This window comes from Gossypium raimondii, chromosome 11 (assembly GCF_025698545.1).
Source record: "Gossypium raimondii isolate GPD5lz chromosome 11, ASM2569854v1, whole genome shotgun sequence".
Lineage (NCBI taxonomy): Eukaryota > Viridiplantae > Streptophyta > Magnoliopsida > Malvales > Malvaceae > Gossypium > Gossypium raimondii.
In genome coordinates, this window is record NC_068575.1 from 15,700,525 (window position 1) to 15,844,391 (window position 143,867).

Consider the following 143,867-nt stretch of genomic DNA (forward strand, 5'->3'; position numbering starts at 1 on the left):
GTTGATGGAAGTTTTCTATTATACATTACAGACGAAAAGGTGCCACCTTGTCCCCTTGGAGAGCAGATGGAGGAACCAAATTGTAGACCATTGCAACAGCAAGATAGTGAGAAAAAACACAATGCGACCACTGGTGCCCCTGCTGTTCCTTCCCTAGTTCTCCCAGCCGCTTCCTCAACAGCTCCTGCTACTATTTCTGCACCCAAACAACAGGAGAATGAACTTAAGTGTCCTGGAACAGCTTTATCTCAAACGCATTCAAACCCTAACCCTTATCCTGTTACAGAATATTATTCTTGGGAAGCTCTTGCAAGGCATGGTGATGAAGTTGGTAGTTAGCTTAGTGAATGCAGTAGACCAAGCTGACCAATGCCTTTTAGTGGCTCTAATTAACGACCCTTGGCTCAATTTGTCTATATAGTGAACTAACCGAAACAAAAGATACTTGAATGTTGTTGCTTTTCAATTTAATATATGGTACTATATTGTAGATACTAAAATTGTAGTTATTTCCCTTGTAAAAGTTGAAATTTCTGTAGTTTGTTATATTTAATATGACCCTTACAGTTATTACTCTAATTCTTCACCTTATACATTTATTCTAGAATTACATCCATCAATGTGCACTCTCATCTAATAATAAAATTTTAAATATAATGAATGTTGTGTTAATTTGATGGTTAATGTGTTCATTGTCCTAGATATGATTAGGGTTCAAGTTGCACTAGTAGTAATATTATTTAGGGTTTTGCTCTTCTCTTGTAATTTAAACATTTAACATGTTTTAATGTATTTTAAACATTCAAGAGGTGATTTCATAAACTTAATTTCATTTTCAAATTCAACCCTAAAAAGTGAGTTTTCAAAATTCTTCATTAATATTTATATTTTTTTATAAATATAATGATATCTATATATTGAATACTTCTTAAACCGTTTATTTTAATATAATTATTTTTAATTTGTAAAATTTCAATAACCTAATTTTTATTAAATCAATTATTTATCCAAACAAGTAATTACAAAGGGTAGCATTTTGAATTGATGAATTTTAATGTGCTAGCATTTTAAGAATCATAAAAAATTTAAAGTTCTAAAGTATTTCTAACATATTCAACCTAATATAGTTTTACTTTAGGTAATTAATGCAAATTAAATAGTATTCAAAATAATAACTAATTAACATATTGATCAAGTGATAAATTAAGATACTTATAATTCTATTCGGTAACAACTAACAACTCTATTTTACACTGTTGCTTACGTTAACATATTTTAAACTAATAATTGTAAATTATAATTATACTTATACAACTTTTTTTCTCTTATTTTATGCTTAGAATTATATTCAAGTAATAATATTATTTTAAAATTAGCATAAGTATAATTTAAATTCTAATTATTTTTGAATATGTAAATTTCATAACTTTTTAAATTATAATTATTTTTAATTATCGTAACTTTTATTTTATTTCAACTTTTAAACTAATTAATAATTCTACACTAAATATTATAATTACTTTGAAATGTGAATTTAATATTATGATGAAAAATAAAAGATATTTTATTAAAATAGAAAAGTTTTTAAACGGTAATTTAAGAATTAATATTATAGATAATTAATATAAACTCTAATTTAAGAAATCATTTATTATATGAATAAAATTTAACTTTAATTTGTATTTAAACACGGTAATGAGCCTAAATCAAGCCCCAATAAATAACAAAAATTAGGCCTAAAGCCCAATCAATGATCATTATATTAAAAAATAAAGTGTTATTTTTCTTTTTCATTTTGTGCTCTTTATTCTAGAAAACTCCTTTCATTTTTCTTTCAATAAGTAAGTTCCTCTCTGTTACTTCAAATAATAATAACACATATCACAAAAATTAAAAAGAAAGCATCCTAAGAATAGAAAAATTGTAAAAGTTTTATAAACACATTTAAATAATCATAAAAAGTAATTATATATTATAAAATCAATTTAAAATTTGAAACATCAACAAAGTTTATTACATTATTCAAACCCTAAAATCCATTATTGGTCCAACGTAAGTTATAATAATTCTAAAACATTAAAACATTCCGACCAATAATTCAAACATTAAAAGCATTCAAATTTATAATCCAAAGGCCGAACACATAAAAACGTATAATACAAACTCAATCACGTAATCCAAAGTTCAAACTCAAATGAAACAAATTTAATTATTTTTATTAACATTCCAATTATCTCCATCTTCATCTTGATCATTACTTCCACTAGCTTTATCACCACTAAAAGATCAAAGACCCGATCCATCCTGAACCACGAAAACATTATTTATCAAAAATTTTATTATAAACATTTTAACTTGACTCATATAAAGAAAAAAAATAAAAAATTCACAAATCAAAGGTAATAAATATTAACTTTAAAGTTTCAAATATAAACAATTACTAACCGTTAGCATTCTACATAAACCAATTCACACAAAATACTAATATCATGATAGAGAAGGGAAGAACAATATACTAAAATGAATTTAGGCTTACTTTGTTTTCCTTAGCCAAAAGAACATTTCTGTATATTAAAAGAGTAGAAATATTTTTTTTGTTCAACAGCATAATCTTTCCTTCTAACACGTGTAACATGTTTCACACACCAAAAGAAAAGGCACATACATAATGCAAACCACTAAGTATACCTTCCTTCCCATAAGACTGTACTCTTACACTGACACAATTAATAATAACACCAAAAATAAAATAATTAACATCAAAATATTATACTCAAAAAATTAAAAGCAACCCTAAATCAATCTTCATATTTATATTCACAAAATCAAACTCTACCAAACTTCAATTCATACATTGAACTAAGAACAACATCTCACAATTCCAAAAAACCAACAGATGAAACTCCAAGGTTGAGATGAAACTTGGAAACCAATTTTCTTCATAAGGTTCTCTCATCTTCAAATGAAATACAATAAAGGGACACAATCCAATCTCAACCATAAAAAATCACTTAAAAAAAAAAGGAAATAACAAAAAGCACTACCTTGAAAACATAAAAGAGATAAGTCAACTTTATCAAAAATTTTCAACTTCCTTTCTAAATTTTTTCAATCAACATTAATTTTAGATTCTATAAAGTATGATGATATGATATTTTAAAATTTTATCATATCAAAACTTAAAATTTTAATTTTTATATAAAATCTTAAAATATTAATAATTATTTGAAATTTGTAAAGAAATTATTTAGAAAAAATTGAAGATGAAGTGACAAATAGTACCTTATTATCAAATTTTAACGAAATCCAAATTCAATATTAAAGTAATAGAATTGGAATTCAATATCAAAGTAGTTAAAGCTACTAAATTTAGAGAGAAATATGAACAAAACTAAATTAAGGATTAAAATAGAAAAAGTCTAAATGTAAAGAAGAAAGCAACAACACATCCCCATAAAATAATCATCTACCCAGATAAAAGACAAACATCATCAATAACATTTCACACAAAATCAACATATAGAGACGGTCAATTAATCACCAAAAGAAATGGATAATCCCATACCTTCTTGTTGCCTCCGATAAACTAATTACCTCATTTTCTAGGCTTACTCTAGATCTCTATTTTTTCCCTGAAATCTACTTGTCATTATCTATTAACAAGAGACCTTGTTCTCCCACGTATTCCATATTTCCTTTACTTATTGCAAGGACTTCTTTAATCTTCTGTAGAATTCTCAGATTCTTCTATCATGTCATTCATCAATAATAATATTAGACATAGAAGGGAAAAGAAATAATATATTAAATAAATTTATGCTTACTTGGGTACTAGAAGTTCAAGGATCGAATTTTCACTTTCTTTTTGCTCAACTAGTTGAAGGAGCATTCCCATCTTCTTCAAAATTCTTAGATTCTTCTATCATTATTCTATTTTGGTCACCAATAATGATGTATTGTTTCTTTAGAGGTTGAAGAACTTGTTTGATATTTAGCAGGTGAAAAGAAGAATCAAATATAATTTATTATGTTATCATGTACACTCTTAGTAAAAAAAACCTCAATTTAATATTGCATAAATAACTAGTCACTTGTCTAGATTCTAAATAATATATAATAGCATCCTCCTTTAAAAGGAATACAAATATCTCTTCATTATGCTCTTACTTTCTATATCCATTAACCTTAAAAACCCTTCTTCTCATTCCAATTCTTTGGTTTTGATTGGAGAAAAGAATCGAGAGTGAAATTGTTGGTATTTTAGTAAAAAAAATATGAAACACAAAAATGTGAAAGAAAAATATATTGAAAGTACACTATCATTTGTTGTATTGTTTAGATTATATAGCTAAAAAAAAGTAACTGAAAATATATCAATTCCTAAAGATTTGGTCTACAAACCTATTATTCAACAAGTCTAAGGCACATTCTCAACACTCCTCATTGCCTTACTAATTACAAAAACCTAATTTATTTTTTAGAACTTTAAATCTAACTTTTGGAAGAGCCTTGGTTAACATATGTGCAATTTGATCTTCTGTCTTGCAAAAAATCGACTTGGATTTCACCAATCTTCTATTTTTCTTTCAAATGATATTCATCAATCCTGTTGTACCAGGCCTTAGGATCCTGTTTAAGAATGTATAAGGCCTTGTTTAATATGTAGACTTTCTTTTCCTGTCTCTTCACTTGGAATTCATCAAACTGCTCTTCTCTCATTGCTTCAATCCACTTGTCATCCTTCTCAGTGTCTTTAAACTCAGCAGACTCAAATACAACAACATTACACCTTTTATAAATTTCAGATAAAGATCTTGTGTCACAAACTGGAACATCATCTATGTTGTCATCAAAGTATTGAGGAGTCTCTAGCAATTACTTTGTTGTTAGCTTCTCCTCCATTGGATTTAGAGTAAAGCTTTTTTCTTTCATTTTTACTTTGAATACATCTCTGCCTTTTGAGTCTTTGATCAAACACAATTTGTTTTCAAATATGACCTTGAAACCTTTTTCAATCAACTACCCAACACTAAGAAGATTTTGGTCAATGTTAGACGCGTATAGAACATCACTTATGTGTTTCAAACCTATTAAACTTTCAATAGCCACTGTTCCTTTCCCTTAATTGGAATAAACTCACCATTTCCAACTTTTATTTTGGAAATGATAGTTTTATCAAGTTCTTTAAAAAGTGTTTGGTCATTGGTCATGTGATTTGTGTAGTTGCTATCAATCAACCAAGAATCACTAGAGCTATTACTTGTAGAGAAACGTGTCGCCACAAAAAATAACTCATCGTGTTGTTGCTCAATAGATGCTTTTGCCTCTTCCTATTATTGAGACTTACAGACCCACTTTATGTGCCCAATACTGCCAGATTTTCTGCATTTGATATCAGGCCTCCACTAACACTGTTTTGGCAAGTGATTTGTCTTTTTACAGTGTGGACATGGTGTATATGTCTTGTTGTTGTTATTATTGCTGATCTTATATTTAATTTTCTTGTTTTTGCCTCCTGAATCTTCAAACTTTGCTTGAAAAGCACCCTCTACTAATGCTTTTTGTCTCATCTTTCTCCTTTGTTTTAGAGCCTGCAATGCATTCACTAATTTTGTCAAGGATATACTTGACAAATCCTTAGATTCTTCTAATGAAGAAATTTTAGACTCATACTTTTCAGGCAAAGTGACAAGAATTTTTTGTACTATTCGATCATCAGAAAAATCCTTACCTAGCAATCTTACCATGTTTACTATGCCTTCCAACTTGTTAGAATAGTCTTTAATGGTTTCTGTCTCCTTCATTTTTAGTATTTCAAAATCTGATCAAATTGAACACCTACATATTTTTTGTTCTTTCATTGTCCTGGTATTCTTTCTTGAGGTAGTTCCAATTTTTTTTTGCTGACCCCAAATTCTTGATTCTTGTAAATATTTTACTTGAAACAACAAAGAAAAGACATGTTTTAGCTTTGGACTTCCTTGTTCTCTTTATGAGTCTTTAATTGATTCATTGTTGGATTTGCTAACAATAATGAAACATCATAGCCTTCTTCTATTACTTCCCAAAGATCCATCACATCAAGATAGATTGACATTCTAATAGCCTAAGCTTGATAGTTATCATCATAAAAAATTGGTGGAACAATATGAGAAAACGAAATTGTGTCAGCTTCCATGTCTAAAGCTTATATGTTTCTCTCAACTCATAAATCCCTTAAGATAAGAGCTCAGATACCAATGCTGGTATTTTAGTAAAAAAAATGAAACACAGAAAATGTGAAATAGAAATATATTGGAAGCAGACTATAATTTATTGTATTGTTCATATTATATAGCTAAAAAAAGTAATAGAAAACATATCCTGCTTATATCCAACCACGTAACTTACTCCTAAAATCATGCCACAAAATTAAAAATTCCTAAAGACTTGGTTTACAGACCTATTATTCAACAAGTCTAAGGCACATTCTCAACATAAATGTTTATCATTTATTGAAAATTTTCAAAATACTAAATAATAAGGACATTTGAAAAAGCATGTGTACTTGTTCTTTGAAAAATTTTTGTATGGTGCTATTAAGGTTGCCTTCTCAACATTCTTCACTTGGTTGCCAGTATTCATCTCTAAAAAATAGTTGTACTTTGTGCAATCTTGGAGTGATCGAGTCTCCTTGAGAGAATATCTTAATATTTGGGCAATCTTTCAGATATACATCTTGTAAGGATAGGAATTTAAAGGCATAATTCCTTGATTCACAAAAGCTTTCTAGCTCTGGTAGAGATTCAAGTTTCATCATGACCATAATCATCATCCCCACTTTCTATTATTTCTTTTATCTTTTCATAATCATTTACAGTCATATAAAAAAATAAAAACAAATAAATAAAGAAATAGTTTGGAAATTATCTAGGATGATGATACTTGATTCACCCAAAATAGGGGTTGTTGATTAGTGTTTCCACTTGATTCTTAAGAAGTAAACAATATCTCCACTTTGTTACATGCATGCACTTCCATATTCTTCAAAGATGTTCAATTTATGCTTTGCATCTTATGATAGATATTCTTTAGATTTGGCAATTCAAAGAGAGTTAAGGATGTTAGACGTGGAAATTCAATTGTAATTATAATATCCTATTGAAAGAGTTGTGGAGAAAATGATAGCATAGCACTAGTGTTAATTTCTTGAGATTAGGATTCACATATTATTTCTTCTAATGATTCACAATTCCATAGGCTCAAATTCTCAAGCTGGTGAAGTCTCGTCAACATACTCAATGGAAAAACATTCAATAACTTAAGACAAACTTCCAATGAAATAGCTATTAGTTGGGAATATTATCGGATAATGATACAAAGTCAATTATTAGTTACCTAAATCTTAGCTTTGACTGAGTTGTGCTTTTTTTTCCCTTAATTATATACTTTCTGTTATGATCGTGCTAAGATTAGTGTTACACTTTTTATGTTAGTTTGTTATGGTGTAAAGCCTATTTATAGGCCTATCATTTGTTTCATTAGTGTAGTGAATAATACAACAAAGTCAATCAAATCCTCACTTTCTCTTGTGCAACTCTGAGTTTTTTTTCAATTTGTTACTTGGGTTAAATTCAAGTCAATTGCAGTCTTATCTTTGTTTAGCAGCTGTTTGTTAAAAGTCTTGTGTGACTATTTCTTGGTTATTGATAATTTTTCCAACATATATCGTATCAAAGCTAGGTTTATTTGTAACTGACAGTGCAACTAATGGTGGGTAACTGCAATATAGTGAATGTACCTCAATTATCAATTCTAGTCTTAAATGGAGAAAGTTATGAGTTCTTGAGCATCAATATGAAGACTTTGTTCAAGTTTTTGGATCTTTAGAACTTAGTTGAGAATGGTTATGATGAATCAGATGAAGAGCCAAGATTGAAAGAAAATAAGAAGAATGACTCGAAGGCATTATTCTTTATCCAACAAGCTGTTTATAAGAATATTTTTTTCAAAAATTGCTACAGCAACTATTGCCAAAAGCTTAGGGAATCTTGCAGACAACATTTCAATGCTTCTCTAAGGTAACCATGATAAAACTTCAATCTCTTCATCGAGTTTTTAAAACTCTGTAGATGAAAGGTGAAGAGTCAATGCAAGATTTTTTTTATCTAGAGTTGCTACAATTTTAAACTAGGCGCAGTCCTATAGAGAAAAAATTACTGACAAAACAATTGTAGCAAAGTTCTAAGGAGTCTTACTCCTATGTTTGATCATGTAGTGGCTGCCATTGAAGAGTCTAAAGACCTAAAAACATTCACATTTGATGAGTTGATAGGATCATTGCAGTCCCATGAGGCAAGTTTGAACAAGTCAGAAAAGAAGACTGAAGAAAAGGGTTTTCATGTAAAGGGGGAGGCATCACCCAAGAGAAATGAACAAAAATGGTGTGGTAAAGTTGGATCTCTAGGAAGAGAAGGTTGTAGTAGAGGATGAGGTCGGGGTAATAAGCACCAAAATCAAACTCAACAACAAGATAACAAAAGGTCCATCCAATGTTATTATTGTAAAAGGTTTGGGCATGTGAAGGCAGATTGCTGGAAATGACAAAGGCAAGAACAAGCAAGTTATACAGAGCAAAAAGATGAGGTGATCAAATTGTTCATGGCTTATCAAAAAGATGCAACGAGTCACAACAACATTTGGTTTCTGGACAGTGGGTGCTCGAATCACATGATTAGCGTAAAGTCATTGTTCAAGGAGATTGATGAGACCTTCAAACAAAATGTAACACTTGGAACAACAAGAAGATTCAAGTGGAAGGGAAGGGCAATGTGGAAGTCAAAAGCAATTTTGGTAATGTAAAACTTCTATATGATGTTTATTACATTCCTAGTTTGTCACAAAATCTGTTGAGTGTAGGGCAACTCATGGCTACTGGATATTCTATTATGTTCGACGATGTCTCTTGTGTGATCAAAGATAAAAAATCAAATCAAATCATTGTTGATGTTCTATTACGTTTAGTGCTTGTGACCAAATTAGTGATAAGGAATTAGTATATCCTTGATATTTAGTTCGTTTAAAATGTCATTTTTAGGTGCTGGGATTGCTGCTATTGTGATGGCATCGAAAAATGACCAAGTGCGTGACTCATTCTTGTAAAAGCAGTGAATGACGCGAAGCCGGAAACCACACTATTGACGTTACACGACCGTGTGTTAGGCTATGTGACAGACCGTGTGACAGGCCGTGTGTCAAACCGAGTAAGCGACACAGTTGTGTGTCAGGCTATGTGATAGACCGTGTGAGCTACATGGTCGTGTGTCAGGCCGTGTAGGCCATACAAGCTGGGTCAGGTAGGTCGTGTGGGCCCATTTTTAGAAAATTTTAGTTAGGGTCATGTTTGAAGTGCTTTTTGAGGTTAGCTATTTCATAAAGTCGATTATGTGATATGTATGATTTCGATATATGAAATCTGTGATGCTAATATTGTATATGTAACTTCTAAAAGCATGTTTGTAGTATAAATTCTACATCTGATCTATAAATTTGATAATTCTATTAGTATGTTTCTAATATGCAAAACATGATTCATCTTTTTGTATATGAGTATGTATTATGTTTTAGCATGTGCATTAGGGTGGGATATCTATGTAACGAATGAAGTGTTGGTAGTTTAATGATCTGTCTTATATGGTGGTTTTACCATATATATCTGTTCTGACAGCTTGACTACAATTCTGGTGGATTGACCATATTTATCTGATTCTGGTGGATTATCATATTATTTCTATCAGTTTGGCTGCATTATTCTGAAAAGTGACATACGTTCACTATTGAGCTGTGTGGGGCTGGATGGGTGTTTATTACCCACCCTAATTGGTGTGTAGGGATGGACGAAGATAGTGTGTAGCAGATGGGGGTAGGATCTGTATCTGTATTTGTTTTGTATCAAGTGTTGTATCGCATGATATGCCATGTCATCTGTATCTGATTTGATTATGATATTACATTCAATAGTTTGTCATGCTATGTATTCTGCTCGATTTCTGATTTCTATATGAATTTGCTATATGCTCTATTTGTATGGGCTGAGTTACACACTGAGCTTGTAAGCTTACCCAATTTTTCTGACTTCTCAGATAATTAACAAACTTAGGACTGGACGACATGCGAGAGCTTGGATTGGTTTCTCAGTTATTTACGTATGATGGTTCATGTTTTTAAACTATTCTAGACTTTTTGGGACTATAAATCTATTTTCGAGCTTTGCTTTTCGTTTTGGGTCGCTTTTGATGGATTTAGTAATTATTGTTTAAAAATTGAAAAGTTGTATGCTTTTACAAACTAAGTCACTGTTTTCAAATTTTAATACTCTGAAATTTCTATTGTAAAACATGGTAATCAATTAAACTATTTTCTGTAAAATAAACAACTTCGAACACGAATTTTCTAAAAATTAGAAAGAGGTTTGCAAAAACTAACTTTTAATATCACCCTATCTTCAAGGGTTACTTTTGAGTTGCTAAATGAGTTTATGTAATTCCTCAAGATTCGGCTATAACGTCTAAACCGGATGTGGTGTGTTACACCCTTAGACATTGCTCTTATTTTGATTTGGTTGGTTTTTAGTATGTACCTAGGTAGGCCAATGGGATAGCTCATTGACTTGCCTATTGGTCTCTTCCTAAGGATGTTTCTTGTGTTTTCGGTTTGGACTATCTAGATGTCATTCACTTACTTATGTTGGAAGAAGACGTGGCTTGATTATTGATGTTTTCCCTTACGAGCTTTTGCTTTAAAAAACCTTTGATGGGATCAGCTTTAACAATCCATATTTTTTACGTTCAAACACTGATTCCTTTCTCACAATCCATAAAGCCATCAAATTTTAAGCAAGGTAAAGAAAGGGAGATCCAAGCAATAGTACATCACTACATATAAGAAAAATACGAGAGGCATTTTGACTAGTTTTCCTTTACCATACATTGTTACATTGATTTTAAAACAAATTTCAAGATGATATCATAACGGAGAACAATCAAGTGATTCATACGTAAACCGATAAATTGCTAAAGGCCAAAGATTCGTCATTTGGTTCCAATAACTTATTAAATCTTAGGCTAATCATCTCTAGAAATTTTAGTAATGGCCTACAACAAATTTACTGTAAAAATATTGCTTTTTTTGGACATTCGTCAAATTTTAGTTTTGTTTTGTCAAAAACAATATCTAAATTGTACCCAAGGTAACAAGTTCTGTCTAAATTATAAAAGCTAAAAGTCAGGTAAAATTTTAATTTATTTAGAACTAGTTCTTAATTATTGTTGCGTTGAAAAGTGATTTTAGGAAGAAAAAAATTAAAAGTGTGATAGAAAATGTTGTGAAAAAGTATGTTTGTAGTTTTTAGTGTTCTCCGCTGTCTAAAATTGAGGTTGAAAGTTAAAATGTCTTTTTAGACATGATATTAGAAAGTAAAAATTGGTTAAGTTATATGATTTTAAATAACTTAATATACACGTAATGTTAATTTTAAATACATTTTAAGTAATTAATATAAATTATTTGTAAAATGGATGATATATAAATATTTTAAAATTAAATATAATAATAAATAAGATTTAAATGATTTAATATAATAATAAATTATATTTAAATAATTTAACATAATGATATATAAATTATTTAAATAATTTAATATAATGATATATAAAATATAAATTAATCTATTTAAGAGCATAAATAAGAGTATTTTGATAATCTAAATCTTAACTTTTTTACATTTGGTTGGAAAAATACTTTTTGACTGCACTTTTAACAACAAAAGCCAACTGTTATTCACTGCTTCTGCAGTGAAAAAACACTTTTAACCCAAAACTAATTTTCCTCGCAATGGTACGCACCTTTAATCATACATCACTAAAACAATTTGTGAATTTCCCTTTAAATTTGTAACACTTAAGTGGTTAATTATTTTATTTTGACGTATATTTTGATTTTTTATGATTATGTGAAGGAACCAGAGAAAAGAAGCTTAAAGATTATTTTCGATAAGCTTTATGCTTTAGACTCATTTTAAGATTTCAACTTGACACTACATTAGTATTTTGATCATATCTGGAGTTACCAAATTTCGACTTAGTCTCATAATGTAGTGTTCCGAAAGGAATTGAAAGATTTAGACGAAACTATTTCATGACTCGAAGCCAAAACATGTTGGGAAGATGGCCAAAGACGACTGATAAGTTTGCAACGAAAATCTACCAAAAACCTAAAAAAGTTGTTTCTCCATTATGCAAATTTTGCCTTATAAACATTCAATATTATTTTATTTTTGTGTTTTAGTTGCTAAGCTCTTTTTCTAATAAAAGGGATTTTGAAGTTTTGATTCTTCAACTTTGTGAGATCTAATATATTTCGATGCTTTCTTTATTCTTTGGTATTTTCATATCTTTTATTTTAATTACAAATATTAAGGTTTGTTAAATATAGGTATTGTATTTGATAATTTAGAATATTTTCTTTATCAATTAGAATTTTTAAATTGTAATTGTTTAATTATTCTAATACTTATGACAAATAGCATGGATGTATATCTCAAGTATATGATTTATTGTTGTTGAGGATATGTAATCTAAATCTAAATGAACCCTTCTTATGTGTGTGTGATGACTAGAATCAGGTCTCTTTTTTTCATACTATTAATAATTTAAATCCTAAGCCCTTCGTTATAGAGTTATTTGTTAATAAGGAGAAATAATTTGAATAAACATTTTTTTTACCAAAAAGGTAGGAAGGGAATAGTTTTATTTTTTAATTTCTAAATCCCTAAATTTTATTTTAGTTATTTTTACTAAAAAAAACTTTTATTGGTTGTTGTGAATATCATTCTACTTATACAAATTTATTTTATTTATTTTGTTGGATTCAACCTAGAGGTGATCAACCCGGCCGGGCCCAGATAAAATTTTAGGCCCGGGCTCAGCCCGACCCAAAAACAGGCCTAAAAATTTGTCCAAGCCCGACTCGAAAGAAAATTGGTAAGCCTGAACCCGGGCCGACCCGGCCCATATTAAATATATATAATTAATATATATATAAAATATATATATTTGATAAAAAATAAAATATATATTTAATATATAATTCGGGCCGGGCCGAAAAAGTTTTACCCGAGGCCTGGCCCATTTTCTAAACGAGCCTCATTTTTTTGCCCAAACCCATATTTCGGGCCTATATTTTTACCCGAACCCTCCTATTTTTTGGGCGGGCCGTCAGGCCGGGCCGGGTAGCCCAACCCATGATCACCTCTAATTTCAACCCCACCACTCTATAAAATCAATATATATATATATAAAAGAAGCAAGAAAAAATCACCATAGTGACTCAGCTTCTATGAAAGAATCATGTAACGCTTGAAACATTTGAGCCAAAGAGTTATTTTAAAATCTCTGAAATTCATCATTGACCTTCATTTTATGAATAGATATGTTGTATAATCCTTAATTTCAATCACCCTTTTCATTTGACACTAAATAGAGTAGTACATATGTTATCACTTCAAAGGTTGATCCAAAACATAAGAAGCCATCATTAGTTATATATCCTAAACAAAACGAGTAGTGACCAATGCAACATAATTAAACTTTTACTAATAGAATAGCTTGGCAGGACTTACTTTTCGTAATAAAAGCAATTAACATATGCAATGTTTAGGACCTGATGATGAGATGATACAAGGATTACCCCTATTTTATATCAAACAACCTCTACTGCTACAATGAGGAAAGCTTATTGCAATGATAGTAAACCCAAAATACATATACTGTAAACACATCATTCTTCATATATATATATATATATGAAGAATAAAAGGAGAATAGAAAATGGAAAGAAAATAAATTTTGAATGTGTTTGGTATAAAATGAAGAAAGAAAATATGAGAGATAGACTTTTTTCATCCTAATGCATTAAATAAATCATTCCAAATTGAAATGAGAAAAGTATGCATGTTAGGTTAAAATTATGCATTTTTTAACTCTATCAAATAATAAATTGAAAGAAAATTACCTTCTTTTTATTGTATTTTTCCATCTCTCCTACAAAACATACATAAGGAAAGAAGAATTATATTTTTATCCTCAATCTTCCTATTTTTTTTCCACTCCACCAAAAAAAGCTTACGTGAGATATTGGAAAACAAGAACTAGAAGAATCCTTTTCACTTCTAAACATGATATGAAGGAAGAACGTTTCTTATTCAAAGTAAGAAAAACCTTCAAAATTTTTTTTCTCTAATAAAAGCTACAAAATTATGCATGTATGCATGTACCTACGTATGTATGGGCTTTGTTTAGGTCATTGTGTGTAAAGTCACATACATTAAAACACCGGTATATCACCCTTCCCACAAGACTATACTTGCACTTGCACACACAACCAATACTAAAACCATGAAATAGAATAAACATTATTAAAATATCACACTCAAAACCAAAAGCAACCCTGAATCGACCCCAATATTTATATTCACAGGATCTGACTATACCCATCTCCAATTCATATCAACATCTCACAATTCGAAACTACAAGATTAATACAATAACAGTTAATTTATAGCCAAAACAAATGCCTTCCAGTCACCTCCGATAAGCTAATTAGCTTGTGTTCTGACTCGATATCTCCACGATTTTCCCCCAAAATTTGCTTGTCATTACCCATTGACATAACACCTAGTTCCCTTCCCATGTTCCATGTCTCCTTTGTTTCTTGCAAGGATCGCTTTCATCTTCCTTAGAATTTTCAGATTCTTTTTTCATATTATTCTGTTTTCATCACGAGTAATAATATTAATCATGGGAGGAAAACAAAGAATAATAAATTAGAATGACATTAGGCTTGCATTTTATTTTTCTTTTGTCGATAAAATATCGGGAAAGGGAAGAAAATCTCGATGAAAGTTTTAACCACTACTATCAGAAATCTTGGTGACTTTAGGCTTACTTACGCATTAGAGTGGAAGGATGGCCTAGATATTCTTTAGATTTCTTAGATTTTTCTACCATGTCAATATAATATGATCAAAAAACAAATACATTAATTTAATATAACTTATTAGTTATGATTTACAGTCTTATCCAACAACCTCAATCTCGTATTAATAGTTTCTCATCTGTAAATTCTAAATAATATATAGTCAAGCCTCTCTATAATAGTTTTATTTGACTGCCAAAATTTTAGATGTTATAGAGAGATGAATGTTGTACACCCATAATAACATTTGAGACACCTAGAACAACATTTGAGATTTAGATCATATTTGAATTTTAAATAAATAATTTAAACAACTATAATATATTAATATTAATCTTGATTGGTGAGATTTAAATCGTATCTTTATAAAATTTACAAATGTAAGCCTATTTATTAAAATTATTTTCCATTTAATAGAATATGACTAATCTATTTTATATAAAATTTAAACATTTTATTGAAATAATATTTTAACTAAAATTTATTATTTTCATTTCACTTAGTAATATAACTAATTTTACTAAAATTTGAGACAAAAGGTTGCTATAGGAAACTAATTAAGTAAATAGTATACTTCATACTTAATAGTTATTGTAATAGATGAAAAGCTAATATAGTGAGTAAAAAAAACATAAAAAAATTGATTCCGCAACAAATTTGACTGTTATATTGAAATGTTGTTATTGTTATAGAGAGGGCTAAACGTATAACATTATCCTTTAAGAACATATACGGTTCTCCCTTGACTACGTTCTTGCTCTTCTATATCCACTAACTTAAAAAAAAAAGCGTTCTTCTCATTCCAATTCTTTGATATTGATTGGAGAAAAGAATCGAGAGTGAAATGTAAAACCAATTATTAAAAAATTTTAAAATACTAAATAATAAGGAAATTTCGAAATATATTATATATGTACCTGTTCTCCGAAAATTTGTTGTATGGTGCTATTAAGGTTGCCTTCCCAACGCTTATGCCATTTTAATATTACTTTGTGTAACACTGGTGTACATGTTTAATTCTCCTTGAGAGTACGTCTTCATATTTGGACAATCGCGCACATATACACTTTCTAAGGATGGGAAGCCAAAGGTATAATGCCATGATGAGTAGAAGCTTTCTAGCTTTAGTAGAGATTTAAGTTTCAAATAGATGAGTTGGGGGAAACTGATTTCATCATCATCTCCACCACCTACTATTTCTGCTATCTCTTTGCAATTCACTATGATCATTTCATTTAGATGTACGAGACTTTTGACTCTGGAATGGGTAATAATTTTTATGATTCCAGGGCATCCTTCTACTTTTGGATTTTAGATTTTGGATTTCAGTATTGCTTTCTTTTTTGCAACGCCAACAAAACACTTTACGCAAACAAATGAGTTTTTGGAAGCACAAACTTGATTTTAGTTTTAAAAGAATTTCAAACTTCCGCTGCGAAATAAATAATTAAATTTAAAGAACATCATATAATAGTTTCAGTAATGAGTATGTTTTATAATATTTGGATGCTTCATCAAATAACTAAACATGATTTTATCAAAGTATCGTCGGTTTCAAAACCCTTCTTCGTAACACTCCCGGATTCGGTCATAACGTCTAGGCCGGGTTTAGAGTGTTACAATTACAATATTTGTGATCTAAAAAAGACCAAACACTAAAATACAAATACTCAACGTATGATAAATTTTAAAAATTAACTATTTTATTTTTAATCATTAATGACCTTTTTATCAAATTAAAATATTAAATATTACCATTGAAGCCCATCATTATTAAAATAAATTTTCTTTAATTAATATTTTTATTTAATTAAATATTGAGTACTAACTTTTGTGCACATGTTTCATTATTTATCAAAGTAAATTATTTTAATAAACAATTATGAACTACAAAGTTAATTAAATTAAATATTCATGTTATCCGAACAAAAAGAAAAACAATATTTATATTAAATTCCTATTGGTATTAGATAGATGGATAAAATAAATTCAACTAAGAGAGAAGATTTTCTTATAGATTATATATATTCTTTAACTTCCAATTTTTACTAATCATAAAGCAAAAATGTTAGAATTAGAAAAAGAAACTAATTGAGATCAATCAAATAAAAAGAAATTAATAAGTTTATCTTATATTCTAAATTTATTTTATAAAACAAAAGATATTTATATATACACGAAAGTAAAAAGAAAAAAAAAACATTAGACATACCTTTGCATTGAAGAGATATTGTGGCTGTGGTATATTAGGATCAAGTGAGATGTGGTTTCCAATACTTGCAGTATCAAAATGGAATGTACTCAAAAACAGGACATTTCTTTATATCTAATTTCCTTAAAAAGGGAAATTCCACGGCAAAATGTTTTTGAGATTAGGAAGATTTTTGAGTGTCAACGAGTCAAGCTTGGGGAACACACTTATGCTGTTGTTAATCCTTTCTTCCCCACCTAGTATTCCTTCTATTATGTCTTCCATTTCATCACAATCACCAACATCAAGTGTTTCCAGGTGCACAAAGCTTTCAACCATAGATGAAGTAAATGCACACTTCAACTTATGGCAATTGGACAGTTCCAGAGTGGTCAGACGAGACAAATTCTTCAACTCAACAAGACTAGCATTGCTCCTTGGATTATTCTCACTTCCCTCAACCTCCCAATCCCATCTATTAAAGCAACCATATAAGTAGAGTTCTTCTAATCTGGATAAACTTGACAATACGTTCGGTGATATTACTTTAAGATTGAAACAACCACTCAAGTCGAGCAATTTTAGCCTCCTCAACTGTCCTATTTCCTTTGGTAGCACTCTAATAGTAGACTTACGGAGGTCAAGGATTTCTAAATTTACTCTCCTAACATCACTATATCTTCTAAATCACAACCTACCAAACGCAATGTACAAAGAGTTTTCAAGCAACCAGTGGAGGAAGGCAAGGATGTCAAATTTAATATGGTAAAATTTAATACTTTTGAGTCCTTTCATCCCCTCAAAAAGATTCTTTGGAATTTTTAAAGACGAATCCGCTCCACCCGTAGAAAAAAAGATGGCATTTTCGAAGAAGAATTCTCACTACCCATAGAGAAAAAGGTAAGTTTTGGACATTCCGACTCATCTAGTAGCTCACTAACCTTAGTATTCTGTAAGCTAACAAGACTGCAGGTTCTCATTCTATCCTTATCTGACCACACTTCAGATACATCCTCTTTTCCAGAAGCAAGCCAACCACGGTCCCTAAAAGTAATTGCAATGGCCACTTCGCAAACAACATCATGCATGTCAAACCGTTCAGGGCAAGAACCAGAAAGTAACAGAGAAGAGTCTTTGAGCTCACTAACCAATGTCAGTACTCTCCTCCGTACTTTTTCAATTGTGTCAAGGCCACGGAATAAACCCAAGCATCTGCGATATTTCAGCAAGTCTTCAGTGGCAGCATTATGACCCATTATACAGCAGAGCAAGAAAGTTTCTTTAAGTTCCTCCCCTTCCAAGTAGTTTTAGCTCATCTTTATGGCTGAATGCACATCACCTGATAGCTCCCTTTCCAAATCATCCTCCCATTCATACAAATTCTCCTTATGTTTCAAAGCCTTTGCAACTGTTGCAATAGCGATCGGCAATCTTGCACATTTTTGGGCGACTTTTTCTGCTGTAGGTTGCAAGTCAGATCTTTCAGCTATAGTACCAGCCACGTTCTTAAACAGCTTCCATGCTTCATCTTCTTCCAGTAGTTCAATTGGAAGGACTTTCTGAGAACCCATCGACTTCAATACTTCTTGCCTCCTAGAAGTCATCAAGATCTTGCATCCCTTGTGGTCGTCTATAGAAGGAATTCCAAGTGCCTCCAAATCCAGGGTCACCCAAATATCATCCAAGATGATAAGAACATTGATGATTTTTTTTAGTCGATCATGTAGCTGGGCAGCTCGTACATCAACGCTCCTCTCCTCAATTTTCAGGCCTAACTTCTCGGCAATCTCGTCTTGAATGTTCACCATGTTTGGTGTCTGTGTTACAGATACGAAGACCACTTCATCAAACAGCTTTTTCTTCTTGACTTGTCTGGCAGCCTCTCTGACGAGTGTGGTTTTGCCCATACCTCCCATCCCGTACACTCCTATTACGTTGACATTATCATCTTCCAATGCCGCCATGGTCCCATTGAAAGCATCGCTTCTTGATCCAAAGGCCTCGTACTCTTTCACAGGTCTAATGCTTATCCCTTCAAGAGCAGGACGGTAGGAAACTCTATCAAATCGATCCTTTCATTCAAGAGTTGTGTTATGGCCTCCGCCTCCTCATCAGCTTTCTTGCTTAGCTGGTAACGATCCTTGATACCAAGAAGAAAGCCAGCGAAATACTTCTCCATTGCTTTATTTTCATCCTCCTGCGATTGTGTTGTAGCCTGGTTGGAGATCTTCTTATTCACCACTGTCAAGAGTGTCAACCACCTTTCAATATCATCAAAAATCTTCTCTCCGTTCCTTTTAGCCTCATCAACAGATTGCTGCACCCTTTGTCTTGCACACTTCAGCTCTTCAACTTTACCCCTGAGATTCTGAAACTTTTTGTCATGCTTGAACACGTAACTAAGTTGTGCTGCAGTGGTGTCAACCATGCACTCAGCAGCTTTGCTAAAAAGAGGTTCAACAAAAGAAGCAAGAGCCTCCATTTTTTTTTTCTTTAAGAAATATTTATAGGAGACAGAACAAACTATACAACAACTGGGAAGCTAATCCGGCAGTCACTGGCAAATAAAAAATTATATATATTCAGTAACGAAATAAACATTCTTATCATTGATACTTAGCTACTTCTACCTCTTAGATATTAAAGTGGAAAAGGTAAAACAGAGTAACTATCATAATCAAAGACGAAAATAATACAAGCAGTGACAGCATAATACCTCCTCCTACTTAAGCAAAAGGATTGATGACCTTTAGAGTTTTAGGCCTCCTTTGGATCCCAGTTTAGCATCAGTACAGTGCATTTTTTATTGATTTCTGTGCAACTACAGCACAAAACCTTCTTTGAATGGCCAACTTCCAGTGCAGTGGAAGGGAGTAGATCGCACCACACCCCAAAATTTCTACTGCTCCATTTATGCCCAATTAAAAATTCAAAATTACAAACGTAGCTTACATGCCTTTTTTGTCCCTTTTCATTTATTAATAAATTGAATAAAGAAAAGTAAAAAAAAAAAACCTTCGATGGAAAAAATAGAAAATGTTGATGGCTAAAGAAAAAAATATTTTATTATAAATTTATATTTTAATATTTTATTAAATAAATTAATAAATTCACATATTTTAATAATTTTAAAAAAATAAAAAAATTTAAAAAATTCTATTATATATCAATTCTAATCTGATGTCCTTAATAGTCATTTTTCATTCTCACCTCACCGCTACAGCTGCGTTTGAATCCAAACACAGACTCCACCATTGTTTCTAATCTCACCGCTACAGTATCCAATCTCACCGCCACCGCTGTTTCTAACCTCACCGGAGGTAAACACACCACCCATCCAAACTAACCGCGGTGAGATTAGGTACTGTAGCGGTGAGATTAAATCTTATGAGTGAGCTTAGAAACAATGGTGGAGTGTGTGTTTGGATTCAAACGCAATCTGTAGAGGTGAGGTGAGAATGAAAATGACTATTAAGGACATCGATTAGAATTGATATATAATAGAAGTTTTTAAATTATTTTACTTTTAAAATTATTAAAATATGCAAATTCATTAATAAAATATTAAAATGTATCTTCCAATATTTTAATGAATTATATAATTACTTTATATTATTTATTAGATAAAATAATAATTATTTTTAATTTTTTATAGTTAAATATTTTTATAACAATGATAAATATTATTTTCACAAATAGTAACATTATACTTGGATCAAATTTTGAAGTATCTAAACGGATGATTTTTAATAAAAAAAATATAGTAACATAAGACATAACAAGTTTCATTATTACTAGAAATTAGGTTATGATACAAAATGTGTTTACAAATATGGATTCATTAAACTAGTTGCAATGGTTTCCCTTAACATCGTGATTTTAAGGTCATTTTCTCTGTTAGAAGAACTCGATTCACCTCTGTCAAACTGGCTTGAAGAGACTGGCATGTCCGGTAATTCACAAATTCTCGAAAATCCTCATCATTTGACCAAGCATGTCTTCGAATGTGATTATGCAAAACCATTGTTGCAATAACTATTAAAATTTGCTTGTCGAATGAATAACTTGGAATATCTCTTAATATTGGCCATTTTTTTTCCACACTCCAAATGTTCGTTCAATCACAGAGCGTAACAAAGAATGAGCTTGATTAAAGATTTCTTTTTTTCCAGATACTTGATGATTACCTCGACGAAAATCAGGTAAATAATATCGTTCCCCCCTATATGGACCTAGAAAACTTGCCATTTGTGGATATCCTGAATCCACAAGATAATATTTTCCTACAAAAAATAAAACATAATATCAAGTTTAAAAATAAATTAAAAATTTTAATATTTTTTATGTACAAAGTAATTAAAAAATTAAAGTTCAACCTGGTGGGAGGGTGTGGAAACTTCAACTCTTGCTTTCTAAGTGCTTGCAAAAAAATTCTACTATCATGTGTTGTTCCTTCCCAACCAAGAAATGCAAAAATAAAGCACATGTTGAAGTTACAAACTGCCATAATATTTTGAGTTGGTTCACCTTTCTGTCTGATATAAAGTATTTGAGAAGACGGCGAAATGCATGCTTTTATGTGTGTTCCATCTATGGCCCCAATACAATCCTTTAAAATAAATACAAGTAATGAGATAAAAGTTAGAAATAATTTATGTTTTAAAAATATAAAGATTGTGTAAATTTTACCTTAAAGTGAGGCCAATATCTTGTATCATGTCGAATATGGTTCGGTACTTCCTCGAATTGACCTTCAATGGGTTTAATCGTGTCTATTCCCATTCGAGCAAATATATACAACATATCGGTAAAATTGACTAACAGTTTCCCCAGATCGTTGAAATCGCTTACATTGCATTTGAATTTGATTCTCTATTTCCAAGAATGTACAATGATAATGCTAACTTCTCCATCGCCGAAACTTTCCCATTCTTTAAGCCATAATTTGTTTGCAAATCATGCAACAATCTGTGAAATATATTTTTTGGCATCCTAAAACTAATCATGCAACGATCATCGTGCCCATTTAATACTTCGTCCACCCACATTTGACCTGTATAATTTGAATCCATACGCGGTTGCATAGTGAAATAAGTTTCATGGTGTACCAATACACTATTTAACACATATTCTTCCTCTTCATGATAATTGTTGTGCTCAACTTGGGTAACAATTGTGGCTATTCTTCGTTGAGCTTCTTCACTTAATTCAGAGGTATCATAATTCATATCAAAACTATTATACATATTGTTAAATTCATCCATAACCTAAAAAAGTAATCAAATGAAAATAAATTAATATTTCGTGACATTCTATACAACACAGAAACTTGATTAAAAGCATAGCACAAAAATACCAAACATAAAAAGTATCATACATTAGTTTTACATATAAAAAAGTAGTATAGTTATATTACAATAATAATTCTAAGGAGCTTATGGTGAAGGTGGTTGATGGTATGGTTGGAAGGGAAATGAGGATGTTGCTACTGAGGTTGAAAATGATGCAATTGGATTTTTTTCAGCATACTCACGTCGAAGCCACCAAACCCTATCATCTGGATCTAAGTTCAAAAACACTTCTCGTTTCACCGGTATTTGGAACATTTTGGTGGCAAAATAGTACAATTCATCTTTTTTTGGAATTTCATCTCCCAAAGCACGCAAAGCATCCATTGCATTTGAAATAGTATATTGAGAGTGAGGAAAAATAATTTCATTCACTGACTTCCTTGCACTAGCCATACTCTCACACAATTTCTCAATCTGTGTAGTTAATGTATTTCTTGATGATTTTCTACTTGAACTTGATTTTTTTCCTTTACCATGTACAGCCCCAAGTGTTTGCTTTCTTCGATTAGGAATTTCATGAGAAGGGTTTGATGGTACCTCATCAGGAGGAATACCTTCATTCTCGTTACTATGTTCATCTGAATCACCAAAACCCTCATTAGGTGCATCATCACCGATAGGAACCCCACTTGGAAGAACACCAGACGAAGGTGCCCATGCGTTCTCTCCAATGGCTACAATGCCAGCAAACATTTGCCACATTAACTCATTCAATCGTGGTTCAATTCCTTTCTTCTTAAATCCTTTAAAATCAGGATTTTCCTACATAACGTGTTAAATGTTAAATGTTATACTAAGATTTTTATAATTTCAATAAACTTTATGCATTAAAATAATGATAAAGTTAACACTAACCTGTATTTTTGTAGCCCACCATTATTCGGTAGCATCGACCGTCTTTTTAGATGGACACCATCCAATACCTGTAGATTCCTTAAGCAACTCCCTCCATAACCTCCATTCCTTTTTTAATGTATCCCACTTATTTTTCAATTGAGGTTTTCCATAATTTTTTTTGTGTTTTTGCTTGAAAAAGAACAATGACATTTTCTCATCCTTTTGAGTTTAGATGAGTTGTCGGGTCTATTACCAGCATTGACTTCATTCACACAAAGCTCACAAAATATCATCGTCAGCTCATCATCCCAAACAGCTTTTGTTGCTAAGGTACTATCTCCCTCCACAAAATTTCGTGTCTTTACCATCTATTATTAATTTGATTTTAAATGTCAACCGACATAAAACCATAAATATATAATTAGATATAAAAATATATTTTCATAAAAAATAAGAATAATACATCGCAAATGGATGAAAGCCATAAGATGAACACTAAAGAAAAAAATTCTCAAAGATCCATGGTAAACAATAACGAGGGTATAAAAAGGATAATTGATTATGACTATCTTTTCAAAATGAATAAAGACGTTTTGGTTTTTTTATTGGGTTTTTGGTTTTCTTGTTTGCCTTATCTTTGAAGAGCTCTAAACAGCTAAATATTTCACTATTTTTTGTTGGGTTATTGAAACAAAACTTAAAAGCTGTTTTCTTTTTTTTTTATAAGCAAGAAGATTATGCAATCGATTTGTTCATCTTTACTTTTATTTATGTATTTTTTTACTTTTAAAATATACTACATATATATATATATATTAAAATACACTACATATATTTTTTTATTTTTAAAATACGCTACATATATTTTTTATTTTTAAAATATGCTATATTTATTTTTTATTTTTAAATACACTACATATATCTTTTTATTTTTAAAATACACATACATATTTTTTTTACTTTTAAAATACACTACATATATATATATATATATATTAAAATACACTGCATATTTTTTTATTTTTAAAATACATTACATATATTTTTATTTTAAAATACACTACATTTATTTTTTATTTTTAATTACACTACATATATCTTTTTATTTTTAAAATACACTACATATATTTTTATTTTTAAAATACACTACATTTATTTTTATTTTTAAAATATAATACATATATTTTTTATTTTTAAATACACTACATATATTTATTTATTTTTAAAATACACTACATATATTTTTTATTTTTAAAATTTTAAATACAATGCAATTTCTCCATTCCCATCTCCCCTCTTCCATCATTCCCCTCTTCCACTGTGCCCTCCTCCCATTTCCCATTCCCATGCAATACCCATTCCCATTTCCCATTCCCATTCCCATTTCCCATTCCACCGTGCCCTCCTCCCATTTCCCATTCCCATCTCCCCTCTTCCATCGATTCCCCTTTTCCACCGTGCCCTCCTCCCATTTCCCATCCCCATGCAATACCCATTCCCATTCCCATTCCCATTTCCCATTCCCATCTCCCCTCTTCCATCGATTCCTCTCTTCCACCGTGCCCTCCTCCCATTTCCCATTCCCATGCAATACCCATTCCCATTTCCCATTCCCATTCCCATTATCAACAACACTACCTTTGAGAAGACAGCTGGATTTCAGGTCAATGAATTAACTCTTCATAGGTCTTCCATCTCGTTTTTCCTTTTTTTTTTCTGTTCTTTTTGTGCTTGGAAATTTCAAATATTTTCTTCTTGGTTTATTTTATGCAGAAATTGATCACTGTTGAAGAATTGGCTCTATATAATGGAACTGATGATTCATTACCCATACTCTTAGGAATTTTGGGGTACTTTCTTTTGCCTTATTCGTCATATTATTATATGAACATGTTCTAAAATGCTAATCCAATTTAATACTTTGTGATTAGATCTGTATTTGACGTTACGAAGCGAAAATCTCACTATGGTGCTGGAGGAGGTTACAATCATTTCGCTGGAAGGTTTGTTTGTTTTCTTTACTAGGAAATTGGGTCTTTCAAGTAGTTTATGTTAATTATCCTATTTGTTTCCTTTCAGATATATGTTTATAAATATTTTATGCTGAACTGTGTTTCTGCTTATTAGTTGCTATTACTTGTTCAAGTTCTTTATGTTATATGTTTATAAATATTTTATAGACATATTAATTATAAATATTAATTATCCTATTTGTTTCCTTTCAGATATATGTTTATAAATATTTTATGCTGAACTGTGTTTCTGCTTATTAGTTGCTATTACTTGTTCAAGTTCTTTATGTTATTGATGAAACCTTTCGGAAGCTTTACTTAATTCCTAGTTTTGATGCAATTATTCCCCTTAACAATGCTTGTTGGGCTATCTTCATGTGCCAATTGCATCCTTTCAGTGTATTTCCAAATCTGCAAACTGATTTCAATTTTGCTGTATGTTGAAAATTCACAGATGCCTCCCGTGCATTTGTTTCTGGAAATTTTACAGGTAAGTGTTGTGATCCTTCAGCTTATTTGTCAGGATGGTTTTGAGGGTTTTTGGTTTTAGAGAAAATGACTTAAAAGCTGTTCGGAAAATCAAAGTGAGGAGCAAACAAAGAAAAAGAATTAGTAAGCTGACTTAGACATATTCTGAATTAATTCTAATTGTACATAAGCTAATGCAAAATTCCATGTCTCCTCTCTAGCAATTAAAAATCGGGAAATAGCCAACTATGGTTCCTCATTGATTGAACCAAACAAATGAATCATCTATTTTTAATTCCTTTCTTGACCATGAAATGCAACAGAAACAAATTTGGAATTGGTATTTGCATATTCTTGCAAGAAAGTGAGAGAAGGCTTGACTAGTTGGTTAACTTTCAAATCTTAACATGACTTGACTGAGATGGAGAAAATCCTTGATGATGAACTATAGAAGCAGCCCATAAGATAATTAAGATATTAAAGATTGTTTTCCTAGTGCTTTTTCCAGTCACCATCTTCTGTTAGGGTCATTAGAAACATAGGAGGGTTATTGTCACAAAGTCAACAACCTTTAATGCAAATTAAAAAAGATGTCAATAAAAGTTGGGACTAAATTCAAAGAAAATTAGAATCATACTGATCACTGGCTTATGCTGTAATAGATATTAGCAATTGGGCACATTTAAGCAAGTGCTAAATATATGCATTTTTTTATTCGTAAGTCTTGTTAAGTTCTTTTATGCTTGACAATATAAATGTTTCATTGATACCACATAGAATGAACTTTACTTCTAGGCTTAACCTCAGGTTATGATGCTAAATACAAACTCAAAATAGAGGTTCTGAAAACTGATGAAAGTACGCACATACAATGTGCATCTTTGTTGTCCCTACATTGACAAAATAACAAATTGTGTATGGAGTAAATTTCTTTTAGAAAATATTACATATCTAAGAGCTGCCATAGAAAATTTCATTTTAGCCTAATAAATATTTTTATCCCTTGTTTCTTCAATTTTCAAACAGGAGATGGACTTACAGATTCATTGCGAGGTTTATCCAGTACCGAGGTAATGATGTATTTCCTCTTTCCTTTCAGGGGTATGACTCCTATCCTAGTTCCTTTGAGGTACTATTTTCGACTTCCTTTCACTTTTTTTCTGTTCTAACTTTGAATCTATTTTATAATTTGATCGTTATCGGGAATAATTACATGCATTTGTTTGTGTTTTTTCTTTGCTTAAGCAAGTGTTAAAAGCCTTGGAAATTCGGTTTGTGCCCTACAAGCTTTAAGTTATAATGTTTTTGAGTTTAGATGTTTAGGTAATTTCATTGTGTATGACTTAAAATTATAGTTAGTAATAATATTACTGTAAACCATGCTAAATTATAGGTCCAAAGATCAAAAGATAAAATGTTGCTGCCTATGGGATAAGGTCAGTATATCATTTAGAACTAGACTACTCAAAAGAAAAGCAATAACAATAACAACAATAATAACAGTGAGTGACAGCAAACCATCTCACCTTGAAGGAAGAATAACACTTTTTAACCAACCGTCCAAATGTAGACTTCCCCTGTTAATTGAGAAAAAGGGTAAATGTTGAGCATGAGAAAATAGAGGGAAAAAACACAAGATATCTCTAACTTGTTAGTTTGATTGAGGAAACAGAATATCCTAAGCTCCCACAACCAAGAACAAAGCAAAAAAGAGGGGAGAAACTAGCAAAAACGAGGGACAAATCAGTAAACAAGGGAGAAACCAGCAAGAATGAGGGGAGATTTCTGCTTTTTTGTTCCCAAATCTGAAAACAAATAAGATTGGGAAAGAAATTAGTTTAACATCTAAGGATAAAATGGTAAATTAATAAATTAAAGTAAGGGTATTATTGTCATCTAAATATGTCTATTGCCCCAGCTACACCTAACTGAAGCTTTATCCACCAGTCAGCTTAAAGCTGTCCAGTGCAGTAGAAATCCCTCACTGTGCTGGAAGCCAACACATCCAAAGGCTGTCTCAGTCCACTCCAGTGCAGTCAAATTGATAATAAAAGAGAAAAAGTTCAACGCACTGTTGTGCGTTGGCATCCAAATGGGACCTAAGCCTTAATCTCTTCTAGTTTACCCGACTTTTGAGAAAGTGAGATTGCAGATGAAGGGAGCAGAGAATCAAAAGGAAAACTGGAAAACCCTTGAAACACAAAGCGACGACTTTGGTCTTCGAACTTTAGTAGTTAGAAACGGGACAAATTAGAAAATGACACGCAATTTCTAATAAATTTATTAGAAAATGTGCTCAGTAGGTGGAATGAAAATATTTGGACGAAAAAATTATTAAATGAAAGAAAATTAAAATTTTAAAAATATATAAATTTGACTTTTCATTGTCTCTCTCTCTTCTATATTATTCTAATTTGAATATAATTACAATAGTTTCACCTCATTCGCAACACTTTTTACAATTAATATCCTAACAATTCAATTAATATAGATAATATTGTAGATCGATATAATAAAATATTAAATTGATTTAAAATTTTACACGCATGATAAATACAATTGTATTAATAAATTCAACTGTTAAATTGTTAAATATCAGTCATAGAAAAAGTGTAAACTAACATAATTTTTACACGGTGTAAGTAGATTTCTCTCCTTTAGAATTATTTATTTTATGTATTAAGATGAAAAAAACAAAACTTATCTCTCCTAGTTTTTTTTCCTCACTTTTTTCCTAGCCAAGTACCATAAAAATTTATTTTGTTTCTAATTTCCCATTCCCTTCCTCACCCTTCCATTTTCTTTTATATTTATATTTTAGTTTTTTGCTCAAATCTATACTATAAAAGGAAGGTCGTTGACACATGTATAGTCCCCTTTTCTTTTTCACATTTTATACAATATTGGTCAAATATCGCTTTTGATCCCTCTACTTGACACGTGTTCAATCTTTCTTTCTTTTTTGTCCCTCCCCTAGGCTTAAAATTAAGATTCAATCTTTATACTTGAATTTCTAAAATAATTTGGTCCTGCTTTTTATAATGTTTAATCCAAATAGTTAATATTATTGATTACTATGATAAAATATAATATTATTCAAACAGAAAAATTATTTTGGCATGGTGAGTTGGAATAATTCTTTTGTTTTTTTTTTAAATCCACGTCGCTACCAAAATTATAACAATGGACTAACTAATGACATAGTTTTTCTCCTTTTTAATCATTATAAAATAATGGTAAAATTGCGCTTCGGTTTCTCTACTATGCTCACATTTGATATTTAATCTTGGTATTTTAAGTTTAGGTAATTTGGTTCTTTACTTTTACAATGCCATTAAGTAGTCCAAATAATTTATATACTCATATGTGATAGTTATCTTATTGTTTTACTATCATACCCTTTGCATCTTGACAAGTGTCCTAACATAAAAAAAAAGTTATTTGTAGTTGAAAAGTTAAAGGTAATTTTTTCAACTATTTATAAATGTCTTGACAAAAAAAAGAAAGAAACTATGAACGTGACAAAGTGATATGGCACCATAATTTTTTCTATAGATTATATAACAATGGTCAAATTTCAATTTTGGTCCCTATGCTATGCACAAATTTAGGATTTAATATTTATATTTTAATTTCTTGACATAATTTGGTACCTCAACTTTAACAATGTCATTGATCACTCAAATGCTTTATTTAGATTAAAATGATGATGTAATTTTTAAGAGTTCTTGACACCATTAAAATTATATATTAAATTAATATCCATTGCAATATTTTTTGTTACATAGTTTCCATGTGAGTACTTTAAAAAATTAAAAAGTCAATCCGATGAATTTAAAAGAAAATTTTAATGATGTTAACAATTGGAGTTGAATTTTAGATTTGAAAAATAAAATAACTAAATTCCTAAAATGAAAAATATAAAGACTAAATTCTAAATGCAAGAATAATACATAGACTTAATTTCAAAATTTATTCTATAATTTAGTTAAGAAACAAATAAACCACGCTTCTTCTTCTTTTTAAAGTTGTGACATGTGCATGAAGTTTTAATGTTTTATTTATATGGTCAAATTTGGAACATATTTTTACTTTATTTGATACTTATTTAATATCAAAAGTGGTATTTTTCTTAGTTCATGTGTTTTATTTTTTGCTGATGTAATGTCCAAGGCTGTAAGATAGTAATAAAATTTTACAAAATCCGTTAAATTCTTGAACTTATGATCAAATTGCAAATGAGATCATAAACTTCTATACTAAACTCATAGGTATCGATGATGTGAACTTTGTTGGTTGTTCAGTGCCTTTTCTTAAAGAACTTTTACAAGTCGCTTTGGATGAATTAGTTAGGGATGTGGCAATGTTTGAGCAATGAAATGATAAGGTCCCGAGGCCTGATGCCTATACTGCTTTGTTCTTCAAAACCACTTAAAGCATTGTAGGTGATAATGTTGTTGTGCAAGTTTATGCAAATAAGGCTTAGGAAACTTTTGCAATTAAAGTGTTCAAATGGCATTAAATTCATGACATGAACTAAGCACAAACTTGACCATTCCTACCTTATCTTACATTACCAACATTGACAATCATCACATCAGTGATTACCAAACAATGACACATCCTATATACATGCCATAGTGATAATTACCAAAACGATTATACTCTTTTTACCTCAGTGTGAGATCCACACTGATCTGGCTTTTAGATTTCCAACAATTAAGGATCTACATGTAAGAAAAACAACCATAGGTAAGCATTTAATGTTTATTAATTTCAAATGGAATTTACAACACTTACCTTGATCATAGGTGAACATGTTACTACCAAAATATTAGGCATGTAACATCCCTAACCCGTACCCGTTGCCGAATTAGGGTTACGAGGTATTACTGAACAAAACACAACCATTGCAAAATCAAAACTTATACATTGTATATAAATATTTAAAATTTAATAAACTTGATCTAATATTAAATATGACATATTATGAGCTTCACTTAGATCATTTAAAACAAAAAAAAGACATTACAATCCAACTAATCCATAAGGAAATAAACCATTTTCGTGTGGCTATTAAATTAATATACAATATAACAAAGTATAACCTTTAAAACATTTATCTAGTCTATACATGTCATAGTTAAAATTTAAACATTTTAATACCGAGAGAGTAGATAGAGTGATGATCTTGCTGACGATCCTCAAGCTTGAAGCTTGAACTTTAAATCTATAAAACAGAAAGTTGATCCTCAAGCTTGAAGCTTGAAGCTTTAAAAGGTTGAAGCTTTTATAGCTTAGTAAGTTTACAGCATAACTAAATATAAAATAAATTATATAATTTCCTGCGTACACTTAATGAAATCGCGAGTACTACATATATTACCATTTGAATATTGCTATTCATAAACATCTTTTTATAACCAAATATATGAACTCATAGCATTCATATCAAAGAGTACATATATATATATATATGACATGCATATAATCAAATGTATTTATAAATACTCATCAAACTTTACAACCAATACATTTACATATCGATTCACGTATAGTCAAATGCTTACATAATTATCAACATTTAAAACCGAATGCATGTACACTTTAAACAAGAATAGCCGAATGCATATATATATGCTTAACAAATATTATCACCGAATGTATATATATACATATACCTCAAACAAATTTAACCGAATATATTCCTACTTACCAAAAATGCATTTCACCGTATACGTAGATGCTTATTAAATGCATATACCAAATGCATATATATATATAGATTATCACATGCATACATCCGAATATATATAAACTTAGCAAATACATAAGAACAAATATATATATTTTATATGCTCTTCAATTACATATAAACGAATGCTTATATGCTCATCAACATCCAATGACCGAATATATGTACATTGTTAGAATTAAGTGACTCGAATCCTTATTTAAATAAAATATAGTGGTAAAATAAAATAAAAGTAAAATCTCTATAGAATTATACTTCTTTTATTTTATTTTAGAATAAGGTTTTTTAAATATTATTAAACTCCATGTATATGATATTGATTAGAATAAGAAGTTTCACTCCTATTAGAATAAGGTTTACAAGCCTATAAATAGGCATAGTCTACTCCTCTTGTAATTAATTCGAATTCGACATAGTGAATTTTCTTCTCCTCTGCCCGTGATTTTTTCCCGAAAGGGTTTCCACGTAAAATCTGTGTTCTTTATTTTTTATTTCTATTTTTCTTTGCGATATATTGTCATTACCGACATATTTTTCACAAATTGGTATCAGAGCTTTCGATTTGTTCATCTCAATCACGGTAATGACATCTTTGAAGTACGAAATTCTGCTATTGGATCGCAACACCAGATTTGCGTTGTGGCAGATAAATATGCAAGCAATTCTTGTACATATGGACTTAGAGGAAGCCCTACTAGGGGTAGATAAGATGCCTTCAACATCGACGGAAGAAGAGAAGAAGCGCAAGGATCGAAAGGCGTTAACACAGTTACATCTGCATTTGTCTAATGAAATTTTGCAGGATGTGATGAAGGAAAAGACTGTCATTGGATTATGGAAAAGGTTGGAACAGATATGTATGTCGAAAACTCTAACTAGTAAGCTATATATGAAGCAGCGTCTTTATGCTCATCGTTTGGAGGAATGTGCATCTGTGTACGAACACTTAACAGTGTTCAAAGAAATTATCTCAAACTTGGAGACCATAGAGGTTCAGTATGATAAGGAAGATCTAGGGTTGATCCTACTTTGTTCGTTGCCCCCGTCTTATTCAACCTTTAGAGATACGATTTTATATAGCCGCAAGTCTCTCACAGTTGATTAGTTTTATGATTCTTTAACCTCGTATGATAAGATGAATCATCTTGTGGTTAAAACTGACTCTTAGAGAGAGGGTTTTATTGTTCGTGGGAGACAGGATCGGAATGCTGATGATGATCGTGGAAGGACACAGGAACGGAATCCTCGCAGTAAATCTAAGGGTAGATCGAAGTCTTCAAATAGAGGTAAAACTTGCAACTTTTGCAAGAAGAAAGGGCATATTAAATCTGAGTGCTATAAGCTACAGAACAAGATTAAAAGGGAGGCTACGAATCAAAATGGAAAACTAGAAAATTCTAGTAAAGCTGATGTTGTAGAAGATTACAGCGATGGTGAACTTCTAGTCACTTCTGTCAACAATTCCAAAGTGAGCGAGGAGTGGATCCTTGATTCGGGTTGCACCTTTCACATGAGTCCCAATCGGGATTGGTTTACAACTTACGAAACAGTATCTGAAGGTATTGTGTTGATGGGAAATAATGCTTCATGTAGAATTGCAAGTGTTGAAACAATTAGAGTTAAGATGTTTGATGAAGTTGTCAGAACACTTAGTGAAGTACGACATGTTCCAGAATTAAAGAGACATTTAATTTCACAAATACACAGTTGAAAGTGAGGTTTTGAAGATTTCCAAAGGTTCCTTCATTGTGATGAAAGGGCAGAGAAAAACTGCCAAGTTATATATTTTGAAGGGTTCTACTGTTACTTGTGATGTAGCTGTCTCATCCTCTTCCTTGTCAGATGATGATATTACTAAAATTTGGCATATGCGCCTAGGGCATATGAGTGAGAATGGCATGGCAGAATTGAGCAAAAGAGGACTTCTTGGTGGGCAAGGAATTTGCAAATTGAAGTTCTGTGAGCACTGCATTTTTGGGAAGCAAAAGAGAGTTCGATTCACCAGAGGAATCCATAACACGAAGGGAACGTTAGAGTATATTCATATGGATTTGTGGGGGCCATCCAGAGTACCTTCGAGAGGTGGAGTTAATTACATGCTAACTTTTATTGATGATTTTTCTAGAAAAGTGTGGGCGTTCTTCCTGAAGTAGAAAAGTGATGTGTTTCGCATTTAAGTCTTGGAAAACCATGATTGAAAATTAGACGGGAAAGTAAATAAAATACCTCCGCACAGACAATGGCTTAGAGTTCTGTTCTGATGAATTTAATAAACTGTGCAAGGCAGAAAGGATCGTGAGACACTTGACAGTTCGTCATACTCCACAGCAAAATGGCGTTGCAGAACGAACGAACAGAACGATCATGGAGAAGGTTCGATATATGTTGTCAAATGCCAACTTATCAAAGTCATTTTGGGCAAAAGCAGCCTCTACTGCATGTTTTTTGATCAACCGATCTCTATCCGTTGCCATTAAGAAAAAGACTCCACAAGAGGTATGGTCTAACAATCCTGCTGACTATTCTAATTTAAAGATCTTTGGTTGTCCTGCGTATGCTCATGTTGATAATGAAAAATTGGAACCGAGATCTATTAAATGTGTTTTTCTTTGTTATAAAGCTGGTGTAAAAGGGTATAAGTTATGGTGTCCTGAAAATAGAAAAGTTGTGAGTAGCATAGATGTTTTTGATGAAACTGCTATGCTATCTAACTTATCTCTTAAAGACTCTTCCAATAAAGAAAATCAAAAGTAGGTGGAGCATCAGATTAATCTAGAATCTATAACAGAGTCGGCTACTAAAGCCAGTAAAAAAATTCAAAATAGAGTTGCTTCTTCACCACAATACTCTATCGCCAAAAACAGAACTAGAAGAGAAATTAAACCTCCAAAGAAGTATACTGAGACTGATCTAGCTGCTTATGCTTTAAATGTGGCTAAAGATATAGATGCAAACCAAGAGCCATCTAATTATTCTGAGGCGGTTAGTTGTGAGGACTCAGAAAAGTGGATGTTTGCTATGCAAGAGGAGATGGAATCACTACACAAAAATCAAACATGGGATCTTGTGAAACTTTCTAAAGGTAAAAAGGTTGTTCGTTGTAAATGGGTGTTTAAGAAGAAATAGGGGACTCCAAGAGTTGAAGAACCCAAATATAAGGCAATGCTTGTTGTAAAGGGTTACAGTCAAATTCCAGGAGTGGACTTCACAGATATGTTGTCTTCAGTTGTGAAGCATAGTTTGATTTGAGCTTTGCTTGGTATTGTGACCATGCATGATTTGGAGCTTGAGCAGTTAGATGTAAAAATTGCATTTTTGCATAGAGAACTTAAGGAGGATATTTACATGCAACAACCAGAGGGTTTTACAGTCTCAGAAAAAGAGGACTATGTTTGCTTGCTGAAAAAGTCCATTTACGGTTTGAAACAGTCACCAAGACAATGGTATAAGAGGTTTAATTCATTTATGACTTCTCATGATTTTAAAAGAAGTAGCTTTGACAGTTGTGTTTATTTTAAGAAAAACAGTGATGGTTCTTTTGTGTATCTACTCATTTATGTTGATGACATGTTTATAGCAGCGAAAGATAAATGAGAGATAAGGAAGGTCAAAGCCCAACTAAGTGAAGAATTTGAGATGAAAGACTTGGGACCAGCAAAGAAGATACTTGGTATGGAGATTCTCAGAGATAGAAAAGCAAGTAAATTGTACCTAAGTCAGAAGGGGTACATTGAGAAAGTTCTTTGCAGATTCAATATGCAGAATGCTAAGCCTGTTAGTACTCCTTTAGCAGCTCATTTCAGACTTTCATCGGCTTTGTCTCCACAATCAGATGATAAGATTGAGTACATGTTACATGTTACATGTTCCATACTCTAGTGTAGTGGGATCTCTTATGTATGCCATGGTTTGTTCACGTCCAAATTTATCATATGCAGTTAGTGCAGTTAGCAGATACATGGCGAATCCCGGTGAAGAACATTGGAAAGCAGTTCAGTGGGTTTTAAGATACGAGGTACTACGGATGTTTGCTTACAGTTTGGAAGAACTAGAGATGGAGTCATTGGGTATATTGATGCTGATTTTGCTGGAGACCTCGATAGAAGAAGATCTCTCACAGGTTATGTCTTTATAATCGGAGGTTGTGCAATCAGCTGGAAAGCCACTTTGCAAACTACAGTCGCTTTGTCTACCACTGAAGCTGAGTACATGGCGATTACTGAGGCTTGTAAAGAAGCTATTTTGGTTGAAGGGACTCTTTAGTGAACTCAATGAAGACCTTCAAATCAATACAGTATTTTGTGATAGTCAAAGTGCCATCTTCCTTACAAAAGATCAAATGTTTCATGAGAGAACAAAACACATTGATGTTAGGTATCATTTTGTTTGTGATATTATTGCTCGTGGTGATATTGTTGTGAGCAAAATTAGTACTCATGAAAATCCTGTAGATATTATGACTAAGTTACTTCCTATAACCAAATTTGAGCATTGCTTAGACTTGGTTGGTGTTCATTGTTGAAGATAAACCCTTAAGGAGTTTTATGGAATAGGTGGAGAACTTGTTCATTGAAAGTTCGCGATGAAGAACTTGTTTATTAAGAATTCGTGTCAATGTGTAGATTGTTAGAATTAAGTGACTCGAATCCTTATTTAAATAAAATACAGTGGTAAAATAAAATAAAAGTAAAATCCCTATAGAATTATACTTCTTTTATTTTATTTTAGAATAAGGTTTTTTAAATCTTATTAAACTCCATTTATATGATATTGATTAGAATAAGGAGTTTCACTCCTATTAGAATAAGGTTTACAAGCCTATAAATAGGCATAGTCTACTCCTCTTGTAATTAATTCGAATTCGACATAGTGAATTTTCTTCTCCTCTGTCCGTGATTTTTTCCCAAAAGGGTTTCCACGTAAAATCTGTGTGTTCTTTATTTTCTATTTCTATTTTTCTTTGCGATATATTGTCATTACCGACATTATATTTTTCAAATACATGTTCTTCAATTTCATATGACATAATTCATTCGCATATCCATTATATTTAAACACGTAATATAAATAGATTCACCGATACTTTGCCTGATAGACATAAAGTCTGAATTGTTTCACCGGCATCCAGCCTGCTAGACATAGAGTCTGAATTGTTTCACTGGAAATAAGCCTTCTAGGCACTGAGCTTGAAATCTCAATTCACATAAGTTGTATCTCGTATTCGAACTATTTATGGATATAAATCTATACGTAAAATTCAACTCAAAACTTATAATCTTTCTCTTTGAACACATGGATATATATATATATATGATTTGTATTATCAATTCCAGCTTCATAACTCAATGATTTCACCGAACATATTTATACATAACCTTATATTTTGGATCCTACTACTATCATACTATTAATGTCACAGCCTGATTTCAACCCTAATCGGACATAGTGGTTTCAGGACCACGAATCCGAGTCTAAAAAAAATTTAATATTATTTTCTGTGTTTATTATGTGTTAATTTACATGTGTGAAAGTTTCGTGAATTAATTTTATATTTTGTGTGCTTAATTTAATAAAAGGACTTAATCGCGTAAAATGTGAAATTGACTAATTAATGTGTAAAGTGCTAACTTGCTAATGTCTTTATAATGTGAAGTCCTTAATAGGAAATTAGGCCATTAATCATGATAGTGGACGGCATTATGCTTATAATTTATAGTTTTTATATTATGTATAAAGGTTATAATAATATATTATATTATAAAGTTAAAATATATTAAAAGACAAACAAATTAAAAGCCACATTTCCATCTTGTTTTGACCGAAACTAGAGAAAAGAGAAAGAAAGAAACCTAAGCTAGGTTCGGCCATCTTTTGAAGCTTAATTCAAGGTTAGTTTTTGTTCGGTTTTTGATAATTTTTACGTTTTTGAGATCGTTGTTTTGAATACTGCAAAACACATGTCTTAATTTTGTGAATTGTTGATGATTTTGAAATGTGCCATTGATGAATGCTTGAGCTTTGTGATAGTTGATGATGAAAAATGAAAGATATATGAAAGATTAGCATGTTTTGTCTTTGAAATTTTGGTGAAATTGAGTAATTAGGGCTAAATTGTGAAAATAAATTTTTGAGGGACTAAAATGTGAAATAAATGAAATGTGTGGACTTGTATGAACACTAGGAACATTCGGCCCTAGTATGGTGTGATTAAATTTTGTGTATTTTGTGTTTTGTGCAAAAAGGACAAAAAAAGTAAAATGTTAGGGGCAAAATGGTAATTTGCCTATTTATGTGTTTTTGGATTTAATTGAATAATTTGATGGATAAAAAGGCTAAATTTGAATATGTTTAGATCAAGAAACGAAGAAAACGGAATTGGATTGGGGGAAAACAAAAGTAGTCGAATAGTCGAACGTCTCCGTCTATACCCGAGGTAAGCCTATTAGCTATTTAATGATATTAAATTAGTATATATGTATGTATATCGATTGTTGTTGTTGTTGAGCTTTAATTTGAAGTAATTTGATTGAATAAATTAGAATTATAAATGGTATATATATATGTGTGTATAAAGTGTTCGAATATATATATATATATATATATATATATGCTTATATAAATTTTTGAATTAAGTTAAAGTAGGAATGCTATAAAGCAAATATATATATAAATATATAATGTATTAATATTTATATATGTATCTATATGAATATGTTCTGAATTTAATTGATTGTTTGAAGGTTATATATATATACACATAAGATTCGAATATGAGAAAATAAACACATGTATAAATTCTTGCTTTGATTAAAGGTACGTATTATACTCATGTATACATGGGTTTTCGAATATACATATATATATGTAAAAAAAACTTTGGGTTTGATTAGTGATATGTATATTGTAATTGTATAGGTAATTTTTTTAAATAAGGTGATTATATGTGAGATGGAACATTTATATATATAATTAAGTATTGATTATATTATAAGATATGAATGTTGAGCACGTATGTATAGTTTTGAATATGTATGGATGTACATAAATATGTTTTAATATTGAGCTTAGATACAAATATATATATATATATATTATGCTCGAATAGGTGTGTATACATAAGTACATGTAAATTATTTATATTAAATTTAGTTAAGTATATTTATATATACATGAATAAGTTGTGAACTTAGGTAAAGGCAAGAATGTGTATATATATAAATTCATATAGGTTCGAATATAAATAAACATACTTGTATGGGCTTTTAATTTTTATTTAAAAGGTACAAATGTTAAATATGTATACGGGAGTTTGAATATATCTATATGTACATTTGTGTATAGGTTTTAGATTAAATTAAAGACATAAAAGTTTATGTTTTTTATAAATGAGGTTCGAATATATATTTATATGATTATAAGTTATTAGTACTTGAATTGGATTAAAAATATGATTTGCAAACTCATTTATGTTTGAGCATGGACTACGGTAAATATGTGTTTGCTGTTAATAAATATTTGAGGAATTATTCTGTATATGAGATATTGAGATTTTAAAGTTTTAAAACCTAGCAGGCTAAGTACCGGTGATCTAAATCAGATTATAAGCCTAGCAGGCTAAGTGCCGGTGAACTGAATCAGGCTATAAGCCTAGCAGGCTAAGTGCCGGTGAACTGAATCAGGCTATAAGCCTAGCAGGCTAAGTGCCGGTGATCTAAATCAGGCTATAAGCCTAGCAGGCTAAGTGCTGGTGATCTGAATCAGGCTATAAGCCTAGCAGGCTAAGTGCCGGTGAACTAAATTAGGCTATAAGCCTAGCAGGCTAAGTGTCGGTGATCTGAATCAGGCTTTAAGCCTAACAAGCTAAGTGCCAGTGAATCTATTTAAATTAAGTGATTATTTGCATTGGGTATATATATGATTTTGGTTATATGTAATGGATAAATATATGAACAATTGTTTCTACGTATTTGATGAGCATATAAACGTTCGAATCTTTGTGTTTAGTGAGTATATACATATATATGTTGGTTATCATGAAATTGTTGGATATATATATGTATATGCACTCGACATATGTGGATTATAGTAAATATATATATGTGCATTCAGCACATGTGGTTGATAAGTATAAGTATATGCTTTTGGCATATGTATTTGAATAATATATATGCATTTGATGAAGTGCAAGCGATAAGCACATATATGCATTTAGATATATGCAGTGATAAATACATATATACATTTAGTTATAATAAGTGTATATACATTTGGAGCTAATATTTGTTAAGCATATATGTATATAAGCATTCGGCTATTCATGTTTATGGTGAATTTACATTCGGTTTTAAGAGTTTATAATTAAGTATGCTTTTGACTATATGTAATAGTTAACATATATACTATTTGCGAATTCATTAAGTGTATCAGGAAATTACATAATTATTTTTATAATTTCTGTTATGCTATAGACTTACTAAGCTATAAAAGCTTACTTTGTTTGTTTATGTCTTTCTGATTTTTAGACTTAAGATCAAGCTTCAAGCTCGGGGATCGTCAGCAAGGTCATCACTCTATCTACTGTCTCGGTATTAAACTGTTTAAATTTTAACTTTGGCATGTACAGGCTAGATAAATGTTTTGGAAAGTCGTACTTTGATATATTGTATATGAAATTAATAGCCATACGAAAATGGCTTATTTTCTTATGGTTTAACGGGATCAAAATGTTATGTTTTGTTTTAAAAAGGTTAAAGTAGAATTTATAATTATACTTACTTAAAATTTGACTAAGCTTAATATATTTCCATTTATATATATATATATATATATATATATATACAATGCTTATATTTTGATTTAGAAATAGTTGATTTAAATATGTATTCAAACGAATTGCATATCAATGTTAAATTCTTGAATTCTAATGAACGTTTCTATTTAGGTGTGTTTTGTTCAGTAATGCCTCGTAACCCTAGTCCGGCGACGGATAAGGATTAGGGGGTGTTACAATTAACTTATAATATACTTAAATAATATACATTTAACATTCGAACATATTAAAATAATCTAAGCTAATAATTTCATACCATTAATTCAATACAAAACTTATACATATGCATATACATTCACATTCGACCTCATGTATACATATATAATTACATACCTAATTTCAATTCAAGAAATTATACATGTACATTTATACATATTCGAATCTACCATATAAATGTATAAATTCATACTCAATTTCAAAACAAGAACTTATACATATATATATACTTATATAATCATTCGAACCTTATATATATACATATATCTTATACATATCTTTGATTAATCCAATAATTTATACATTTATATAATTATATACCATTTATACTTTAACTAAATTTAAAGGTTTATATAAGTATAAACCTATATATATTCGAACATTAATAATACATGTATATCATTCATACTTTATTTTATTTCAATCAATATACTTTTAAATTAAATTTCAACAAAAATACAATACATTTACATACATATATACCGATTTAATAACATTAAATAGCTAATAGACTTACCTCGAATAATGAAAAATCGAAACTGGACGATTAGTCGACGACTTTAGCTTTTCCCCGATCCAACTCCGATTTCTTTGGTTCTTGATCTAAATATATTCAAAATGAGCTAAATTAAATATTATTACATTCATTTTAGTCCAAAAACACATAAATGGGCAAATTATCATTTTACCCCTGACATTTACACTTTTTGCAATTTAGTCCCTATTGCATAAAACACAAAATACACAAAATTTGCCCACAATATACAAGGGTTGAATGTTCCTAGTGCTCATAAAAGTCCACACATTTCATTTATTTCACATTTTAGTCCCCTAAAAATTCAATTTCACAATTTATCCCTAATTACTCAATTTCACCAAAAATTCAAAGACAAAACATGTTAATCTTTCACATATCTTTCATATTTCATCATCAACTATCACAAATCTCAAGCATTCATCAATGACATATCACAAAATCATCACCAAATTCTAAAATTAAAGCATGGGTCTTGTAGTACCTAAAACAACGATCTCAACAACGTAAAAATTTCAAAAACGAACAAAAACAAACCTTTAATTAAGCAAGGATATGGCGGAACCTTCTTCAAGCATTTTAATAGCTTTCTTTCATCTCAACTTCCGCTAAAGAAGATGATACAAACTATATTTTATGTTTTAACTATTATGTATTATAATAATTTATAATTTACTAATTTAACCTTATTAAAAATAATTATAAACTTTATATATTAAGGTTAGTTTTGACCTTAGCCACCCACTATCTAACTAGTGGTTAAATTGCATCTTTAAACCTTCTAATTAAAAAGACAACAACAAATAGATGCTTTTAGATTTAACCCCTAAATTTTCATTTTGCGCAATTAAGCCCTTTTTATCAAATTAAGCACTCAAACGATCAAATTTTCATACAAAAGTTTTACACATTGTAATTCACATACTACAAATACCAAAAATAATTTTAAATTATTTTTTTGTCTCGAATTTGTGGTTCCGAAACCACTTTGTCCGATTAGGGTCAAAATCGGGCTATTACAAGGCATACATCTAGCTAGAATATGGCACATAATGTCACAATAAATTGAGCATAATAACATAGGTATCCATATGTATTAGGCATTATAACATGTCCAAAGCATCACCAAATTATACCAATTCATATAATATCATCAATATTTTATATACTATCATCAAACTACTAGTTCATACCATTACAATTTTAACCACATATCTTAATAGCTTATCAAATTTGGTTCATTTTTATTTTCTGATTTTAAGATTCACTTTTAACGTTTCGCGCAATGGAACCCTAGTAAATCAGACTCAAACACGTGGGTGAACTAAACCACACTAAGATGGCTCGTATGAGTATAAAATACACCACACCGAAGCGCTGAAGTGCAAAGCCCGTAGGCTTCAAATGTATATACATATTCAAATACATCCCTCCACCACACCAAGGTCTCCGTAGAGACAATGAATACTCGATGATCCGCAACAAATGTTGGATCCCGAAATTTGAAGATACGTTTTAAGAAAAAATTTCTAGCCAAGTATGTCAATTTCCACCAAAATCTTAACTTCAAGCATAAATAAAATGAAAATAAACACAAGAATACCTATTCAACAAGGGTAATAAGTTCCATAAGAACTTACCTTTCAAAACACAAAACGAGTTGGCTTCTTAGGGACTATTCCACAATTTTTGTCTTTCTTCTACAAGCTCCACTTTTATCCAATTTTTGTTCTATACAAATATATATACATACCAAATCAATATCATATTTAACACACCATAGCCATTCAATGGCTCACAAGAAAATGTTATGAGATGCATCATTCAAATTAACTCCCTTTTTTTTAAAACACTCATATTTTTCAATTTATTCAATTTAGCCCTTGAACGCAAGATAAGCATATTTTTCGATTCCTAACTTCAAATGAAAATTCGATTTCACATTCTTTCATTAGGGACCCTATACTTTCTATTTCTAACACAATTTCATTATAGGTTTTACATTTATTCAATTTGGTCCCTAATTTTACAAAGCTAACAAACAAGTTTATTAAACTATACAATCTAAGTCATTTTCATAATCTAAGCTCAATATCTATCAATTCCAAGCTTATTTAATCAATTTATGAACAATGAAAATTTGCTAAAAATTCAACAATTGAACAAATTGATACATGGGCTAGTTAAATCAAGATCTCATGGTCATAAATCTATAAAAAAAAATACATGAATTTAGCTTAAATTACCTTTCAATTGATAATGGTCAAATGCTAGGAGAACTTTGAAGCTTTCATCTAATTTTTTTCTATGTGGACAGTGGGGAATGAGGAAGATGAGAATGTCATCATCATCCACTAACTATAAGAAAGCAATGGTTTAATTATCATTTTGGTCTTCTAGATAATTACTATCTAGGCCTTCAAGCCTTTTCTTAATTAAAACTCAGTAGCAATTTAATTAACTATTTTATTGGCTAAATTACTTGATCATTTTTTGTTATATTCTCATATTAACTCATTAAATATTCCTATTTTATACTTACAGACTCGGTTTACAGAAATGGGGTTCCGAAACTGCATTTTTTGGTACACTGAAAATTGAGTCATTACAATTATATAATTATTTAAATTATTATTCAAAATCTCTTTTATTTATAAAATATTATTTATCTTAAATATTATTTATATTAAATATGGTATATATTATTTATTGTTCAATTTTATTTATAAAAACTAAATGTGTATATTCTCGTGCATGTGAGGAAGAAAACTAATATAATATAAATACCTAAAGATACATTAAACAAGATACTAGGGATAGAAGAATTAGAATCATCTCCACCTTTAAACCTAAATTGTAAAAGAACATATGTTATTGAAGGTAAGAAAAACCTTCTCTTTTTCTCTCCATAAAAACCTTCAAAATTGTTTATGTATGTATGTACGTACGTATGTTTGGGCCTGTTTAGTTTAAGTTATTGGGTGTAAAAGAACATACATAATGCAAAACCACCAAATATACCTCCATTTTCACAAGACTATACTCACATACATAACCAATAGCTAAACCACGAAATATAATAAATATTATTAAAATACCACATTCAACACTGAAACATGAATCGAACCCAATATTCATATTCATATTCACAAAACTTGACTATTCTCCACTCCAATTCATATACCGAGCTAAGAACAACTCACAATTCCAAAAACACAACAAAAGTGAAACTCTAAGGTTAAAATGAAACCTGAAAATCGACTTGTTTCATAATGATTTCACATTCATCTCTAAACGAGATGCAATAAATGGACATGATCCAATATTAGACATACAAAAATAGTCGATTAATAGCCAAAACAAATGGATGAGTCGTTACCTTTCAGTTGCCTCCGATTAGCCAATTGGCTCGTTTTCTTACTTTGGATCTCCATGATTTTCCCCTAAAACCTACTTGTCATTAGTCATTGACGTGAGACGTAGTTCCCTACCTATGTTCCATGTCTCTTTTGTTTCTTACAAGGATTGCTTTGATCTTCCTCAAAGTTTTCATATTCTTTTATCAGGTCATTCTATTTTCATCACCAGTAATAATATTAGTCATAGAAGGGAAACAAAGAATAATAAATTAGAATGAGTTTAGGCTTACTTGGGAATTAGAAGTTGAAAGATGGCATAGATATTCTTCAAAATTCTTAGATTTTTCTACCATGTCAATTTGCTGTGATCAACAAGAGAGTAGAAAAATTAATGAGCCACTTGTGTAAATTCTAAACAATATATAACAACATCCTCTTTCAATAATAAATATATTTTTTTCTTCACTATGCTCTTTCTCTTCTATATCTATTAACCCTAATAAAGCTTATTTTCATTCCAATTCTTTGGTATTGATCGGAGAATATAATTAAGAGTGAAACCTAAAACCAATTACTGATTTTTTTTAAATACTAAATACTAAGGAAACTTGGAAATGCGAGTACATGTTCTCTGAAAAATTGTTGTATGGTGCTATTAAGGTCATTTTCCCAATGCTCTTCATAACACCCACTCCAATAGAATTCTACTTCGTTCAACATTGGAGTGTTTGAGTGTCTTTGAGAGAATATCTTCATCTTTGGACAATCTTCTACAATTACAGTTTGTAAGGATGGGAATCCAAACGTATAATTCCATGATGAGCAGAAGCTTTCTAGCTTTGGTAGAGATTCAAGTTCCAAACTGTTGAGTTGTGGAAAAATGATTTCATCTTGATCATTGTTGTCCCCACCTTCTATTATTTCTTCTATCTTTTTGCAATTAAGTATACTCATTTCTTTGAGTTGCACTAGACTTTTGGCTGTAGAATGTGTAATTAGTTTTATGATTCCATCACATTCTCTTACCTCCAATATTACCAAATTTTGGAAAGGTACCGAGGATGGAACTAAACGCCATATCTCTTTCACTCCAACATTCCATCCCAAAGTAAGTTGATGTAGATTTGGAAACATATACTGCATAATTCCCAATTATTTGTTAAACAACACATACATATATAATATGCATTTTTTAAAATTAAAACAGCCTAACATTAAAAAAATAATTATTATGGTAAAGAATTTAATATCAAAATAAGAATAATAAATAAGAAAATAGTTTTGAAAATAGGATGATACCTTATTTACCCAAAAGAGGGGTTGTTCATTAATGCTTCCACTTATTTCTTGAGAAGCAAACAATATCTCTACTTTGTTACATCCATACACTTCCATCTTCTTCAATAAATGCCAACTTATGGTCTGCGTCTTATGACATATACTCTTTAGATTTGGCAAGGCAATGAGAGTCAAGGATGGTAGACATGGAAATTCAAATGTAATAACATTCGATTGAATGAGTTGGGGAGAAAGTGATTGCATAGCACTAAAGTTAATTTCTTGGGATTGGGATTCACATATTATTTCTTCTAATGATTCACAATTCCATATGCTCAAATTCTCAAGCTTTTGAAGTCTCATCAACATACTCAATGGAAAAACATTCAACAACTTAGGACAACCTTCCAAGAAAAAAGAAGTTAGTTTAGAATAGGAATGTTCATCAAGTTGGTTAGGCCATAGCCTTTCCACGTTTTCCATGCCACCACTACTACTCAAACACTTTTTTACCAATTCTTTCACGCTATCATCATCACGACATGCTTCTAGCTCACATTCCATAGTTGTTCTAATATCCAAATCAACATCTTGTACCTCATATTCAATGCCACAACAAATACCCAATTCCTCTAGCACAGGAAATATCACCTATATTTACATGCATAATTCATTTGAATGTGTCAGTAACTATTTACCAATAAGCAAAGTTAAGATAATAGAAATTTTTGCACCTTCTTACTACAACTATTATGTCATGTTTTACATTTTCTTTTTCACTTATCTCAGAAATGACATCAGGTTTCGAAACAAAACAAAACAAAAATTAATCTTTTAACCTTAAAATGTTAGAATGCCCCTTTAAAATATTACAATATTTGTAATATAAAAACTAAATGTAAAAGGATCAAACACTAAATACTCAACATATGATAAATGTTAAAAATTAACTATTTCATCTTTAATCATCGAAGATATTTATATATATACACAAAATTAAAGAAAGAACAATATATATATATATATATTAACATACCTTTTCACTGAAGAGATATTATGGCCGAGGTACACTAAGATCAAATGAAATATTGTTTCCAATACTTGCAGTCTCAAAATGGAATGCACTCAAAACACGACATTTCTTTATTTCTAATTTCCTTAAAAGTGAAAATTCAATTGGATTGATTCCACAACAAAATCTTTTGAGATTAGAAAGATTGTTGAGTTTCAACGAGTTAAGCTTAGGGAACACCCTTATGCTGTTGTTAATCCTTTCTTCTCCACCTAGTATTCCTTCTATTATGTCTTCCATTTCATCACAATGAGAAACAATAAGTGTTTCTAGTTGCACAAAGCTTTTAACCATAGATGAAGTAAATGCACACTTCAACTTATGGCATTCCCACACTTCCAAACATGTTAAACTTTGAACACCAAGAGACACCGTAAGAAGTTGATCATCATGCCATATTTTTTCAATCCCATTGACTGAATCTAAATACAACTCCTCCAATGCCACAGGAAACAAAACCTACAAATAAAACCATGTTTCACATCATGTCTTAATTATCATTCAAAATATATAATAAGGATTGTCATATAAACAATTCTACCTAAGAATTACAACTCCATCTTCTCGGATTCTTTTTTTATATTAATTGGTTTCAAACAGGCTCCGTACTAGGGGAAGTACCCTATATTCTTAAATAAGTTTTGCTAACTAGTGCATTTTTTACCCGTTTTAAGGGTACTTAATATATCCTCAAAATATTATAACAAATAATAATAATAACTCTTCCATGTAATTTAAAAGAACAGAAAAAGGAAAGGCATATCAAAATAAAATTCGTTGGAAGCGATAAATAAGAGAAAGAAAGATAAAGATTGAAATAAATACCATTTTACCGAAAAGCCACGTGACAGATTGAAGGGTTTTCTGTGAATACCAGGCGCCATTGAATGTGGGCAAATATCGTAACGATAAAGAACGTAACTGAGGGAATTCTAAGTTATCATTCTCGCCAATCTCTTCTTCCTTTTCAACAAGTATGAACTCTCTCATGTTGTTGCAATGGGATACCTCAATTTCTTCAAGTTGGCGAAGCCTTTTGGCTATGGAGAAGGAGAACAAATTCTTCAACATCTTGCACTCGCTGCCTTCTAGGAACCTTAGTCGCCCAAATGATTCAGCTTTGAGTTGAGCTTCACATATTGACTCCAAATTCATCAAACTATGAAGATCCAATGACTCCAGACAAGAAACCAACATCCTGGAGCCTATCACAAATTTCATGTCTGAGACATTCGAGAGCTTGAGATGCTTTAAATGTGGTAACCCTTGGTTAACTGGGTCGTCAAGCATTTCCCTAACATCTTCCGCTTCATCTACGTACAGACTTTCAGTTTTTCTCAACAATAGTTTAATCCCACCATACAAATTACTTCTTTTCATCTTCAGCTTCAACATTCTTGACGCTTCCGTCCTCGTCTCAGTCCAATACCACTTACCATCTCCAATGCAAATCTTGTATCTTTCCAGCTTTCCAAGAAAAATGTTATCTTCTGGCATGGCTTGTTCATTAGGAACACGTACTTTCAAAGTGGTCAGACGTGACAAATACTGCAACTCAACCAGACTAGCATTGCTTCTTATAAGATTATCAGTTCCCTCAACCTCCCATCTATCAAAGCTATGAAAAAAGTATAGTTCTTCTAAACTTGATAAACTTGACAACACGTTTGGTGATACAACTTTAAGACTGTAACAATAGCTCAAGTCTAGCAATTTTAGCCTCCTCAACTGCCCTATCTCCTTTGAGAGCAGTCTAATACCAGAATTACGGAGGTCACGGATTTCTAAATTTACTAACTCTCCTAACATCACTATATCTTCTACTCCACAATCTATCAAACGCAACGCACAAAGACTTCTTAAGGAATCAATGGAGGAAGGCAAGGACGACAAATTCACTTTCTCGAGACTCAAGACTTTAAGTCTTTTCATACCCTTAAAAAAGTTATTTGGAATTTTTAAACAAGAATCCCTATTAACCATAGCGAAAAAGGTAAGGTTCGGACATTCCAACTCATCAGGAAGCTCACTAACCTTAGTATGTTGTAGGCTAATAAGATTGTAGTTTCTCATTGTTTCGACATCTGACCACCCTTCAAATACATCTTCCTTTCCTAAAGCAAGCCAACCACGGTCCCTAGAAGCAATTGAAATGGCAACATCGCAAACAACATCATGCATGTCAAAGCATTCAGGGGTAGAACCAGCAAGTAGCAGAGAAGAGTCTTCGAGCTCACTAACCAACGTTAATACTCTGTTCCGTACTTTTTGTATTGCGTCAAGACCACGAAATAAGCCCAAGCCTGTGCAATATTTCAGCAAGTCTTCAATGGCAGCATTATGACCCATTATACTGCAGAGCAAGAAAACAGATTTAAGGTCCTCTGTTTTCAAATATTTGTAGCTCATTTCTATAGCTGAATACACAGCACTTGGTACCCCCCTGAAGTTTATTTCAGAGGGCTTTAGCTGCTCCAGAGCATCCTCCCATTCATGTGAATTCTCCTTATGTTTCAAAGCCTTTGCAACTGTTGCAATAGCGATCGGCAATCCTGCACATTTTTGGGCGACTTTAATTGCTTTAGACTGCAAGTCAGATCTTTCAGCAATAGGACCAGCCACGATCTTAAACAGGTTCCATGCTTCATCTTCTTTCAGGATATCAATTGGAAGGCTTTTCTGAGAACGCATCGACTTCAATACTTCGAGCCTCCTAGACGTCATCAAGATCTTCAATCCCTTGTTTTTATCTACAGAAGGAATTCCAAGTGCGTCCAAGTCATGTTCCTCCCAAATATCATCCAAGATGATAAGAACCTTGTTGATTTTCTTTAGCCGATCATGTAGCCGGGCAGCTCGTACATCAACGCTCCTCTCCTCAATTTTCAGGCCTAACTTCTCCGTAATCTCATTCTGAATATTTGAAATGCTTGATGCTTGTGTTATGGCAACCAAGATCACTTCATCAAACAGCTTTTTCTCCTTGGCAATGATTTGTCTGGCAGCCTCTTTGACAAGTGTGGTTTTGCCCACACCTCCCATCCCGTACACTCCTATTATGTTGATATTATCATCATCCAATGCCGCCATCACCCCATTGAAAGCATCGCTTCTTGATCCAAAGGCCTCGTACTCTTTTACAGGTCTAATGCTCATCCCTTCAAGAGCAGGACGGTAGGAAACTCTATCAAATTGATCCTTTCCATTCAAGAGTTGTGTTATGGCCTCCACCTCCTTTTCAGCTTTCTTGCTGAGATGGTAACGAGACTTGATACCAAGAAGAAAGCCAGCGAAATAACTCTCCATCGCTTTCTTTTCATCCTCCTGCAATTGTGTTGTAGCCTGGTCAGATATCTTGTCATTCACCATTGCCAACCACCTTTCAACATCATCGAAAATCTTCTCCCCATTCCTATTAGCCTCATCAACAGATTGCTGCACCCTTTGTCTTGCATCCTTCAGCTCTTGAACTTTACTCCAAAGGTTCTGAAACTTGCTCTCATGATTGAACAAGTAACCAAGTTGTTCTGGAGTGGAGTCAACCATGTACTCAGCAGCTTTGCTAGCAAGAGATTCAAGAATGGAAGCAAGAGCCTCCATTGTTTTTCTTTTGAGATATATTTCAAACTATACAGCAACCGGGAAGCAAATCCTTGGAACAATGGCACTCACTGGAAAAAAAATAAAAAGTAATTGATTAAAATATCTTTTTGTTAAACTAAAATATTTAATTTTATTAAAATTAGACTCTTTTATTATATTCAACTCTTGGAAATAATTGTAACAACCACAAGTTACTAATGACATAAAGGCGAGATCATAGAGTCAATTAAGAGTTTAGTTAATGGGGCAGATTTGAGTGGGGTTAGGTGGCTGTCCTGTTTTTGCTCCTAGTGGTATTTGATGATTTCATTCTGATAATGTGTGGAGTTTTATGTTGCAATGGGAAAACCAAAACTGTCATTAGAACAAAGTTTCAGTATGCGTTATCAACAAAGATTCAAACATTTGAGCGTTACATAGGATTTGAATGAAGTGTTTCTAGGGTTACTTCCTCCATGGAAACATCACAAATGGCCAACAAATATTAAAGTTTATGGGTTTTTGGTCTTATTCCACAATTGGGATTTGGGTGCTAAGAAACTTTATACCTTTTTCTTACAGTTTATTATAATGGCTTGTAAAATTTCTTCTTTACTAATCCCACTTTTACTTTGATATTTGTTGGCCATATTTCTTCACTTGTGATGTTTCCACGGGGAAGTAGCCATAAAAACACTTCATTCAAATCAGATATAACTTCCAAGTGTTTGAATCTTTGTTGATAATCCACACTGGAACTTAGTTCTAATCACACTTCTGCTTTTCTTCAAATCACTCCAATGGTTGCCTGAGATGAGTGATAGACTTGTGTTTTTCCCTTGGTTTAGCAAGAAAAAGCTGGATAAATGTTAATTACCAAAATTATTCCACAGGTGTTGGTGGTGCACAAAGAGGACACAAACCAGGGGTAGATGTTTAGATCACAAGAGATATAATAGGTTGTCAATGTCAAATTTATTAATAATATTTTATATCTACCTGTCATATAAAGGTATACAAGTCCCTCAAACTTTTTCGAAACAGTTAATTAAATCCTTGTAATTTTTTTACACTCAATTGAGCCTTTGAACTAATAAAATTGGCTAAATTAGCCCTTTGACTAACGTTGACTATTACAATGCTGACATGGCCATTAACGGTGCTAATGTGATGCTCCATGTTAGTGACAATTGCTAATGTCAGTTGCCACATCAGCAAAATAAAAAATTTCAATTTCTTAAAAAAAATAAAAGAATAAAAAGGAATACTTAATTTTTATTGGAATGAACCTGAACATATGGTTGTCTAGGTTCATTCGTTTAAAAGCTTAATTTTTTACAAAATTTTAAATATTATTTTTTAAAATAATTATTTTTAATTTTTAAAATTTTAAAATATTATTAAAATTTATAAAATATTAAATAAATCTAAAATTTTCAAAAATTTAATAAAAATCATTAACAGGTAAGTCCATAAATGTCCATTCCAAAAGATTTTCTAAATTATATAAAGTTTAAAAATATTAAAATTAATTTCATTTAAAAAGTTGGCATGTGTTTCATTTTTTAATATTATTGGTACCTTTTAAGATGTATACAAAATAAAAAAATATTTTATAAAATAAATTAATAGTACGTTTAAAGTTAATTGTGAATGATAAAATAAATTTCATGTATATTTGTTCTAATTTGATTTTATTTGATTTTTATAATAGTGCATGGATTAAATTAATTCATTTAATAATAAATTAATTAATTTGATCCCGTTGTAACCAAGCACTAAATCTATTACAATGAAGCAAGGGCTTTGACCAACAATTTAAATTGAAGATCAACTTTTAGTTTTCAGTTTAATTGATTCATGTAAAAATAATTGATCGTGTTTGACCAGAAAATATTTTAAATTAAAATATTAATTTTATTAAAAATATATTAATATTTTGATAAATATGAATTTATCTATTAAAATTGTTAATTATTAAACTTTGAAAAAAATCATTTTATTTATATATATTTATAATAGATTACACAGTATTCATAAATATATTTATTAAAATGTTAAAATTTGCATTAGATATTAATAAAGATTTTATATGCCATCATTAATTTAGATTTAAAATTATATTAATTTTGCAAGTTAACTTACAAATATTTTTTATACAAGTTAATTTACAATTATTAGATAATTAAATTGTATGATTTTAGTAATGCAAAATATTTTAAAATAAAATTATTAGTTCATTTTTATTAGTAGAAATTGATAGAAACTTTGTAATTATAAAGATTAATAATTGTAAAATGATAATGCATGATTAATAATATTAATAGTAAACCGTTAATAAATGAGTAGTAAATGGTAAATAACAAAAAGTAATTACTCAATTATTCATGAAATAATTTAGCATCAAATTATTAGAGTAATCAATTTATACACCAAAGTTAAACATGCTGCATTTTTTTTTTGCAATTCAGTGGTTTTGATCAACTTATTTTTTGAAATGTTTTTCTGACTTTGAAAATTTAACAAATTAGTTGCTAGCATTTGTAAAATGATTGATATTATGAAATTATATATTGGTTAGAATATTTTAATTGATTAAGCACTTAATTATTTCACGATTTCGGATATCAAACTCTTCAAGTAATGAATTTTAACAATTTTGGTAATTGGATTTATTCTTAAAAAATTGTAAACTAATTCCATATATCAAAACCCTTTAGCTTATTAATGCCACGTTAATACAAGCTAGAGGTGTCTACGGGTTAGGTGGGGCCCAACCAAAATTTGAAGCTTGTTTGTTCAGTCCAGCCCGAAAAATGGGCATAATTTTTTGTCCAAACCCGACCCGGATAAAAATACTAAAATTCAACTTCGGCCATATTAATATTTTTATATGATTTCTTTAATATAATTTTTTTTAAAAATATAATAAATTAAAAATACTAAAAACATTAAAATAAATATTTTCAACAAATTAAAAATAATTTTTAAAATATATATATATTTAAATAAAAGTGTAACTTAACAAGCAAATGTCTGTAAAAATAGTAAAAAAGTTAACAATAAAACAAGAGTTATACAACATCTAAATAATAGCAAAAAGAATAGTAGCAACATAATGGTGAAATATTAGCAAAATAATAAAAAAAACAATAAGAAAATAGCAACAAAACAGTAAAAAAAAAGCAAGAAAACAGGAAAAAAATAGAAACTTTTTTTGCGTATTTGGGCCGAGCTGAGCTCAGGCCAAAAAATCTTACTCGAGGCACAGCCCATTTTTAAACTAGTCTTATTTTTTTTGTCCAAACTCATTTTTCAAGCCTATATTTTTATCCAAATCTTCTCACTTTTCGAGTCGGACAGAGTGACATAGATTAAATTAAATGATCATATTATAAAATGATAATCTCACCTGCGTAGCATATATTCAATAACAAAAAAGAAAAAAGAAGAACATTATTATCAATGAGGGAAAAAAATAAGAGTAAATATCATAAATAAAAAAATGAAAAAACAAAGCACCGTACCTCCTGCTGAGGTTTAGAGTTTTAATTTCTTCTAATGATCCCACCTTTTGAAAGGCGAATGAAGGAGCAGAGAATCAAAGGTAAATAGCCAAAGCTACAAAGTTGGATAAATACTACTACTTCTATAAGTATATAAATAAAGCTTTACAATATATTTCTTTCTTTTTCAATTACTTAAATGTTGCTTTAACTAATTTATTTTGAGACCAAAAGTCTTGGGTCACGGGGAATGAGAGAAAGGGTTTACCCTTTAATTTCCATATAGAAAATGACAATTCATTGATTTTCTTTCAACCTAAAACAACTTGGTATCCACCAATCTGAAATTGAAAGTGGTTTTTTATTATTATTTGGATTAAGTTGAATGTAGGATAGGTTGCTGCCGGAGAGATGGCGTATAAGCATGGGCAATGAATCGCTGGATATAATCGGTATTTAAGATTTTGTTTAGATTTTTATGTTAAACTGTGACGAATCTTAGATGGCCTAACCGTTATTCAAATGGAGGAGAAGGTTTCCACTCACATAGGTAATTTAGAGGTGGTCAAAGCTCTTCAAGACATCCACACGATTGAATTAACTTCAGCCTTAGTTAGAAGAATCGATACGATCTTACAAACTATAGAGCAATGGGAAATCCAACATATCCCCAAAGAAAGAAATCAAGTTTATCATCTAAGTAGTAAAAATGGAGACTAAATGCAATGGCTAAATTAGTAAAAATATTTTTTTTATATATTTTAGTTTTTTTTCATCCATTTTTTATTTTAAAAGTTGTGAGACATAGATCACCTTTTAATATTTTAGTTATATAGCCAAAATTGTACATTTGCATTAAATATATATTTTTATTATACTTGCGTGAAAATTGATTAAGTTTTAATTCAATCGATATCGTTGTCGGTGCAATAAAATAGAGGACATAATTCAAATGCATTTAAATATATCCTCCAATTTAAGAATTAGAAATGATATGATTAATTTAGATATTGCATCAATATATATGTATGTAGTGAAAATAATCTAATTTAGAAATAGTTATGCTTCATTTTGATGAATTTGTATTTAGAAATTTAAATTTTAAAATCCTTTTAAACTTTTGAAAATCTTGTAATTCTAGTTCAAAACCTTAACTATGTAATTGGAAAAGTGATTTGAAGAAAAGAAAATCTAATTTCAAATTTCATGAATTTATTTGTTTGAGTAAAAATAATGGAAATTTCAAATTTTATAATGATTTTCAAGAGAAGATTTAGTAGTTTAAATTTGTTTTCAAATTCCACTTAAAACGGTGGTTTTCAAAATTATTCATAATCTCAATCCGTTTAATACATATGGTCTCACTATAAAATAAAATGTAAATTACACCCAATGTCATTGAACTATTAATAAATTCACACTTGGGTTATTCTAATTCAAAAGTTACAAAATAGTCACTTGAACTATTTGAAAGTTTGCATTTAAGTCAATAGGATGTTAAGTCTTTAACGGATGACTAATGTGGTCATTAAATCATTGTTTATCATAAATAATATATATTGGCCATGTAATTTCCACATGGCTAAAAAAAACTTTTTTTTTTGGAAGGGGTTGTAAATTAACTTAATCTAAATTACTTTGTTTTAGGTTTTTTTTTTTAAAGAGTTCTTGGCCAAGTGGCAACAACAATTGAATTTTAAGCCTCTCTTTATTGTCATCATATGGCCTGTAACAGCCCGTATTTCAGTAGTAACGAAAACGGAGATTCTGGAACCATGTATTCTAATGATCTAGTCATTAAATATTATCTATTAATATTTACAAACCTATTAAAGTGTATAGTGATTTTTGGTCCAATAATTTTGTTGATCGATTAATAATTAAAGTACAATGACTAAATCGTAAAAACCATAAAAATTAATTTCAATTGGTTTTATTTAATAATTGAGTTAAATAATATTTAGTTAAGGCCTAAAACGGCAATTATGCCATCTTTTATGATAGTGGATGGTTAGGGCATGCAATTTTGCATGGTTTTAGTTAGAATAATAAAAGTTAATTTAACATTAAAAGAAAACAAAAAGGTGGAAAGAAAAAGAATAGCCATAATTCTCATCTTCTCCACTGATTACTCTGCATTGAAGAAGAAGAAAAGCTTCAAACTCCCTTGGACATTAGACCATTGCATGTAGGGTATTTGAGGTCCGTTTTTCGTAAATTTTATGTTTTTGAAATCATTGTAGTTTGACTTAATTAACTCGGGTATTAAATTGAAAAATTGTTAAAGTTTTAAAATGCTACTGTTGTTGAATTTTGAAGCTTTTGGTGTTAATGTGTTAGTTTATAAGCTTGCAGATGAAATAGAGACTAATTGGTAAAGTGAAATTTGTTAGTTTTGAGTTTAGGGACTAAAATATAATTATTTTGAAATTGCTATGGAATTTCTATAATTATGGATTCTAGAGGGTTATAAAAGGATGAAATTGAAAATGGATTGAAAACGAAGCTTAAATGTGAAAGTTATGGTTGTTTTGGTTTTAGGGACTAAATTGAATAAAATGTAAAATTATAGGAATTTCTATAAAATAAAATTGAATTGTCATATGCATGAAATAAACTTGTTATAAGATTGTTTAAACTGATAAATTGAAATACATTACCGTATTGATCAAGAGTTGAGCCAACCAAGAAATAATCAAAGAAATGGGAAAATTGTTGATTAGTCCCTACACTTCAACTTGTTTACAGTTTTTTTAGGTAAGTTCATATGGTTTGGTTGTATATATAATTGTAATATATATATATATATATATATGTTTGAATGATGAATTTATTTTATTTGAATGTACTTTAATTTGTTTGAAAATTGGTACAAAATGTGAGAAATGGATTGAATTGTATAGAATGGTATTGATATGTTAATTGTGCCTGGATGAATGTAAGATATGATAGACAGTTGGCATACCAATAGGGTTAGTTGCATGCTTGTACGGGATTAGCACTTTGGTGCCTACTGATTCGCACTACGGCTCAGTACTTTTTAGCCTACTAATTCGCACCAAGATGCTTACTTATCACATTCCAAAAACCAAGATAGTAGAAATTGGGTTAGTAAAACCAAGGGTGGTTACGTCCTATTTTTGAGTTAAAGTTGTGAAAATTATGTTAAGTTGATTGATTTGATGCAATGGCTAAGTATTAATTATGTATGTCTAAGGTTTTATGTTCAAATCTTTTCCCTTGGATTTTTTGTTATTTTTATTCCAATCTCTAACTTGGATTATTAAGCTTACATATTATTCGTGTTAAACTATAAATAAGAATGAGCTTGTTGGTTCAGTGGTAAAGTATCAATTTATCTTTTGGTCTTGTGTTCAAACCCTTATGCGTGCAACTGAAATGTTTTTGCTACTTTCTCGTGTTACCACCCATGTGGCGGAGTTTGGATAGGTAGTAAGTAGTTTTTTAAAAAAAATTAATTATCCTAAAATCTCTTCCCAAAAATATGTTTCAACCGTCTAGTATTCCTCTCTATCTCCCCACTTTGTTAATTTTGTTTTCACGTTGGATTTCTGGTAAAGATTTTCTCTAGTTTCGTCGATTCTTTTTTCTTTCTTCCTGAAAATTATCATTTCTTTCTTCATTTTCTTACTATTCGTTAGTTCGTTGCCATATCTATTTTGGAAATTTCATCGCTACAGTATCAAGTTTAAATGTAAATAAAATATTTTCATGGGGTTGTGATGCGAGAATGCATAATTTTTGATTCTATAGTTTTGGTTGATTGTTAAAGGATTAAGTATCAGCTTTGATTAATTTAGTGTTTGTAATAAGTGAAGTTCACGAGATGATTAATCCTTCGGCGATCTAGTTACGATTGGTGGGATATTGTTTTCTCAAGGGTAAGTGTTCAACTCGGTGTTTTAAGTCAAATCTCAGTGTTGGGACTATGTTGTTAGTGTTTGCGACTGAGTTAGGGACTCATAATCTTAGTTTGTCGCTATTAATCTCACGTTTTAAGTGTTGTTTTTAGGTGTTGGAATTACATTGTGATGTGGGCATTGAAAAACTATCAAATGTGTAATGGAAAACTCAAAAAATGGCGAACGGCACGAAGCCAAAAAACTCATTGTCAATGTCACACGATTGTGTGGCAGATCGTGTGAGTTATACGACCGTGTGGGTTAATTGGTTCGTGTGGGCCACATAGGCTAGGTCAGTTGGGTCATGAGGGCCACACCGGCATGTGAACCCATTTTCTAGAAAATTTACCTAGAGTCGTATTTAACTATGATGTGTATTTAGCTACTTTGTAAAGTCCATAGTGTATAAATAATACTTAAAAACATGATATATGATAGTATGATATTGTATGTAATGTGGAAAAGGCATGTGAAATATATATATATATATATATATATATATATATATGCATGATCTATGTACTGTTAATTCTGATGGCATGTTTCTGTTTTGCTATGTTTGATATGAGCATATGATGCCTGATTATGTTATTTTATGTATATTTGAATCTGCTATATGACCATGCATGTGATGTTATGGCGAAACTTGTTTGCTTTTGTTGATTTTGTGACACATTTGTTTTGCAAAACGTGGAATTCCATGCCTTTCAATTTTTGTTATTGTACAACTACATGTCTTACATGTTTTTCATTCGTATTCTACATTTGCATGCCATGTCACATTGCATAATGTGGTAAGGAGGAAGTTCTGAAAAATTAACGATCTGCATTATCTGGTGGTTTATCTACATTTCTGTCTAGCAGCTTGTCTGCAATTATAGTGGCTTGACCACACATATCTGTTCTGGCAACTTGGTTACAATATAATGGTGTGACCACATATATTTGATCTGGTAGTTTAACTAAAACTCTGGTGACATAGTCCTCAATTATCTGTTGGTGTGTTTTGAATGGACAAGTTCTGGGGAACTCTAATTTAGTGTGTAGCCGAGTTGGGTAGGAAGTTTCTGAAAAATTTGCATTATGTTTTTCTAAAAAAAAATACTACATTAACATAAGTATGCATTTTCAGTTCTGCTCAAGTGATCGTTATGAAGCTCTCTGCGATACTTTGATATGATTATTGTGTTATTTGTGTTCTTTGTTTGAGTTCGGTTATAAACTAAGCTTAATAGTTAATCCCTCTTTTCACCATTTCAGGTAAACGACAGAATTAGGATTAGGCGGCGTTTGGGAACACGTATTGATTTCTTGCTTAAAATGGTTTGAATTATTTATAACTAAGTTTTCTAGACTTTTGATTTTTGGACGAAGTTTTTGGATTTGATTTTGGTTTTGGGTTTTGTTATTTGGCTTAAGTTTTTTGCATGTTTTCTGTTAAGTTAAATGAAGACTTGGTTTTTAAAATTAAACAAAATATGGATTTTCCGTTGCAAATTTTAAATAAGTTTTACATAATTTAACAACGAAAGTTTTAGAAAATGCACATCGGTAAATATACGTTTTCTCTAATTTGAATCACAGTTTTTGAACTAGTTACTCCGAAATTTCCGCTGCAAATCTAAATATCAAATTAAGCATTTTTCGTAAAATAAATAAATTTTGTGCATGATTTCATAAGGGACTTGTAAGTGTTTTGCGAAAAATAATATTTTTAGAACTCATGATTTCCAAAGCTAAATTTTGATTTGGGTTTTCAACCGGGAAGCGTAACACCTCAAGATTTGACCATAACGTTTAGGCCGAGTTTGGGGTGTTACACTACTGCTCGGCACTTCGGTGCCTACTGTTGGTATAGAGTAGTCACCCACATATTCGTATCTGTTTATTATAGTTCATCGAACTAAATTGTTAATAAAAAAAAGAAATGGATGATTGATGGAGTGTTTTGATGATTACAATTTGATGGTATTGTATTGAACTGATATGTATAGATTATATGGTTATATGATTTAGATGTCGTGAACTCACCTCATTGTTTCAAAATATGATGACAGGAAAGTTATGTAATTAGCTATTTTGTTTTGTTAATTGTATAATGAGGTAAGTTACAGTTTTTAAATTTATGAACTCACTAAGCATGTAAATGCTTACTCTGATTTGTTTTCTTTCTATAGTTGGCATTTTGCGAAACTCGACTATTGGATAATCTCAGAGCTCACACTATCCACCTTCAGTATCGGTAGACCTTAAAATCGTCCTCGACTCAGTTATGTGACATGTATATAGGTTTGAAATGTATAAGTGTTCATCTTAAGTGATAATTGTTATGGTTCATATGAATTACTTGTTCTTGAATACTTATAAAATATGTATATAAGCTTGATGACAATATGATAAGTTAAGATTAAGGCATATGGATGTTTAAAATGAATGATATGGACATAGATGGAATTCATAAGTTACAATGTTATGTTTAGGTATTAAATATAGTGTTTTGAGTTGTGAAATCAGTTTTGATAAATTGGCATGAAATGTAAATGAATGTCTTGTATCTCAATATATGTGTATGAGTGATGTAAGCCAATGTTTTATTTATTCTAGTGAATGGTTTGATGCATAACCGAGAGTATGAAAGTGAATAAGTATTGAATGCATACATGATTTCAATGATATAAAATGGACAAGTAGGTGAGATGCTTGGTGCCAATTGAGTACGCGACAAGTTAAAGGAGGAAGAAGCTAACGTTGGCTTCAAAAAGCCGTGAGAGACACGCCACAAAGGGAGAGCTTTTCCTAAAGAAAAAAATGTTAAATTTAAACCTTTAATATTGATTTTTTTAATCAATTTGGCTGTTATTTTTATTTATATTTGATTTTTAATATAAAAAAGTATATTTTTATCATTAATTTTTTTTATATGATGCTCAAATTTGAGTTTTGGTTTTATTATGGTCAAATTTAAAAGTTAATCCATATACTCTAACTTTTTACATAATTTAGTACCTCCACTTTTATAATGTTATTATTATTTTTGGAGAAATATTTAATGTTATTGTTAATCTAAATACTTCATTCTAATTAAAATGTTACGTACAAGTGTCCAAAACTTAGCCTTTTACTTCTTTTTTAGATTATATAGAAATGGTTAATTTTCAATTTTAGTCATTGTACATGCTAAAATTTTAAATTTAACATCTATGCTTTAATTTTTACATTATTTGATACTCTAACTTTTAATGTCATTAGTTAGTCTAAATATCTTATTCGATTAAAATATTGACGTAAATCTTTAAAAACTGTTAACATTGTCAAAATTTTTGTTAAATTCAAATCTATTAGATTTTTTGGTACATTACATGACTCCCAAGTGAGTTTTTTTTTAAAGTTCAATATGTCACACCAACAAATTTAACAAAAGAATCTTAATGGTGCCAACAAAAACTTAGATTTTAAATCCAAAAGTAAAAAAAATTAAATTCTTAAAAATTATCAAGATTAAATTTAAAATGTAATATATATATATATATATAAAACATATTTTACCATAAAAATTTTACTCTATAATATATGAATACGTGTGTACCGTTATTTCTATGATCATGATTACATTGTTGGGAGTTAAATAGCTCACTTATTTATCGTATGATAATATATACCAAATGATTTTCATAATTAAAATGCACCAATATTGCCTCCCAAAAAAGTGTTATAAACATTATCAAGCAATTCAATTCCTTAATTTTGCTTCTATTAATATATTTTTAGAAAAGATTATATGAATTAAGGATGTCATGTCATTTAGTAATTTTTATTTTTAATGACATTTTAATAATTTTTCTCATGTTATTGATGCATAATTTTGGTAATTTTTTTAACCTGAATCTCGAACCCTAAATTTGGCGTTTTAATTTAAGATTTAAAGTTTGGGGTTCAGAATTCAGGATTTGAGTTCAGGTTAGGGTTCAGGATTTAAGATTTAAAATTTAGATTAAAAAATTACCAAAATTATCAATAACATAAAAAATTATTAAAATATCATTAAATATTTAGAAAATGGTACAGGATGATGTGATACAATCCTTTCTTTATATTTTTAAACTGATTAGGAGATTTATTCCTCATCTCTCTGCATATGAAAAAACTAAGAATTTGTCCTTCAAATTTCAAACCCTGAAAATTCCACTGTAACACAAACGAGTAAATTGTCAAGGACGAATGAAATGGATTGGATAAATATAATTAAAAGAAAGAAAATAAAAAGGAGAGTAGAAAATATTAAAGAAAGGAAAGTCTATATTTATTTGTATTTAAATAGTTAAAATAAGGGTATGTTTGATTGCCAAGTAAAATATTTTCCGTAAAATAATTTCGGAAAATGTTTTAATTTTCTGTAAAATGATTTATTGGAAAATATTTTCTAGTGTTTGATTGAATCATGTAAAATATTTTCAATTTGTTTGGCGATTTCGAAAATATTTTTCAAAAAATTGTTTTACATACATTGATATATATTAATAAATTTTATATTTTAAATTATTTTTACATATATTGCAATGATTTATTTATAATAATACTCAATTATTAAGCCACAATATTAATCGTTATAAATTGAAAAAAAATAATATCAAATAAATTATTTGTAATTGTGTTAAAAAAACAAGTATTGAATAATTAAAAAAACAAGTTACTGGAAAATCGATAAATAGAAGCAATTTTTTACCGGAAATAAAGGAAGGAATGAAGGAGGCGATAGAGAGGAAAGCACGGAAAATGTCTTACGGAAATTGAAAGGGTAAGACATTTTCCCTAAAATGTAACCCATTTTCTCTTATTTTGGAGTTCATTTTCCAAATGGAAAATGTTTTCCGCCAATCAAACGCTGGAAAAGTTGGAAATGATTTTCCGGAAAATCAATTCCTTCAATCAAACAGACCCTAAAGTTAAAGAAAAGAATTCTGACCTCTCTTGTTTGGGTGAAGTGCGGAAAAGAAATCATTTAATTTTAACATTTATATTTTAGATCCAATTTTAACTTTTATTAAATTAAATATTATAAAAAAAAACACATATATTCTTCATAATTATCACTGATATATTCCTATTTAAAACAAGCTTATTTCTCAATAGATAAATAAACGTCTTCAATGACTCGATGAATCAAACATCAACCATTCAGCTACTTCTTTTCTTTTCTTTAATGGACATTCAAGTTCTGCTAAACTAAAAATACGTAACACTCAAAGGCGTATCATATGGAACATCATTAAGTTTACATGGACTAGTTCCACAGCAAAATCTTTTGAGTTTGGGAAGTCATCCCTATGATGTTGCTACTGTTAGCCCTTTCTTCTCCTCTTAATATTCCTTCTATCATGTCTTCAACAAACCTTTTAAGCATAGAGGAAGTAATTACATACTTCAACTTATGCCATCTCTCCACTACCAAACTTGTTAAACTTTTAACACGAAACTGATCATGCTCTTTGTTAGAATTGAGTGATCTTTATTTAAATAAAATAAAATGGTAAAATAAAATAAAAGTAAAATCCATATAAAACTACACTTCTTTTATTTTATTTTAGAATAAGGTTTTTTAAACCTTATTAAACTCCGTCTATTTGATATTGATTAGAATAAGGTGTTTCAATCTTACTACACTCCTATTAGAATATGGTTTTACAAGTCTATAAATAGACATAGTCTACTCCTTTTGTAATTATTCGAATTCGACATAGTGAATTTTATTCTCCTCTGCCCGTAGTTTTTTCCCTTAAAGGGTTTCCACGTAAAAATTTTTGTGTTATTTATTATTTCTTTCTATTTTTCTTGCGATATATTGTAATTATCGACATTCTATCTTTTTAAAAATCGGTATCAGAGCTTTCAGGTTGTTCATCTCAATCACGATAATGGTGTCTTTGAAGTATGAAATTTCGTTGTTGGATCGCAACACCAGATTCGCGTGTGGCAGATAAAGATGCAGGTAGTTCTTACACAGATGGACTTAGAGGATGCCCTGCTAGGGATAGATAAGATGCCTTCGACATTGACGAAAGAATAGAAGAAGCATAAGGATTGAAAGGCATTAACACAGTTACATCTGCATTTCTCTAACGAAATTTTACAGGATGTGATGAAGGAGAAGACTGCCGCTACATTATGGAAGAGGCTGGAACAAATATGCATGTCGAAAACTCTAACCAGCAAGTTTCATATGAAGTAGCGTCTTTATACTCATCGTTTGGAGGAATGTGCGTCTGTGCACGAACACTTAACAGTTTTTAAAGAAATTCTCTCAAACTTAAAGGCCATGGAGGTTCAGTATGATAAGAAAGATCTAGGGTTGATTCTACTTTGTTCATTACTCCTATCTTATTCAACCTTTAGAGACACGATTTCATATAACCGCGAGTCTCTCACAGTTGATGAGGTTTATGATTCTTTGACCTCGTATGATAAGATGAAGCATCTTGTGGTTAAACTCGACTCTCAGGGAGAGGGTCTCATTATTTGTGGGAGGCAAGATCGGAATGCTAATGATGATCATGGAAGGACACATGAACAGAATCCTCGTGGTAAATCTAAAAGTATATTGAATTCTTCAAAAAGAGGTAAAACTTATAACTTCTGCAAGAAGAAAGGGCACATTAAATCTGAGTGTTATAAGCTGTAAAACAAGATCAAAAGGGAGGCTGCGAATCAAAAGGGAAAACAACCATAAAAATCTGGTGAAGCTGATGTTGTAGAAGACTACAGCGATGGTGAACTTCTAGTCACCTTTCAAAAATTTTAAAGTGAGCGAGGAATGAATCCTTCATTTAGGCTACACCTTCCACATGAGTGCCAATCGAGATTAGTTTACAACTTACGAAACAATGTCTAAAGGTATTATTTTGATGAGAAATAATGCTTTGTGTAAAATCACAGGTGTTGGAACAATTAAAGTTAAGATATTTGATGGAGTTGTCAGAATACTTAGTGACGTACGACATGTTCCAGAATTGAAGAGAAATTTGATTTCATTGAGTACTCTTGATTCAAAATGGTATAAATACATAGTTGAAAGTGGGGTTTTGAAGATTTCCAAAGGTTCCCTAGTTGTGATGAAAGGGCAAAGAAAGACTGTGAAGTTATATATTTTGCAAGATTCTACTGTTACTGGTGATGCAGCTGTCACTTTCTCTTCCTTGTCAGATGATGATATTACTAAACTTTAGCATATGCGCCTAAGGCATATGAGTGAGAATGATCTGATAGAATTGAGCAAAAAATGACTTCTTGATGGGCAAGGAATTTGCAAACTGAAGTTCTGTGAGCACTACGTTTTTGGGAAGCAAAAGAGAGTTCGATTCACCAGATGAATCCATAACACGAATGGAGCGTTGGAGTATATTCATTCTGATCTGTGGGGGCCATCCAGAGTGCCTTCGAGAGGTGGAACTAATTATCTGCTAACTTTTATTGTTGATTTTTTTAAAAAAGTTTGGGCATTTTTCCTGAAGCAAAAAAGTGATGTGTTTTCCTCATTTAAGTCTTAGAAAACTATGATTAAAAACTAGATGAGAAAACAAATAAAACACTTTCACACAGACAATGGCTTAGAGTGTTGTTTTGATGAGTTTAATGAACTAAGCAAGTTAGAAGGAATCGTGAGACACTTGACAGTTCGTCATACTCCATAACAAAATAGCATTGCAGAATGAATGAACAGAACGATCATGGAGAAAGTTCAATGTATGTTGTCGAATGCTAACTTACCAGAGTCGTTTTGGGTCGAAATAGCCTCTACTGTATTTTTTTGATCAACCGATCTCTATCCATTGCCATTGAGAAAAAGACTCCACAAAAGGTATGGTCTAGTAATCCTATTGATTATTCTGATTTAAAGATCATTGGGTGTCCTGCGTATGCTCATGTTGGTAGTGGAAAATTGGAATCGAAATCCATTAAATGTGTTTTTCTTGGTTATAAAGTTGGTGTAAAAGGATATAAGTTATGGTGTCCTGAAAATAGGAAAGTTGTGATTAGTAGATATGCTATTTTTTATGAAATTGCTATGCTACCTAACTTATCTCTTAAAGACTCTTCCAATAAAGAACATCAAAAGTAGGTGGAGCATTAGATTAACCCAGAATCTACAACAGAGTCGACTCCTCAAGTCAGTACAAAAATTTAGAATAGAGTTGCTTCTTCACCACAAAACTCTAACGCCAAAAACAGAACTAGAAGCGAAATTAAACCTCCAATGAAGTATGTCGAGGCTGATCTAGTTCCTTATTCTTTAAATATGGCTGAAGATGTAGATGCAAACAAAGAGCCACCTAATTATTCTAAGGCAGTTAGCTGTGAAGACTCAAAAAAGTGGATGTTTGCTATTGGAAACACGAAAATATACACACTTTTTCATGCCCTTTTTAACTCAAATTCATGCAGTTTCGGTAAAATTCTTGTCGAAAAATATATAGTTATTATAAAATAATTAAATTGCATGCAAATTATGAATATGTTGAATTTTAATTAAATGTATATCAAATTTTGATTAATTTTTATTATTTTGGAAAAATTTGCACAAAGCACAAAAAACAGCTTAGCAGACACTGCTAAAAGTGCAAAATCGAGAAGCAATTTTGAAGTATCAAGGAGAATTAATTTTTTAGCCTAAGACGGTCCAAATTATGTGTATTAATTCATAATATAATTAATTTTAATATTAATCCAATTTAATTTGGGTTAAATAAATTGTTATTAATTAATTATGAAAAGTGGCCCAGTTGAGCTGAACCGAGAAAACCGATCCAACTGAGCATTGGGCAGCCCAAAACCGTCCCACATGCTGACCCAATTAGCTTGTTTGACTAATTATTTGGCTTGCAAAATGACCCTTGAAGATTCCTTCAATTTGCATTCAAACCCCTACACTGTTCATGCCTTTCAAGTATATGACAAAGTTAGTTGGATCTTTATAAGTGCATCGTTGACAGCTATTGGGGTACCTAAGTACCTGCGAAAAGTGATTATGTCGGCTATAACTTCTTCTTCTATGCAAATTCTTTGGAACGGTGTGCCTACCCAGAAGTTTAAGCCAGCTAGAGGAATCTGTCAGTGGTGTCTTTTATCGCCTTACCTTTTTGTGCTGTGCATAAATTTGTTGGGGCATCTTATTAGGTCAGATATTGATATTGGTAGGTAGAAACCTATTCAGCTTTCAAGAACAGGTCCAGTAATCTCCCATCTCTTCTTTGCTAATGACTTGGTGATTTTTTGCAAAGCTCAATTTGATCAAGCGACTTTATTGAAGAACATTCTAAATCAATTTTGTGAGGTTTCAGGTCATAGAATTAGTACTAGGCAAAGTAATATTTACTTTTCTAAAGGTATTAATAATGATGTTTGTAACCAGATTGTTCAAATGTTCGACTTTCAGGAAGTTCAAAATCTTGGAAATTACTTAGGCGTCCATCTCCTGCATAATAGGGTTACTAAAAGTACCTTTAGTTTTGTGGTTGATAAGGCAAGGCATAAGCTTAACAATTGGGATGCAAGAAAGTTATCCATAGCGGGAAGAATCACATTGGCCTAATCCGTTCTTCTTTCCATCCCTACTTATTTTATGCAGTCGATGCTGATACCTAAATGAGCTTGTGTTGATATTGAAAGATTGGTCAGATAATTTATTTGGGGTTGTGTCAATGGTCAACCAAAAATGTCATTAGTGGGTTGAGACTTTATATATCAACCACGGTCTCGAGGTGGGCTTGGTTTTCGACACTTGAGTGATCAAAACATGTATTTTCTCATGAAAATTGGATTCGGTTTAGTCTCAGAAAGTAATGCCTTATGGGTTCGCGTCATTTGGTCTAAGTATGGATGGAAAGAGCAGATCCCAGAGTCTATTAATAGGAGTCAGTGCTCGCATTTATGGCGGTCTCTTGCTAAGTTACGGCCATTACTCTATAAAAACTTAGCTTGGGCCATTGGAGATGGGGCAAGTGTTCGTTGTTGGAAGGACTCTTGGATCCCAGGTATAGGTCCTCTACTTTCGAAAATTCCATCTTCTCCTAACCTCGATTTGGATTGTTTTATTAGGGAGTTGATCAACTCTGATGGAAGCTAGAATTTGGATTTGTTTCATGTATGGTTACTTGAAGATGTGATTAATAGGATTATTAGTATCCTTCCTCCTCATCCTGACTCAGGATCAAACAAGGTGATATGGGCTCAATCGACATCAGGCATTTTTTCGATTCATAGTGCTTTCTGGACTTTAAAAGAAGACACTTAGAGTTCTTAGGACAAGAATTAGAAGACTATTTGGAAATATCAAGGTCCACAGAGAGTGGGATTTTTTTTTTGGCTTGCATTTAAATAGAGACTTCTTACAAATTCGGAGCATACGAGGAGTGGGATCAGTCAAAGTAATTCTTACGCTATATGTAGACATGAGTTTGAGGATATGGCCCATGTTCTTCGTGATTGTCCTGCAGCAAAGGATGTGTGGACGCATGTGCTTCCAAATCAACTAAAGCAAAGGTTTTTTCTGATTCCTTCTAGACTTGGATTTCTTCTAATCTTTGTTGTCATGTGAGATTGTAGGATAGTGGAGTTACTTGGTTGTGCCTCTTTAGATTATTGCTTGGCGTATCTGGAAGAATAAGAATCTTTTTATCTTTCAGAACATCTCTTGGTCGACAACTGAAGTTGTGAAAGTCTCTACTAGTTGGGCTCGTTAATTTGAATTATATTTTAGTGGTTACAAGAGCAATGTTTCCTTCTTGAACCATGCTAATATTTCCAAAAGCACATGGGTGCTTTTGTCCACTGATGGCGTAGTGGCAAAAGATTCTGGTCATGCTGCAACAGGAGGCATGGTACGAGACAGAGATTGAAATTGAATTATGGGATTCGGTCGCTATTTAGGTGTCTGTTCACCGTTTGAGGCTGAATTTTGGAGTACCCTAGATGGGATCCTTTTGTTACTTAATAAAGGTTACAGTTGGACCATAACTCAGATGGATAGCCTTGAAGTAGCCCAAGCCTTGACTGATATGGGAATGGAGGAGTCAAGGATTACTGTGCTCAGAAGGACTCAACGTATCATGAAATCAGAAAGACAATTGAGGATCCTTCACATACCGAGAGAACAAAACTTGGTGGCTGATCGACTTGCCAAACTTAGCTTGAATTGGAAATCAACCTTGCAGGTCTTTGATGAAGCGCCTAAGGAAATCTTAGATTTGTTACAAAAAGATAAAGTCAATGGTACTTTTATGTAATTGATGTAATTCATCTTTTCTTTTCTCCAAAAAAAAAAAGAGCAAAGAGTAAAAGAGTAATTCACTCAAATTGTAAATAAATACTTCAAATCATGTGTCAGAAAGATGTAATGTGAAAATGATTATTTGTTTCTTTATATATATATAATATCATATTGCTATAGTATATATATGATCCAATCTTTTAAATATTAATTCTAGAAAAATATGTAAAATTATTTTAATTTTATCGTGTTTGTACATCTTTTATATATAAATTCTCTTCTATGTTCTAACTTCTATGCAATAGGAAAGCGAAAAAAAACATAATATTAAATTTGGCGCTTAACCTTTTAAAAAATCGAATTTGACCATTAACCTTTTAAAAAGTTAAATTGTTGTTCTTTTAATGAAAATCTTGACTAAAACATTAAACTTTTAAACATGACAAATCGAATGACAATCCACATGTACTTCATGCCAATTTTTTGAATTTTATGAACTTTTATATTTTTAATTTTAAATATTTTTAATTTATATATTTTAAAATTATTTGTTGACATATCATATAAGATAAATAGTGCCATGTGAGTATAAAAGTACACGTGGATCGCCATATAGGTTGCCACACCAACATTGTTAAAAAATTAATGTTTCAGATTAGTATTGTCGTTTAAAAAAGTGATTTAATTTTTTCTAAAAGATTAAGAGTTAAATTAAGCTAAAAAAGGGTAAGAGCTAAATTGATAAAGATATAATTGTTAATTGCTTAATTTTATAGAAAAGATGGACATAAATACCTTTTTATCAAAAAGCCACGTGGCAAAATGAAACGTTTTCTCTGAGGACCACAAACCATTGAATCTGATAGTATCCTACGTTAAGGAGCACAATTGAGTGAATTCCAAAATGTCATTCACACTGATCTCTTCCTCTTCTACTATTATCTCTCTCATGTTCTTGCATTAAGAGTACAAAATTTTCTTCAAGTTGGTAAAGCCCTTTGGCTATGGAGAAGGACAACAAATTCTTCAACCTCTTGCACTCGCCGACTGTTAGGAATCTGAGTCCGCCAAAACATTCAGCTTTGAGTTGACCTTCACATATTGTCTCCAAATTCATCAAATAATGTTGCGGAAGCGTCGATAATATTAATAACAATATTATCAGAAATATTTAGATAATTATTATGCCAACAATTATACTAAGAAAATTCTCAGTTAAATTGGAAGGGTCACAAATGGTCCCACTTAAAACCCAACAACTAGACAGAACTCACTTAGTTATTTATAGCAATAATAACTAAATAAATATAACCAACATAAAGCTATTAAATATAAGCAAACAAATGAGAAATAAAACACCAGAATTTTAACGAGGTTCGGCCAATTTAGCTTACGTCCTCGGACACTTCCAAATTAATATTTCCGCTAGAAATATTACAAAAGAGAAGATCAACACCAAGTTACAATTAGCTACTTGGATTTTCAAAATGAGATTTTGGGGATTATGAAACCTAAGGGGGAGGGGTTCTATATATAACAAACCAAACCCCCTCCCTTTCTATCTTTTCCCAATGTGTGATATTGCCAATATTCAACAAATCTCCACCTTGGCGATATTCCACATTTTCAAACATCTTCTCATAACACAAACTTCAATAGTGTCTTCAAATTTGCACCAACGACGCCATATCAAATGTGTCGGACATTGATCAAGTCTAAACAATGTTCAAACTTGGCCCTTGTAACCACCTTAGTCAGCATATCTGCAGGATTCTCCGTAGTGAATCTTTTGGAGAAGTATCTCCTCTTCTTCGAGAATTTCCCACACAAAGTGATAGCGAACGTCTATGTGCTTCGTTCGTGCATGAAAGACTTGATTCTTTGCTAAATGAATAGCACTCTGACTGTCAGAATATACATTAAGTTGTTTCTGACCAACTTCCAAGTCTTTAAGCAATCCGTGAAGCCAAATTGCTTCCTTCACAGCCTCTGTAATTGCCATATACTCTACCTCTGTTGTAGACAAAGCCACCGTGGACTGTAAGGTAGATTTCCAACTAACTGGCACTTTTGCTAAAGTAAACAAATAGCCAGTTGTAGACCGTCGCTTATCCAAATCACCTGCATAATTAGAATCACAATATCCAACTATGCATTGACCAAGTGATTCATCCCGCTCGAATGTCAATCCGACATTTATGGTATTTTGGAGATACTGCAGAATCCATTTCACAGCTTGCCAATGACCCCTGCCCGGATCATGCATGTACCTGCTAACAACACTAACAGCCTGTGAAATATCTGGTCTCGTACATACCATTGCATACATCAAGCTTCCAACTGCATTTGCATATAGGACTTTTGCCATGTACTCTCGTTCTTCCTTAGTCGTTGGCGATAACTGGTTACTCAGTTTAAAATGAGGAGCAAGTGGGGTACTTACAGGTTTTGTACCTTCGGACATACCGAAACGTTGTAGTACCTTCTCCAAATACTGTTTTTGTGACAGCCAAAGTTTGCCCCTCTTTCTATCCCGAGTTATTTCTATGCCGAGAATCTTCTTGACTTCCCCTAAATCCTTCATCTCAAACTCTTTACTCAACTGAGCCTTCAGTCTATCAATCTCCATTTGGCTCTTTGCTGCAATCAGCATATCATCAACATACAAGAGTAAGTAAATGTAGGAACTATCTTGAAGCTTGCGCAAATACACACAATGATCGTATTTGCTTCTTTTGTACTTTTGGTCCTTCATGAACCTGTCAAATCGTTTGTACCATTGTCTCAGAGATTGTTTCAATCCGTACAACGATTTGCTAAGTTTACAAACCCAATTTTCTTTACCAGCAACCCTGTATCCATCTGGCTGAGTCATATAGATTTCCTCCTTCAAATCACCGTGTAAAAACGCGGTCTTCACATCAAGTTGAGCTAGCTCCAAATTCAACTGCGCTACAAAGGCCAACAAAATTCTAATGGAGGAATGTTTAACAACTGGAGAAAACACCTCATTATAGTCAATTCCCTCCTTCTGAGCGTAGCCTTTAGCCACCAACCTTGCCTTGTAACGAACATCTTCTTTGTCAGGAAATCTTTCTTTCTTTGCAAATACCCATTTGCAACCAATCGCCTTCTTCCCTTTTGGTAGTTGTGCCAGCTTCCACGTCTTGTTTTTCTCTAGAGATTGCATTTCCTCTTCCATTGCACCTAACCATCTATCATTCTCTGAACTTTGAATGGCTTCGGTGTAAGTGGATGGAATATTATCAACAACTGGAAGTGCATAAGCTACCATGTCAGTGAAACGAGCAGGTTTCTGAATTTCTTGTCTCTGCCTTCTGACTGCAATTGGCTTTGATTGCTGTTGAGGTTCTTGGGTAGGAACCTCTTCCCCATCTGACTCTGCATCTGCCAATGAAGAATCACTAGTGGTACCCTCTACTGGAATTACCACACTCTGCTCAAACTCCACCTGCTGTGGAGTACACTCCACCTATTTGCAGTACTACTCACTCATACGGATTTACCTTATTCAACATGGCAGATTCATCAAAGGTAACATCCCTACTGATTATCGTTTTCTTTGCCTCTAGACACCACAAACGATATCCCTTAACACCAGCATTGAAGCCCATGAATAAAGCCTTCTTTGCTCTTGGATCTAACTTTGATTCTTTCACATGATAATATGCAATAGAACCAAAAATACGCAAGGTGTCATAATCAGTAGCAGGTTTTCCATACCATTCCTCCAAAGGAGTCTTGCCATTTGTAGCAGATGATGGCAAATGATTGATGAGATGTTGAGCATACGTCACAGCCTCAGCCTAAAACTTTCTATCTAATCCAGCATTAGATAACATACATCGAACTTTCTCCACAAGCGTTCGATTCATACGCTCTGCCTCCCCATTCTGTTGCGGTGTTCCACCTACGGTGAAGTGCCTTACTATGCCACAATCTTGGCATATCTTCAAGAATGGATCGCTTTTATATTCTCCACCGTTGTCTGATCGGAGAACCTTAATCTTCCTTCCTGTCTGATTTTCAACTTTAGTTTTCCACTTAAGGAAAACTTCAAGCACCTCATCTTTGTTCTTCATAGGAAACACCCAAACTCTTCTGGAAAAATCATCAATAAATGTGACAAAATAACATCTTCCTCCAAGTGATGGAGTCTTGGACGGTCCCCATACATCAGAATGCACATAATCCAGAATACCTTTAGTATTGTGAATCCCAGTGCCAAATTTCACCCTTCGTTGTTTTCCCAGAACACAATGCTCGCAAAATTCAAGTTTGCAAGTCTTTGTACCTTTCAATAATCCTTGCTTGGCTAGAGTTTGAAAGGATTTTTCACCAGCATGGCCCAAACGCATATGCCACAGCTGTGTTGCCTCAGCGTCCTTCTTAGTACTCGAAATTGCTGCTGCTGTTGTCCCCACCACTGTACTACCTTGGTAGTAATACAGATTGTTTTTTCTTATGCCTTTCACCATCACCAATGCTCCTGAAGTTGATTTAAGAACTCCATCTCGTATTGTCACAACTAGGCCTTTAGATTCTAACGACCCCAAAGAGATGGGATTCTTCTTCAACTTTAGGACATATCGTACATCCCACAAAACTCTAGTAGATCCATCATGATTCCTCAGTTTAATTGAACCTATCCCGGCTGTTTTACATGTGTTATCATTACCCATGTAAACAACCCCTCCATCTAGTTTTTGAAATTCAAAGAACCATTCCCAAATGGGACACATATGATAGGAACAACCAGAATCCAAGATCCACTCATCTGCATGTGATGTTGAAGATGACATACTAAGAGAAAAGTCTGACTCTGCTTCACTATTGCATTCTGCAACATTTGCATCTTGCGGAGTCTTCCCTTTTTTCTTCAATTTTGGACAATCTTTCTTCCAATGTCCTTTTTCTTTGCAAAATGAACATTCATCTTTGGCAATAGCTCGACCTTTGGACTTTCTTCTCTTCCCCTTAGACTGACTTTGCTGACGACCTCTTGTTACCAATGCTTCCACTGCTGCTTCACCTGAACCTTTCAACTTATCCTTTCGGCGTAGTTTATAGCTATACAATCGTGATTACTTCATTAAAAGTTACTTCCGACTTTCCATGAAGTAGAGTAGTTTCAAGGTACTCAAATTCCTCAGGAAGCGATCCCAACAACATTAACGCCAAGTCTTCGTCTTCAAAAGTCACATCCAAATTCAACAAATCGACCACCGGTGACCAAAATTGGTAATGTGCTCGTTCATCGTGGTACCAGAACATAAGCGAAGCAAGCAGTCTTTTCTTCATATGCAACTTATTTTGACTGTTCTTCTTCAGGAATTTCTCCTCCAATGCTTTCCACAACTTACTTGCAGAAGTCTCTTTACTGAATGTATACTTCTGCTCTCTGGAAAGACATGATCGAATTGTACCACATGCCAATCGGTTGATGGTCTTCCATTCTTTATCATCAACCCCTTCTGGTTTTTCTTCCTCAATGGCAATATCTAGACCCTGTTGAAAGAGGGCATCTAGAAGTTCACTTTGCCACATGCCGAAATGACCTGTTCCATCAAAAATTTCCATTGCAAATCTCGTATTTGCAGTTCCAACCCTCGACAAAATGTACGAGGTGGAAGTTGTTGATGTGGATGGTTTTTCTTCTGTCATTTTTGCCATAGCTTCTATTTAATAGCCACCAAATGCGGAATACCCACAAGCTTTAGGAAATGTTTCTGATGTGTAAGATCAGACTAAGCTGCAAACACAGAGCATACTACAAAACCTTGGCTCGGATACCAATTGTTGCGGAAGCGTCAATAATATTAATAACAATATTATCAGAAATATTTAGATAATTATTATGCCAATAATTATACTAAGAAAATTCCCAGTTAAATTGGAGGGGTCACAAATGGTCCCACTTAAAACCCAACAACTAGACAGAACTCACTTAGTTATTTATAGCAATAATAACTAAATAAATATAACCAACATAAAGCTATTAAATATAAGCAAACAAATGAGAAATAAAACACCAGAGTTTTAACGAGGTTCGGCCAATTTAGCTTACGTCCTCGGACACTACCAAATTAATATTTCCGCTAGAAATATTACAAAAGAGAAGATCAACACCAAGTTACAATTAGCTACTTGGATTTTCAAAATGAGATTTTGGGGATTATGAAACCTAAGGGGGAGGGGTTCTATATATAACAAACCAAACCCCCTCCCTTTCTATCTTTTCCTAATGTGGGATATTGCCAATATTCAACAAATAATACAGAGACAACGACTCCAAACAAGAAACCAACATCCTGGAGTTAATCACAACTTTAATATCTGAGACATTATAGAGCTTAAGATGCTTTAAATGTGGAAAACCTTCAGTAGTTGGGTCGTCAAGCATTTCTCTAACATCTTCTGTTCCATCTATAAATAGATTTTTGAGTTTTTTTCAACCACAATTTAATCCCAGCATACAAATCACTACTTTTCATCGAAAGCTGCAACGTACTTGATGTTTCCATCCATTTAGGACATGGATAACTGTAGTGTTCGACAGAAATCTTGTATCTTTCCGTGTTGCCCAAAAACAAGTCATCTTGTGGCATAGCTTGCACATCAGGAACTCTTACTTCCAAGGTGGTGAGACGAGACAGATGCTACAATTTAGCAAGACTAGCACTGCTTCCTGGGTTCTCATATAGGTATAGTTCTTCTAAACTTGATAAACTTGACAACACATTTGGTGATATTACTTCAAGTTTTCTACAACCACTCAAGTCTAGTAATTTTAGCCTGCTCTACTATCCTCTTTCCTTTGGGAGCACTCTAATACCAGAATTACGGAGGCCAAGGATTTCTAAGTTTACGAACTCTCCTAAGAAGTCTATATCTTCTAAACTCAAGCAAGAAATGGAGGAAGGCAACGATGCCCCTTAAAAAAGGTTATTTGGAACTTTTAAAGAATAATCGACACTACCCATAGGGAAAAAAGTAAGGTTTGGACATTCCAATTCATCTGGAAGCTCACTAACCATAGTCTTTTGTACGCTAATAAGACGGTGGTTTCTCATACTTTCCTCATTTGACCACCCTTCAAATACGTTTTCCTTACCTAAAGAAAGCCAATTATGGTCCCTAGAAGCAATTGAAATGGCAACATCGCAGACAACATCATCCATATCAAAGCATTCGGGGGTAGAATCAGCAAGTAACAGAGAAGAGTCTTTGAGCTCACTAGCCACTGCCAATACTCTGTTCAGTACCTTCTTTATTGTGTCAAGGCCACGAAATAAACCCAAACCTCTGCAACATTTCAGCAAGCCTTCAATGGCAGCAATATGACCCATGATACAGCAGAGCAAGAAAGTGAATTTAAGTTCTTCCCTTTCCAAGTATTTGTAGCTCATCTCAATAGCTGAATACACAGCACCTGAGATACCCCTGAAGTTTATTTCAGAGGGCTTTAGCTGCTCCGGAGCATCCTCCCATTCATACAGATTCTCCTTATATTTCAAAGCCTTTGCAAGTGCTGCAATAGCGATCGACAATCCTTCACATTTTTGGGTAACCTTTTTTGCTGTATATTGGAACTCAGCTCTTTCAGCAATAGGAGCAGTCACGTTATAGCTTCCATGCTTCATCTTCTTTCAGGATACCAATTGGAAGGCTTTTCTGAGAACCCATCAACTTCAATACAACGAGCTTCCTAGACGTCATCAACATCTTCAATCCCTTGTGTTCGTCGGTTGGAAGAATTCCAAGTGCGCCCAAGTCTTGTTCCACCCAAATATCATCCAAGATGATAAGAACCTTGGTGAGTTTCTTTAGTCGAACATGTAGTCGGGCAGCCCGAACATCAAGGCTAGGCTCGTCTAATTTCAGGCCTAACTTACTGGAAAACTCATTTTGAATATTTACCGTGTTTGAAGTTTGTGTTACAACAACCAACACCACTTCATCGAACAGCTGATTCTCCTTGGTTTCTCTAGCAATCTCTTTGACAAGTGTGGTTTTGCCCACACCTCTCATCCCGTACACTCCTATTATATTGACATTATCATCTTCTAACGCCCCCTTAATCCCATTGAAAGCACTGCTTCTTGATCCAAAGGCCTCGTACTCTGTTACAGGTCTGATAATGCCTATCCCTTCAAGAGTAGGGCGGTGTGAAACTCTAGTAAATCCCTTGTTTTGGTCCACGAGTTTAGCAATGGTGTCAGCCTCATTTTCCGCTTTCTTGCTGAGTTGATAACGGGACTTGAAATCAGGACAAAGCCCAGAGAAACACTTCTTCATTGATTTCTCTTCATCCTGCTTTAAATTAAAATAGGATTTATACTAATATGTTATAATCACCCTCCTCACATCACACTCACATCGGTATCCATCATTTACTCACCTTGCTTTTATCAACGACCGGATGTTATTGTCATGCCTTATGTTTTATACAATTGTTATGTAAGCATGATGATAATACGTGATTCATGTAACTATTGAATGAGATGAACATTATATGCTCATATATTTTTCTTTTTCAATGAAGCATGTCTTTTTATAAATTTCTCCTTATACTATTATATCCATTTTTTTTATATCATTATTTTTTTCATGCTTTATTTCATTAATAATTAATAATTGATATCTAGAAAAAAAGTTGAAAATCATTAGGATATACATCAACACTAAAAATAACTTTTTAAGAAAATGCATTAAAACTTATTAAATTATCATTAACATGCAATTCTTTGATTCTTGATTCATGCATCTCCCTTTTTGTTCAAAACAAATGTCAAATCCTTACTTTCTAAGTTGAGTAAGCAAATCATTGTGCAAAGTAATCTCTTGGTGATGTGAGCTTGCCTGCGAACCAAGAGGAGTTTGACACTACCTTAAAACACCTTTGCTTCTTTAGTCATACAACTTTAAAACGCAAAGACTTGAAATTGTTTAAAGTCGACACTACCTAATTTCGATCGGGAATCCATTACGACTCGTCATTACATCCGAAACGGGCTTGTATCACTTGGTCCCTTATTTACTAAATGACTCAATTATAAAAGTCTACAAAAGAAGAGAGGTGACTCATCATTTTTCTGTTGAACCTAACAAAATTTCTTGAAATTTCTGCAGAAATGGGCACTTCAATTACCATTTCAAGTGTTTCAAGTTCTTCTTCTCCATTAAAAAAAATGACAAAATTTTTTCCAAGTTTTAAATATTAATTTTCTCACCACTTTTTTGTTGGATTGCAACTTTTAAATATTGAATAAAAGTTGTTGAAACTAAACCAATTTCTTTTTTTTTCTGTTTCCAACTATTAAATATTAAATAAATATTTTAATTCAACTTTAATTAAAATTAATATAATATTTCGATTAACCTTTTTCAACTTTTAAATATTAAACTATTTGAAAATAATTTTTAATCTTTTGTTTTCACATAATTTTTAATACACATTTTACATTAAAATATATTTTATCAAATGCTAAAAGGACTTCTTTTAGAAAAAAAAAGAGGACTTTTTTTAAACATCTTTCAACTTTTAAATATTAATTTTTATTCAAATTTTAATTAAAACTAATATTTTGTTTCACTTTTTTAACTTTTAAATATTAAATTATTTACAACTAATATTTAATTTTCTTTTGTTTTCACGTAATTTTAAATTTTTCACAAAAATTTTCCAGGCTTTGAATATTAATTCTTTTCCTCCACGTTTTTGTTGGATTTCAACTTTTAAATATTAAATAAAAACGAAATTTTTTCTTCTTTCAAGTATTAAATATTAAATAAATTATCTTTAAAAAAGGAAAAAAAGGAAAGATGCACTATTCATTGTAACATGAATGAATGCTTATGTATATATGCCCGATCCAAATCCGAACCCGCCCGGCCATTTCCCCGTAACTGAATCCCAAATTCCCAAGTTTCAAATATATTTCGTCCTCTGAAATTTAGACCGGATATTATATCTTTAGGCTGGTAACTGGTAAGCCCCTTTCATGGTTTTTTAGTGGCCTTCGTCTTCAACCTCGTATCTATTTCTTTTGGCCCCCCAAAAAACCCTCCTGTCTAATTCATTTTAAATTCCCAACATCTTTTTCAAATAGCGTTTGACCTCAAAAAAGAAAATCATAAAAAAAATAGATAAAATAATTAGTTTAGTTTGGTTGTAGCAATCTAGAAGGTGTAGCAGGTTGGGTGGAAAGGATGAGGACTCTACCAACAACTTTTACTCTCTCCTTAGTTTCACGCTTAAATGTCTATAAAACCCCTCCATCTTCTCCCATGTTTCATTTTTGCCACTCTCGTTTCTTTTCAATTCCTCCTCCCAGACCTCTCTCTATCATGGCCTCTGCAACTCAACCTTCTTCTTCTCAGGTAATTTACACACTCAGTTTTCTGTTTCTTTCTATATCTTTAAAAAAGGAAATTTGGGTTTTCTTTTTTTATTTTATTTTATTGATTTTTATCTGAAAGGGAGTAAATTGATTGGAAAATATTCTTTTTTTGTTTAGGAAAATTAATGGGTTTTCTGTTTGTTTTACTAGGCTGTCTCTCCTGAGGATGTTAATAAAGAAACCAATATATTTCAGTTAATTCAAGCTCACCAGGTTTGTTTAATTTTACATATGTAATGTTTCCCTCTTTGTTTTGTCTATATATACTGTAATCAAATTGGGATTGGAACTTACTGAAATGTGGTTGATCCATTTTCAGGAGAAGGCTGCTAGGCTTTCTCCGGTGGAGGAAATCCGTACTGTTCTTGATCAAAGCACGCGCGGTATGCTTTCAACTTTTTCACAGGTTTGTGATCATATTACTAGTTGATTTGATCATTTATAATTTGGGTTAATTGAGCATGAAGAATGATATAAAGACACCTGTGATACTTGTTTAGACTTTATAACGAAGGTTGTCTAAATTACAAGAGTGATTCTTGATTAGGTTTAATGAACAAGGTGAAAGTTTGTGGATGGCTATTGCTTTTCACTTTTATCTATATATCTTGTTGAGAGAACTGAGCTACTTGAAATTTGTTACTGAAGTTTTAGGAGTGAAAAGGTACTTTTTAATCCTTTGTGGACTTTTAAAATTACTTCGGTTCGCTTACCATTTCCATGGTGATGATTTGGAATGAAGAAGTTTGAAGGATTCTTGCTATGCAGATCATAATCTCATCAGCTAGCAGACAATTCTAATCATGATAAATGAATCTTGTAATCATTAGATTTATTCATAATGAATAAAAACTTAATCAACTAGCTGCAGAAGACTCCTATAACCTAAACTTGCACAAGCTGTTACTGAATCTTGCAAAGTTTCTGCTTTTTGATCCTTCCTAGTTGCAGTTATGGTATCTTAGGCCATGGTGTTGCTCATACAATTACTATTTTCTATATAGAACCTGTAATGGAAACAAGATCTTGCAAAGTCTTGGGTCCTTTGGCACTTCTCGTGCAGTTGTTTGAATGGAATTAAACTGATGATTTATATGTGCCTTAACAACTCATATTAGGATTTTTTCTTTTTCTTTTTTGAGCTCCTTATTCAGTAAGAATTAGGATTATTATTTGCTTTCCAGGTCTTCTTTTGGTTTTTATAATTGTTTATGACATTCATCACTTAAGACATTTTTTCTATTTGTTGGCCTGCTCGTTAGGAAATTTTCTTCTTGCCCTATTCATTGGACATTTTTCTTGTTATCCTACACATTTTTACTTCTTTTCTGCTTGCAGAAGCATGAGGGCTATCCATCAGCGTCGATGGTTGACTTTGCGTGTGATGCCAATGGATCTCCGATATTAGCAGTTAGCAGCCTGGCAGTTCATACAAAGGTTCTCTCTTAGATTTTGAATTTTACTTAGTGAGTGCTCGATATGTAATCTATTCACTAAATGCCCTAGCTCAGAAGAATTAAGAGAAGGGGAATTGAAACATCAAAAGGATATTGGGTAATGTTCGGATTAGTATCATGCATAGTGATGGAAGCATTTATTGAATCATGTTAACTGTTAGGATTATAATTTGGTATTGTCATGTTGCCAATTTTGAACAAAGCCATTGCTGAGAACCAGGAAAGCTCTTTTCTCTTGTTATTAGCATTAGTTGCTTATGTCCTAGTCACCAACCTGCTTTCATTCTACCATTTGGAAACTTCTCCCCTGTTAATCCTATTGTCCTTGTGAACTGGTAGACAAGTTTTGTCCCTTTCACCTAATAATTCTTACAAAAATTACTTCGCAGGACTTGTTGGCTAATTTCAAATGCTCGTTGCTTGTCGCTAGAGATCCTGAAGACAGGACTGATTTAGTAATCACTCTGCATGGTGATGCTATTGCTGTAAGTTTGTAATTTCCAGTCTCCTGCTGGGCATCCTAATTGTTTGGTGTTCTGAAGTATTTGAGATGATGTATTGATCAATTATACAGGTATCCGAAAAAGATCAAGCAGCCATTCGAACTGCTTATTTGGCTAAACACCCAAATGCATTCTGGGTATGTTTCTCTTCCCCCTGCATGCTATGACCCTTTAGATTAATGTTGTCACTAATCTGCTTAGATAGAGAACTCAGCATATGTTCCTATTCTGAAGGTGGACTTCGCTGACTTCCAATTTATGCGCATTGAACCAAAGGTTGTGAGATATGTATCAGGTGTTGCGACAGCTTTGTTGGGATCAGGAGGTTTGTGCTCTGATTACTTTTCTGTATTACATCTTACATTCCTTCTATTGTAATGATAATTTTGAAGAATATTAATGCTGCCTGCCATTTAAGACAAGGCTCTACTGGTTCTTTTTCTGCTGCCTTTTACCCGTTTCATTTATTGTTTTCAGCAACTGTTATTGACTTGTTTGTGGTTTTGTTATTCCTTTGTCCTAACAATCATTTTTTATATTTTATTTTTCCTTAATGTCATTTTGTAATTTTTTTATATGCTTAGAGTTCAGCAGAGAGGAGTACCAGGACTCGAAAGTTGATCCAATAGCTCAGTTCTCTAAGCCTGTTGCGGTATTTTTTGCTGTTCATTTTCTCTTGTACAACATTTCATTTATTCATGAAAACATCCATTTTTGTCTTATTAATCCAGCATTTTGTTTCAGTCTCACATGAATAGGGATCATGCTGAAGACACAAAAGTCATTGTACAATTCGCAACGTCAATCCCGGTAATTAAGAATATTACGTTTTGGACAGTATCTTATATTAAGTGGAACATTTTATCCGTATTGTATTGAAGAGGCAAGTCAGCTAGCTCTTGCTGGTTAAGTTGGAAAATCATCGGACATGCCTCAATAGCTAATCCTAGGCCTCCTAAAATCAGAGTAAGAGAAATTAATAACTTATTCTGAATAATTTGGCTAAAGATGCTGAATATTTCTTCAACCCAAGTGCAGTAGGATTCTAATAATCTTGAAAAGACAGAAAATGATTCTTCATCCTAGAAGATCCAATGTTACGACTCAGATTTCATCTAAGTTCATATTTTCAGATGGTTCAATTTAGTTGTGGTTGAAAAAATGATATGGTGCCTCGTAATTCTTTTGGAGGCCAATGACAGTTGGTTTGGTTTTGGAAGGAAAGAAAATGAGGTCAATGTATATTTTGGTTTTCTGAAGTCCAAAATGAAGTCCCTGTAATTGAACCAACACAAACTGAATTCCACCAGTTTGGATCCGTTCATCATTTTTAAAAATTTTGAAACTTTAAAATATGTACTTGGTTCTATAGAATTTGTAAGCGTTGTTCCTAATTTTAAAAATATATATTTATTTTATATTATAAAATATGAAAACATAGATTTATGTTCGATTTGAATATTACTTTTTAACTTAACCAAAGACCAAACCAAATAGACCTAATTATTATCTGAATCAAATCTGAATTGAATTGCTGATCCATTTCTTCCCAATCATCTCTAACAATTATTCAATGTGATGATGTACTCTTCTTTGAAAATTTCTCATTGAAGACCTTTTATTGATAGGGAATTTAACATATCTGGTTATTGGGCTATTCCTTTTCCTGCCTGATCTGTGTCTTTCTCCAGGTAGACAATGCTTACATGCTGGATTTGGATAGTCTTGGATTCAATGTCAAGGTTTTAATAACTTTTAACCCTTCATATTAAATCTATGTTATTGGCTAACAGAAAGTAACGTTCTCCATTACTTTGAAGTTAACTGATAGAGATTTCCAATCACTATGCCTTGTGACTTGTGAATCAGTTCTTACTGTATTCAAATTCTTGCTCTATGAATCTTTTTCCCTGCAGGCTGGTTATCAAGGGAATACTTTCAAGCTTCGAGTTCCTTTTCCTAGACGTGCAGAAGATAGAAAGTGAGATATCTTTATATTAAATACTTTTTGGTCTGAAGAAACTTTCCTTGATATCTTACTTGTCATCTGTTGTTTAGTAGATATTGTTTTTTCATTTTGTTCAAGGCATTTGCTCTGGGATTATCATCTTAATCTTCTTTCTCAATGAGAACTAAATTTGTACCATCCTGGCGAAAGCCACTGAAACAAATGGGGAGGGAATGGCATATTGTTGTCCTTTAGCCAAGCTTTTTAAATTAGAATACCGATATTGTATTTGAATCTGGGTTCTTTGTCGACTGGCTAAGACTTCAAGTAAAGAACAATAGCTTGCATGAACAAGTTGTGGGTGTGACTGTGTTACATGCATGTTTTATTGTTGATCACTCAGTTTTTTTTTTCTATGTATGGTATTAGGGATGTCAAAACCCTCATAGTTGATATGCTCCAAGCTGCTCGATCTCAAGTCAACTGATCACACTGCTAAAAGTGACCCAAGTGGTGAGAGTTATCTAATTTCTTAAATCTCTGTTTCATCTAGACTTATGATTGTCATTGCTCAGCTTCAGCATTATAAATTACCATATATTATAAACTGTATACTGGAAATGGTATCTGATAGTGAAGATCCTCCTCATGCTTATTGACTTCGTTTTGCAGGATATTGTGTTACAGTTTCTTCAAACTTCTCCAGAATATGGACCAACATATATTTCCAGAATTCATCCAATAAAAATACAATTACAGAAGACAAGCAGCTGGGATAATTCAGCTTTCTGCATCTTATACCTCGGAAACTTTCATTTCAAGTTATTACTATTACAGTCTATGATGCCATTTGAAAGTTGAAACTAAGGGACGTGAAACTGGATTGTGATTATATACTTTGCCAGGGTATAATATTTTCTTCTTTCCACTAACAAAGTGGAGTTGGATAAAAACATGAACTATTGGAGGTGGAATATAACTTGAAAACATGATACAATGGTTTGGCTGTCAGAGAAATATGAAGGTGACTGGCAAAATATCTTATTCACCAACACTTTTGGGAAAAATTCTTGAAGTAATCTAATCTGAAATCCTGATGCAGCCTAGTTTTACTTTTTCTTCTGCAAAAGTTTGAACCTCTTGGTTGTTTCCAGACCATACGGATATACTTGGTGTTTGGTTGGTTGTAAATTTTGAAATTTACTTAAAAAAAAATACATAATCTTAAAAAAGTTAAAAAGAAGGGGGGTTTAGGCTAATATAGTAGATAAGTCCTTGAACATTGTTATTTTATTGAAGTCCTTATATTTTTGTTACATCTAATTAAGTCCTTAAAACTTGGATCGGTAAAGAAATATGTCCTTAAACTATCACCTTTTTTTTTTAAATAAGCCTTTATTCCTTTATTAAATCTAAATAAGCCCTTAAATTTAGGGTAAATTACTTTCAATGTCACTCTAAAATACAGTATGTAATATATAATTTTTTTATATTTTTAATCAATATAATATATAATATTAAAAATAAATAAAAAGACATGGCATATTCTAATAGTGCCACATGACAAGTTAGCGTTGGCCAACGGTTCATCATTGGCCAATTAAAGTCAATAATTTTTTTAATATTTAAATATTTAGTATTTAATATCATAATTTTTTATTTTAAATAAATTTAATTGTCACCTGACAATTTATTCATTGCCCAAAATAAGCCACATTACAATTTTTCATTGGTCAAAGTAGCCTAACAGATTTATTTTAACAGTTGTTTAAAAATAACCGAAAATATAAATACTTCAACAGTTATAGTGAATTAAATTTTTAATTCCACAAATAGATTTGTTAAATGTTTTACCACTCTTAAAAACTCCACTACTGTAGATAAAATATTCTTTTTAAACATTTTCCAATATTCAGAAATTAAAAATTGAAGAATAAAAAAAAACTTTCTTAAACAAAAATCTATACCATCGAAACAAACAAAAACTTGAATTGCTTTACTATTCTTGATAGATTGCAGAAATTTCTATGCAAATGCTACATTGAGGTACAAGAAGATGGACATGGGGAAGTATGTACTTTTGAGATTTTGTAATCCATTCAGACCAGTCCTGACAAATGCTACCTTCTTCTGTCATATGGGTGATTCCAGCCATCAAAATGCTTAATATGAAGGAAAAAACGTAATCTCATGGGATCATAGTTGCCAAAATTACTAATATTTATCCAAAAACAATAATTATTCTCATTTTTATATATATGAAAAATATCAAACATCTATACACCTAACAAACCCCAGCAAGTAGACCCATGTTTTAACTTCTCTATATTTTTCTCCAACCCATTATCATCAACTCCAAAAATATTACCCCAAAAAATATCAGAAAAGAAAAAGGCCCTGCTGCTGCCATTGATGTATCTTCAATCAGAATCACTTTCCATATTTCCCATGGCCTTCAATCCTCTTGGTCTCTGGATCATTGCCAAAACCCCACATCAGAAACATGAATAATAACATAAAAAATTATTGCATTGTAGGAAATGTAAAATAAGGGAAACCAAATCATATGTTACCTTCTTAGAACTCTTCTTTTCCCTAACTTCATATCTTTCTTGGCACATATCAGTCAACCATGCCCCAGGGCTCACCAGCTGCCACCACAACCAACCAATACATGTCAAATTTACACCAAAAATTATATATATGGAGCCTACATATATGCTTCATATACAACAATGTTTACTTACAAGTAAGCTCCTTTGGATAATCTTGGCTCTCTTTTTAGGCCTCTGAGGGGGTTTACACCCTTTCATTGCCATAAAATCCTCCTCTTTTTCTTTGCTTGACAATGTGATATACAGCTTTGGCCACACTACCCCTTTGTTATCCTCTCCATTATTGCTATCCACTGCAATCTTCCCATTCTCATCCACCAATCCCACTGCTGACCCTCTTGTTGTGTAGTACCTGTCTTCCTTCTCTGGTGAAGCCGCTTTCCGGTGATCCGATCGCAGTATAGATGCTTCTGAATTCCTACAATCAAACACACAAAAAGAGTAAATTTCACCATTATACCAGTTTGCTTATTTCAATTATAAAAGTTTTACACGGGAAATTTCTTAACACCATGTTTGGTTGCTAAGAGACCAAAAATTGCAGTCAGAGAACTAAAATGGTATAAAGCAGACAAGTAGGAACTTCCCCTATCCGATCAACCAAACAGGGGACAACGAGGTCCACAACCTTATTGAGTCATTTTCTCGGAAAATCTTTAATCACTGGTAGATGGCTTCTGAGAAAGAATAAATAAATATGCCTTTTCTCTTTTACCCGGAAAAAGAATCCATAGCCAGGCCCAGCTAATTTTGCGGAAGGGGGTAAAAACCAAAATTCAATCTCTTTCCCCTCCCTCCCTCCCAACCTAAGAGCTTCTCAGAAATCAAAGAAAATGGGTAAAATTAAAAAAAAAAAAAGCCCCAAATAGAAGAGAAAAAGCTTGAAAACAAAGAAAATCTCATATTTTTTTCCAAACGAACAAAAGGAGCCAAGAAAAATAAAACATGATTTTTTTTTTAAAATTCAAAGAAGAATTGATGTTCATACCTAGTGAGACGAGGATTGAATTGAGAAAAAGGAGAGGATTCTTTATCTAAAAGCCGAGAAGTGATTCTTCTACGAATTATAGCATTGGATTTATGAGAGATTTTTTGAGGGTCTTTAACTCTCACACATCTTAGCCTCTTTCTATTCCCCCACTGTAAAAACAACTCCGGCTCTATTGTTTTGCATGTTCTTTGGCTCCTCTCTTCTTTCTCCATCTCTGTCATTAAACCAATAAGAACAAATTAAAAAAAAAAAAGTTTCAATTTTCTTACATCCAATAAAATCAAAGCTGAAGAGCAATAAAGTTTTTCTTTTTTTTAAAAGAAAGACCCAAAATCCAATTTCGGTTGAAGAAAATAAGAATGATAAAAACTGATTTTTCAAAAAAGAAATCCCCCGGAAAACCAATTTGGGTGGTTTATGCTGTGAAAATCAAAGAGATGATGAAAATAAAGTCTGGGTGTCTTCTGTTTGTTAGAGCAGGAAAAGAAATACCATATTAAAGGGAAAAAATGAAGTTCGAGAGAAATTGGTTGCCTGACCTTGAAAAGCTAAACAGATACGCTATAATCTTTCCTAAAAAAAACCCAGAAACTCCCAACAAAAAAAAGAAACCAATTACCAAGTAAGAACAAAAAAAGAAACAAGATAAAGCAAAAGAAGGAGATTTCTTACAGTGAAGAAATGGTATCATCCCAGAGAAGAACAAAAAAGAGGTTTTTGTTTTGTATTGTATTGTTCGCCCAAATTATTAGTGCAAATTCTCTGTTTCTGTTTCTCTTTAACCTTTCTCTGATGTCTTCTTTTGGTTCCTGTAATAGATTCTGGGAAAGGAGAAGAAGCAAAAACAGGGTAGAAGAGAAGATATGGTGGCGTTGTATATATGGATCATTGAGTGGGTTAGTTAACCAAACCAAGTAGGGGAGGTAAAAAGTGGCATTAGTTCCATTTTAATGGAGCTTGGGCTATTTCTTCTTTTATAAATTTCTAGAAAGGCCTTCATTTCCCTTTTCAAGTATTTCAGTTGGGCTTACAAATATGGGCTCATAATTCTCCCAAAACCTAATTAATAAAAATAAATAGAAAAAAGCAATTAAAATCTTTCTCCTATGTTAAACAAAATATTTTAAAATTTATATAAATACCTTTGAGTTTAAGAATTGAAAAACCAGTTAAAACAAGAATTTTGATTATTCCCTAAATTTTAGTTATTTTTTTTATCTTTGAGCTTTCTTGTAACTATAATTTTACTTATAAGAAATTCTTCTGAAATTTGTAATAATTATGAAATTTTGAAACATTTTAAATGGTTGAATAAGAAACATTTAATTGGTCACAACAGTGCATCTAAGTTAGCAACAAATTAATTAGAATTAAAATGATCTGATTGGTGATTCAATATAGTGTCCAAGTAATGAACTTAACCTTGACCAGACCTAGGATTTTAAGCAACCCCATGATTAAAAGCTAGGTTTGACATTTCAAAACCTGAAAAGGAGCATCCAATTTACCTGCCACACCAACAATATGAATTTTAAAAAATGTAAAATCCCCCAACTCATCAAACTCACAGTCCTCCAGCTTCTGAGGGTATAAAGTTGAATGTGTGAAAATGGAATTTGACTTTAAAGCCATGGAGTTAGGTCTGCATTGCTTTGAGATTAGGAAATGGGCATCATAAGTCAAGTAAAGGCGGATTATGTTGACTCCCTGGGGTACTGCGAGTTCCTTTAAAATATGTGTTTGAAGTTAATACATTTTATATCGTTTTAAAGATTAATATTCTTATGTTAGTGTTTTGTATATGAATATATAAATAAATCCATTGTATTTAGGAACAACGAAAGTGATTAAAATGAAAATTTATAAAAGTCAAGTGATCAGTTATGTAATTTATCTATAATTTTTTCATTTTGATTCTTGGAAACAGCACGCTTTGCCTTCTAATTTTGCTTTAAAATCTCCCCTAAAGATTGTGGGGGTAATTCAATGATTTTTAGGTTGAAGTGTGAATGAAGCTACAATCAATTCAATTTTATCAAAGTTATTGTAATTTATCCACAAAATGTTCTACTTTTAATTAGGAACAAGAATTTGGTGATTTTTTTATTTTTAATATTTTTTATACTTTTATACAACACTTATCAATCTCCTAATCTTATACGTGTCGTAAATAGTATACATAATATATTATCTAATTAAAATGGTAGTTTTCTTTGGACAAATTAAAAAGGTAGTTTAGTTTGCTTGAAATATTTAATTATTAGAATTAATGAAATAAAATTAGTTTATTTAGATAAAATTTTGTAAGCGCGATGCGAGGATTTATTTGAGTCAATTTTAAGCCAATGAAAAAAATTGAGTTAGTTGTAGGTATTTGAATGAAATACAAATTAAAAATTACGGTTATTCAAATTAAATTCAATCCTATTTTTATTTAATATATAATTAATTTATTTTTATGATATAAAAATAAATATTTTATATTTAAAACAATTTAAAAGTTTTGAAAAATTATTGTTTTTAGAAATATTTATAAAAAAATCTTAAAATTTTTTCAAATAATATTCCATATTCACTTTATCAAAATAAGTCTAAAATATCAAAATAAAATATTAATATGGAAAAATCGAGAACCAAACCCACCCAAACTGAATTATGATGGATGGTTCAAAAATGTAAAAAAACTCTAACAAACTAAACAGATATCAACCCAATTAATGGAGTTGACCATGCTTATTTTATCAAATATTTAAGGAATAACTTATATTAAGATTATATTAACGTTCATAGTCATTAGTCACCAATAAAATAGTTTTACATCCTCAAATTTTAAAGGGTAAAGTGCAAAAATATTCAATAAAGTACTACTTGCATCCTGGTGTCCATTGAACATTTTTTTCTATTTTGATTACTAAACTATACAAAATCAAATATTTTCATCATCAAAAGTTAAAAGTCATTTGAAATTTGATGGAACTGTTGATGTGGGTTTTTTATTAGTCTAATAACAAATTTAGTTCTCTAATGTTTACATAATTTATCAATTTAATCTTAAATATAAAAAGTTCAACAAATTTAGCTTTAATGTTTACAAAATTTATCATTTTAGTTTAAATTATAAAATTCAATAAATTTAGTCCTCAACATTTACAAAATTACAAAGTTTAATTTTAAAAATTTTGTAAATTAAAAAACAACCTCCAAATCTAGTATAATAACAATAAGAAATTATTACCGTTAAAAATATCCATAGAGTCGTTGGCTACATCACAACCACAACCGTCTAAAAACACACTCAGCCATAACAATACAAGAATTAATGAAATTGTTGAGTAAAATTTAAAACAATCAATCTTATCAATTTATTTTTTCAAGACTTTTAATGTAAATTAAAAATTATTCTCCCATTTTTTCCCTACATTAGGTTAAAATTATTGTTTGCCACTAAAATATGGTCAATTTCAGTATTTGTCTCATTGCTTGAATCTTCACAAGAAATTTTAGAAATATAGTATTATGTTTTTTTGAGAAACTGTGAACCTTGTTTTACAAATATGGGTTCACACCAAATTTCATTCCCGTACCTTACTCACGGTTTATTTATGGTTCTTATTTTAGTTTCTTGTGCTTAAAAAAGAGTTTCAAAAAAAAGTTCATTTTTGCCATTTGGTGCGTGAAAATAGGGTATTAATGATTTTTTAGTACTACTGCTAATTGTGTATACAGTTGTTCAAATTCGTGTGTTTAGCCAAAGGGTGGGGGAATCAATGGCATCCATACTTACTTTCAGATAGACTTGTCCAAGGGTCGGGTAGCTCGTCTAGTCTGGTAGGACCAACCCAACTTGTGCTAGGCTTGAACAAAGATTTCCACACCTTAGGTTGGTTCAACCTAGTTCAAATTCAATTTAAATAGTAACTTTTAAAAAAATAAATTTAAATATAAAATATAAACTAAAATCATATTTTAATATTTTATTAAATTTTGAATACTAAAACGAGATTTTTGGACAGGTCGAACCAACTCAAAAATAGGTTTGGCCTGGAATTTTTTTTGGAATCGAGCCTAAGCCTAATCCATGAATACCTCTACTTTCAAGGTCCCATCTTGTTTTGGGGTTAACCCAAAGTTGAACCCCTATTTTAGAGTTAAGATATTAGCTAGTGGTGATGATAATTATTTTATTATTTTCAGTTTATCTAGGTTTGGGTGTTGGGTTATTTAAAAATATATATAAAATTTACCATTTTGTAAATGTTGAGAGTTAAGTTTATTGCTTTTTTTTTAGAATTTGAACTAAAATGACAAATATTGTAAAATGAGCTCTAAATTTGTTGAACTTTTTATATTTAGGATTAAATTGATAAAATGACAAATTTTGTAAACATTGAGCACTAAGTTTGTTAAACTTTTATATTTAGGATTAAATTGATAGAATGTGTAAACATTAGAAGGCTAAATTTTTTATTAGACCAACAAAAAATCCCACATCAACACTTCCTTCAAATTTCAAATGGTTATTAACATTTAGTGACGAAAATATTTGATTTCATATATTTTAGTGACCAAATAGAATGCAAGCAATACTTTAGTGATCATTTGTGTACCTTACCCATTTTTAAATGCATACAAGGTTATTACACATTCAAGCATCTAAACTATTAATAAAGTTATTGGTTGAGCTGGTGTCACGAGTCACCTAGGCCCAAGTTGGTTAGTGAAATTACAAAAATAACATTCCGTATTTAAAATAAGTTATATTATTTAATGGTGCTTTAGTCTTTCAATTTAAAAAAAAACAATAAAAATATGTATATGGTGGAATTTGAGCACATGCTAATTACATTGAAAAAACTTTAAATTTACCACTAAACTAGAGGTGTTCATGGGCCAGACTGAGGCCTGGTTCCAAAATATTTTTCAAGACTAAGCTTATTTTCAAGCCGGGTCAAGTCGCCCAAAAAGGCTATTTTACTATTTAAAAATTAATAAAATATTAAAATTATGTTTTTAGTTGCTATTTTATACATTTTTATAATTAAATTTTAGTCTAAAAATATTTTTATTATTATTTAAACTGAGTTTGGGCCAGACCGGCTTGGCCCAAGGTGCAACATTGCCCAAGCTCAGCTCAAGTTGGGTCAGGTTGGCTAGCCAGCCCTTAGATAGGTCTACACTCAACCAAAGCTTTATTTTGATATATTTATAAATTTTAGTTTTATTAGGGTCAAAAATAAAATTGGTACCCAAACTTGCCCACATCTCCCAGATTGATATTTATAGTTTTTTTTTCCTAGATTGGTACCTGAAGTTTTTTTCCGTCCACTATATTGGTACTTGAGCCTAACGATGTTAATTTTTGAAGACATGGCAACTCTGGCCAATTGCGAGTTGCCACGTGCCATCCTCTTTGACTCGTCCCCTTTATTTATTTTTCCTTTAATTTTTTAAAGCAATTCATTTTCTACCTGACCTCTTCGTATTTTACCTCTCTTCTATCTTTTTCTTTTTTTCCTTTCACAATCTATTCATAATACTTTTGAAGGAAGAAAATGAGCAAAATTGTCTTCTTTTACAAATAAAAAATCAAGTTCTCAAAAAAGGATTTTGTATTGCCATTGTGAGATAAAGGCACTTGATTGCAATGCGAATACACCAAAGAACAAAGGGAGAAAATTCTTTGGGTGTGCGAACTTCAAAGAGTAAATTAGGGTTTGTGTTTTGGTCTGTCATAGTTGGGCTTGTGAGAAACAAAGGGTGTTGTGATGTTAGTTGAAGATTTTTGTGCAATTTTGTGTACTGACATTTTGTTGCAATTTGGGTTGAAGATATATTCTAAAATTTTTAATATTTTGATTTTTTTTGTTGTATGTAAGAAATGTAGACTGAGGGTTATGATTTTTTCGATGAGTTGAAGGTAACAATAACGGGACGAATTCAACTGTAGAAAAACAAGGATGCACAATCGATGAAATAATGCTTCAAAATAAGATGTTATTGACAGAGAATAGGAGATTAAGACTTGAGCATGATGAACTCAATATTGATGAAATGTAAAGAATCGATTAAAGGTAACTCGTTTGGAAGAGAAGATCACATTGTACAATACTAATATGTCAAGGAACAACAAAGTAATAGTTGCTTATAAATCGTTGTTAATTGTATCATAGATGGTGTTTTTGGGTTATCTTACTTGCGGATGTTGAAATGTTGTCCATGAATTTGTTGCATTAGTTGTTAAGAATGAATGAATTTAATGGAAAATATTTTTATGATTTTGTAAAATGTTGTTGTAAAAGAATCAATAGATACCAATATATGAATTGAATGGAAAATCTTTTTATGTTTTTATGTTGTTGTTAAAGTATATACATATACCAAAATTGACATCAACAAAATAGAACCATCAAATAAATGATCCATGGAAAGACAAAATCAGGTTGAGATCAACAAAGTAGAACCATCAAATTATCCAACAAAATAGAACCATCAAATTATCCAACAAAATAGAACCATCAAATTTTCTATTGTATGTTAACTAATTGAACTCAACTGGGAGGTATCATCAATAACATGGTATCATCAATAACATCAAGTGTGTTTACCTCGTGTTCAACATATACATGTATGGACCCTATATTTCTAATATGGTTAATCATCGCTATGGATGATTGATTATCATAGCAAACACTCAGTCCCTTGCTAAAATCTAACCCATTTTCAGAGTATACAAAGTTCTTCACAGCTCTATACCCAGCTTCCGCTACCATCTCACACAAAGTGTAATAACACAAGAAATCTGGGTCAAAATCCAATTGCAGCACTTCCCTTCTAACATAGGTTGCACAAGGGTCTGTGACAAAAGTTTCACCCAAATGCATATGCACCACACATTTATCCCAAGTCACGAAAAACACTACATAGACAAAATCAGTTAGATAATAAAGTCAGGTACATAATATAAACAGTAATATACATAACATAAATAATATAAAACAACAATATACATAACATACATAATATAAATTGTAATAAACATAACATATATAATACAAACAATAATAAACATAACATACATTATATAAAATTAATATACATAACATACATAAGCAATAATATATTACATAACATGCATAAATAGAAATATACATAACATACATAATATACATACTAATAATATCAATTGCACGACCTTTCAACCTCAATCAATTTCACCCTAAAATAAATATTCCCTTCGAATGGAGTTTTTGCATACACATGAATGCCAAAAAATTATAAATTAATTATAATACTAATAAAATATCTAAACAACGAAAACCCTAAACACTGTTAAAAATTGGTTCAACATTAAACCAACACTAAGAAACCATTACAAATTGTTAAACATTCTTTAAACTTGAAAATCAAAGATCCCAATAAAAATTGTCACTTCTTTAGAATGAGTCAAAATCTAAGCAATGGAAAAAATAAAAATTTTCTATTTTTAAAAAGACACAATAAAAGCATATTGAAAACCAATAATTTAAAAAAATATGCTTTTTAAATGGAAACAAAAAAAAAACTCAGAAAGATTGAGTAAAATACTAGTAATTGATGATGAATATAGGGTAATCTTGATTCAAATACCACTTCACTAATATGAAAGGCTAAGTAATCAATGATGAAACAAGGCTTCTTTTAATGAGATGATGAAGAATTTTTCAAATGGCTGGGTAATTGAACGAATTTTTCAGATGGCTGAAGGATGGAATTGAAAAGGTTTTTACACAAATGTTGAAGGATGGAAATTTCTTGTGAAAGGATTCAATGTGACTAAAATAAAGATTCCGAGATGACTTTTGATGTTGAATGATGAAAACATCTAGGAATCGAAAAGGTTTCTTCAACAATCGATTCACTAACTGATGGAAAACATTTAATAGATTTTGATTTTTTTGTATTTTAATAAATGATGTTATTAATTTAAGATAAATAATTTTAATCATTTTTTCCAATGGTATAGGTCAAAAAGGGTGACACGTGATAGTGCGCAATTGGCCAGAGTTACTGTAACACCCCAAATTTTGGGCCTAGAAGAAATAGGTTTTGAACAAGGGAACAGTTAGGAGACTGCACATAAATATTTAGTTGTGCAAGGAAGTGACACAAATGAATGTCTGCTTCAGTGGTTAAGTGATTTAGGAGTGTTTGGAAGTGTTTGAGAAGTTTGGGGTTCAAACCTTGGCTTATGTAAAATTTTTATTTTAAGTGAATAAAATCCTTGGATTTAGATAGTAGGTTCTTAAATTATTGTGGTTAAAATATGATACAAAGGAGTTGTTGGTCTAGTGGTAAGGGGCATGTGGAGTGTACATGGGGTCGAACTCTAAGGTTCGAGTGGTGGCACACCAAAAAGGGAGTATTTATTTTACTACCTAATTCGTGTGGGTAGTAGAATTGGATTGAAATACTATTAAATGAACTGATCATAGAGAGAATTGAGGAGAGAATATTGGGATTTAGGGAGGTTGCTGTTGTGGAGAGATAATAGTAGAAAATTAAGGGATAGGAAGTAGATGGAGAGTGTGTAGCCGAATTGGAGGAGGGATTTTTGGGATTTGGGGTTGTTGCCAATTTGGTGAGAGTTAGAATTCGGGTTTCATTCCTTTTCTTTCAACCTTGGCTGAATACAGCTTCTCTCCTCCCTCACCATTTTTCTTTTCGGTTTTCTCTCTTAGTTGATTATCCTTTCTTCTTTTTTTAAGCTCAGCCGAATAGCTCTCGGCTTTAGCAAGGGTTCGTTGATCAATTGGGAGCGCACGATTTTTCTCTTCCTCTCCCTCAAGTGCTCTCCATACTGATAGTTTAATCTCGATTCTCGGTTCTTTGCATGCTACATCTTTGATCTGCAATCTGTTTTATCGTTGTTGGTGGTGGTCGAGGTTGATTGGCACATTGCCTGGAAACCAAGGGTGCGATGATCATTAATTTTTGGAATAAGAGTGTTCGGAACGAAGAGAATCTACAAATCGCATCAGGTGTGTAAACACCCCACTGTAACTGTAGAACGGCAAAAGCTGAAAACCCAGAAATAAAATGTTTGAGACCACACGAGCGCGCGATCGCTCGTGTGGCAAGCCAAACCCACACATCATGGGTGATAAACTGTGGAGGCCTCCATAAGCATTTTCATGGGCTTAGGCCGTAATAGGCCACGTTGGGTCGAAATGGGTCGTGTGGGCTCGATAAGCTTGTGGGCCCTACACGGATGAAATCTGCGATTTGTGGCAATTACTATATTGGGCTATATAGATCTCATAACCGTGGCGAAATCTGGGCTGAGCGGGCCGTACGAGCGTGTGGGCCCACTTGGGTCGAGTAATAGGCCTTAGGACCATTTACACTGTTATGACCATTTAGGTTACCTGAGTCGCTTAAGGCGCCTGCGGACCTTTTAAGAGGTCGATATCTGCATTGAGACCCCAAAATAGGTAAAATAACCAAAATACACCCATAGGGTAAAATGACCGAAATACTCCCATAGGGTAAAATGACCGAACCCCATAAGGTAAAATGATCGAAATACCCCCATAGGGTAAAATCATCGAAATACCCCCACAGGGCAAAATGACCGAAATACTCCTATAGGGTAAAATGATCGAAAATACCCCCATAGGGTAAAATAACTGTTATACCCCTAGAAAATGAATGATTGTTATGGCTTTATGTTATATATGACTGATTTGCTCTATGATATGTCACGATATATTGCATGGGGATGGGTTTTTATATTTGGAGGAATTGTGCCGTACTGATAAGGTTGCACGGGTCGCCCAAGACGACTGTGGACCTACTGATGGCTATATGCTGTTTATTTTACTGGCAACTTTGGTGTAATACTATTTAGTGCTACAACCGGTGCTAATCTTAGTATGTCTGGCTGGGTGGGTCGATTTTATCCCCACATGGTGTGTTTGGCGGGATGGAGTGATGTGTAGAGGCTGGATTAGGTAAGATTTCTAACTGCATATCTGTACTGATTAATGATTTTGTACTGTTACTGCATCGATTAATGATATTACATATTGTTCACTGCATGACTGATATCTGTTACTGTTATGGGCCAATGCCTTACTGATACTATTATTGAAATTGGGCAAAGGCCCTACTGATTACTGGCATTGTAATGGGCTCAAGCCCAATCGTTTACTGTTACAGGAAAGGGCTTAGGCACACATTGAACTGGACTGTTACTATAACGGGCTCAAGCTCAAACTATATTTATGTACTGTTTAATTGATTGTTTGCTTGTTAGGGGATTACACACTGAGTTTTTGTAGACTCACTCCTCTATTTAACTGTATAGGTAATCCCCAGTTGTAGGCGGGTCGGTGCTGCGAGGGACTCGATGATGGCCACACAATCGCATCAGCTTTCGTTTTTAGCCTTTGATTTATAAGTAACTGAATTTGGGTATTTTATGTAAAAAGGCCTATTTAAAGTTATAAACTTTAAATTGGGGTTTTTATTTATTTAGTTTGATATAAATTGCTAGTTGTAGAAAAAGACGAGTTTTCAAAAGGTAACTGTTTTCAAAGACACCACGTTTTCGCAACATTTCTAAAAAAAAAAAAACTTCCGCAATAAATGAGATTTTGGAAATTTTATAATGTTTTAAAAGTGATTAGCTTTTAATGATGCACGCTTGAAAATGAACAACCCGTTTTGGAATCACCGTTTAATAACAAAATGATTAATTGATTTTAAAGATTTCAACGACAACAAGTTTTACGCTAAACATCTCAATGTGACACCGCCAGATTCAGCCATACCTCCTAGACCAGGTTTGGGGTGTTATAGCTACCACATCATCAAAAAATTAATGTTGTTAGGCTTAGTTTATATAGTGGACAAAAAAACCACAAGTACCAATCTGGGAGAAATGGACAAGTCAGGGTACCAATTTTATATTTAACTCATTTTATTATACACATTTTATTATCTCAATCAATTTTATATTTATACTTACTATTTATAAAGCCCTTTACTAAGTCGATGTCACCTAGACCTGATCATAGGCTGGACCATTCGCGTAGGCCCAATGGCTCGCCCAAAAAGTGAGAAGGTTTGGGTAACGATATAGGCCCGAAAAATAGGTTTGGACAAAAAATAATACTCATTTTCTCAATGGGCCGAGCCTCGGGCATAAATTTTTTGGTTTAGGCTCGACTCAAATCACATGCTTATATTTTTTTTTATATTTTCAATTTGTTGGTAAACATTTGTTTTTATATAAAAAATCTAAAAAAAATTATTACAATCGAGCCAGGCTCATGTTTAGTATTTTTAATATAGGCTGGGCTTGAGCAAATTTTAGGCCCATTTTTTGAGTTGAGCTCGAGCCTGAAAAACGGGTATAAAATTATGTATTGGCTTAGCCTGACCCATGATCAGGTCTAGTGTCACCCATCAATCAAGTCCCAACTCAAGTTAGAAATTACCAAAAAAAATCATTTTATTTGCAAAATAAGTTATATGATTATGTGAGTGTTTTATTTTTTAATATTTTTGTAGTAAAAATAAAAATTTATCCATACCTAAAAGAATTAAATTTTAATTAAATTACTTTAAAAAATTAAAATTTCAAAAAAAACACGTTGAGGAAATTGAAATATGTAAAGCCAAAATCAATAATAAAAATTGAAATCTTGACACATAAACAAAAAATTGAAAATGAAAATGAAAGCATAAAGATTTTTAGTCATTTTGGTCCTTTTTCTTTTTCCCGAGGAGTTGTCGGGTTTACCTCCGGTTCGAGAGGTTGAGTTTGGTATCGAGCTTCTACAAGGTACAGCTCCAGTGTCTATTACTCCTATCATATGGCACCGAAGGAGCTTATGTAGTTAAAGGCTCAGCTTCAGGAACTCCTTGATTGAAGGTTCATTCGTCTTAGTGTGTCTCCGTAGGGAGCACCAATTTTATTTGTAAAGAAGAAAGATCGTACTATGAGGATGTGTATTGACTATCATAAGTTGAATAAGTTAACGGTAAAGAATAAGTACCCACTTCTGAGGATCGATGATTTATTTGATCAGTTCCTTGGGGCTTCTGTGTTTTCCAAGATAGATCTCCGTTCTGGATACCATCAGCTTAAGGTTAAGGAAATTGATGTTCATAAGACTGCTTTTAGGACTCGTTATGGGCACTACGAGTTCCTAGTCATGCCCTTTGGTTTGACAAATGTTCCAATTGCATTCATGGATCTTATGGATCGGGTTTTTCAACTGTACTTGGATTAGTTCGTGATGGTTTTCATTGACAACATTGTGGTATACTTTAAGACCGAAGGTGATCATGATGAGCATCTAAGAGTAGTTTTTCAAATACTCCAAGAGAAACAGCTCTATGCTAAGTTGAGCAAATGCGAATTCTGGTTGAGGGAGGTAACTTTTCTAAAATTTTTAATATTTTGATTTTTTTTGTTGTATGTAACAAGTGCAGACTGAGGGTTATGATTTTTTTCGATGGGTTGAGGTAACAGTAATGAGACGAATTCAACTGTAGAAAAACATGGATGCACAATCGATGAAATAATGCTTCAAAATAAGATGTTATTGACAGAGAATAGGAGATTAAGACTTGAGCATGATGAACTCAATATTGATGAAATGCAAAGAATCGATTAAAGGCAACTCGTTTGGAAGAGAAGATCACATTGTACAATGCTAATATGTCAAGGAACAACAAAGTAATAGTTGCTTATAAACCGTTGTTAATTGTATCATAGATGGTGTTTTTGGGTTATCTTACTTGCGGATGGTGAAATGTTGTCCATGTATTTGTTGCATTAGTTGTTAAGAATGAATGAATTTAATGGAAAATATTTTTATGTTTTTGTAAAATGTTGTTGTAAAAGAATCAACAGATACCTATATATGAATTGAATGGAAAATCTTTTTATATTTTTATGTTGTTGTTAAAGTATATACATATACCAAAATTGACATCAACAAAATAGAACCATCAAATAAACGATCCATGGAAAGACAAAATTAGGTTGACATCAACAAAGTAGAACCATCAAATTATCCAACAAAATAGAACCATCAAATTTTCGATTGTATGTTAACTAATTGAACTCAATTGGGACATATAAATAGCAAAATAGAGTCCATAACTCTCTCGTTGCAAGTTGCTTCTTGAACCTCACTATTTAATTCTCTTTTCCTAATGGTAGGCAGTAACATGGTATCATCAATAACATCAAGTGTGTCTACCTCGTGTTTAACATATACATGTATGGACCCTATATTTCTAATATGGTTAATCATTGTTATGGATGATGAATTATCATAGCAAACACTCGGTCCCTTGCTAAAATCTAACCCATTTTCAGAGTATACAAAGTTCTTCACAGATTTATACCCAGCTTCCACTACCATCTCACACAAAGTGTAATAACACAAGAAATATGGGTCAAAATCCCATTGCAGCACTTCCCCTCTAACATAGGCTGCACAAGGGTCTGTGACAAAAGTTTAACCCAAATACATATGCACCACACATTTATCCCAAGACACGATAAAGCACTAGGCAAAATTAGTTAGATAATAAAATCAGGTACATAATATAAACAAGAATATACATAACATAAATAATATAAACAACAATATACAGAACATACATAATGTAAATTGTAATATACATGACATACATAATATAAACAATAATAAACATAACATACATGAAATAAACAGTAATATACATAACATACATAAACAATAATATACTACGTAACATACATAAATAGTAATATACATAACATACATAATAGACATACTAATAATATCAATTGGCTAACCTTTCACCTTAATCAATTTCACCCTAAAAAATATTCCCTTGAATGGAGTTCTCTGCATACACATGAATAAAAAAATACAAATTATTTATAATACTAATAAAATATCTAAACCACGAAAACCCTAAACACTATTAAAAATTGGTTTAACATTAACCCAACACTAAGAAACCATTACAAATTGTTAAACATTCTTTAAACTAGAAAATCGAGGGTCCCAATAAAAAATTGTCACTTTTTAGAATGATTCAAAATCTAAGTGGAATTTTTTTCTATTTTTAAAAAGACACAATAAAAACATATTGAGAAACCGATAATTTAAAAAAACTTATGCTTTTTAAATGGAAACAAAAAAAACTCAAAAAGATTGAGTAAAATACCAGTAATCGATGATGAAAATAGGGTAATCTTGATTGAAATACCACTTCACTAATATGAAAGGCTAAGTAATCGCTGATGAAACAAGTCTTTTTTAGTGAGATGATGAAGAATTTTTCAAATGGTTGGGTAATCAAACGGATTTTTCAGATGGCTGAAGGATGGAATTGAAAGGGTTTTTACACAAATGTTGAAGGATGGAAATTTCTTATGAAAGGATTCAATATGACTAAAATAAAGATTCAGAGATGACTTTTGATGTTGAATGATGAAAATATCTGGGAATTGAAAAGGTTTCTTCAACAATTGATTCACTAACTGATGGAAAACATTTAATAGATTTTGGTTTTTCTCTTTTTAATAAATGATGTTATTAATTTAAGAGAAATAATTTTAATCATTTTTTTCCAAGGGGATAGGTCAAAGAGGGTGATACGTGATAGTGCGCAATTGGCCAGAGCTGCCACATCATCAAAAAATTAATATTGTTAGGCTCAGTTTATATAATGGACAAAAAAACCACAAGTACCAATATAAGAGAAATGGACAAGTTTGGGTACCAATTTTATATTTAACCCATTTTATTATGCATTGGGTACCAATTTTATATTTAACTCATTTTACTATACACATTTTATCATCTCAATCAATTGTATATTTATCCTTACTATTTATAAAGCCCTTTACTAAGTCGATGTCACCTGCCCCGTTCTTCTACCCGTTTTAGAAGCACTTTTAGGGAAAAAAGTCCTTTTTCTTGAAAAGGAACAAAGAACAGACTCCTTTTCTTCAAAAAATTTCACCGTTAGAAAATCACTTTTCTCCAGATGAGAAGCTAAAAATTTCTCCTTTTCTTCAGCTTGGAGTGCTTTTGGCTGGAAATTTACCAAATTAACCTGTCTCTTCTCCCACAAACGTTATTTCCCCTCCTCTGCTGGTTCTTTGGAACTGTCTTCTCCCACAAACTTGCTTTTGGCTGAAAAGAACAAAAATTTGATTTCTCATTCAGGATAGCTGCTACTGCTTTGAGGCAACACTCTAATTCTTAAAAGCTTTAAAGGCACCCAGGAGAAGGTACGTTCGTTTGTTTAAATACATACAGCTGTTTTTGATGCCCAAAAACTGATTATATTGATTCTTCTTTTTAACCCCTTTCCATATTTTCTGTTTCATCTTCCCACCGTCGCCTCATTCAGCCGATATTCCTAAACTAGCAAAAGTAGAAGTTGATCATCTCTTTTTCTCTTGTTTAAAACAAAGCAGTCACTCTCTTTCAAGTAAGAATTCCTATTTCCCATTTTATTTTCATGACTGTAGAGATCCGTCTGAATATTGTTGGTTCAACTTGTGCTTCTGCCCTTTTTCACATGAAGAAGAAGTTCTATATAGATTCTGATTTCACCACCCAATGGTTGAGTCCACACAAAAATAGAAAAGGCAAATCAAAAGAAGAAAGCTGAAAGGCATGGGTCACCATACGGATTGGGATATTTATGAATAAGATAATATTGGAATTTGAATATTTTAATAAAAATTTGTGGTGGATTTGATGTGAAGGTGGATGTCATTATCTGAATGCTACTAGTGATGTATGGAACAATATAACAAAGAGGGGAGTACACTGTGGGGGTGAATCTGGTTTTGTTTCTTGCTGGAAACAGAAGTTAACAAAAATTTCTTCTTCTGTTTAATATTTTCTTTCGTTGGAATTTGATTGCCATGCTTCATTGTTATAAAATACTCTATTTTTTCACTGAATTTTCTTTCAAAGCTCCATTTGTTGCTTCTTCTTTTTTCTTAAGAAATGTGGGAATGTTTGTTGTGTACCCTGATAAGAGAAAAAGCTTGTCTTTTGCGGTTAGCGTAAAGGGTCTGCTGCTGTTGCTATTTTGTTTCTTTCTTTCATGTTATTTGTTGAAAATGGTCTGCTGCTGTTGCTGTTTTCGTAACAGAGTAAAATGTTGAAAATGGTGCAGGAATAAGGGGATATTATTTGTTGCAATTGATCAAAATAGGCCTCTTTCAGACCAGGGTCCTTTTGATATTGTATTGCACAAGGTTAGTAGATATTTCTCTGTATATGTTTAACTGTCTTTCATTTACCTGTTCTTAAATTTTATTATGAAGCGATGCATACTCAACATGACCCATTTTTTTACCTCTATGTTTGTTATATCATGCTTGAAGAAGTGGCTGTTCCTTTGATCCTAGGGGTACTGCATGTTTGATTAGGCCTCAATAGCTTTGCCAATCCAAAATCTGAAATCTTTGCAGTCAATGAATCATCCAAGAGTATGTTATGTGGCTTGAGGTTGCAACGGATGATACACCCCTCACACTCTTCATGTAAATAAAGGATACCTTTAGCTACGTCCAATGCAATTCGGGCTCTCTCTTTCCACACTGGGCGTTTATTCATGTTGAACAGAAAGTTTGCCAGTGAGCCATTGCCCAAGTATTCATAAATGTGGAGCTTCCTTGAACCTTCCACCCAAAAACCAAGCAATCGGACCAAGTTCCTGTGATTAGTTCTTCCAATGACTGTCATCTCGGTTCGAATCTGATCTGTTTCTCTTGTACTTTTTTACATCATGGTATATACAAGTTTTATTACTATCGGTCTGATTCTGTTTAAAGATTTTAGTTGAACCTTTAAATGAAATGCAATACACACTAAACTGTTCAATTGAAACTATGTTTGCTTTTATAATTCTAAGTATTTTGTTTTATATTCTCAAACATTCAATTGAAACTATGTTTGCTTTTATAATTCTAAGTATTTTGTTTTATATTCTCAAACATTTAATCTAAGGGTGATGAAATAGTTAGTTCGATCCATTGTTAATTGAACTATAATTAACTAAACCGTTAGTTGAATTGAGCTTTTTCTGTTAAAATAATTAACCAAATCGAACCAACTTCAATTAATTTTGTCGGCTTTCTATTGAATTGTTGTTTATATAACTTTTTTTCTTTTGGTCGAAAGTTCATACCATTTTGAAACAATTATTGGTAAACATTACACTAAAATAGTAGTGTGCATTAAATCGAACAAAAATATGACAAACAATGTGCATTGTCATATATTAGAAAAAAACATTATAACATTACAATACAATGACAGTTGGAACAAAATTGATAGGTGTTTAATTAATTAAAATAAAAATAATTTTATAATAATACAATCGTGTCAATATCTAATTACAAATATTTAATTTTTATATTTAAATATTTAAATATAGTTTATATATTCTAATTAAATTTTATAAATAATTAATATTAATTACTTAGAAATATTTAAAATTAATATTATATATTAAAATATTAACAATAAGTTATAATAAATTATTTTTATATTTTTGCTAAAATATCATAATATTAACTAATTTGAACATTATTTAAATACATATTTGTTACTTTATAACCTCATGTCTAAAATGGACATTTTATTCTTCAAAAGCACTTTTTAACAGCAATGCCAAACACTCAAATTTCTCAAAAGCACTTCTCAAAAGCAATGAAGAACTGGCCCCTAGACCTGATCATAGGCTGGACTACCCGCCTAGGCCCAATGGCCCTCCCGAAAAGTGAGAAGGTTTGGGTAACGACATAGGCTCGAAAAGTAGGTTTGGACAAAAAATAAGACCCATTTTCTAAATGGGTCTGGTCTTGGGCTTAATTCTTTTGGTTCAGGCCTGACTTGAACCACATGCCTATATATTTCTTTTATATTTTCAATTTGTTGGGAAACATTTGTTTTTATATAAAAAAATATAAAAAATTATTACAATCAAGCCAGACTTAGGTTTAGTATTTTTAATACGGGCTAGGCTTGGGCAAATTTTAGGCCCATTTTTTGAGTCGAGCTCAGGCCTAAAAAACGATTATAAAATTATGTATTGGCCTAGCCTGACCCATGATCAGGTCTAGTGTCACCCCTCAATCAAGTCCTAACTCAAGTTAGAAATTACCAAAAAATCATTTTATTTGCAAAACAAGTTATATGATTCTGTGAGTGTTTTTTTATTTTTTTATATTTTTATAATAAAATAAAATTTATCCATACTTAAAAGAATTAAATTTTAATTAAATTACTTTAAAAATTAAAATTTTGAAAAAAAAAACACGTTGAGGAAATTGAAATATATAAAGCCAAAATCAATAATAAAAATTGAAATTTTGACACATAAACAAAAAATTAAAAATGAAAATAAAAACATAGAGATTTTTAGTCATTTTGGTCATTTTCCTTTTTCTCGAGGAGTTTCTGGATGTTTTTCTCGAGGGGTTGTCGGGTTTACCTCCGGTTCTAAAGCTCGAGTTTGGTATCGAGCTTCTACAAGGTACATCTCCAATGTCTATTACTCCTTACCATATGACACCGAAGGAGTTTATGGAGTTAAAGGCTCAGCTTCAGGAACTCATTGATTGAGGGTTCATTCATCTTAGTGTATCTCTGTGGAGGGCACCAGTTTTATTTGTAAAGAAGAAAGATCGTACTATGAGGATGAGTATTGACTATCATCAGTTGAATAAGTTAACGGTAAAGAATAATACCCACTTCCGAGGATCGATGATTTATTTGATCAGTTCTGTGGGGGCTTTGTGTTTTTAAAGATAGATCTCCGTTCTGGATACCATCAACTTAAGGTTAACTGATGTTCATAAGACTACTTTTAGAACTCGTTATGGGCACTACGAGTTCCTAGTCATGCCCTTTGGTTTAACGAATGCTCCAATTGCATTAATGGATCTTATGAACCAGGCTTTTCGGCTGTACTTGGATTAGTTCGTTGTGGTTTTCATCGACAACATTCTGGTATACTCTGAGATTGAAGGTGATCATGATGAGCATCTTAGAGTAGTTCTTTAGATACTCCGAGAGAAACAACTCTATGCTAAGTTGAACAAATGCAAATTCTAGTTGAGGGAGGTAACTTTTCTTGGTCACGTGGTTTCTACTGATAGGATTCGAGTTAATCCTAAGAAATAGAGGTTGTGCTTGAGTGGAAACAGCCTAGGAATGTTTCTGAGATCCGCAGTTTTTTGGGATAGTCGATTAAGATTAGAGGCTTGTCGAGGGGTTCTCATTAATTGCAGCTCCTTTGATTAAGTTGTTGCGTAAAAACGCTCTATTTGTCTGGACTGATAAGTAGCGGTCGAGCTTCGAGAAGCTCAAATCCATTTCGATAAGCTCAAAATCTTAAATTTTTGTTTTGTTGAACTCTGTCTTTAGTTAGCACTTGCTTCAGTGGTTCAGTGGCGTCTGGAGGTCATTCGTTCGAATATCTGCAAGGGTGTGGGGTGATTTTATTTTGTTAGTATTTGGTCAACTATTCAAATTGGTGGTGTTGGATTAGAAGTCAAATATTGGGTTGTTATCAGGTTGTGGGATTAGATTTGTTAAGGGAGTTTATTTTATTTTGAGAAAACTCCTCCTCAAGTTACTCTTTTTCAACCGCTCATTATTTCATTTTTCTTTTCAAAATTCTTTTTGCTTTTTCACGTTTTGTTTTTTTCAATTTGGGGTTCTGTTCCTTTTTGTTTTTTTCCCTTCTTTATTATTTATTTTGTTTTCAAGTCTTTCTTCAATTCTTCTCCTATTCATTTTGTAATTGTTCATGTTTTGAGTTCCATTCTTGCTACACGAAGTGGTTGGATAGGTGTTCATAATTTTTGGATTATTATTAGTGGTTTTGGAAGTAAGAGTTTTATTTTCTTTTTGGATTAATTAGTTAATGTATTGATAGGAGAGGTTGCATGGAACAACATATTACCGACAAATTAGACATTTTTAGGACTATTAACATCGTTTGGGGTAAGCGATCAAACACCCGATGGGTTAACTTTTGACATTTTTAGTGTGTTTATTGGCGATTGTGAACTAGGGTGTTACTTGGATTTTACTAAATCGTTAATGGAATTAATCATTTTGATGGTCATTTTAAGTTTTAGGAGTATCTTGGGAGAAATCACATATAAAAATACCCAGGTGTGTAACGAGAAACTCGAAAAATAACAAACGACGAAAGCCAAAAGTGGGTCCTGCTGATGCCACACGGTCGTGTGGTAGGCCATGTACTAGACCGTGGGTGACACACAGGCATGTGTGAGGCCGTGTGGGTCACACGAGTTGGCCATTTGGGCCGTGTGGGTACACAAGTGTGTGGGCCCAAAATTCAAGATTTCTTTCAAGGGTCGTACACGTCGTCCCGATCGATTGCGGGCCTTTCGTAAGGACAGTTTGTGATTAAATGTATTATAAAACATGACATTTGGACATCTGTTAGTATAGTATATGCTATTGGTAAGAGTAACTAAGATTCCAAATAATAAATAAACGTGTAACTTTATGTTAAATATATGATTCGAATATGATATGTTGTGGATGTAAAACTATAGCATGTATAATTTCTGCTCTGAATAAGTATGATATATAGTATATTCGGTATCTGCATCTAGGTTGGGTTGTAAATAACATGTGAAGGAAGTGATTTTGTAAAAAGGCAGTAAATCGCCTAATGATCAGGCAGTTGAGCTGCAACTATTCTGTAAAGTGTTCTATTGACACTAAGTGGTGTGTAGTGATGAATGAGTGTTTTATACCCATATAGTGTGTTGGGATGATCGGAGATGGTGTATAACGGTTGGAGGTAGGATTATATGTCGGATCTGTTCTGTTTTGTTATAAACCTGTTTCTAATAAATCTGTCTAATGTGCATTTATCTGCTTTAAGTTATTCGTTATACACTGAGTTTCAAAAACTCACTCTTTGTTTGACTTATATTTTCAGGTAATCCTTAGACTTAGGTGGGTCAGTGCAAGAAGGGAGCTCGGTTAATGTCTTAATCTATTTAAATTGATTTATTTAAGTTTTGGTATTTTGGTTTTTTTAAATTTTTGGACTCTCTGGACCTTTTGGACTGTTTAGATTTTTTTTTAACTTGTTCTCGTATTTTGCTTAATCCTGCTCAAATGTTTTAGTTGACAAAATTTGCATTCCTACCAAAATAGAGGTTTTCAAACAACGAATTGTGTTTCTCCAATATCCCTTTTTAAGGAGTCTTCCACTGCGAAATGTATAAATTTTAGAAAACATAAACAAAACAACATTTTTAGTAAATAGAACAATAAGAAATGATTTTGAATAAAACCGGGATTTTGAAAGTTTATGACGATTTTTCATTTACTCAAAAAACAAGTTTTCAATCATATTAAGTAACAACTCCAAATTTGGCCATAACGTCTAGGCCAGATTTGGGGTGTTACATATACATTCTTCTTAGACTTTTAATTCAACACTTTATAATTTAATTCAACCCAATACATGTTTTTTTTTATTTTTCAAAATAAATATTATTAAATTAATTAAATTTCCAATTAAATAATTTTTTTAACCCGATTCTAATTTTGTTAAAGTCATGGCAACTTTATCGTAAAAGAATATATAAGAAGATATATTTAATTTATACATTCAACTAATTCATAATAACAGACCATTTTCATACTTAGTGAGAAACTACATTCATTTATGAATTAATCCATTTTTAATTTTATCAATTCTATTCATTGACTCTAAATGCAAGTTATTTATGATTCCAACGAGTTAACAAAAGAGTTAATTGAACATATGTGATTAGAGCTCAAATAATCGACATTGATAAGTTCTCATGCTATTGTAAAAAAAAACACTAGTTTACTTAAATCAAATATATACACAAAAGATATGGTTGAATTATAGTTTATTATTTAAATTTTTGGTGTTATTTGAATAAATCAAATTTAATTTAAAAACTTAAACTAATTAAATTAAAAATTTATTCAATTCTTTTCGAGAAGGTTCGGATTTTGCTCCTCTAATTCTTAGTTATAAGTTAATTGTGTTGGAGCTAGGGTTATATAATGAAACAAACTTAATCCAACGAATTTCTATTCATTAAACTAGTTTATGTTTGGTTTGATATGTTTACAACTTATGCCCATTTATTTAAAATAATTTATATTCACGTCGTTTAAGTTAAATAAATATATTCATAAACATATAATTAAATATTTTCACAAACTATATTTATAAATAATCAACAAACAAACAAATATATATCTTATTTTTAAATATAAGATAATCAAATATAAATATTAATCATTATTATAGTAGTCTTATAATAATTGAAAAATAAAAGAGTTTTCAATGTATAAAATTGTACATAAATAAACAAAAAAATTATATTTATATTCGATTAGTGTAATAAATAAATAAATAAATATAGAAGAACAAAAATAATTTTATGGTAGAATTATTCATGAATTGTTGTTATTTATAGCAATATGCAAAGCATTACTTTCAAAAGGGTTATGATAACTGGGGCAAAAGATACAAGACAATGGGTGAATGCCAGGGTCCCTCCCAACAGCGCACACCTCCCCATATTTCCAATAAAATATTCTATTTTGTACCAGCCCCAAACTCCCAAAAACCAAACCCCTTCAAAATAATATTTTATTATTCATTATACCAACATTGCCATCAACTCAAACCACATAACATGCCTGCACAAAGGGTCAAAATAGTCCTTATATGGTACTCCAAAATTCTTTTATATGGAATTGAGCTGCCATAAAAGAGGTGGTAGTTAAGGCAACTGGGCAAAGCGCAATGGACCCTCTCCAAACAATGCCCCAAAAAACAGTTGGCAACAGCTGTATGGCACCCAAAGTTTAACTTAAACCTACCCTGTCCCAACAAACGACTGACCAAACTTTAAAAAAAAAATCAAAATAAAGTAAACTAACTGCCCAGCATGAGATATATATAAATGGGACTTTATGGCACCCCCACCCATTACTGCTTGTCTCAATTTCATACTCCTCACTTTTTGCAACAAAATTCACGGAGAGACTACACCAACAAATGGAGGCATTGAGGATGAGACTATTTTTGGCCATGATGGTGGTGTTGATGGCCATGTCGGCGGTCCAATATGTTGCGGCAGCTGATGCACCGGCCCCTACTCCTACCTCAGATGCCACCGCATTCGTGCCGACGGCGTTTGCTTCCCTTGTCGCTCTTGCGTTTGGTCTCCTCTTTTAAAATGGGTGAATTGTATTAGTTGTTGATATTTCAATATTGGGGTTTGTGTAGAGTTCTTTTGTCTTCTTTTATTCTTTCTCTCTAAAGACCATACAACTCTTTTTAATCCTTTGATTATGAAGATGGAAAAGAGATAGAGAAAAGGTGGAGGAATTTTTCTGTTGTTGTTGGGATTTTACTTATGACAAATGGTGGATATTTTCATTGTTTCGATTTTAATGTATATCTGATTGTTGGTGAGCTAATGAAGTTGTTGTTACTTTGTTCCATTAAGAAGAGTAGGATAATTTGATTTTGTTATCCATTCTCTTGCAAGTGGCCATAAATCTTCCAACTAAACTATCACTCTTCCACATGCACATGGTTTGCTTCAGTTTACCATCCAAGTTGAGAAAACCAAAATTAATAAACAGATAGATATGGGGCATAATCCATATAGCAGAATTGCTACAATCCCGATTGTAAAGTTTCACTTTTATGCCCACACTTAATTTCCGGGAAAACTATAAAATTAATTATTTATATATCATTTACTAAATCAATTTGTTAAATTTAAATTACTAAACCATTAACAGTATATATAATAGCAAATTAACGACGCCGTTAATAATGTTTTTTTTTTCTCTTTCCTTTTACCGTCTCCATTTTACTTATTTTCTCAAATGCTTCTTCAACATAAAATATATTAAGGTAAATTATACATTAATTACTCAATTATGAGTACTTTTTGGTTTTGATCAATTAGTTAAAAAATCACAATTTGATCACTAATGTATTTAAAATTTAAATATTTTTTATTTTTTATTAAAATTTAACTATTTTTATAACTTTTATTGATTTTTATTTTTTATAATTTTCTTGCCACACGTCATGCCATGGTTGTGACACGGGATGACTTTAATTGAAAAAAATTAGGGGCAGTTAACTTTAACGATCAACTGTTAAAGTTAACAATCTAAGGTCTTTTTGATGCATTTTGACAATTCAAGTACCCAATTGATTGCAAAAAAAGGGCTTAATTGCTATTTTTGAAAAAGTTTGAGGGTTTTTTTTATGTATTTTGAAAGTTCAAGCACCCAATTGAGTGCAAAAAAAGTAAGGGCTTAATTGCTTTTTTTTTTAAAAAGTTTGAGGACCTTTTTTATGCCTTTTGAAAGTTCAAGTACCTAATTGAGTGCAAAAAAATACTTTGAAGGCTTTTTACACCCTTAAGCCTTACTATTTCTTACTTTATAAAAATAAGAGTTAATGTACTATTTACCCCCAAAGTTGCACCGAATTATCACATTGGTACATAGAGAACTTTTTATATCAATTTAAGTACCTGAAGTTTTCAATTTTTATATCAGTTTAGTACCTGAAGTTTCCAAATTTTTTTTTATCAATTTACTTCAACCGTTAACAGCGTAAAAAAGAAAGATGATTAGGGAAAATATAAATTACCGACCTTATACATGTTTATGGATAATTTTGAAACATGGTAGTCATATGCAGAGGTTATACTATGAACATCAAAGGTCATGTGGTGAGTTGCGTCGATATCAATTATCTAAGGTGCTCAAGAATTTTAAAAGTGAGCAGCAAAATTGGATATTGTTTGCATGTGATTATGAGAAACCTAACAATACATGTGTGAAGGTTGATCACATAGTTGGTAGTATATTGTGCATAGGGAAAGTTGTTGTATATTATTACGTCGTGGATGCCAAGGTTGATTGCATTTGTTGGGATTCTTATTGGAGTTTTGTCGGCAGTTGTTGGTGTTATTGCCAGAGCGTGATGAAATGAAGGATGAGTTTTGGGCAATATTTGCAGTAATGGTTATTGCTAAGAACTTTTTTTTGTCTTCAGGTGGTAAATTTGTAACACCCGTCGCCCGACCCAATCGTCGGATTTGAGCTGTAAGATGTTACGATTGATGCTGGAGCAACTTTGGACAATTTTACAACATCCGACCAATCACATATGCAAAAAAAACATCATTCACATTCTAAATATGTATTACGATCATTTCCAGGTTCCACATAGCTTATGAAAGCTCTTTTGCAAAACCGTACACGAATTAAGACCAAATTATAAAGTTTTAAAAATTCAGGATCGATGTAGTGACCTCAAAATCTCCAGGTCGTGACGTTGCCAACTTAGTATGTCACGTCACGACTTCATGCATAATGATGTCGCGACATCCTTACTATCGGCCAACGTTGCGACATGAGATATTGGTCGTCGAGACGTTTGGCCAAAAATACCATTTGGTGCCTATTTACATGGTTAGACCAAAACCTACCGATATGCATATTCACCTAACATTTTCAACTGTACCAAAACATGCATAATCAAACTAAAACAAATCCATAAAACTTTAAGAATTTAATCTTTCAAATGGCATAACATTTGTATTCTAAACTTATACCTATTTAAACCACTTTCAACTCAACTTACCATTTTCTTCTATATGCAAATCCTATTATATATACATTTCATGCATGGAATTAACATCTTTAGCTCAAAAACATTAACCAAAGTTAATCCATATGTCACTTAGTACAAACACCTAGCTTCTCATACATTTCAACATTTACCACAAGCTCAAGCATACCATTCTAACAAGAAAATGACTAGTTCCATACATTTTATGCCTATTTACATGCCACAACTTTGATAATCAAAACAAATACATTACTACCAAATTAGTGATAGTGTAAGCTTCACAATGATTCAACTTGACGAGTTCTGCAAGGTAATTATCTACAAGGGAAGGAAACAACTTGAATAAGCATTAAGAAATACTTAGTAAGTTCAAATAGAAAATACTATGCTTACCTTATTTTTACCCAAGCATTTAAATCTACTTTTTTTTAGCATAACTTTGGTTAGAACATGGCACCCAAAACATCAACAAGGTGAGTATTAATTTATAACCAAGATCATTAAGTACTATAAGTAACTTAACATACCGATTCATGTTACTTTCATATAACTTATCACAATGGTACATTCAATCAACAATCATAAGATATTAACAAGTATATATGATTCGAATCGACCACCTTTACTATTAACAATCATAAAGATATATCATTTTCAATTTGAATATCAACTTCATTTCATCACATTTCCAATTTCTAATTTCATTTATATCGTTTCACTCGATGAATCCTAGTAAGCAGACTCTGATACACAAGTAACTACACCATGCTAGTTGCTCATTCGAGCTGAGTATATATATATCAAGTCACCCGTCCGGGCTAAACCTATATCATGACACATTAGGTTACTCGTCCGAGCTAAACTTGTGTCATATAATACCCGAGAATTTGCAATAAATGCTAGATCACGTTAACATTTGTAATAAATCTCGTACAAGTGCGCACAATACTCTGTTGGCTTGTCAATTTTATTCTAACCTTTACTAAGTTTACACGGGCACCAATTTTTACATATTCCAATATAATTCCTGTAATAAAATCAAAATTTTGCATTTGAATCCTGTAATGATATGTATTAATCAATTATCATATAATAATTCAATTCAAACCATTTCTAGCTTTTCATACCAATTTGCAAATAATTAAATCACATACATACATACATACATACATACATACATACATACATACATACATACATACATACATACATATAACTATGAAATCAAACACAAAATCACACAAACACATAAATTAGTAAATTAATAAATTCTATATGAACTTACTTGTTCAAAATGTGAAAAGAGTGGAGACTTTGGGGACTAGTTTGCAACTTTAGCTTTTCTCCTATTAGCTCCACTTGGATCCAAATCTTGATTTATACAATTATTAATACAACCAATCAATACCAAATATTTTCATATTATGCCATGATATGAATGAACCTATATGAACTAATTTTTGATATTCCTAAGATTTTACATTTTATTCAATTTATTCCTTGAACTGGAATAGTCATAACATTCGATTTCTAGCTTTAGATTAAAATTCGATTTCACATATATTCATTAGGGACCCCCTACTTCCTATTCCTATCGAAATTTCATAATAGTTTTGAATTTTATTCAATTTGATCCCTCATGTACGTAACTAACCATTAAGCTTTACAATTTAGTCATTTCCTTAAACTAAGCTTAATTTCTAACAATTTCACACCAATTTCATCTAATTCTCAACAATGACAACTTGCTAAAACTTTAAAATTTTCATAAATTGGTACGTGAGCTAGCTAAACCAAGCTCTTATTACTTCAAATTTATAAAAAAATAATTAAGAAATAGCTTAAATTGCATACCTAATTTTTGGCCGAATGTAATAACATGAAAATGGCTTCCCCCTTAGGTTTTCTTTTTCTTTTTAAACTGTAAAAAATCAAAATGAAGGAGATAATACTATTCTCTCCACTAACTTTTATTTTTATACTTGGATTAACTTGTTAATTAACCTTAATTAACTATGTTTTAATCACATAAACATTTAATTGCTTAAGGTAATCCATACACATCATTTTCATCCACTAGCGCAGATTAAATATGGTTTATTAACCATTTTGGCCCTTTAGATAATTGCAATTTAAGTCCCTAAGCCTTTGGTCAATTAAAAACCTATAGCAATTAGACTTTTACAATTTAGTCTTGTACCTAAATTAACTATTTAATTGACAAATTTGATGGGTCAAACATCAATATACTTTTATGTTAACCTCATAAATATTCATATGTAATATTTATGGACTTGATTTATGGAAATGGGGTTCTGAAACTGCATTATTTAGTACCACTAAAAATTGAGCTATTACAAAAAAGATTTCATGGTTGAGGTGCTTGTTGTAAAGCTCTTCATACGTGATGTATGTGTAACAAGATTGAATGGCTATAGAGATGTGTTTGTATTTGTGACCAAGACCTTGTAGGATTTGAACAATGATGCAAAATTGGTGATGGGTTCATCAGTAGTGACAAGCTTATCAACAATAAAGTGGATTTCACAAAGGTAATAATGATTGATAGAGCGTGCATCTTTGATGATGTGTGTTAGTATGTTTTGAAGGCTAGTTTGAAATATTTTAGCAAAGGTTGTATCAGTGATTACCATGCTTTATGAGTAGTAGATGCGATTGTTATGGTATATGGAAAGGTAGGATCAACAAAAGCTAACATAGCATTTTGAATCAGTTTATTTTGGCAAAATCAGGTTTAGTAGTTTGAGTTTGGGGTGGTTTGATTTTCATTGGTGAGTGTCTTTGGTGAGACAATTACAATTCCATTAGGATTGCCAAACAACTTGTGGCCATGTATCAACATCTCTATTTGGGCTTTCCGTATGGTGAAGGTATGGTAGCCAGTGAGTTTTATTGGTCATTGGGTAGTGGGATTGAATAGAACAATGGTGGTTGTGAGTGTTGAATTATCTGCATTAGAAATGGAATAAGGGAAATCTAGATATTTTGTTTGTGAAAACTTTTTAAATTTTGATTATCATGTAGAAATAATGTTGGAAGGTAAAATGACGATCTCCAGTAACAATTGCAGAAGGATCCAACAAAGTTATATTACCATACGTTTAAATTTTAAAATGAAAAAGAAAATTTATTAAACAATCAAAGTTATATACACTATAACAATATGAAGTTATAATTTAGTAAATAATCTAATGTGTCATAGTTTATATGCATAATTGGAAAAAAAAGCCCTCAACCTTTGGAGGCTTTTGGATATATGTGCCTAACCTTTTTATTTTTTGAAACCGACACTCAAAATAACAGATTTTTTAAACATCAACCCAGTTGAAACAGTAACCGTCAACTGACCGTTAGTCAACAGCTGGTCAAAAAAATTGGTCTATGTGACATTTCAGTTGATTGACGTTGTGGCAGACATTAAAATAATAATACCGACGTGGCAAAAAAACAAATTTAATAAAAATAAAACAAAAAACCCTAAATCCCCAAATCATCTCAGACCCTTAAATTCGAAACTTTTTTTCCAAATTTTAAAATCCCTAAATCGTGAAATTCCCCAAATTCATAACATCTAAAATCTTCGTTGAATCTTTAAAATCTTTAAATCCCTAAATCTTGAAATTCTTAAATCGTTAGCATTCCAAAATATTTTTATAATCCCTAAAAATTTTACAAATCAAATCATTGAATCCCTAAAAATTTAATAGCGAAAAAGCTTCAACAATCGTGAGCAGTTTTTGTAATCCAAAAAAGAAAGATATGTGCTTTCTTATTTGGTTTGTTGGGAAAATAAATTCCATTTTTGGTTTGATTTGTTGGTTATTTGTGATTTATCATTGCAATTTCAGTGCCACAATGTAAGGTTTGTTTTGTCGATTTGTGATGCGACAGTGGTCCTGATTTTGTTGATAAAGCTGTTGTTAAAATTGTAGATGGTTATTTATGATTTATTATTGTAATTTCAGTGCCACAATGTAGGGTTTGTTTTGTCGATTTATGATGTGACAGTGGTCCCGATGTTATTGATTTCTGTTACCCAAGAAAAATGATGTTAAAATTGTAAACATGTCTTACTGCTTTGTATTGTATTCAAAGAAGTGGTTTCGATGTAGGTAGTGAGTTTTGTTTTTTTTTCTTTAATGTGTTTTTCTGAGAAAATTGTTTGTTTATTCTTTGCAGATGTCATCAGATGAAGAATATTATATTATTTTGCACGTGGGTGGGCACTTTGTAAAGGACCCATATGTTAGATATGCAGGGGAGGAAGTGATTAGGCTTAAAGAGGACCTAGACACAATATCTTATTTTGAATTATGTAAACTAGTGAAAATTGGGTTAGGGTTTAACACTGTCATGTTAATATATTTTCATGAGCTTGGTACAATAAGGTTACAAAATAATCTAAGGGTGATTTGTGATGACATTTCCACCATAGCTATGTTAGACTTTTGGGTCAAGTTTAAGGAGATGAACTTATATGTTAAACATGAGGTTGATAACCTTATAATTATAGACACAATTTATCTATTGACTATTGGGGAGGGTGATGATGAAGGTGTAGAATTTGATGGTGAAGGTGATATGGAAAGGCTAGAATCTGGTAGGGAGGGTGAGGGTGATGTAAGAGGGGTACAAGCTGATTGGAAGGGTGTCTCTGCTACTAGTATTGAGGTAGATGAGTATGTTGGTATGGAAAGTGATGGACAAATTAGTTTAGGGTCCACTATTGGAGAGGATAATGATAGTGAAGTTACTACTGATGAATATGCTAGTGATTTTGCAACATCAAATAGAGTGGATAATGTTGCTATTGCAATTAGTAGAGAAGAGGAGGATAGGAATGAGACTGAGGTATGAGACTCAGACGAACATGGAAGCTTGGTTGGGTCTGATGAAGATGAAGAACATAAAGATAGTGAGAGAAAGGAGCAAGTTTCTCTTATACAATGTTAAGTTAAAATTTAGTTTGAGAACGTTGTTTAAGGATAGCAAAACAGTTTAAGAGCGCAATTCGAAAGTACTCCAATGAATGTAGACGACAACTAAAGTTTATTAAGAATAAACCAAAAAAGGGTTATTGTGAGGTGCATTACTTCCCCTAACTATCCATGGAGAATTAGGGCTAGCTACAGTCCTGTTGCGAAATGCTTGCAAGTAAAGATGTTTCAGGATGAGCACCATTGTTTGGTTAGTTTTAAGAACAAAATAGTGACTGCTGCTATGATTGCCCAACATTTTGAAGCAATTATCAAGGACCACCCTAAAATGAAGCTAAGTGAAATTCAAAGAAGATGTGCTTCTAAGATACATGTAAATGTGACCATTGATTGTTGTTATAAAGAGAAGAAAATAGTGAAGGAGAAAATGGTTGGGAATCATAAGGAGGAATTTGGCTTGCTATGGGATTATGCTCATGAGTTAGGGCCAATGACGCCAGAAAGCTCAATAAAAATGGTCGTTCAAAGGGTGACAGTAGGCTCCCTCATTTTAAGAGGTATTATGTGTGTTTTGATGCACTAAGAAGAGGCTTGAAAGTGGGGTGTAGGCTACTCATTGGGCTAGATGGTTGCTTCCTGAAAGGCCCACTTAATAGTGAATTTCTCGCAACTGTTGGAAAGGATGCAAACAACCAAATGTTCCCTATTGCATAGGTTGTGGTTGAAGTTGAGTGCACTGATTCATGGACTTGGTTTCTCAGTCTCTTATCAACTAATTTGGGCTTGGAAGATAGGTATGGGTACACAATTATGAATGACCAACAAAAGGTTAGTAAATATGCAAATTTAAGCTTGGTATTGTTTTTTAATTCGTTGCTTGTATTTAACTAAAATCTTCTAACAATCTATCTCGTTCATTATGTTGAATTAGGACCTTGAGATTGCAATTTCTGACATACTACCAAGGGTGGAGCATAGGAATTGTGTGAAGCATGTGTTTGCAAATTGGTCAGGGAGGAAGTTAGGGAAATCTTATGAGTGTGATTTCTGGCAAATTTTGAAGTGCACGACTGAGAGGGAGTTGGAGGATCTATGTTTAGCACTGGAGAAAAAAGATAAGGATGCTTATGATAATTTGATGAAAAAGTCTCCAAAGATGTGAACTAGGGCATTTTTGGGGACTACTTATAAATTAGATATAGTTGGCAACAATTTGTGTGAAGTATTCAATTCAAGCATTGTTGAAGCTAAATTCAAAAGCATTATCTGAATGCTTGAGGATATTAGGACCAAGATGATGACTAGGATAGTACAAAAAAGGAAGTTATGTAATGGATTGAAGCAAAATTACGGTCCATTGGTGAAAGCTAAGTTTGATGCCTAAAAGAAGGACAGTGTAGAGTGGCAACTGATATGGAATTGTAAACATGGATGTGTGTTGAGGAAAGGAAGTTATCAATATACATTGGACCTGAGTCAAAGGATATGTAGCTGTAGATGTTGGCAAATTAGTGGGATTCCAAGTTCTCATGCATGTGTTGCAATGTATCACTTAAGGCTTCAACCAGATGAATATCTGTATGAATATTATCACATTGATACCTACAAGAAAGCTTACTCTTTTCCAATGCAGCCCATTAATAGGCCACATGATTGGGAAAAAACTGGTATTGAGCTAGTGCTACCTTTTATTGAAAAAGAAGATACCTGAGAGGCCCACAAAGAATAGGAGGATGGCCAAAGATTAACCAAAAAAATTGAAGCCTGGCCACTTGAGTAGGAAAGGTCTACTCATGAAATATACTCAATGTGGCCAATATGGCCATAACAGGCAGTTTTGCACAAATTCGAAGTAGGTACAGTGTTGTTCTTCAGTTATATATATTGAGTAAAATTTTTTTTATTTTGTCTAACCAATGATTATGGTCCATTTTTTACAGCAAGATACACAACCACCCAAACAAAAAGGGAAATATTCCATTAAAAAGTCAACTACCTTAGATAAATCTAAGGGAAAACAAATATTTTATGTGAGTTTCTTCTTTTTACTATTGATCAAACATTGTATATTGTGTTAATATTAATATAAAATACTCTTGTAGTCTGGTAGAACCACAAGAAACATGACGATAGCTTCATGCCAAGATGGTAGTGAACAAACTTCTACAACACCCAAGTCGCGAAATAACAAGTGAAAGGCTCCTTTCGACCATTTAGGAACACAAGAATTAGTCACAGGAAACATGAATAAGTCATCGTTATTTTGTTTTGAATGGCTTCTACTGTTTATCTTGTGATTCACAATAATAACTTGCTTTTGAACTTGTGCAATCTTACATGGAAAAAATGCAGCTTCATTATATATATATGTTGTGCTTTCTCTGGAACTAGGGATGCTATCCTTTTCTTTATGTTGTATGTCAAATCATGCCATAATTTACTTCATGATTGTGGATATAACCTTCTACAAATAGGTCCATAACAACACAAGTCTCTTATTGCAACAGTTTTCTATCTGTGAAGTTCTTTTATCAAGCAAATCATTTTATCCAGGGTGCCATAATTACATTTATCTATTTGTATATGTTTTTTTGTTTTGTAGGACCATCTCATTACAGCTCGTGATCTAAAAAGGACAGTGTAAGGTATTTTGCCTACAACATTTTGAGCCTACAACATTTTGGTTTTGGAAGAGGAGATGATAGTCACATTTTGAGCCTACAACATTCTGGTTTTGGAATACATCATTGTTGAATGTTATTTTGTTGTAATGAAAACCAATACGTTGGTTTTTTATTTTGTGGTTCATGTATAGCTCACTCACATTCTGGTTTTTGGCTGGTATAGCATGGATGGTGTATAAGGTAAGGGTGAGCAAAATTCGATTCGACTCAAAAAAATAAAAATAAAAATCGAATTTCGAGTTAAATGAATCGAGTTATTTGAGTTAATCGAGTTATTCGAATCAACTCGAATTTCTTTTTTCGAATTTCGAGTTCGAATCGAGTTGAGTTTTCGAATTCGAATAACTCAAATAATTCGAATAATTCAAATATCAAACTATAATATTTTACATTTTTACCCTAAGCCCCCAAACTTTTTTACTTTTCCCTCAAAACTTTTACTTCTTCCCACTTTCCCACTAAAACTTTTACTCCCCTCCCCTCCCAACCCCCCAATCTACCCAAAATCCATTTCCCACCAAAATTTTACTCTTCCATTTACTTTTTCTCAAAATTTTACTCCCAAAAACCCTCAAAACCTTTTATTTTCCCCCAAAATTTTTACTCCCTCTCACTTTTCCCCTAAAACTTTTATTCTCTTCTCATCCCACCTCCCACCTCCCACCTCCCATCTACCCCAAATCCTCCCCTCTCCAAATTTTTTTAAATATTTTCCCTCCAAAATTTTACTCCCCCTATTTACTTTCCCTCAAACTTTTATTTCTCAAAATTTTTTATTTTCCCCCTAAACTTTTACTTCTCACCCTTTACTCTCAAATAAAAAATCAAATTTATTCAAAAAAAATCACTAAACATAAATAGTAATAATTTTATTTATATCTACTATTTATATTATTAAATTAAATTTCTCATTTTATATTATTTATATTATTGAATTGTTTAGTCATATTGAATATTTATATTAAATTGAATTCTTAATTATGCCATAAAATATTCGTGTTAAAATTTTATATTGGTATTAATTTCACATTTTATTTTTAAAATAAATTTTATTAAAAATCATATTTTTATATTTAATATATTTTTAATTCCAAAATACATAGTGATAAGAATCAAGATAATTGAAATAACTAAGCAAACAAATAAGCTAACCAATATATAAAAAATTAATAAATAAATTATGAGGTAATAAAAGTTAATAAAAAATTTGATTAAGGTGGACAAATTTTATTACGATGGGTGACAATAGTTATAAGGACCCAAAATTATTTTTTAAAATTTAACTCGAACAAATATATTCGATTCGATTCGAATTCCATCTTACTCGACTTGATTCGAGAAAACTTCAAATAAGGTTAGGATGATAAAATAAGATTCGAAAACTCGATTAACTCGAAAATTTTCGATTCGATTCGAGTCGATTCGATTCGATCGAATGCTCACCCCTAGTATAAGGTGAATGGTGTAGAGACTAATCATATGCTTTTGTAAAGTACATTTATCCAAATTGTAATGGGGAAATCATATGCTTAAATGATCAAATTTTTCCTTTCAGTTTATGTTTATTGTCATTGCATTATTTACTAAGCTAAATTAAATTAGGCAGAAACAACAAATATTAGTCATTACTTCCAAGCATACTGTTAAATTACATAAAAAACAACCAACATTGGTCAATCAACATTTGCAACTGCTAGCATATGCCTCTTACCACTACTGCCAGAAAAGAAACCTATGCTGATGCATACAATACATAACATAGAGCAAGAAAATAATATCTTATACATTGACTTCTCTTTCTTGATAACTTTAATTTTTTGCTTCATGGTCAACATTTTCTTATTTAATGCTACTTCTTCAACACCAAAAATTGATCTACCTCATTCAACCTCAATGTCAACAGTACTACTGCAACCATTATGGTTACCATCAAATGCAACCAAATCCATAATATTCTTTCTAAGTGCTAAATTATCCATCAAAAGATTTCGTTCACTATCATGCAATTGACGCAATAAATCAGTCGCACGGTCACACATTTTCCCATTGTACCACTTGAAGAAATCACAACCTACACCCTACAAACAAACCTCAATTCAGCCAAATTGAAATAATACAAAATGAAAACAAAACAAATAGTGAGATTTATGAAATCATCAAAGTTGAGCTCAAGCTTAATTTGCAAATAAAAAACTTCACTTACCCAAAAATCTGAACAACCATAAAATCTCTTCCCCAGATTTAAATCACTCCATGAAGTGTCTCTTAGAGCTAACATATTGCAGTGACATTTTACTGCTAGTCCATCATAGACATACTCCTTCCGTGATGAAGTAACAATATTTACGTATGATGATTTTTTCTTCGAACCATGCATTACCCGACCTTTAGACTGACTATTCGAACTATGTGAATCCATGATTTTAGACGACAAGGAAGAAAAATAAAAATTTCTGGAAAGATTAGGGATTTCACGATTTGGTTCTAAGGGATTAAGGATGTAGAAAAATCCCTGAATCAATGATTCAAAAAGGAGATTGCTGAAGATTTTAGGGATTCAATAAAGATTTTGGATGTTATAGATTTAGGGAATTTCACAATTTTGGGGATTTTAAAATTTGGGAAAAAAGTTTCGAATTTAGGGGTTTGAGATGTTTTGGGGATTTAGGGTTCTTTTATTTTATGTTTATTAATTTTTTTTAATTTTTTTGACATGTTAGCATTATTATTTTAAGGTCTACAACGTCATCAGTCAACTAGAACGCCACATAGACCAATTTTTTTGACTGACTGTTGACTGACAATCAGCTAACGGATACCTTTTCAACTGGGTTGATGTCTGAAAAATCCGTTACGTTGAGGGTTGATTTCAGAAAATAAAAAGGTTAGGGGCATATATTCAAAAGCCCCCAAAGGTTGAGGGCTTTTTTTTTGTAATTATGCCTAGTTTATACACCGTCATTTGACACTAACATGCGTATATATTTCAATTCTAAAAGATTTAATATTTAATGAATTTTTTAATAGTCATTGGTTTTTTTTCTACAATTCTATCAACCGATGGATTAAATAAAAGAAGATTTCAGTTTACAAAGATATGCCTTGTTAGCGCCATTACAAGCATTCCACCACTAGTGGCTAAAACGGGAGATGCCTAAGGTCATACAAAATGCAGAAAAGCATTTATTACTAAATATATGCCTATGAAAACCACTCGGTGAACCTAAACCTAAAGCAAAAAAAGAGAAATAGAAAAAAAAACAATTGATAGAAAAGTAGAAACTTTACAAAACCTAAGAATCTTTCTATCTTCTCTTAGAAAAAAAAGCCCCAACTTGCATCAAAGAGAGTCTCCTGATGGACTGGTTCTCCTCTAAAATTTCTACATTTGAAGTTTCTTGCTTTTTCCAGTCCATAACACCACTGAGTTCTTCGAAGACTATACTTTAGTATCCTTCAGACTTAGAGAAAAAATCCCATTTCGTTTATACCCTTTGAGAGCCCTTTCTATCTTTTTTAACAAAGTGTTCCACTTTTGACAGGATTTCTTCCACCCAGTACATTGAAGTTTCAAATCCATGTCCTCGTGTTGCCAGTGCATGCACCGCCTCATTCGTCGTCCCCGAGACATGCCTAAAAGATAAGTATCTGAACCTGTATGATCTATTGTTAATTTCTTTGGGAATGTTTCCTATTATTGATCTATCATTCTCTGTAATTTTTATCCTTTTTATCATTGTTAGAGCGTCCCCTTCTACACTCATCTTTCTAAAGCCCATTTCTTCTGTGAAATTGACTACCTATTGGCACGCCTATGCTTCTGCAGTGGTTGGATTTTAAACATTCTCCCATGGGTAAGTGCACAATCCCATTACAAACCCATCTTTATTTCTGATTATAACCCCGAATATGGCTTTGCTCAAACGTTTTTGATAAGATGTATCAAAATTAACTTTAACTATCTCCCCCTCGGGTGTTTCCAAAACTTCCTTCGCTGTTCTTTGCTTAATCTCAATAGTATCTTTCAGTTTTTTCAGTTTTGATATGTATACTTTGATAAATCGTGTAACAACACGTTTTCAGTTGTGTCAGAAATAGTAGTTTCAGGACCACAAATCTAACGAGAGAGTCCATAAATATTATTAGTTAATATTTATGAGTCAAGTATACTATTAATGAAATTTTGATTTAATAAATTTTATTGGTTGGTCATATAGTCAAGTTCAAGTGGTTAATCCTTAAAGTCAAGTGGTTTTAGAAAAAAAGGTATCATGATCTCGTGTCTATAAACCGAGCCCATAAATATTTTGTTAAATATTTGCTACTAGGGCCATATTAAAATTTGGTTAAGAACTTTTAATGTTTAAATAGTTAATTAATTAAAATGGACTAAATCGTAAAGGATGCAAAATGAGTTTTTATTAGTTAAATGAGTTAGATGGTTAAGGAAGATAAAGTTATAGGCTTAGATGATAATTAAACTATATAAATGTGTAGTGGACATTTATGGACAAAGAATTGTTTTTATTCATTAAATTATTAAGGTTAAAAAGTTAATTTAATAATTAATGACATAAACAAATAAGGAATTAGCTATCATCATCTTCATTTTTTCCTTTTGTTTGTCGAAACCACAATTGTTAAGTGAAGAAACATTCAACCAAGCTTGTCTTTGGTGCATGGTATGTTTTTTATCCCATTTTTTTATGTTTTTTTTTATGTTTTTTGTGATCATTTTAGCTTAATCTAGCTAACCCAATGGTCAATCTGTAAAAATGTTAAAAGTCTAGGGACTTTCCATGAATGAGTTTGAGGTGTTTTTTATTTCAATTGATAGATTATTAAAGTTGGTAGTTAAATTTAAGTATTTTGTTAAATGATTTTTGATAATTTTAATGTTTAGGGATTAAATTATTGAAATGGTAAAATTTAATATAAATTGTGTGGAATGAGGAAAAATATGGGTTGTTATAAGACTAAGGGAAAATCGACTAGCATGAATTTTAATTAAAAGTGGCTAATTTGCAAGTTTCGAATTTAGGGACTAAATTGTAGAAAAGATAGAATATTAGGGGTAAATTTGTACATTAATAATGAAAGGGTTTAATTGCATAAAACTACTTGTTAGAATACTGAAAATTTCTTAATTGGGCTGCATAAAGCTAAAGTTTTGGACTAGTTGTCGACTCCATTTTAGTAACTGTTTCAATCGAGGTAAGTTCGTATAATGGTAAAATAGTTAATTTCTAATTTAAATGAATGATTAGTTAATGTTATACTTTGTTTAATTATTATTGAATTTACCCATGTTAATTAGTGATTTGGGTGGATTTGTAATGTTTATACAATTGATGGATATTTGTGAAAAACGTGAGTTGTATAGATGTACATAATTGAAATGATAGAAATGGAAGAAGTTAAAGGACTGATATATAAAAGTGTCCCGTTTGAACCTTAAGAATTCTTAAGATACAAATGACATGTCATTAGGGACTATACGATTTCGGGTGTTGGTCCTGGATGTCCTACCGATGGCTGAGGTCCTACATTTGTTGGGGATTCTCCACAGCTCTTATGAGCAGCATCGTGTAGCTAACATCCCGACCCACAGCTAGTGTGAGCAAGCTCATTTCATAGCTCGTGTGAGCATTATAGAGACGATTATAGTTACATGTAAAAGCACAGTTTGTGTGAGCATTTCCTGAGTATCTGATGTTATTCTATTTGGTTCAACGGGTAATTAAAGTTTAAAACAAAAAGGTGTATTTATGGAATGAGCTATGTCATTGAGAATATGGAATGGAAATGTAATATATGTAATTGAATGGAAATTAAGGCATAAAATGGAAATGTGTATATATGCATTGGTTCATGTTAATGAACATGTGAAAAGGAAAAGTATGGATTGAAAAGGGAACTAATTGAACATGTGATGAATAGTTTTATATTGAAATTCATTTCATGAATGCACCATGTTTCATAGGTTGATATATTTTTAAGTATATCTACTAACCATGTGGAATGTTGTGAATAGGAAAGAAAAGTATCCATATGATGTGATCAATGATTGAATGGTTTAATCATTTTATGTTCGGTAAGTTTAAGTTCCATTTATACGAGCTTACTAAGCATTAGTTACTTATGTAGTTGTTTTTCTCTATTTTGTAGATCATCAGAAAGCTCGATCGGTTGGAATCACTTCGGAGCACGATCACTCTATTAAATCATCATTTTGGTAGACTTTGGTTATTATGTTGATGGTTATAAATGGCATGTAATAGGTGTATTATGTTATTTGGCCAATATGATGTGATTTGAGAGTTCTTGTTCATATGTTTTGATTTTGGCTTATTAATGTATATGTAAATATGTGATTTGGTTATTTGCGAATGTTTTTTGAAGTAGGTGACTTTTGGTAGCATTGAGATGTGAAAGAGTGGTCAAATAGTATGTGAGATGCATGTTTAAGATTAGTCTTCTAGTAATAGTTTGAATTGTTTTTTATGTTTATTTGTGGTACCAATGAGGGTATATTGGATAGGCATTTAGATTGAATGATATATGTGTTTTGCCACGTTTAGGACTTAAATGTAATCTTGGTTCCTTTGATGTTTTGAGATTATGATAAGTTTACTATGATCAAGAGTTTAGTTGGTGTTGTGGTATAAATGATGATGTAAATAGGTGAAGTTGCTCTTGTGCATATTCCATCTTATATTAGGTAAGTCATGGTTGAATGGTATGCTATTAAAAAGGTTGTTGGTATGTTTGATCTAAGTTTATTGAATGAACTTGTAATGTTGAATGGGATTATATTTAGTTTGTGATTGTGGTACCTTTTGTTGGTATATTGGTTAGTCTCACTACACCAAAACAGGCTTTTAGCGGCGCTTTTTTAGGCCTTTAGCGGTGCTTTTTAGTGCCGCAAAGCGCCGCAAAAGATGCCGCTAAAGATAGCGCCGCTACCTTTAGCGGCGCTTTCACAAAAAACGCCGCTAAAGGTGTTGGTCTATAGCGGCGCTTCTATCACAAACACCGCTGAAGACTAAGAGCTTTAGCGGCGTTTTTAATATAACCGCCGCTATAGATTGGTGTCTTTAGCGGCGTTTTTTGAAAGCGCGCTATAGATCGAGTCTTTAGCGGCGTTTTTATATAAGCCGCTATAGATACATGGCCTTTAGCGGCGCTTTTCCCAAAAACGCCGCAATAGACCCTGATCTATAGCGGCGCTTATCCAGAAAATGCCGCAATAGACCCTGATCTATAGCGGTGCTTATCCAGAAAACGCCGCTAAATACCCTTTGTCTATATAAGCGGTAACCGGCAAAAACGCCGCTAAAGACCCTAATCTATAGCGCGCTTTTACCAAAACGCCGCTAAATTTGGCAGATTGTAAATTTTTTTATATTTTCGCCTCTCGTAAAAAATAAATCAAAAGAAATCATATCTAAACCACCAAAAGTAACAAATCTATGGATTAAACAAATAATATAATAAATATCAATAAATATAAACAAATTCAGTATTATTCTTACAAAATGTTAAAAGTTAAAATGATAATTGAAAGTCAAAATTGAAGTATATTTACACGATAGTCTAAGACGGCAATTTGGCTTGCATCTTTGAAACATCTTCATCATACTCTGAGCTGCTTCTTTGAGTTCATCGAACTTTGACGCTCTGCTTCCTCATTGTAGCCTCTGCTTCCCTCGCTTTAGCCTCTGCTTCCCTTCTTTGACCTATTCTTCTCTCGCCGTCGCCTCTGCTTCTCTTCTTTGCCGATCTCGCTCTAAGTCTTCTTGGAGTTCTTCATACTTTCGTTGAACCTCGGCTTCTCTCGTTCTTTGCATCTGCTTTAAGTTGTAGTGGAGTTCTTCATATCTTTTGAACATCGACTTCTCTCGATGTTGCCTCCGCTTTAAGTTGTGTAATTTGCTCGGTTGTTGTCGCTTGCATCGAGCAATCTGGTCCCTTAACCTCGAACTTGACTTCATTTCGACTCCCCGAAGGCATATCTTTGTTCGAGCTAGATCCAAAATATTGGGACGGGTTAACAAAAGATCCTTGGAATCGAACCCACCATACCTTTCAGACCAAAACTTCGGTGATAATCCGGTTATCAATATCGTCAATATGAACAGAACTATCCTTTGGATGCAATCGCGTCAGACTCGCCTTTTTATTCTTTAATTTTTCCTAAAAATAAATCACACATAGATAGGAGCATAATATATATTAAAAATAAGAATGCAACATAACTTAACAATATTTGCATTATAATAAATGAAATAAATCATTAGAAAGTAAACACTATATAAATAATTAAAACAAGTGAAATTGTATTAAGCAAACGTACCATAATTTCTGTAGCTTCAGGAGTCATAGGGTTTCCATCTTTCTTCCTATGTGTAATGTCAAAAAGTTGAAGTCGTCCAACTTTTTGACCGGACGACAGTTCCTACAATACAATAGTAAAAATATTAATTGATAGAAAGTAATAAATATCTGCCAATATTAAAAGCATTTCAAAATACCTCTGCATGAGCTACACACGCAAAACTTTTCGACCCAGCTGTGTGAGTGAATTTTTGTTCTTTGCCTACTGCTTTTCCAACTTGTTCACGATCCTACATTATGAAATTATTAGTACGTTAATTAGGAAATACTATACACCAAAATAATTACAAAATTTTATAAGTTACACATACCTCTCCTTTCTTCGAAGTCCAAAATCTAACGACCTCTTCCCACTGGTACCTCAGCATTCCCGGCGGGACATTTTGTAATCTCTCGTCAAGTGTTGTTTTTGTTTTAAAATATTCTTTCTTTAAAGTGCTCTTATGGTCTCTCCATCTTTTTCCCAATGCCTTCTTTACATAAGCATCGGAGACCTCTAGAGCAAATCTCGCCTACAAAAAACACAATTTAAGAAAGTAAATGTAAACGAAACTTAAACCCAAGTATTATAAATGACATACACGTTTTGTTACCTTAATGTTATCGAGAGCTTGGTTCTTGTTACTCTCGGGCACTTTATGCCATGACTCGAAGTTAATTGGCAACATATTTGCATTCCGTGCTAGAATGCCCATGTATCCTGCTAAAAGGCGGGCTTCTGATCCAACAGGCTGACCAAAGCTATTACTGGATACTTGGACACGCTCGACTAGATCTAGGTCGTATAAATCGCTCAGTACTGTACGTCCGCGAACTCTCCGCGTCTCACCAGTGTCATCTGAAAAATAAAAGTATTGTAATATACGAAATTTAAAAAAAATAAACAAGAAGTCAGCACACATGAAAATTAAATGTTAAATTACTTTGAACTTCTATATGTTCCTCAGGTGTAACCTAACATTCAAGATCAATTGCGATCTGTTGTTCGGTCTTTGTTTGTTTCCGCCGAGTTTGGAGTACCTTGAACAATGCGGTGCGATCGCACTTTTCTTCTAGGCATTTTATCTGCAATACAAATAAATTAGTTGAAAACTTAGTATACAATTACAACAATAACATCATTCGTAAATATAATTAGACAATCGTAAAAGCTGACTACATTATAATTCGTAAATATCTTCATCCGTATCCTGGCGGACCAATTGAAATTGTGTACTAGTACTAGGGATGTTTTCGTTTAAGTTACATTCGAAATGGTAAAGTTTGTGTTCATCATCAATGTCATCTCTACTTCTCGCCCATGTCAAACAAGTCTCTAGGGATGTTACGGAGTACAACGTACCAACCCTCATCAGTTGGATCTTTTGAGTAAAAAACTTGTTTGACTTGAGAAGGGAATACATACGGCTCATCAATCAATTGTTGTCTGTGTGAATCAATCGGCGAAGTTTACCATTGTGAAACTAAATTGATCTTGCTTGATTCCACGTGCAGTATTAACATCGGCCCAATCACCTCGAAATAAGACAACTTTCCATTTGCCGTAGTAATCCAACTCAATTATGTCAGTAAGAAGTCCAAAATATTCCACATTTCCCTCCACAGGATTTTTGTCCCTAGCACTAGCATAACTTGTAATTGAGGAATTAACAACTATTCCACAATTTTGCGTTCTCCTCAATCTCTCGCGATATTTTGTATGAAATCGAATCCGTTTATGAGGAATGCACTATATCTTTTAACCACCGATTTGGACCTTGGGAAAGCCATTTAACTTCGTCGGTGACGTTCTTCCCACTCAAACCTATTGAATGGAAAGTAAACCGAGTAATTAAAATGTTTTGAACAAATATTGTTATTTGTCGGTGAAAGCTCAATTACATACCGTTTGACTTAACCATTCATGAAAAGATTCTAAACAACTTATTGATATCTCGATATTGTGTTCTTGGGAGCTGACGAGATCTCAATATTTGTTTGTACTCACTATGTTACAAATATGTTAAGTTTGTTAGACTATAAACAATTTTGAAATGATAAATATTTATCAAATTTCTAGAACTTACTTGCGTAAAGGTTCCATTGATTCGTGGTGGAGCAGAACATATCGATGTGCTTGTACCCACGATAAATCATCTAATTCGCAATTTCAACTTTACCGATTGGTTCTCCAAAACTTTGGAACAAATAACTGTCGGCAAAGTTACGATCCGTGAGTCCAAATTTCTATTTGGTCATTCAACCTTGTTTCAACATCTTCCAAATATCTTGAGCAGAAGGTCATACATTCCTCGCCAAGTAGCCTTGACAATCGATCCTTCTGGATAACGCTTGTTGCGGCAATAAGACTTTAATTTTGATAGGAACCTAAACACAATATACAACATTGTCAAAAGTTGTAACTAAAGGCACATGGGTGAATGAAGGAAAATTTACAAAATTGTAATTAACACCTTTCTATGGGATACATCCATCGATAGAAGACGGGTCCGCCAAGAATTGCTTCATGCGGGAGATGGATTATCAAGTGAACCATAATAGTGAAGAAGGAAGGTGGGAAGATTTTCTCCATGTTGCATAGAGCTAAAGCGGCTCGATCCTGTACCTTCTGAAGTTCTTGAACATCCAAAACTTTGCCACAAATGGCTTTCATTATATTGGATAGTTCAATTATACAAGACGTCACCTTCTTCGAAATACAACATCGTAGAGCAACTGGCAGTAAATCTTGCATCAAAATGTGATAGTCATGTGACTTTAGCGAATATAGTCTTCGATCTTTAACACTAACACATCGAGATATATTTGATGCATACGCATCTGGAACCTTTATATCCTTCAACACCATGCAGAACACTTCTTTCTCTGTCTTCGACATTGAGAAAATTGAAGGCGGCAACCGATATTTACCATTCGGAAGTGGATTCGGATGAAGATCGGTCAATTCCCATCGAACTAAATCATGTCGACTCGAAGATTGTCTTTTGATTTTCATCTACATTCAAAATTGTACAGACAATGTTCTCGCAGACATTTTTCTCAATATGCATAACATCAAGATTGTGTCGTAAAAGGTGGTGCTCCCAATAAGTTAACTCAAAAAAAATACTTCTTTTTTTCCACAAGTCCGCCTTATTAGGATCGTTCTCTTCATCGGAGTTATCATCAGCTTCATCATTTGATCTTCTATTTTTTTGCGTGTTTGCCGGTTGATTCATCTTCCCATAACTGAAATTCATATCTTCCAACATTAACAAGATTTTAGATCCACTTGTCTGCGAAGGAGCTTCTCGAACTCTTGATGCAGTCAAATGCGAACTCGAAATCTAAATCTATGATTTCCGGTAACCACCGCGATGCCCCATGTAAGAGAACTTCTTCCCATTGTATAACCATTGCGAACATGTCATGCAAACTGTGAGAACACGCATAACGACCCTTGGTACTTCAACCGGATAAATTGGCGTGGCGGGAAGTCATTAATGGTCCACATCAAAGCTGCACGTAAATTAAAGTTCTCCTTTCTCAAGACATCGTATGTCTCGACACCACCCATAATTGTTTTAACTCTTCAATAAGTGGTGTAAATAAATGTCGATATCATTCCGGGCCCTTTCTCTCGGGGATAATCATAGATAAGATAAGGAAGATTGCTTCATGCAAATCCACGGAGGCAGATTGTAAGGAACAAGCACCACTGGCCATGTACTGTATGCAGTACTCATGATCTTGTAAGGATTAAATCCATCAGATGCTAGACCAAGCCTGACACTCCTCGGATCGCTTGCAAAGCTTGGAAATTTATTGTCAAATGATTTCCAAGCTAAAGAATCTGCCGGATGCCTTAATAGTCCATCATCGGTTCGTCCTTCATGGTGCCATGTCATTGACTCCGCTGTCTTCGACGACATGAAAAGCCTTTGAAGCCTTGGTATCAGCGGAAAATACCGCAAAATCTTGACCGGCTTCTTTCTTGGCTGTGCATCATTTTCATCGTCGTTCCCATCTTCTGTGTTTCTATTCATCCAACGGGACTCGCCGCATACATGACAGCACTGTTGGTTTCTCCGATCGCCCTAGTACAACATGCAATCATTCGGGCAACTATGGATTTTGTTGTACCCAAGACCTAAGTCTTTTATCATTTTCTTCATATCTTTGCATGACTGGGGGATTTTTGCAAACGGAAACATTTCTCTCAAAAACTCTAACAGCATTGTCAATGAGTTCCCGGTCCACCCTCCGAAACATTTTAACTGGAAAAGACGAATGCAAAACGACATTTTTGAAAATTTCGATCCCTCATATAGTTCTTCGTTCATCTCATTAAGTAGCGCGTAGAACTTTGCCGCTTCTCTATTCTGCTCTTCATGATGTTGGTTTCTTCCGGGTTTGGTAAAAGCATTTCCACCGAGATTACAATCATCAGATGGCACAAAGTCGGGTGGGAACGACTGTAAACCATGACTGTGAATATTAAATGCTTCCCGCAACATCCCTTCCATGTCATCCCCTCTAACAGACTGATGGTAGGCAGTACTATCATAAGATACATCCATCCTTGAAGAGGAAGTACTAGGCGGGCATTCTCCATGAAAAAACCATTGTTTATAACCACGAACAAACCCATCAACAATTAGATGCTCGTATACAACTTCACGATAATGCCAGTTTATGTTGACACACTTCTTACACGGGCAAAGAATCATGTTCTCTTGGCTTGCATATTGAAATGCAAAATTTAGAAAAGTTTGTACTCCATTTCGGTAACTGTAAACACCCTTGACAAATTCATCCAAGACCGGTCCATTTCTTATTTCTTGAAGCCTAATCTTGACAATAAATTGCACGGGTTTAGGATTTAGGAATAAGTATAGTTAAGCTATGTAAGTTATGTATTATGTAAGTTATTTATTACCCAAATTATGTAAGTTGTGTATTATGAAAATTGTGCTATGTAAGTTATGTAAGTCACATAAGTTATGTAAGAAGTTATTTATGTAAGTTATTTATTATGAAAATTAAGTAAGTTATGTAATTTACGAATAATTAAAAATATGTAAGTTATGTAAGTTGTAAGTTATGTATAATATTAATTAACTAAGTTATGTCATTTATGTATCATATTAATGTAAGTTATGTAATTTATGTATATTAACTAATTAATTTATGTAAGTTATGTATAATATTAATTAATTAAGTTATGTCATTTATGTATAATATTAATGTAAGTTATGTATAATATTAATTAATTAAGTTATGTCATTTATGTATCATATTAATGTAAGTTATGTAATTTATGTATATTAACTAATTAATTTATGTAAGTTATGTATAATATTAATTAATTAAGTTATGTCATTTATGTATAATATTAATGTAAGTTATGTATAATATTAATTAATTAAGTTATGTCATCTATGTATAATATTAATGTAAGTTATGTATAATATTAATTAATTAAGTTATGTCCCTTACAATAAGAGACAAATATTGATTTTATAATATAAACATTGGATAAACAATTTTGTTTAAAAAAAAGATTGGATAAACAGTATTTTATAATATAATATTAATTTTAGATACAAATATAATATTAATTTTAGTTACAAATATTATACAATTAGTATTTTATAAGGTAAATAAGCATTTTGCATGCAACTTGACTAAGAAATTAGTAGCAAATAGGGAATTGAGTTTGTATTAAAAACGTGGACCGTCTCTCTATTAGGTAGCTGTCAATGGCATTTTAACTCCAACCATCTCACATTCTTACCGAATTGAATGTGTGTTTTAAATTCTCAACCCATCAAAATAAAAAATTAAAGAGAAATTTTGAATTGAACTTTATATACAAAATAGAATACAATATATTACCTCCTGTTCTTTCTACCATTTAATCAAATGAAAGTTATGGTTAATCTCTTCTTTTCCTTATCTTTCCTCATTTTAGATAATCTAATAAAAGAATATAGTTTAATCCAAGCGTAAAATTAAAAATTAAACATTATTGGGAGGAACAGTAACAAACCTTAAAATAATAAATTTTCATGGATAATCAAATAGACATAAAAGCATAAATTGATTTCAAAGAAGACGAAATGTAAATATCCAACAGTAAAAATAACTTCATAATTATTAAATGTCAATATAGTCTACTTACAAAGAAAAATAACTCAAGATAATTTAAGATATAACATTATTTCTTAAAATTGATCATCCTAATTAAGCTATACTCTTCAATTTTTATTAAACCGAAGCCATCAATAAGAGAATTGGTTGAAAATTGTTGAGCTGTATCCTTATCAATTTTTTATACTAGCTTTGGTAGTTTCGATTAAGGGTTGTATTTGCTCTCCTCCTCCTTTTTACTTGCGATCCGGTGTGTTTTTTTTTGAGGTTCTTGGTAGTGGATTTGGTTATGATGATGTTCGGGTTGGTGGGGTTTTGGGTGTGAGGTTGACGGTAGGTGCAAGTGAAGTAGTGATCTGGACTCGATTTAGTGAATAGTGTGATGGTAGGGCTGGAGTAGAGGTTGGAGCAGTTAGCCTTGGTGAAGATGGGAGAGGAGTTGTCCTTGGCGGTGGTGGTTGGCGACTTTGACTCCATCAACAGGCTCAAGGTCATATGGACCAAATATTGTAAAATATATTTTCAAATTATATAAATCTAACATTAATGGTCAAAGCCAAAAAAATATATATGTATTTAGCATAAAAATAAAAGGATCATACATTACCCAAATAGTGAAAATGGATCCAAATTCAATCAAAGTCCTCTAATTAATTTGTCCAAATCAACATTGATTCGAATTTAGAATTTTCTTTTCATTTGAAAAATTAAACTCAATAATTGGTAGACTTAAATAAAATTCGTTGTCTACACTACTCAATAATTACCACTAACAAAGTGATGAATTCAACTACATGAAATTTGGTTAACATCGGTTTTGGATTTCATTCATGGACTCATTAAGTTAATAATAATCATAATAATTAAAGTAAGAAAGTGATGAACATTTGCTTTAACTAATAAATTTAGCAAATTAAATATACATACCTCTTAAAGTTCACAAGGAAGTAAAGGTCAAGGAAGTAGAGGTGCAAGTTCACGGGATTGCTTCACGATTGAATTTCCAGCGGTTTATCAATTGATCAAAAGTCTACTTTCTGCTGCGGTTGACTAAGAAAACATTATCTGAGGTCATCTATACGAGATGAGCCAAGCAACAATAAGGAAATAACATATATAAAGAGAAAGTAGCGTTTAAAATATACAATATGCATATAATTTTTATGACAAAACATGCAGACATAAATTTTAAATTTCAAAATATACATATATTCATACCTAACACTAATCTCATTTAACTCAATTCATACCCAACACTCATCTCATTTAACTCGAATATCATAGATGGCAAATCGTCAAGAAGACTAACCAAAACCAAAACATGTAAAGGGATAGTGAAAGTGAATCTATTGAGCTCTCCCTAAGCCAATGTTACAAAATGAATTGCCATTGATCCAAACCCAAAATGCACAAAAAAATACGGGAAAGGGGAAGTCCATCGATACCAGAAAATAATGTTTTTCGGCTATCAGAAAGGGATTGAGCAATTGGGAAATTGGGGAAAATACTTTGGGGAAGAATAACTTGGGGGAAATTGGGGGAAAAGAAGTTGGGAAATTGGGGAAATGAAATCGTGGAAATTTGACTTGGGGGAACACTAAAGGAAATTCCCAAATTCCCAAACCCTTGACATGCAAAAACGCCGAAATTCCCCGAATTCCCAAACAACCAGGCCAAAGGTTGGTGATTGAATTTATTATTTAAACCCCAGTTTCCCAAATTACACTTAACCCAAACCCTAAATCAAGATACAGCATTTAAAAGACAAAAAGCTTACCTTTTTCACCACAAATTCCGCAACTTTGATGGTATCCTGTCAAGATTGGCTCAACTGTTGCTTCGTTTCACCCGATAGATGACATCTCCTCTCCCTTTTTTCCTTTGTATTTTCTCTTTCGATATTATAGCTTTCGTTTTCTCCTCTCTGATTCTGTTTGTGTTTGTGTTCTGCCTTACAGAAAATGATAAGTAAAAACACGCGGAACAGAAACGACGTCGTTTTGCCAAAATTTTAAGACACCATTCCGCGTTTGTTAGGAAAACGCCACTATTTCTTATATATTTCGGCGTTTCCAAAAATACTACAAATTGAAGTTATAATCAAAGCAGTAGCCGTTTAATAAAGCTTTAATGCATATTTCAAACTATTTTTAACTTATTAAACTTAATTCTATTTAAAATAATATTTAAATGACAAAACATTAATATAATTGATATCAATTGGTACTTTAATTTGATTTTTAAAACATTATTTAAAGAAATTAATCTAAACTAACCTAATTAAAATCCTTATCCGACCCACAAAACCTAAACCATAAATTCTAAACCACTAACCCTTAGCCGTAACTCGTAAAACTTAAACCCTAACCCTATATCCCAAACCTTAAATCCATATATACCCCTAATCTTTAAAATAGCACGCCATCGAAATAATCCCTAAATCTTTAATAATCATATATAAAATAGTTATAATTGATTAAACAATAATTAATAGTAATAAAACTTTTAATAATTTGTAATATTACATTTATAATATTTATTTTTTGTATAAAGTTTGAAATTTATAATATTTAATTTTATTGATAAATAAATAAATTTAAACTATATACTCATAATTTCAATATATTAAATTTATTATATATTATATATTTTAGAAATATATATAAGAACATATTTGATAAAACTAAATTAATCTAATAACTTAAACTCTAACATAACCGTTGAAACCCTAAACCCGACCCAAATCTATAACCCCTAGCCCTTACCCTAAATCCCTAACCCTAAAGCATAACCCTTAAACCCTAAATCCCCCTAACACCTAAACCTTAAAATTTTCAATTCCACAAACAAACGGTGACGTTTTCACAAAATTTTAGACATATTGATAATTATCGATTAATCGGCATGCATAAAGTGATCATGATCTACCTATTATAATATTCAATATATTAAATTTATTCTTGAATATCTATTTTACAAATATATAAGAACGTATATATTGATCACCATAAAAAATGATAAAAAAACAAATCTAATTAATTAAACCCTAACACATGACCGTTGAAATTAACCCTAAATCTCAAACCCCAAAATCTCTAACCCCTAAATTAACCTTAAATCCCCAATTACCTTAAATCTATACCCCGTACTCATTAAAATACCGTCCATAAAAAAATCCTAAATCTTTAATATATATATATATATAATCATAATTAAATTAAATATAGTCAATAATTATTGTTAAAATATATATAAATTAGTCGAACAATATATACGTACTACCAAAATTAATTTATTACTCTTATAAAAGTTAATTCTATTTTAATTTACTCTTTACATTAATACAACAATTTAAGTTTTACTATATTTTATTTTATTCATAATTTAATATATTTTCTCTTGTAAAGTATTTTAAATCAATTGTTATAAATAGTTAGTTTATTACATATATCGACTTCTCTTTAATAAAAACTTTTTTATTAATCAATATTATTTGTTAATTATAATTTAAATGTAAATTGTCCCACTATATATATATATATAATAAATAGAACAAAATATTAATTATTTCAACTTATAAGATTTTTGTTACTATTAGCGGTAACTTAAAAAAACGCTAAAGGTTAATACATTCATGGTAACTTAGATACAAACGCTGAATACGAGAGAATTAGCGGCGCATATATAAAAACCGCTAAAGACCGAGCATTAGCGGCGCATAGGCAAAACGCGCTATAGACCCGAGCATTAGCGGTAGACAGGCAAACGCCACTAAAGACTCGGAGCATTATCGGTAACAGGCGAAAACGCCGCTAAAGACTCGGAGCATTAGCGGCGCTTAGACGAAAGCGCCGCTAAAGACTCGGAGCATTAGCGGCGCTTACACGAAAACGCCGCTATAGACCCGAGCATTAGCGGCGCTTAGACAAAAACGCCGCTATAGACCCGAGCATTAGCGGCGCTTAGACAAAAACGCCGCTATAGACCCGAGCATTAGCGGCGCTTAGACAAAAACGCCGCTAAATGTTTAAAAAATCGCAAAAAACGACGCCGTTCGTCTTAGGTTTTTTGTGGCGCTTTATATAAAACGCCGTTAATTCCTATTTTTAGCGGCGCTTCTGTATAAACGCCGCTGATGCTCTACCTTTAGCGGCGCTTTGGCTAAATCGCCGCTAATGCTCTATTTTTTGTGTCGCTTTTGTTCCAAACGCCTCAAAAAGTGCCGCTAAAAGCCTATTCTGGTGTAGTGTCTTATAGGTTGATGGAATTGATATGTTTTAAGCATGTTTAAAATGTGTTTTGGTTCTATGAATGTTTGTGGAAATGGTGTGTCTTTGTGAGCAAGAAATGAGTTTGAAATGTCTTGTTTTGGGGGCAATTTATGAAGCACACAGCCTGCGACACTGACCGCTTCCAGACGTACCAACATCCAGGGTGTAAATACTTGAACTAAAGATATAGATTCGAGGTAATGTCCACAAGTATACGACTCATGTTTTAATATAGTTTGTTTACAATGAAACACTTGGTAAGTATTCCGAGGATCGTACCCAAGGGATTGTAGTATGGGGAAAACTATTTTTAAGCCAATTATAGGAAATAATTACTAATCTACTCGAGTCACGAATTATTAGTGTTAATCAATAAGAAAGATGATAATAATAATAAGAAACTAAATAAATTTAACTAAACCTAAATCTGCTCCTAGGTTCTTGTATCGACTTTTCCTATTCCTTGTTTTGACTACGCGAGTTCCTTTTAGCCTAGATCCAATTGTTTTTACCTAATTAATTATTGAGGTAGAATTCTAATCAATCAACTAGTTGATACCCTAGTAGGTTATATTGATCTTCCACTAGAACAATGAGTCAGAAATAACTACTTATCTTTTGACCTTACAGTCCAAATCGATTCGAGGTTAAGGTGTTCACGGATAGGCCAAACCAATTTTTGGTTAATTCCTACCTAAATGACTTCCTAGGGTTGTCATGCCTAGGGTTTATTTCACGTTCTTCCATTTCCAAATAGCTAATCCGCTAAGAAACTCTATGTAACAACCCGATTTCAGTAGAGTCAAGAAAAGTGGTTTTCAGACCACGACTCTGACGAGTGAGTAATATTTTAATGTTTATTTAATTTTTATGGGGTTATTTTAATGTTGTATTAAATTTTTTTTAAGAAATTTTGAAGTTTAAATGGTTAATTAATTCAAAAGGACTAAATTGTAAATGCTTTGTGAAAGTGAGATTTTATTAGTTAAATAAGTTATATGGCTATGGAAAGGAAAGTTAATGGACTTAGATGATATTTATACCATATGAAAAGTTAATAGAGCATTATGAGTTTAATTTTGTCATTTTGTAAGTTATTAAACTAAGGGTAAAATAGTAAATAAATAAATAAATTTTAATCTAAATAAAACAAACCAATGTCATATTTATAATTGTTTTCTTCTCCACCAAATTTAACAACCAAAAAACACGGTTGTTTAGCTTTAGGTTTTGGCAAGCTTAAATCAATTTGCATGATATGTATTCAAGCTATGTTTTAGTTATATTTATATTTTCAAGCTCGTTTTAGCTTAATTTAGTTAGCCCGGGGGTTATTTTGTTAAGTTTTTAATGGTTGAGAGACTTGCCATGGATGCATTTGATGTGTTTGTCAAGTTAATTAGTAGATAGTTAAATGAGCATGTTTGGTTATAAGATTTTTAGTGAATTTAAGGTTTTGGGATTTATTTGTTAGAATGGTAAATTCCATGTATGTTTTGTGAAATATGGAAAATGTGGGTTGATATGAGTATAAGGGAGAATTGGCTAACATGTTGTGAGTAGAAAAAAAATGGCGAATTTTCATGTTATGGGCTTAAGGGTTAAAATCTGAACAGGTTAAAAGTGTAGGGGTAAATTCAAAATTTCTTATTAATATGGATTATAGACTTGAATTGAATAACTGAGATTATTTGAAGTACTTAATTGAATTAAATTATTATTTAGATCAAGAAAAGAATTAATCGGACTTGACTCAAGGAAAAGCAAAAATCTTGAGTTAGTTTCAATCTAGCTTAAACAACTGTGGTGGTCTAGGTAAGTTCGTATGAGTTATAATTATATTAATGATTAATTGAATTGATTTTATTCATTTTAATATATTAGGTTTAATTTTACTCGATGATATGATAATACTTCGGAATGTTGACGGTTAATTAATCACGTTTGAACCTTAAGAATTCTTAGAATACAAATGACATGTCATTAGGGTTATATGGTTTTGGCTGCTGGTCTTGAATATCCTACCAATGGCTGAGGTCCTACATTTGTTGCGGATTCTCCACAACTCGTGTGAGCATTATTGAAAAGGAAATGTTATGATTACATGAAAAGACACACTATGTGTGAGCATTTTCGAGTATCCAATTAAATTCTAGATGGTTCAACGGGTAAGTAAAGGACGAAGGAAAAGCATGCATACACACCTATTATTGTTAATGTTTAATTGAAAAGGTGTGATATATATGAATTTAGGAAATGGAAAATTATTATGTGATGAAAAAGTAAGGTATGGAATTCACGTACTAGTATGTGAGATGATGCATATATGTTATGTTTTCATGATATTTACCAACCATGTGATTTATGGTGCATATGAAATTATAATGTAAAATGATGCAATGAGATTAGTTGAATGGATTGTTAAATGATGTTTGGTAAGTTAAAGTTTACCTTTTACGAACTTACTAAGTATTTGTTGCTTACGTAGTTGTTTTCTTTATTTTGTAGATCATCGAAAGTTCGATCACTTGGAACTTTGCCAAAGACCTATCACACTAACCCACAATCATTTTGGTAGTTTTTGGTTATTTTGAACTATGGTTATAAATGGCATGTATAGGGTGTAATGTCATTTATGCTTTTGTGTGTTTTGGTTTCTTTTGTAAATAGTTGTATGAATATATGGTGTGGTTGGTTTGTTTATATGTTAAAAGCTATATGTAAATTGTAATGCCCTAAAATTTGGTATACATGAATTGTTAAATTTTGTCATTAATTAGTATTTGTTTTAGTGGTTGGGCGCATTGTTTATGTGTTAAGGGTTTTAGGTTCAAATCTTGGTGTGAAAAAAAAAGGGTTTTGTTTTTTTTGCAATTTTCTATCAGGAGCGTATAGGGTGGAGTTGGATTGAAAATAAAATACTGGGTAATTATCAGGTTGTGGGATAGTATTTGTTAAGGGATTTTATTTTATTTTATTTTATCCGATTCTGTGATAGGCTATAAGTAATTCAGAAAATTCATTGTATATGTTTGCTATTTGATATGTCATGCATGTATAACTGTAACATGTATGATTTATGTTTTGATTTATGACTGCATTTGGATGAGTTGTATTCTCTGGAGGAAGTGTTTTTGTTAGTGGTGATACCTCATCTATTATACCAGCAACTCAGCTGCAAATATCTGGTAAATGTCTTAACGACACTAAGTGGTGTGTAAGGTTGGATGGGTATTTCAAACCCCATATGGTGTGTTGGGATAGTCGGAGATGGTGTGTAGTGGTTGGGGGTAGGAATTATATTTGTATATCTGCATTTGAACTGCTCTATTAAGATTCTGTATTAATAAATTGTTTGTTAATAACTAACTGTTTGAGTTGTTTGTTACACACTAAGTTTCGAAAACTCATATTTCTTTTGACTGTTATTTTCAGGTAATCCACAGACTTAGTAGGATTGGTGCAATTAGGAGCTCAGTTAATACCGTATTTTTCTTAAATTTGACTTAATCAAAATTTTGGTTTGAGAGTTATCTAAATTTTAGACTCTCGGGACATTTGGGACTATTTTTGGTTTTGGAATTTTACTTTCTGTTTTCACATAATAATGTTTAAACGTTTTATCGACAACGATAATTTTCTACAAAATCAATGGGTTTCAATTAACAAGTTGTGTTTTCAAAAATACATTTTTCTAAGGGTTTCAGCTGCAAAATCATAAGTTTTAGAAAAATATATTCACACATCGCTTTCAAATAAATAGTTAGATAATATATGTTTTTTTTAATAATTCGAAATTTAAGAGTTTGCGACGAGTTTCAAGATACATGGAAATCAAAGTTTTAATCATTTTACGTAACAACTCTAGATTTGACCACCGGGTTTGGGGTGTTACATAAATGGTCATTTTGGTATCCTTATCTTGAATGGTAAAATCGATTGGTAATAGATGACTTTAGGTATCTATTTTACCTAAGTTTGGTGATTGAGAAGTGGCATTATAGCTTTGTTCTTAATGGATTTTGTTTTGGTATGAAATGAGGTGCCTTTGAATGGCATATTGGTTAGAAGGTCTAAGTTCATTGAATTGGTATATTATGAATGTTTGAAGTGTGTTTATGGCCTTTGAGTCTGTGTGCAAATGGAGTAGCTTGTTGGGCAAGGTTTGATCTTAAAATGGCTTGTTTTATGGGATAATTATGGAGCACACGACCTGAGACACGAGCTTTCATACGGTCGTGTGAGACACACGACTTGGCTACATGTTTGTGTGTTACTTTTTATTTTAGGTGCAAGTTAGACATGGTCTAAGATAGGGGTGTGCAAAATTCGGGTAAAACCAAAAAAATTCGGTTAACTGATCGAATTCGGTTAATCAGTCGGTTAATCGAATTTTTTCAGTCGGGGTTCGGTTAATTATTTTTTAATTTTTCAGTTAACGGTTAATTCGGTTCGAAACCGGTCGGTTAACCAAATTTTTTTGGTTTAACTGAAAAAATTAATAAATAAAATTATAATATATAAATAGGCCCACTATTCTCCTAAACCCAATCCCAACCCAAGTAT

At 31.9% G+C, this 143,867-nt stretch overlaps 8 protein-coding genes and 3 long non-coding RNA genes across 13 annotated transcripts in view; 6 read left to right on the forward strand and 5 right to left on the reverse strand.

The window, feature by feature from the left end:
• Positions 1 to 553, forward strand: part of LOC105804482 (uncharacterized) — a 5,667-nt gene extending 5,114 nt beyond the window's left edge. The window contains exon 4 of the mRNA XM_052623342.1: positions 32 to 553. Within this exon, the coding sequence (XP_052479302.1) occupies positions 32 to 339 (308 nt within the window). The 3' untranslated portion in view covers positions 340 to 553. The remainder of the gene's footprint in view (positions 1 to 31) is intronic.
• Positions 554 to 18,510: 17,957 nt separating this feature from the next.
• LOC128034751 (probable disease resistance protein At1g61300) lies at positions 18,511 to 19,167 on the reverse strand. The gene has a single exon (XM_052623587.1). It carries the CDS (start codon positions 19,165 to 19,167, stop codon positions 18,511 to 18,513), a length of 657 nt encoding a protein of 218 aa, XP_052479547.1.
• Positions 19,168 to 24,660: 5,493 nt separating this feature from the next.
• On the forward strand, positions 24,661 to 40,407 carry LOC128034955 (uncharacterized). Its single transcript, XM_052624519.1, has 6 exons — positions 24,661 to 25,054; positions 25,165 to 25,241; positions 25,323 to 25,394; positions 25,858 to 25,893; positions 26,898 to 27,000; positions 40,149 to 40,407. Exons 1-6 carry the CDS (start codon positions 24,875 to 24,877, stop codon positions 40,152 to 40,154), a joined length of 474 nt encoding a protein of 157 aa, XP_052480479.1. The 5' UTR covers positions 24,661 to 24,874; the 3' UTR covers positions 40,155 to 40,407.
• A 617-nt stretch (positions 40,408 to 41,024) lies between these two features.
• Positions 41,025 to 45,073, reverse strand: LOC128034667 (uncharacterized). Its single transcript, XR_008190803.1, has 3 exons — positions 44,587 to 45,073; positions 42,848 to 42,938; positions 41,025 to 41,275 (listed from the first exon to the last, which is right to left on the reverse strand). It is a non-coding gene; the product is annotated as an uncharacterized LOC128034667 (long non-coding RNA).
• Positions 45,074 to 45,206: 133 nt separating this feature from the next.
• Positions 45,207 to 54,168, reverse strand: LOC105804481 (disease resistance protein At4g27190). Its single transcript, XM_052623419.1, has 5 exons — positions 54,026 to 54,168; positions 47,742 to 50,587; positions 46,881 to 47,375; positions 45,866 to 46,495; positions 45,207 to 45,703 (listed from the first exon to the last, which is right to left on the reverse strand). The coding sequence occupies exons 2-3, from the start codon at positions 50,514 to 50,516 to the stop codon at positions 46,899 to 46,901; spliced, it is 3,252 nt and encodes a 1,083-aa protein (XP_052479379.1). The 5' UTR covers positions 50,517 to 50,587; positions 54,026 to 54,168; the 3' UTR covers positions 45,207 to 45,703; positions 45,866 to 46,495; positions 46,881 to 46,898.
• Positions 54,169 to 75,449: 21,281 nt separating this feature from the next.
• Positions 75,450 to 77,506, reverse strand: LOC105801201 (disease resistance protein At4g27190-like). The gene is made up of 4 exons (XM_012632533.1): positions 76,867 to 77,506; positions 76,243 to 76,787; positions 75,720 to 75,867; positions 75,450 to 75,634 (listed from the first exon to the last, which is right to left on the reverse strand). The coding sequence occupies exons 1-4, from the start codon at positions 77,504 to 77,506 to the stop codon at positions 75,450 to 75,452; spliced, it is 1,518 nt and encodes a 505-aa protein (XP_012487987.1).
• A 1,589-nt stretch (positions 77,507 to 79,095) lies between these two features.
• LOC105804479 (uncharacterized) lies at positions 79,096 to 84,516 on the forward strand. Of its 2 annotated transcripts, none has more exons than XR_008191146.1 (13): positions 79,096 to 79,591; positions 79,762 to 79,824; positions 79,931 to 80,017; positions 80,950 to 81,048; positions 81,458 to 81,553; positions 81,643 to 81,708; positions 81,806 to 81,896; positions 82,156 to 82,223; positions 82,316 to 82,381; positions 83,267 to 83,313; positions 83,488 to 83,552; positions 83,949 to 84,032; positions 84,192 to 84,516. XR_008191146.1 is itself a non-coding variant. In XM_012637115.2 (13 exons), exons 1-12 carry the CDS (start codon positions 79,421 to 79,423, stop codon positions 84,004 to 84,006), a joined length of 981 nt encoding a protein of 326 aa, XP_012492569.1. In that variant the 5' UTR covers positions 79,099 to 79,420; the 3' UTR covers positions 84,007 to 84,032; positions 84,192 to 84,516. The 2 variants fall into 2 exon arrangements, 1 of the variants encoding a protein (XP_012492569.1); XM_012637115.2 differs by having other exon boundaries at positions 79,099 to 79,591; positions 83,263 to 83,313.
• Positions 84,517 to 85,721: 1,205 nt separating this feature from the next.
• On the reverse strand, positions 85,722 to 87,947 carry LOC105804480 (uncharacterized). Of its 2 annotated transcripts, none has more exons than XM_012637116.2 (5): positions 87,798 to 87,947; positions 87,123 to 87,339; positions 86,267 to 86,552; positions 86,093 to 86,170; positions 85,722 to 85,990 (listed from the first exon to the last, which is right to left on the reverse strand). In XM_012637116.2, the coding sequence occupies exons 2-5, from the start codon at positions 87,335 to 87,337 to the stop codon at positions 85,940 to 85,942; spliced, it is 630 nt and encodes a 209-aa protein (XP_012492570.1). In that variant the 5' UTR covers positions 87,338 to 87,339; positions 87,798 to 87,947; the 3' UTR covers positions 85,722 to 85,939. The 2 variants fall into 2 exon arrangements, with proteins under 2 accessions (XP_012492570.1, XP_012492571.1); XM_012637117.2 differs by having other exon boundaries at positions 87,665 to 87,809.
• Positions 87,948 to 101,970: 14,023 nt separating this feature from the next.
• Positions 101,971 to 104,032, forward strand: LOC105804477 (uncharacterized). The gene is made up of 4 exons (XR_008190721.1): positions 101,971 to 102,414; positions 102,537 to 102,617; positions 103,317 to 103,398; positions 103,528 to 104,032. It is a non-coding gene; the product is annotated as an uncharacterized LOC105804477 (long non-coding RNA).
• Positions 104,033 to 110,142: 6,110 nt separating this feature from the next.
• On the forward strand, positions 110,143 to 110,705 carry LOC105804476 (arabinogalactan protein 13). Its single transcript, XM_012637114.2, has one exon. It carries the CDS (start codon positions 110,250 to 110,252, stop codon positions 110,427 to 110,429), a length of 180 nt encoding a protein of 59 aa, XP_012492568.1. The 5' UTR covers positions 110,143 to 110,249; the 3' UTR covers positions 110,430 to 110,705.
• Positions 110,706 to 123,624: 12,919 nt separating this feature from the next.
• LOC105804475 (uncharacterized) lies at positions 123,625 to 126,883 on the forward strand. Its single transcript, XR_008191305.1, has 2 exons — positions 123,625 to 123,950; positions 124,044 to 126,883. It is a non-coding gene; the product is annotated as an uncharacterized LOC105804475 (long non-coding RNA).
• The last annotated feature ends 16,984 nt before the right edge of the window (positions 126,884 to 143,867 follow it).

Coding starts and splice junctions, on each gene's coding strand:
- LOC105804476 (XM_012637114.2), top strand. CDS start 110,250: ATGGAGGCATTGAGGATGAGACTATTTTTGGCCATGATGGTGGTGTTG.
- LOC105804479 (XM_012637115.2), top strand. CDS start 79,421: ATGAGGACTCTACCAACAACTTTTACTCTCTCCTTAGTTTCACGCTTA. Junction 79,825..79,930: donor AGTTAATTCAAGCTCACCAG/GTTTGTTTAATT, acceptor ATCCATTTTCAG/GAGAAGGCTGCTAGGCTTTC. Junction 81,897..82,155: donor AGCTTTGTTGGGATCAGGAG/GTTTGTGCTCTG, acceptor TTATATGCTTAG/AGTTCAGCAGAGAGGAGTAC.
- LOC105804480 (XM_012637116.2), bottom strand. CDS start 87,337: ATGGAGAAAGAAGAGAGGAGCCAAAGAACATGCAAAACAATAGAGCCG. Junction 86,553..87,122: donor TTCAATCCTCGTCTCACTAG/GTATGAACATCA, acceptor GTTTGATTGTAG/GAATTCAGAAGCATCTATAC. Junction 85,991..86,092: donor AAAAGAAGAGTTCTAAGAAG/GTAACATATGAT, acceptor GCAATGATCCAG/AGACCAAGAGGATTGAAGGC.
- LOC105804481 (XM_052623419.1), bottom strand. CDS start 50,516: ATGGAGGCTCTTGCTTCCATTCTTGAATCTCTTGCTAGCAAAGCTGCT. Junction 47,376..47,741: donor CGTGGCTTTTCGGTAAAATG/GTATTTATTTCA, acceptor TTTTATTTGTAG/GTTTTGTTTCCTGTGGCATT.
- LOC128034751 (XM_052623587.1), bottom strand. CDS start 19,167: ATGGCGGCATTGGAAGATGATAATGTCAACGTAATAGGAGTGTACGGG.
- LOC105801201 (XM_012632533.1), bottom strand. CDS start 77,506: ATGAAGAAGTGTTTCTCTGGGCTTTGTCCTGATTTCAAGTCCCGTTAT. Junction 75,868..76,242: donor TTAGCGTACAAAAGACTATG/GTTAGTGAGCTT, acceptor GCTAAATTGTAG/CATCTGTCTCGTCTCACCAC. Junction 75,635..75,719: donor TAAATGGATGGAAACATCAA/GTACGTTGCAGC, acceptor ATCTATTTATAG/ATGGAACAGAAGATGTTAGA.
- LOC128034955 (XM_052624519.1), top strand. CDS start 24,875: ATGCAATACCCATTCCCATTCCCATTCCCATTTCCCATTCCCATCTCC. Junction 25,395..25,857: donor TACAATCATTTCGCTGGAAG/GTTTGTTTGTTT, acceptor GAAAATTCACAG/ATGCCTCCCGTGCATTTGTT. Junction 25,894..26,897: donor TGTTTCTGGAAATTTTACAG/GTAAGTGTTGTG, acceptor ATTTTCAAACAG/GAGATGGACTTACAGATTCA.